The 144,179-nt window shown below is 45.6% G+C and overlaps 1 long non-coding RNA gene across 1 annotated transcript; it reads left to right on the top strand.

The window, feature by feature from the left end:
• Window positions 1–26,814: 26,814 nt before the first annotated feature.
• LOC143809405 (uncharacterized) lies at window positions 26,815–127,243 on the top strand. The gene is made up of 3 exons (XR_013222267.1): window positions 26,815–26,902; window positions 119,135–119,200; window positions 126,035–127,243. It is a non-coding gene; the product is annotated as an uncharacterized LOC143809405 (long non-coding RNA).
• The last annotated feature ends 16,936 nt before the right edge of the window (window positions 127,244–144,179 follow it).

The raw sequence follows: 144,179 nt of genomic DNA, 5'->3' as shown, positions 1-144,179 counted from the left end.
CCACAGCTTATGCAGCAGTAGTGCTGCACAAGTCAAAGGTTGCTCTTTTAATTTCGCTCCTTGCACACGCTGAATGAAACACGTATAACATTTAGCCCTTTAAACAGTCAAACTGTGTTGGAGGCGCGAGTTCCCTTTGTAATGAGACGCAGCACAGATGTCAAGAATCCCACCTTGGTGCTGGGTGCAGCCTCCTGAGCGTTGTTATTTGCTGTACAGGAGTCTGCGCTGTCGTGTTATCCCCTGGCCTAGCGCTGTTAGCGCTGCCCATGTTCTGGCATCATTTAATGTCGGCCGGTGCGGTTCGCGATGACCATGAATCCCAGCCCCGCAGTGTCTTAACATTGTTAAAACACTGCGGGGCTGGGATGCAGGGCCTGGCGCAGCACATATGTTCGCCTCTCACACTCGGGTCCTTACACCCGCTTCAGACTGTGCGGCGTCATCTGATCCCTTATCGCATGCCACGGCCATGAAGCCGCACAGTCCGCAGAAGGCGGAAGGAGATGAGGGACAGGCGAACTGATGCACTGATCATGCCCGTCAATCACACCCTCGCAGTCCCAATAAATAAGACACCGAGGGGCGTTGTGTGGGTCAGGGCGGCCGCAGAGGCGCAGGCAGCCAAACAATGATGCCAGAAGACGGGCAGCGCTACCAAGGGGGTTGCAGCGTGTCATTACAAAGGAAAGTCACACCACCGGGACGGTTAAATGGTCACACAGAGGACACATTTTAGACGTGTTTTCAGTTCCACATGTGCGAGGAGAATACGTTTATGAGCCACCTTGCACACATGCAGCATTACCGCTGTACAAGGTGGCCTTTAAAACGTACAAACGCCTGGGGGAGGGGGGACAGGTTCCCTTCAATTTCAGTTCTTGTGTCTGCGTGGCTTTTGCAGGACACGATGCCGGCTGCACAGCAGGGGAACAGCTGGCGGTGCTGAACCCCACTGACACATTGGCTGGTGTTTTTCTCTGTGCAGCTAGCAGTACCGGGCCCCAACTGGCGGTGTTGGAGCCCGGGGTCAGCAGGAGGAGGAGATGGAGCAGAGTGTAGGCCGAAGCCTGCACTGGCGGCAGCTTTTGGGTCTGTTGTGCCTGCGTGGCTTTTGCAGGACACGTTGCCGGCTGCACAGCAGGGGAACAGCTGGCGGTGCTGAACCCCACTGACACATTGGCTGGTGTTTTTCTCTGTGCAGCTAGCAGTACCGGGCCCCAACTGGCGGTGTTGGAGCCCAGGGCTCTGCAGGGGGAGCAGAGTGTAGGCCGAAGCCTAATTGAACCAATTTCAAAGGTAACCTTTAACCCCCCCTCAGGGGTTACAAAGTAGAAGAGCCACAGCTTATGCAGCAGTAGTGCTGCACAAGTCAAAGGTTGCTCTTTTAATTTCGCTCCTTGCACACGCTGAATGAAACACGTATAACATTTAGCCCTTTAAACAGTCAAACTGTGTTGGAGGCGCGAGTTCCCTTTGTAATGAGACGCAGCACAGATGTCAAGAATCCCACCTTGGTGCTGGGTGCAGCCTCCTGAGCGTTGTTATTTGCTGTACAGGAGTCTGCGCTGTCGTGTTATCCCCTGGCCTAGCGCTGTTAGCGCTGCCCATGTTCTGGCATCATTTAATGTCGGCCGGTGCGGTTCGCGATGACCATGAATCCCAGCCCCGCAGTGTCTTAACATTGTTAAAACACTGCGGGGCTGGGATGCAGGGCCTGGCGCAGCACATATGTTCGCCTCTCACACTCGGGTCCTTACACCCGCTTCAGACTGTGCGGCGTCATCTGATCCCTTATCGCATGCCACGGCCATGAAGCCGCACAGTCCGCAGAAGGCGGAAGGAGATGAGGGACAGGCGAACTGATGCACTGATCATGCCCGTCAATCACACCCTCGCAGTCCCAATAAATAAGACACCGAGGGGCGTTGTGTGGGTCAGGGCGGCCGCAGAGGCGCAGGCAGCCAAACAATGATGCCAGAAGACGGGCAGCACTACCAAGGGGGTTGCAGCGTGTCATTACAAAGGAAAGTCACACCACCGGGACGGTTAAATGGTCACACAGAGGACACATTTTAGACGTGTTTTCAGTTCCACATGTGCGAGGAGAATACGTTTATGAGCCACCTTGCACACATGCAGCATTACCGCTGTACAAGGTGGCCTTTAAAACGTACAAACGCCTGGGGGAGGGGGGACAGGTTCCCTTCAATTTCAGTTCTTGTGTCTGCGTGGCTTTTGCAGGACACGATGCCGGCTGCACAGCAGGGGAACAGCTGGCGGTGCTGAACCCCACTGACACATTGGCTGGTGTTTTTCTCTGTGCAGCTAGCAGTACCGGGCCCCAACTGGCGGTGTTGGAGCCCGGGGTCAGCAGGAGGAGGAGATGGAGCAGAGTGTAGGCCGAAGCCTGCACTGGCGGCAGCTTTTGGGTCTGTTGTGCCTGCGTGGCAGTTGCAGGACACGTTGCCGGCTGCACAGCAGGGGAACAGCTGGCGGTGCTGAACCCCACTGACACATTGGCTGGTGTTTTTCTCTGTGCAGCTAGCAGTACCGGGCCCCAACTGGCGGTGTTGGAGCCCAGGGCTCTGCAGGGGGAGCAGAGTGTAGGCCGAAGCCTAATTGAACCAATTTCAAAGGTAACCTTTAACCCCCCCTCAGGGGTTACAAAGTAGAAGAGCCACAGCTTATGCAGCAGTAGTGCTGCACAAGTCAAAGGTTGCTCTTTTAATTTCGCTCCTTGCACACGCTGAATGAAACACGTATAACATTTAGCCCTTTAAACAGTCAAACTGTGTTGGAGGCGCGAGTTCCCTTTGTAATGAGACGCAGCACAGATGTCAAGAATCCCACCTTGGTGCTGGGTGCAGCCTCCTGAGCGTTGTTATTTGCTGTACAGGAGTCTGCGCTGTCGTGTTATCCCCTGGCCTAGCGCTGTTAGCGCTGCCCATGTTCTGGCATCATTTAATGTCGGCCGGTGCGGTTCGCGATGACCATGAATCCCAGCCCCGCAGTGTCTTAACATTGTTAAAACACTGCGGGGCTGGGATGCAGGGCCTGGCGCAGCACATATGTTCGCCTCTCACACTCGGGTCCTTACACCCGCTTCAGACTGTGCGGCGTCATCTGATCCCTTATCGCATGCCACGGCCATGAAGCCGCACAGTCCGCAGAAGGCGGAAGGAGATGAGGGACAGGCGAACTGATGCACTGATCATGCCCGTCAATCACACCCTCGCAGTCCCAATAAATAAGACACCGAGGGGCGTTGTGTGGGTCAGGGCGGCCGCAGAGGCGCAGGCAGCCAAACAATGATGCCAGAAGACGGGCAGCGCTACCAAGGGGGTTGCAGCGTGTCATTACAAAGGAAAGTCACACCACCGGGACGGTTAAATGGTCACACAGAGGACACATTTTAGACGTGTTTTCAGTTCCACATGTGCGAGGAGAATACGTTTATGAGCCACCTTGCACACATGCAGCATTACCGCTGTACAAGGTGGCCTTTAAAACGTACAAACGCCTGGGGGAGGGGGGACAGGTTCCCTTCAATTTCAGTTCTTGTGTCTGCGTGGCTTTTGCAGGACACGATGCCGGCTGCACAGCAGGGGAACAGCTGGCGGTGCTGAACCCCACTGACACATTGGCTGGTGTTTTTCTCTGTGCAGCTAGCAGTACCGGGCCCCAACTGGCGGTGTTGGAGCCCGGGGTCAGCAGGAGGAGGAGATGGAGCAGAGTGTAGGCCGAAGCCTGCACTGGCGGCAGCTTTTGGGTCTGTTGTGCCTGCGTGGCAGTTGCAGGACACGTTGCCGGCTGCACAGCAGGGGAACAGCTGGCGGTGCTGAACCCCACTGACACATTGGCTGGTGTTTTTCTCTGTGCAGCTAGCAGTACCGGGCCCCAACTGGCGGTGTTGGAGCCCAGGGCTCTGCAGGGGGAGCAGAGTGTAGGCCGAAGCCTAATTGAACCAATTTCAAAGGTAACCTTTAACCCCCCCTCAGGGGTTACAAAGTAGAAGAGCCACAGCTTATGCAGCAGTAGTGCTGCACAAGTCAAAGGTTGCTCTTTTAATTTCGCTCCTTGCACACGCTGAATGAAACACGTATAACATTTAGCCCTTTAAACAGTCAAACTGTGTTGGAGGCGCGAGTTCCCTTTGTAATGAGACGCAGCACAGATGTCAAGAATCCCACCTTGGTGCTGGGTGCAGCCTCCTGAGCGTTGTTATTTGCTGTACAGGAGTCTGCGCTGTCGTGTTATCCCCTGGCCTAGCGCTGTTAGCGCTGCCCATGTTCTGGCATCATTTAATGTCGGCCGGTGCGGTTCGCGATGACCATGAATCCCAGCCCCGCAGTGTCTTAACATTGTTAAAACACTGCGGGGCTGGGATGCAGGGCCTGGCGCAGCACATATGTTCGCCTCTCACACTCGGGTCCTTACACCCGCTTCAGACTGTGCGGCGTCATCTGATCCCTTATCGCATGCCACGGCCATGAAGCCGCACAGTCCGCAGAAGGCGGAAGGAGATGAGGGACAGGCGAACTGATGCACTGATCATGCCCGTCAATCACACCCTCGCAGTCCCAATAAATAAGACACCGAGGGGCGTTGTGTGGGTCAGGGCGGCCGCAGAGGCGCAGGCAGCCAAACAATGATGCCAGAAGACGGGCAGCGCTACCAAGGGGGTTGCAGCGTGTCATTACAAAGGAAAGTCACACCACCGGGACGGTTAAATGGTCACACAGAGGACACATTTTAGACGTGTTTTCAGTTCCACATGTGCGAGGAGAATACGTTTATGAGCCACCTTGCACACATGCAGCATTACCGCTGTACAAGGTGGCCTTTAAAACGTACAAACGCCTGGGGGAGGGGGGACAGGTTCCCTTCAATTTCAGTTCTTGTGTCTGCGTGGCTTTTGCAGGACACGATGCCGGCTGCACAGCAGGGGAACAGCTGGCGGTGCTGAACCCCACTGACACATTGGCTGGTGTTTTTCTCTGTGCAGCTAGCAGTACCGGGCCCCAACTGGCGGTGTTGGAGCCCGGGGTCAGCAGGAGGAGGAGATGGAGCAGAGTGTAGGCCGAAGCCTGCACTGGCGGCAGCTTTTGGGTCTGTTGTGCCTGCGTGGCAGTTGCAGGACACGTTGCCGGCTGCACAGCAGGGGAACAGCTGGCGGTGCTGAACCCCACTGACACATTGGCTGGTGTTTTTCTCTGTGCAGCTAGCACATCTGGGCCCCAACTGGCGGTGTTAGAGCCCAGGGTCAGCAGGAGGAGCAGGGGGAGCGGAGTGTAGGCCGAAGCCTGCACTGGAGCAAGTTGAAAGGAAACCTTTAACCCCCCCCCCCCCCCAGGCGTTTGTAGCTGGAAGAGCCATCGTGTACACCACTAATGCTGGAAAAGGTAAACTTAGCCCTTTTAATTATGGTCCTTGCAGATGCTGAACCTAACACTTATGAAATGTGTCCCCTCACAGCGTTCAACCGTCCGGTAGGTGGAACTTTCCTTTGTCATGTGACGCAGCACAGCCGTCATTTTTACCCCCTTGGCGCCGTGCGCCGCCTCCTCAGCGTTGTTTGAATCTGTCCCGGAGCCTGCGCTGTTAGGTTACCCCTTGGCCATGCACACATTTTGCCCTGCCCGTCTTCTGACATCATTTGCTGTCAGGCTGGCTGCGCCTGTGTGGGTGCGCTGTCCGAGATTCAGCCTCGCGGTGTCGTCTAATGTAATCCCACCGCGGGCCTGGGATCCGTGGCCATGCGCAGTGCATATCCTCACCTCTCACTCCCCTCCCTACGGCTTCTTCAGACTGTGCGGTGTCACGGCCGTGGCATGCTATTAGGGATCAGCTGACACCGAACAGTCTTTAGAAGCCGTAGGGAGGGGAGTGAGAGGCGAGGATATGCACTGCGCATGGCCACGGATCCCAGGCCCGCGGTGGGATAACATTACACGACACTGCGAGGCTGAATCTCGGACAGCGCACCCACACAGGCGCAGCCAGCCTGACAGCAAATGATGTCAGAAGACGGGCAGCGCAAAATGTGTGCATGGCCAAGGGGTAACCTAACAGCGCAGGCTCCGGGACAGATTCAAACAACGCTGAGGAGGCGGCGCACGGCGCCAAGGGGGTAAAATTGACGGCTGTGCTGCGTCACATGACAAAGGAAAGTTCCACCTACCGGACGGTTGAACGCTGTGAGGGGACACATTTCATAAGTGTTAGGTTCAGCATCTGCAAGGAGCACCACGAAAAGAGGCACTTTTTCCCTTTGCATCATTACTGCTGCACAAGGTGGCTCCTTCAGTAACAAACACCTGGGGGGGGGGGGGACAGGTTCCCTTAAATTTAACTTGTTGTGCCTGCGTGGCGGTCGCAGTACACGTTGCCGTATACACAGCAGGGGAACAGCTGGCGGTGCTGAACCCCACTAACACATTGGCGAGGTGTTTGGCTCTGTGCGTACAGCACTTCTGGACGGCAACTGGCGGTGTTGGAGCCCAGGGACAGGTGGAGGAGGAGGAGGTTGGAGGAGGTAGGAGGGATTGCCACACACACAGCAGGGGAACAGCTGACGTTACTGAACCCCAATAACAGAGGAGCGACTGTTGACTGTGCGTACAGCACTTCTGGACGGCAACTGGCGGTGTTGGAGCCCAGGGACAGGTGGAGGAGGAGGAGGTTGGAGGAGGTAGGAGGGATTGCCACACACACAGCAGGGGAACAGCTGACGTTACTGAACCCCAATAACAGAGGAGGGACTGTTGACTGTGCGTACAGCACTTCTGGACGGCAACTGGCGGTGTTGGAGCCCAGGGACAGGTGGAGGAGGAGGAGGTTGGAGGAGGTAGGAGGGATTGCCACACACACAGCAGGGGAACAGCTGACGTTACTGAACCCCAATAACAGAGGAGCGACTGTTGACTGTGCGTACAGCACTTCTGGACGGCAACTGGCGGTGTTGGAGCCCAGGGACAGGTGGAGGAGGAGGAGGTTGGAGGAGGTAGGAGGGATTGCCACACACACAGCAGGGGAACAGCTGACGTTACTGAACCCCAATAACAGAGGAGGGACTGTTGACTGTGCGTACAGCACTTCTGGACGGCAACTGGCGGTGTTGGAGCCCAGGGACAGGTGGAGGAGGAGGAGGTTGGAGGAGGTAGGAGGGATTGCCACACACACTTGCCACACACACAGCAGGGGAACAGCTGACGTTACTGAACCCCAATAACAGAGGAGCGACTGTTGACTGTGCGTACAGCACTTCTGGACGGCAACTGGCGGTGTTGGAGCCCAGGGACAGGTGGAGGAGGAGGAGGTTGGAGGAGGTAGGAGGGATTGCCACACACACAGCAGGGGAACAGCTGACGTTACTGAACCCCAATAACAGAGGAGGGACTGTTGACTGTGCGTACAGCACTTCTGGACGGCAACTGGCGGTGTTGGAGCCCAGGGACAGGTGGAGGAGGAGGAGGTTGGAGGAGGTAGGAGGGATTGCCACACACACAGCAGGGGAACAGCTGACGTTACTGAACCCCAATAACAGAGGAGCGACTGTTGACTGTGCGTACAGCACTTCTGGACGGCAACTGGCGGTGTTGGAGCCCAGGGACAGGTGGAGGAGGAGGAGGTTGGAGGAGGTAGGAGGGATTGCCACACACACAGCAGGGGAACAGCTGACGTTACTGAACCCCAATAACAGAGGAGGGACTGTTGACTGTGCGTACAGCACTTCTGGACGGCAACTGGCGGTGTTGGAGCCCAGGGACAGGTGGAGGAGGAGGAGGTTGGAGGAGGTAGGAGGGATTGCCACACACACAGCAAGGGAACAGCTGACGTTACTGAACCCCAATAACAGAGGAGCGACTGTTGACTGTGCGTACAGCACTTCTGGACGGCAACTGGCGGTGTTGGAGCCCAGGGACAGGTGGAGGAGGAGGAGGTTGGAGGAGGTAGGAGGGATTGCCACACACACAGCAGGGGAACAGCTGACGTTACTGAACCCCAATAACAGAGGAGGGACTGTTGACTGTGCGTACAGCACTTCTGGACGGCAACTGGCGGTGTTGGAGCCCAGGGACAGGTGGAGGAGGAGGAGGTTGGAGGAGGTAGGAGGGATTGCCACACACACAGCAGGGGAACAGCTGACGTTACTGAACCCCAATAACAGAGGAGCGACTGTTGACTGTGCGTACAGCACTTCTGGACGGCAACTGGCGGTGTTGGAGCCCAGGGACAGGTGGAGGAGGAGGAGGTTGGAGGAGGTAGGAGGGATTGCCACACACACAGCAGGGGAACAGCTGACGTTACTGAACCCCAATAACAGAGGAGCGACTGTTGACTGTGCGTACAGCACTTCTGGACGGCAACTGGCGGTGTTGGAGCCCAGGGACAGGTGGAGGAGGAGGAGGTTGGAGGAGGTAGGAGGGATTGCCACACACACAGCAGGGGAACAGCTGACGTTACTGAACCCCAATAACAGAGGAGCGACTGTTGACTGTGCGTACAGCACTTCTGGACGGCAACTGGCGGTGTTGGAGCCCAGGGACAGGTGGAAAAGCAGAGGAACACAATGTAGGCCGAAGCCTGAGAAAGTCGAAAGGGAACCTTTAACCCCCCCCAAGGCGTTTGTAGCTGAAAGAGCCAGCTTGTGCAGCACAAAAGATGCAAAAGGAAAAGGTGGCTCTTTTCATCATGCTCCTTGCAAACACAGAACTAAACACTTATAAAATGTGTCCCCTGCAACCGTAAAACCGTCCTGGAGGTGGGACTTTCCTTCGTAATGTGACGCAGCACAGCCGTCATTCCTACCCCCCCGGCGCCGCGCACCGGCTCCTCAGCGTTGTTTGATTCCGTCCCGGAGCCTGCGCTGTTATGTTATCCCGTGGCCAGGCACACTTAGCGCTGCCCGTCTTCTGGCATCATTTGGTGTCAGGATGGCTGCGCCTGTGCGGCCGCGCTGGCCGAGAGCCCGCCTCGCAGTGTCTTCTGATTTAATCCCACTGGGGGCCTGGGATCCATGGACATGCGCAGTGCATATCCTCGCCTCTCACTCCCCTCCCTACGGCTTCTTAAGACTGTGCGGTGTCACGGCCGTGGCATGCTATTAGGGACCAGCTGACACCGAACAGTCTGAAGAAGCCATAGGGAGATGAGTGAGAGGTGGAGGTTCAGATATGCACTGCGCATGTCCATGGATCCCAGGCCCCCAGTGGGATTGAATCAGAAGACACTGCGAGGCGGGCTCTCTGCCAGCGCGGCCGCACAGGCGCAGCCATCCTGACACCAAATGATGCCAGAAGACGGGCAGCGCTAAGTGTGCCTGGCCACGGGATAACATAACAGCGCAGGCTCCGGGACGGAATCAAACAACGCTGAGGAGCCGGTGCGCGGCGCCGGGGGGGTAGGAATGACGGCTGTGCTGCGTCACATTACGAAGGAAAGTCCCACCTCCGGGACGGTGTTACGGTATCAGTGGACACATTTTATAAGTGTTAAGTTCTGCGTGTGCAAGGTGCTAAACAAAAATAGCTACCTTTTCCTTGTGCAGCATTACTGCTGCACAAGGTGGCTCTTTCAGTAACAAACGCCTTGGGGGGGGGGGACAGATTCCCTTACATTTCAGTTGTTGTGTCAGCGTGGCGGTCGCATGACACATTGCCGGCTACACAGCTGGGGATCAGCTGACGTTACTGAAACCCAATAACACTGGGTCGTATGTTTTGACTGTGCAGACGGCACTTCTGAGCCTCAACTGGCGGTGTTGGAGCCCAGGAATTTAAGTTCAGGTGGTAGAAAGATGAACACAACAGGAGACCTGGATAACGTATACAGTGACCTAATTATTTAATCAGGAGGAGGAGTGGCAAATTCCTGCGAGATCCAGGCCTTGTTTATTTTCAGGAAAGTAAGCCGGTCAACGTTATCGGAGGATAGTCGCATGCGACGGTCAGTTAGTACACCACCTGCAGCACTAAAGACACGTTCCGATAATACACTGGCCGCAGGGCAAGACAGCACCTCCAATGCATACTGGCTTAGCTCTGGCCATGTATCCAGCTTTGAGACCCAAAACTTGAAAGGGGAAGAGCCGTCTGGGAGTACAGCAAGAGGGCAAGACATGTAGTCTGTCACCATCTGACGGAACCGTTGCCTCCTGCTGACTGGAGCCGTCTGTGATGGTGTAGACTTTTGTGGGGGGCACAGAAAACTGTGCCACAGTTGGGCCATACTGGTCTTGCCTTGGGCAGAGGCACTGCTTCTGCTCCCTCTTTGTGCAGAGCCTCCACCACTGCCTGGACGCACTGAGCTGCTTTGGAATGCACTAGCAGAACTTCTCTCAGTTGGAATGGAGAAGATGATGGAATTGACCAGTGTGTCTTGGTACTCCCGCATTTTTCGCTCCCGGTTCAACGGTGTGATGAGGCTTTCTACGTTGTCCCGGTAGCGAGGATCGAGGAGGGTGAACACCCAATAATCAGACATGTTGAGAATGTGGGCGATGCGGCGGTCGTTTCTCAGGCACTGCAGCATGTAATCCACCATGTGCTGCAGACTGCCAACTGCCCAAGAAACGCTGTCCCCTGCTGGAGGCGTGATCTCTGCCTGCTCGTCATCACCCCACCCTCGCTGTACACACTGAGTACTGGACAATTCGGTAACTCCCTCCTCTGGACGGACGTCTTCCTCCTCCATTGACTCCTCCTCATCCTCCTCACAAACTGTCCCCTGCCTACGCGTTTGTGAGGAACCACGTGGCGCTGACTGTCCAGAAGATGATGGAAATGGTGAATCCTCATCCTCCACCTCTTCCACAACATCATCCCTTAGCGCTTGCAGTGATTTTTCAAGCAGGCAGATAAGGGGGACAGTCATGCTGACTAGTGCATCATCTGCACTCGCCATCCGCGTGGAATAATCAAAGGGACGCAAAACCTGGCAGACGTCATTCATAGTGGCCCACTCTGTGGTTGTGAAGTCTGTACGGCGCTGACTGCGACTTTTTTGCGCCTGAAGCAGCTGGTACTCCATTACAGCTTGCTGCTGCTCACACAACCGCTCCAACATATGTAACGTGGAATTCCACCTGGTAGGTAGGTCACATATGATGCGATGTTCCGGCAGGCGGTGTCGGCGCTGCAGAGCCGCAATGCGCGCTTTTGCCGTGCTGGAACGCCGCAAGTGAGCACACTCTAGGCGGACCTTGTGCAGCAGTGCATCAAGATCCGGATAGTCCCTCAAAAAGCTCTGCACGACCAAATTGAGCACATGTGCCAGACATGGGATGTGAGTGAGGTTGCCGAGGCCCAGAGCTGCCACCAGATTTCGGCCATTATCACACACTACCATGCCTGGCTGGAGATTCGCTGGCACAAACCACACATCGCTCTCCTGCTTGATGGCATTCCAGAGCTCCTGCGCTGTGTGGCTACGATTCCCCAAAAAAATTAATTTCAACACGGCCTGTTGACGTTTGGCCACGGCTGTGCTCATGTCGGTCGTAACAGGTACACGTTCATCACGGGTCCATGTGGAGGTGGACTGTGACGGCTCCTGCAGCGATGATTCTGAGGAACTGGTGTAAGAGGAGGAGTCAATGCGTACAGAATGGATTCCTGCAATCCTTGGAGTGGGCAGGACACGTCCTGCGCCACTCGCACGGTCTGTACCCGGCTCAACGACATTAACCCAATGGGCAGTGAGGGAAAGGTATCGCCCCTGTCCATGTTGACTGGTCCACGCATCGGTGGTGAGGTGGACCTTGCTACTGACGGCGTTCAGTAGCGCGTGTTTTATGTGTCCCTCCACATGCTTGTGCAGGGCAGGGACGGCTTGCCTGCTGAAGTAAAAGCGGCTGGGCACATTGTACTGTGGGACTGCCAATGACATCAAGTCACGGAAGCTGTCAGTCTCCACCAGCCTGAATGACAGCATTTCCAGTGACAGAAGTTTGGCAATGCCTGCAGTCAGAGCCTGTGCTCGTGGGTGGTTTGACGAGAAAGGCCGCCTTTTCTCCCATGCCTGTACTACCGATGGCTGTAGACTGGGCTGGGAGTGTGTGGATGACTGGGAAAGTGGTGCTGCGGGTGGAATTACAGCGGGTCTCTGGACAACAGGGCCAGAGGTTCTTCCACGGCGATCCTGGGAGGAAGCCGAACCAGCTGCGTGTGAGCTAGAGGAAGAGGCAACACGAGCTGAAGAGGTGGTAGCTGCCGCTGTTGGTTGGCCTACCTCTTCAGTGTGTTTTTCTAACTCCGCCGGGTGCCTGTTGCGCACATGTTTCCACATGTTGGAGGTATTGAGGTTGCTGACATTTCGACCTCTTTTGACTTTTTGATGACACACGTTGCATCTGACATAGCAAATGTCATCTGCAACTGTGTCAAAAAAGGACCAGGCACTGCAAGTCTTGGGAGCGCCCTTTTTGGCTTTTGGAAGAGACATGCTCCTAACGGGTGCCAAAGCGGAGGCTGCAGGATCCGCAGTCTTCCCCCTCCCTCTCCCTCTTTGGGCCGTACGGGGAATCTCTTCCTCAGAGCTGCTCCCACCACCTTCCTGTCCCTCACGCCAAGATGGGTCGAGGACCTCATCATCTACACTACCCTCTGCCCCCAACTGCTCCTCCTGGGTAGTCTCAGCAGCAGAGCACGCACCAGTAAGTGGCACCTGAGTGTCATCATCAGCTGATGCGGCCTGCGATGTGGTGACCGGAGCCACTGGCCCACCCGCCTCTTCAGAGGAAGACAGAAAAAGCTGTTGGGCATCACTGCACCCTGCCTCTTCTTCCATTTCTCCAATGCTGCTTGGCTGGCCCCCTGTTTCCAAGCCAAGAGATTCAGAGAACAGAAGTAGAGACGGCTCCTGTCCTGGGCTCTCTGTCTGCCTGGGCAATTTGGCAGGTGGTGAAGAGACAGATGGCTGCTCTCCAGTGCTCTGTGTCTGAGAGGATGTGGCACTAATGGAAGTTGATGCATTAGCTGCCATCCATCCGACAACAGCTTCAATTTGTTCTTGACGCAGCAGCGGTGTACGGCGCTCTGACACAAAGCTGCGCATGAACGACTGTTGCCTGGTGAAAGTGGGTGCTGATGAGTCACCGGTGCCCGCAGCAGGCACAGAATCCCCACGTCCCCTCCCTGCTCCGCGCCCACGCCCACGTGCCTTACTCACTGCCTTCTTCATCTTGGTTGACTGATAAAGATAAGCAGAAAAGTACTAACGGATTTGTGTGCTTATTCCTGAGCAACTCCTCCTAACAGGTATAAGAAACACTAATTTTCTAAAGTGTGGACTAGACTTTAATATGAGCTAATGTGGCCTACACAAATGTAAAGTGGTGTAACTGGTGTGTTTGGTGAACTTTATTATTTATTTCTTTTTTGGGGGCTGAACTGACAACAGATAGAGCTGCAGTCACACGGAGACCGTGCAGACAGACGTAAACGGCGCTGCAAGGCCCAAAAACCCTCCTCTACGTTATCCTATGTAGTGTTTTTCCACAAGTTAGCTGGAGACGGGTGGAAAGACACTAATAGGATTTTTTTAAATAAATTAGCAGCAACCTACACTACTTGAAAAAAAATTAAAATTGATTTGGCGGTATGACGCAGTGAACAACCCTGAGCTGGAGACAACCAGGCTATGGCTGCTCACAGACTACAGGGCGAGCTGCAATCACACGGAGACCGTGCAGACAGCCGTAAACGGCGCTGCAAGGCCCAAAAACCCTCCTCTACTTTATCCTATGTAGTGTTTTTCCACAAATTAGCTGGAGACGGGTGGAAAGACACTAATAGGATTTTTTAAAATAAATTAGCAGCAGACTACACTACTTGAAAAAAAATTAAAATTGATTTGGCGGTATGACGCAGTGAACAACCCTGAGCTGGAGACAACCAGGCTATGGCTGCTCACAGACTACAGGGCGAGCTGCAGTCACACGGAGACCGTGCAGACAGCCGTAAACGGCGCTGCAAGGCCCAAAAACCCTCCTCTACTTTATCCTATGTAGTGTTTTTCCACAAATTAGCTGGAGACGGGTGGAAAGACACTAATAGGATTTTTTTGAATAAATTAGCAGCAGACTACACTACTTGAAAAAAAAAAAAAGAACAGTATGAGGCAATGAACCACCCTCCCTGAACTGAATACAACCAGCTATGGATGGCCTATGTGGCTGCACTCAGACTAGAGAGTGGGCTGCACTCACACACACACACACACAGACCTTGCAGATCGCTGTGAAAACAGCGCTACAAGGCAAAAGCAAGGTGAATAGTAGGTGAACACAGCGGTTGCTAAATTAGCCTTTGGAAAGCACAAAGAAGCAAATCGCTATCTCTAAACTGTCCCTCAGTCAGCAAACAGCGTCCTGTCACTAACTGAATTCACAGCAGAGTGATCGCAAAATGGCGCCAGCGACTTTTAAACTGCAGCATGACATCATTTCAGCAGCCAATCACAGCCTTGCCAGTAGTTTCATGCCCTCCATGCTAAACAGGATGTGCCCACACTTGGAATCATTCTCATTGGCTGAATTTCTGCATTTTGAATCTTGGAACTTCCGATTCCGGTATCCGATACGCGGCAAGTATCGGAATCCCGGTATCGGAATTCCGATACCGCAAGTATCGGCCGATACCCGATACTTGCGGTATCGGAATGCTCAACACTAATCATCAGTATTTCTTCACATTTAACTAATTAAACACATATAACTTTCTCGTACAACATTATCATCACTTTTCTCTCATCAACATTATTGCTACTTGTCTTAAGCAATATTTCTATCGAAATGCGGCGAATGAACATCCCCTTTAAGAGAGGACCAAGTCTCTGTGAGGTAGCGTATTTTCTCAAGCTACCAGTCCATACTCAGCAAAGGTTCCAGTGCGGTATCTTCGCAAAGAGTCCTTCTTTAAGTAAAACCAGTAGGGAGCGCCTTTAATAAGGTGCAAACTATATACAGGAAAAAGTTTGTATAATGCACGGTCCATGATTACTGCAGTTTTTAAGACTTGTGCAAAAACTTTGGAAAGACAAACAAAACAAAACACTAGGGATCCCGGGTCAACAAAAGGATCCCTTTAAAAGTTTACCCTGGACGGGTTTAGCAGAACACAGGAAAACAGTAACTATTTACAGATTCATGGTATCGAGGTTTATTCTTCTAAGTCTGGGGGCGGTCTTTGTCCCCCAGCCAACGTGGCACCCGTACTGGTAGTTGGTCTCTCAGATGCCATCAGATCAGCCGGTGCCTGGATTTGAAGGCTACTCCTGCTTGCGAGTTCGGTAGCCGCTACAAGACGTACCGTGGTGATGGGAACGAGGTCCGGCAAATCGGGATCAGTCATGATCGGGACAACAGGGGGCGCTCTCTCAGGCTCACACCGTCGAACGTTCCGGGCACACCATCCTTGTGCACTCCGATGGCGGGTGTAAGTCACCTGATCCCCTCTTTGTAACGGGTCACCATTTCGACTGCAGCAGGGGGTCTTCACATTATAGCCAGTGACAAAGACATCAGTTGGTAGCCCCGGTTCCTGTATGGAGCCCCATCCCCTCTTCGGGTGGTAGGCCAGTACAGTTCCCCGCTTTACCACGTCTTTCCTGCCGGGAGCAGACTTCTTACGTTGCGTGTCAGGTGGTTCGGTCTCGTCCCGATCTTTCCAGTGTTGGATCAGACATTGCTTATACTGCTCCCAGGTAAGTACTGCAAGGGTGAGGCCATCCTCCCGGGTCCCATCCGGCCCTGTCCAGGGGGTGTCCCACCGAAGCATCACCCCGTCTAGGCCCACACCTATGGGTTCTCCCATCTTGGTTGGTAGCGGAGGCACTAGCTTCCCCATCGCGTTGGAGGTGAGGATAACCCGCTCCACCAAGAAGGAACGATCATTGCCGGGGTGGGGAGCGGTCACGGGAGTGGGATCGATCAGGGGAGCCGGATCGGTCGGGAGAGCAGAATCGGCCAGGGGAGTAGGGATGTCGTCCATACCTGCGCCTGATGTGATTCCACCGATGTCGCTCCGGTCCGTTGACAAGGACACTGGAATCGGCTGCAGCCCAGACCGCGGCTCCTCCGGAGTCATCTCTTGACGTAACTCCGCCCTCCATGATTCCGTGACTAGGATAGGCAGGCTCGGCTCCTCCACTGGTGTCTCCAAGGAGTCCAGGTCCCTCACCGGCGGTGGACGCGAGTCCTCTTCTGATGGGTGAGGACAAACCGGGATCACCTCGCCGTTGTTCGGGCACCTGCTGTTCATCGTCGCTGTCCGGAATTCGGCGGCAATGCATGCATCTGACTCTGCCATTTCTCCAAGGTCGAGCTCCTCCTTCACCTCGTTCCCGCCATCGCCAGTCAGGGGGCGGTTCTCTGCTTTGAGGCAGGTCATCGCTTTGCAACAAGAGGCGCAGGGGGCGATCACCGCTTCTGGCGCCACTTTGGTAGTCCCCTCCCATGGCACGCCCTCCTGCTTCTCTGGCGTAGCAATGGCGGCGGTTTTTGGCGGGAACTTTTGGCGGTAAATGGCGCAGCACAGTCTTTGCAATAAAGTACAGTCCAAGCACAACAAATCACAGTTCCAAGGCACACATGACCTGATTCTTCAGGCTTAAGTAGATCCTGTTCGTGACGCCAAGTTGGAGCGCCCCCACACCGCCGCAGGGCCGAGGGGTACCCGGAGCCGGGCCTCTGGGATCTCAGTTCTGGGGTTGTCACGGTGGCTAGACCCGGTCCGTGGCCCTGTCTGTCAGTGGGGGACGTCCGGTGCAATAAGTGGTGTTGTAACGGTGCAGTTGTGGGGTGCAGGTCGCGATAAATAATGAGGACACCAGGTTGCAGTCTCTTTACCTCTTTACTGAAGATCTCTGGGTCCTCAATCCAGAATATGGCTCACCAGGCTGCGCAAGTCCGGCCGGTCCAATGACACTTCCAGAGTTCTCTTCACAGGAGGAAATCTGTGCCTTCCCCCTAGCGCTATGTGTTGTAGTCCTTCCCTGCTGTGCTTACGGAAAGTACCCCACAACTGTTGTGTCTGTTTCTGATGTTCCCTCACAACTCGACTAGATGATGTTCTGCTAATCCTCCGTCCCTCCCTGAGGTTCGGGTAGGAACGGCACCCATTTGACGGGTAGGCCTGGAGTTCTTCCGGGACCCTAGAGACGCCCCTCTCCCACAATTGCCTCCCAAGACTTCATAGGTGATTTGAGTTAGACAGCCCACCTGAGACTGACTGTCCTGCCGCTGTTTGGAGTATTGCTTGAAGCTGAATGTTGTTCTACTCCCTCGGCGTTCCGGCCACCGGTATTGCGCCTCAGTAGGATGTTGCTTCGGTCTTACAGCACGACTGCTACTGGTATTTCTCCTTTGCGTGATCCCGTTTCTCACTCAGCACAATCTATCTCTCTTCTAATCCTTTCTTGGGCACCGCCGCTACCCGGAGCAGGCACGGTCCCGTTACGTTCGTTCTCGTTGCCAAGCCTCTGTCAGGGTCCCACCCCTGACAGAGACCCTACTGTATCTTCCCCTACAACACCCTCTGCCACAAGGTGTTGCCTGGTTCCAACCCAGTCAGCTTTCTCATCTAACTTCCTGCCTTACCCCCAGTTTACCCACTATGGTGGGGAGTGGCCTAATGAATAGCACCCTTAGCTCCCCCCGGAGGCCCGGCTGTGAAATGTATTGGTGTCTGTGATACCTGATCAGATGAACTCCTTCAGTGCCATCGGACGCACCATAGCTCCCCATAGTGGCGGAGCCACAGTACTGCAACGACCAGGACTCTGGGGCGCTGCAGATACATATTCTTTTTCTAGCCCTCAGCCCAATGAATGCTGATGTAGCCTTCAAGCTATTGACACCTGATGGACAAGCACTGGCTTAGAAATTACATAGGCCAACAACAAGTTCTCCAGTTACCGCATGTGGACCCACCATTGACACCCGAACCCATTGGCTCTTGATGGATTAACCCAGATGTAGTAATTACATAGACCAACAAGAGGTTTCTCAGTTACTGCATATGGACACAACATTGACACGTAAACCCTTTGAATCTCAATGAACAAGTTCAACACTAATAATTACATAGGTCAGCAACTGGTTCTCCAAGTACCGCAATTGCACCCAATATTGACATTTGAACACATTGACAAAATGGACAAGCTCATGCCTAGTTATTAGGTAGATCAAGAACAGGTTCCCTAGGTACCGCACATGGAACCACTACATTTAACTGTTTGGCACCACTCTATTTTATATGCTCCTCTCTATCCTCATATTATTATTATAAAGCCAAACTCCATCTACAGAACACAATACTTGCCTTCATCAGAATCAGGCTCTTCCTGGGCCTATGCAGACCTTCCAAAGTACCATGACAATATATGGCAGAACCACACCATATTGTAACCTGTGAGTTCAGGAATCTATGGCTTAAAGGTGCTCAGTCAGTGCAGTACTCACCATCCCAAAGTCCATCACAACACACATACATACAGTACATTTACAATTTATGTTGTATGCAGCTATAATGCTGTTGAGTGGCAGAGCTTTTACCCAATTTCACATGCCAGTGTCTATGAAACAACAGGTTTTTTTTTTAGAACTGATCCTTTTAACCTGTAGACCCCTGACTGTGTTTTGTCACTGTCTGAGCCAGACTGCACTCAGATATTTCTCATATAGAAAATATTTTGTCTCCAGCCTTTGTTGCGTTTGGCTTCTTTCCCCAATATCTTGTCTTCTCCTTTTTAGACCTTGGAAGGTGTCCAGTTCCTTGTCGGAAATTAGAGAATGGATTGTTCATCTAAACCTACTTGATGTGACCAGGGCACCAATTTTGGCTGATGTCCTGAACTACAGATGGCAGACAAAAGTAAGATTTATAGGTCGAACATCCTTAGTCACTTATCTTTAGTAGATTTATTTATTTTGTTTCCTTTGTATTCAAGTACCCACATACTGCTTTATCTTATAACTTCTTCATGGCACAGTGGCCAACATTGCCCCTAATCGAGATAGTTCCTAATCCAAATATACAAAATGCATGCATTTATGTCCATGATATATGTCAGATCAAAACTCTTATCAACTGGCACAGTAAAGTGACTACAAAGAGAATCTCTCACTCGGGATGACTTGTCACATGAACACATAACATGGACAATCTATGATTTTCAATTAGAATTGTGTAATGATCTGTTTCCCCAGTGGTGGCGCTGTAGGATAATTGAACACATGCTTTCAACACAGATGACAGTTGTGACATTTGATCACAGGACGGTCACAGCAAGAAATGTGAAAAGTTCATAGACAGGGACCCTTCCAAAGACATTAGATCAGCAACCACTAATAGATGTAACATTTTAAATATATAATTTATAAGGAGAGTAAATGGGGCAAAAGCAATGTTAAAAGTGGTGACATTTAATTTTTTTCCATTACAACCCCCCAAAACAAATATATGAAAGATATATATATATATATATATATATATATATATATATATATATATATATATATATATATATATATATATATATATATATACATATACATACACACACGGAGTCATACTCAAAAGTTTACATACCCTGGCAGAATTTTTGCTTTCTTGGCCTTTTTTCAGAGAATATGAATGATAACATCAAAACTTTTTCTCTACTCATGGTTAGTGGTTGGGTGAAGCCATTTATTGTCAAACTACTGTGTTTCTCTCTTTAAATCATAATGATAATCCAAAACATCCAAATGACCCTGATCAAAAGTTCACATACCCCATTTCTTAGTACCGTGTATTGCCCCCTCTAACATCAATGACAGCTTGAAGTCTTTTGGGGTAGTTGTGAATGAGGTTCTTTATTTTCTCAGATGGTGAAGCTGCCCACTCTTCTTGGCAAAAAGCCTCCAGTTCCTGTAAATTCCTGGGCTGTCTAGCAAGAACTGCGCGCTTGAAATCTCCCCAGACTGGCTCAATGACATTGAGGTCAGGAGACTGAGATGGCTACTCCAGAACCTTCACTTTGTTCTGCTGTAGCCAATGACAGGTCGACTTGGCCTTGTGTTTTGGATCATTGTCATGTTGGAACGTCCAATTACATCCCATGCGCTGCTTCCGGGCTGATGAGTGCAAATTTGCCTCCAGTATTTGCTGGTAACGTGCTTCATTCATCTTTCCTTCAACTTTGACCAAGTTTCCTGTGCCTTTGTAGCTCACACATCCTCAAAACAACAGCGATCCACCTCCATGCTTTAAGGTAGGAATTGTGTTTCTTTCATCATAGGCCTTGTTCACCTCTCTCCAAATGTATCGTTTATGGTTGTGGATAAAAAGTTCAATTTTGGTCTCATCACTCCAAATTACCTTGTTCCAGAAGTTTTGAAACTTGTTTCTGTGCTGTTTTGCATATTGTAGACCTGATACTTTGTGGCATTTGCACAGTAATGGCTTTCTTCTGGTGAGTCGACCATGCAGCCCATTTTTCTTCAAGTGCCTACTTATTGTGCATCTTGAAACAGCCACTCCGCTAGTTTTCAGATAGTCCTGTATTTCAGCTGATGTAATTTGTGGGTTTTTCTTTGCATCTCAAACAATTGTCCTGGCATTTGCGGATGAAATTTTTGTTGGTCTACCTGACAGTGGTTTTGTTTTTACAGAGCCCCTGATTTTCCATTTGTTAATCACAGTTTGAACGCTCCTGACTGGCATTATCAATTCCTTGGATATCTTTTTGTATCCCTTGCTTGTTTTATACAGTTCAACTACCTTTTCCCATAGATCCGTTGACAATTCTTTTGCTTTCCCCATGACTCACAATCCAGAAACGTAAGTGGCTGGATGAAAGATGCAAGAGTCTGTCTGGATCCCAGAAACTCACTCAGCTTTTATGCACACACACTGATTACAAACAAGCAGGTCACAGGTGAGGATGTTACCTTTAGTAGCCAGTCAAACCCATTTGTGTCAACTTCTGTGCATGTTATCAGGCCAAAATCAACAGGGTTTGTGAACTTTTGATCAGGGTCATTTGGAGGTTTTGGGTTGTCATTTTGATTTAAAAATAGAAAACACAGTAGTTTGACAATAAATGGCTTCACCCAACCACTAACCATGAGTGGAGACAACTTTTTGTTGTTATCATTCATATTCTGTGAAAAAGGCCAAGAAAGCAAAAAATTCTGCTGGGGTATGTAAACCTTTTGAGCACAACTGTCTATGTGTGTGCATTGAGACTTTACTGATGCAGTATAACTACCTTGTGTCTTGTTGCTTTCTATTGCTATGGTGCATAACCTGTAATATGAAGCTGTCTTCCACAACCTCACCATTACCAGAGTTTGGCTGTTTTAATCCTGCTACACAGCAGGTGTTCCTGTTCCAGTTAATGATTGTGTTTTAACCCTTTCACGACATGTGCCGTACATGTACTGCGCATGCCATGAATCCCCCTTTGATGTGGGCTCCGGCGCTGAGCCCACATCAAAGTCGCGACATGTCAGCTGTTTTGTACAGCTGACATGTGCGCGCAATAGCGGTGGGTGAAATCGCTATTCACCCGCCGCTATTAACCTGTTAAATGCCGCTGTCAAACGCAGACAGCGGCATTTAACTAAAGCTTCCGGCCGGGCAGCCGGAAATGACGTCATCGCCGACCCCTGTCACATGATCGGGGGTCGGCGATGTGTCAGGACAGTAACCATAGAGGTCCTTGAGACCTCTATGGTTACTGATGCCAGCCTGCTGTGAGCGCCCCCCTGTGGTCGGCGCTCACAGCACACCTGCATTTCAGCTACATAGCAGCGATCTGATGATCGCTGCTATGCAGCTGAGCCACTCAAGTTGTGCCAGCTTCTAGCCTCCCACGGAGGCTATTGAAGCATGGCACAGGTAAAAAAAAATGTTTTTAAAAATATGAAAAAAATGTAAAAAACATAAAAGTTTAAATCACCCCCCTTTCGCCACATCCTAAATAAAACAATAAAAAAAAAAAATCAAACCTACACGTATTTGGTATCGCCGCGTTCAGAATTGCCCAATCTATCAATAAAAAAAAGCATTAACCTGATCGCTAAACAGCGTAGCGAGAAAAAAATTCAAAGCGCCAGAATTAAGTTTTTTTGGTCGCCGCGACATTGCATTAAAATGCGATAACGGGCGATCAAAAAAACGTATCTGCACAAAAGTGATATTATTAAAAACGTCAGCTCGGCACGCAAAAAATAAGCCTTCACCCGACCCCAGATCACGAAAAATGGAGACGCTTCGGGTATCGGAAAATGGCACTTTTTTTTTTTCTTTTTTTTAAGCAAAGTTTTGAATTTGATTTCACCTAGACATATTAGGTGTCTATGAACTTGTAATGACCTAGAGAATCACAATGGCAGGTCAGTTTTAGCATTTAGTGAACCTAGCAAAAAAGCCAAACAAAAAACAAGTGTGGGATTGCACTGTTTTTGCAATTTCACTGCACTTGGAATTTTGTTCCCGTCTTCTTGTAAAAGACATGGTAAAACCAATGGTGTCATTCAAAGGTACAACTCGTCCCGCAAAAAATAAGCCCTCACATGGCCATATTGACGGAAAAATAAAAAAGTTATGGCTCTGGGAAGGAGGGGAGTGAAAAACGAAAACGCAAAAACGAAAAAGGGCCGCGACTTGAAGGGGTTAACCTACAATGTTGCACATATAAAATTATGATCATTATTACCTGATTGATATATATGGTTACTCATACACCTGAGTATAATACTAGAGATCCCTTTATTGTGTACAACTGTACCTAGAAGAATTTATGCTGTTTTAAAGGCAAAGGACGGTCACATCAAATAATGATTTGATTTACATTTCTCTATTGTTCATTCACTTTGCATCTTGTTAAAGCACCACTCAAGCGTTCTCTCTTTTTTCAGTGCTGGTGTGGTGTTTTAAACCTAAGGTCCCTGCCCCATCTCATATTCACCAGCAGTAGTCCCATCAGCTGACACCAGTGACCAGAGGTAAACTTTATATCTCGGATCTCAGCTGCAGGCTCATGTTGTCATTTGACAGCGTAGGAACAGTGGCTGTCTGACCGGCGGTGATTTACCGCCGATCAGAAGCTGTGTTTGCCGTGCTGTCATGCACATGTCAGCATGGCAAATACTGGATGTTCGGGTCCCCCATTCAAGTAAATGGGGTCTGGGTTTGGGTCCGAGTACTGTTCTGATACCCGAACAAGAACTTTTCGTAACTGGCTGAATCCACCAGACCCAAACATCCAGGTATCTGCCCATCTCTACTCTTGAGCTTTACTGGCATGGGGCACGAATCCTGCTCCCAACAAGCGCCGGCTGGAACTCGGAGTCCTTCCGTGTGGAATCCGAGCCTTGTCAGATGATGGCCAACACCTTGATGGTGTAGACCTTCCATTGAGGGCTGTTACGCTGGCCTCAGTGACATCTCTGGAGTGCGTCTGCTCCACTCTCTTCTCCGGTGCCAAATTTGCCTGCAGTGTGGCGTGTAGAGTTTTTATATCAAGTCCTTCCTGTGGGTGACCTGATCAGGTCCAGCACACAAAGTTGCTCCCCTGCAAATCTTCCAGCACAATTTGGTTCCGATAAAATTTCATCTAGCCAGCAGATGGCCATGTCTCTTCATTAATGGCACATCCTGCAAGGGCTCTTCAGGGATTTCACTGCTTCTTATTACACAATAGACAGTACATGATATTACTACAATATAAATTGTAAAAATACAAGAATTCAAAGACAACCAAAGAAAAAATAGCAGAGTCATTTACGCTCCTCCGACCAGATAGGACACTATATCAGCTTTAATGCATTCTTCTTTTAACCTAATCCATCCCGCATAGTTTATTAATTTGGCAAAATCTTTTCCTACAAGTAATTTGGAAAACAGACCATAGTCGAGCCAATCATGTTGATTTTGCATCGAAAATGTAAACGCCATTTATCTGTAGAAAAGGATCTTAACGTGTTATCATGAAGTGGTAAACACAAGCTGTAACTGATGGCGCTGATGATGACAGTGATTATGGCGCTTTGTGGCGCACTCAGTGCAATCATGAAATGGCAAGACTGTGTCTGAAATGCTGTGTAAATGACTTATAGGAGCTCGTTTCCCATTCTTTTTGCTTGTCTAGCAGCACGGTGTTACTTCACGACAAACACTCAATCTCTTTCTTGGCTTCAGGAAAGCAAACCCTAAATAAAAGCAGCTAGAGACAATTGCAGATATTAAATGTTAATGAAGCAAAGCTGCCACATATGGGGTGAATATACGCTCTGAAATGAGTAATGCCTAGTCTGCTACAAAATCTAATTTAGGTTTAGAGAGTACAAAAGAGAAGAAACACTTAATATGTATACCGTTACATACAACACATAGAAGCTGTCCAAGAACCTGACAAATATGGGCTCCAAATTCCCTCAACTGTCAACTCACATGCATTCTCCAGGCTCATCTGTTCACCAGAGTATGCACTTGGCATTATACACATATGGTGTCAAATTAAACATGGCACCGACATCTATGCATCCCGTTGCCAGATTTACTCATCCAACCCTGAGGCTCTCCGCAAGCCCATATGGCGGGTCTCAAACACCATCCATGCCGAAACTAGGAACTTGGCAGAAGTTGAGCTGAGAGTTGGGGATTGGAACATGCTCAATCACCTCTACTCAAAGCTCTGGGAACTTGGCACAATTACCACCAGATGTTCAACCAGCCTAAAATAACCCAAATGCCAAAAGAGATGTGGACGTCCAACCTCAAAAGGGTTAAAGTGACTGTGCTCTTTCTTTAATGTGCTTAAAACTAAATATCTGCCAAGAGATTAACCCTTTCTGGCAGTGTCACGGCACCTGGAATCACTGTGCTAATTACCAATGTGTGCACAGTAAATTACAGAAATGTCTCTGGTGGCAGAATAGGTCTCTAATTACCATTATTAGTAATAAGGGCAGATTTGTGAGAGGGATAGAAAAAAAACAAACATCCAGAGGATAAGTCCATGGAGATGAATCTTTTATAGTAATTAATGCACAATGAAATTATTGTTAACCTTTTGTGTGTTTTATTTTAGAGTTTTTAATGTATTCTGAATTCTAATTTACACACGTCTTCAAGTAAACTTAGGCTCCATGCACAACAGGGACATGCACAAATTCACGTGCTGTCAAACTGTGCCACCCTAGGCACAGGGTATAATATGGTCCTGTAGATTACCATGGGTGCCATGTTATGGCTTCATTAATATGGCTGTGTGCATGAACTCCTAATACATCTCACTTTCTGAATTGTTTCCCTTTAAAGGGAATCTGTCAGTAGTATCAACCCTCGTAAACTATCTATATGGGTATGTAGGCGATAGAAGATTGAATAAAATGATACCTTGAAGTTTGTCATCGAATGTTTTATCCCAGAGAAATCCATGTTTTCCTTAATATGTAAATGAGCTGTTAGGATCTATGGGTTGAACATAGATCTCCCCGAGAATCTGTTTCCAGAGCTTATTTTAAATAAATTAGGGACAGATTCTTGGGGAGATCTTTGTCCTGCCCATAGATCTTAACAGTTCATTTACACATTAAGGAAAATGTGGATTTCTCTTGGATAAAATATTGGATCACAGATATCAGGGTATCATTTTATTCAACTTTCTATGACCTACATGAACATATGGATGGCTTGGGAAAGTTGATCATATTGGCAGACTCCCTTTAATACATAGCATTCCCATTTTTGCTTCACACTAACAGTTGAGCAAAAAGATTAACACTGCCCTGGTCTGGCATCTTCTGGACCTGGACAGTCATCCATTCTGTGACCAATATACTCAGACTGGTATACTGGCTGCCTGTTACACTGGCTAAGTCCATCAACATGATTGTGTCGTAGTGCCTTGGAAGAGCGAAAGACTCCAGGGATACCAAGAACAGAAGTGAAAACTGGTAAAGCAGCCACTGAGGACCAGGCTGGATGCCAGACCAGGGCAATACAATTTTTTTTTGTTTGCTTATGGCATCCAGAGGTTTCAGACACAGTTAAAATTAGTGAGGTTCGGCACCAGGACTCCCTAACTCAATGCTTGGTTTAATGTGCTATTGGCGGTATGCAACTGCCTCCCATAATTATTGCAAGGAAGTGGCTCAAGTTGACATCTCTGCTACTCCAAGATCTTGGGGTGATCACAAGGTCAGTGTTGATCGTGTTAAAAAAGTCTAACATAGGGCTGATATGTCTACTGCTAGACATATTTGTCTCTGCTATATTAGTTTTGAAATCAGAGAGCGTTTACATCCAGGTAATGTGTCTAAAGGATAAGATTTCTAGACTTGTTAAGATAACAGTGAAATTAAAGTAGAGAGGATTGATGAAAGCTCATTGCATATTGATTCATATAGATTTTTTCATGTATGCACCTCACAGCACCTATCAATATTCCTGATACAAATTCCTGGTACCTTAAGAACATTATGAGTCTCTGGGGCTGTGTCATGCTTTTGTTAATTGAAGGGAGATGGCTGCTAAGTAGTTAATTGCTCGTTTCATTGATTTCCAAGGTCATTTACTAGAATCTCAGAAGGATTCTCTGAGAGAAGTGAGAGGGAACCAAAATGACTTATTTTGGAAGACAGTTTTGGGTGGTAGTAGATCAATTCTTTAAGGAAGCCTTCCTAATAATGTGAATCTCTCTGCGCCGTACAACTAAATATCTAAAGTATAGATGAACACTTTTAAGAGAAGGAACAGTATTTCTAATATTTTAATTTTTTGGATTAACTTTATCCTTTTATTTCAATCATTTTAAGATTGCCAAGGTTGGGAGAAGAAGATTTTGGTTTAGAGAAGCAGCAGAGGAGAAAGACTGGTCTGGGATGATGGCAAAGAGAAGAAAGGTATGTGGAAGCAGTTGTTTTTCAATGGAAGGGGTATTTGCCCTGGGTTCTTTGACTTGGGCACCAGTAATCCATCCAGACTTTGCTACTTTGATAAAAAGCCGTGTAACAATGCACTGTCAATGGCAGCTCTTAATAAGGCATCCATGGACAGGCTTTGTACAATTTACTCCATTTAGAAGGTCCATGGTGAACCCTTTAAGACCTTTTATAGGGATTTGGACTTATGCGTGGCCCCACTGGTTGAGTCCATGACCTGCTGGCCGGTGGAGCTGGCTATCAGAGGATAGTTAGAAAGAAAGATTAGCACCAGGAGGTAAAAGTCAAGAGCAAAAGAGAGAGTAGGGTTGTCAAAACGCATGCCGGGTTCAAGGACAGCAATATATAAGCCGAGTCAAAGATGGGAATCAGGAGTGAATCAAAGTAGACAAAATCACTATCTGGCAGCAACAAAATGAGTTCTTGGGGTTTAATCAGGGAGGAACCTCCACCTGTGGCTTCCAGCAGGAAGCTAATTTTACTAACAACTAGTCTTTTACTTAAAAACCAGATGATAAGGAGGAAGGGATAACAAGTCCCACCTATCCGAAAGTTAAACTGAAACACATTATTGTCAACCAATGGCATCTGTAGCATTAATCTGGCACCACCTAGTGACGAAGGCAGAGGTAGTAGTGTGTTCAGACATGGATTTTATACTAGGATAGAGAACTGAACATTTGCCCCTAGTGAAGAAAAGCCTACAACTCTATAGCGAGATTGTGAGGGATTCATACTCTTTGGAAACATTGCCTAGTGCGGACATGAGAACAAACTCACCAGACTCTCATTGTAAATGCATCAGGTTTAGACTCGGTTGAATCGACAGTTAAATGTTTACAACTTGCACATAATATCAAAGTCAAAGCCGAAAGGTAAAAGATCTTCACAAGGCAGTATAATTCCCCTAATCTGTAATTCATTGTCTAATACAAAGAGTCATTTCCATTTTCTAGCACCAAAGATATAAGAACAATAAATTGACTTTTAGAGTACAGCAATAATCACGCAATCAAGGGTTGTAAATTGTTTCAGCACCATGGACAGCGTCGTGGTCTGATTAATACAATCCTTACAGCTCAGTGTCCCCGATTTCCATGCTGTTGAGGTTATTTATGAGGGTGAATTTCATGGTTGCTGGTATATAGGTAAATTCATATTACCGAAGACCTATACAAGACAACATCGAATAAAGCAGCCTGCAGACATGAATCCTTTTTATTGTCCTTTATACATTAGCAAGTCATCAGGGAAAGAGCGATATAAAGGTGTGATTAACAATGGAAGACCTAAGCACATATAAAATAAAAGGAAACACTTAAAGAGCCTCTATTTCCATTAATTACACTACTTCTTCATCAGATTTCCTGGAAGATTCGTAGATTTTCTTCTTCCCCTTCACTCAGGAGCAAGCTGACACTTTATTATAATTGTCCCCAGCATGGCTCTTGCTGCAATGTATTAGCAGATCCATTTCTAGATAGCAACTGGACAGAATTGCTGGAAGTGCACACATCTCAGCCCTGGATTCTTTTTTTATTTATATTTTTTTTAATCTTTTGCAGTGACCTGACTTGCACCACTTATAATAGCAGAGATACGGATCTGCCACATTTTAAAAATGTAAAGAAAGGAACAAATGATTCAAAGTGCCAAATTCTACACAACTTGATATAATAAGAATTTATATGACTAAGGTCATCTCTTCATATTGGATAATGATTTAAATACTATGTTTATTCCATCATATTGTAAAAAACATGGTTGCTGTCTTTAAGAAACAGCGCCACACTCTTGTCTGGTGATGTTTGGTGTTGCACTTTAGTCCAATTAAATCAAGTAGAGGTAAGATGTAATAGCAGAGGTTTCCTATGCATAAGTGTAGTTTAGTTTCTAAAAGAAATTTACTATAGTTTTCTATGCAAATTGCCTCCAAAGAAGAGGACTTGAACTCTAGGGCCACGTATTGGACATAGCAATCAAACGTTAATATAGACCCTTTATCAACCCTTGCCATGTGGCTTAGGATAAAAGCCAAAGCAGAATCTCAATTATCTGAAATCTCTGAAAAAGCAATTTGCATATTTCATTTCCCAGATAAGCATTGCATGGCCTGTAAGTCTCCTTACACTGGCATGATAAAGTAATGTTTTGGCACTCAACTTGTGGTATAGATGAATTTTTATTAGCAGTCTCTGGTATAAACGTTTCGGTCAAACAGCTGACCTTCTTCAGTACACCAACTGCTCATGAGGTGTCTGAATAGATGAAGCACTGAGAATGTGCAGAAAATTTTTTATTGAATGGAAAGATAAAAAATTGATCCTAATTGGGTCCTATCTACTATATAATTGTCTAAGGGTCACTTCCGTCTTTCTGTCCCTCTGTCTTTCTGTCTGTCACGGATATTCATTGGTCGCGGCCTCTTTCTGTCATGGAAATCCAAGTCGCTGATTGGTCGTGGCAAAACAGCCACGACCAATCAGCGACGGGCACAGTCCAGCGGCAAAATGGACGCTCCTTCCTGTCAGGACTCTGAACATTTTTTATTACCTTTTGTGCATTACTGCCCTTTTCCAAGATGGCGTCTTTGGTCTCATGTGCACTGTGTCTTCCTGCTATAAAACTCCACCCCAGCCTTCAGTCTGTGCTAGAGTATTCTGCCTTGCATCCAGCTCCTGACCTCTGGCGAATCCCTGGCTATATACCTGCTCCTGTGAACCTGTGGGGTGATCCTGCTACTCTGCTCTGAGTTCCTGCTGCATACACCAGTTCCAGTAATTCTCCTTCATCTGCTGCTAGTGTTTACTTCCATCTGCATTTGCTGGACATGTAAGCTGTTGCTGCTCTGCAAGAACCTGAGACTATTACCCAGGCCTCCCTGGTTGAGCTAAGATATTATTTGAACTGCCTTATAAGCATATCTATCTGTGTTTTGGACTAAGCAAGGACTTATTCGTGTCAAGTATCCTCAATAATAATTGTGCTTCATAGACTTTCTGCGTGAATGCATTTTCCTCTGAAGTTTCCTATAGACTGCTAAGCTGCATTTAATATTTACACCAAGTGTTGTGGACTTGAGTTTCTCTCTGCACCTGTTTGAATCACCGTGTGATAATATAGACTTTACCACTTATAAAACTGTGTCCTGTAGTTATCTTGTTCCACGCAAAGAGTCTCCTGAGTTATCCCCTATAATTATTACACTTCCTCCCCGCAGTCAGTGCCTGCTCCATACTCCCCTCCAGTCAGCGCTCACACAGGGTTAATGGCAGCGGTAATGGACCGCGTTATGCCGTGGGTAACGCACTCCATTACCGCTGCTATTAACCCTGTGTGACCAACTTTTTACTATTGATGCTGCCTATGCAGCATCAATTGTAAAAAGATCTAATGTTAAAAATAATTTAAAAAAATAAAATATCGTTATATACTCACCGTCCGTCGGCCCCCTCGGATCCAGAACCGGCCTTTCCCGCTCCTCGCGACGCTCCGGTGACCGCTCCATGCATTGCGGTTTCGCGAGATGATGACGTAGCAGTCTCGCAAGACCGCTACGTCATCATCTCGCGTCGACCACAATGCACTCTTGGGACCGGAGAGCGCGAGGAGCGTCGGTAACCGCTTCGCCTGGATCCGGGGCCAACGGAAGGTGAGTATATAACTATTTTTTTTATTTTAATTCTTTTTTTTAACAGGGATATGATGCCCACATTGCTACATAATATGTGGGCTGTGCAATTTACTACATGGGCTGTGCAATATAATACATGGGCTGTGCAATATAATACGTGGGCTGTGCAATATACTACGTGGGCTGCTATATACTACATGGGCTGTGCAATATACTATGTGGGCTGTGCAATATACTACGTGGGCTGTGCAATATAATACGTGGGCTGTGCAATATACTACATGGGCTGCTATATACTACGTGGGCTGTGCAATGTACTACGTGAGCTGTGTTATGTACTACATGGGCTGTGCAATATACTGCATGGGCTGTGCTATATACTATGTGGGCTATGCAATATACTACGTGGGCTGTGCAATATACTATGTGGGCTGTGCAATATACTACGTGGGCTGTGTTATACACTACGACGTGGCCTGTGTTATACACTACGTGGCCTGTGTTATACACTACGTGGCCTGTGTTATACACTACGTGGGCTGTGTTATACACTACGTGGGCTGTGTTATATACTGCATGCGTGGGCTGTTATATACTACGTGAGCTGTGTTATATGCTACGTGGGCTGTTATAAACTATGTGGCTGTGTTATATGCTATGTGGGCTGTTATACACTCCGTGGGCTGTGCTATATACTATGTGGCTGTGCTATATACTCCGTGGGCTGTGTTATATACTCCGTGGGTTGTGCTATATACTCCGTGGGTTGTGCTATATACTCCGTGGGCTGTGCAATATACTACGTGGCTGTGCAATATACTACGTGGCTGTGCTATTTACTACGTGAGCTGTTATATACTACATGGCCGGTCGTGAACAATCAGCAACAGGCGCAGTCTGGCCGAGAATTGGCACGGGATTTGAACCAAGCTTCGCTAATTGGTCGCGGCCGGCCGAATCCTGTGTATTCAATGTATTATTCTAAAATCTTCATAAATAAACTACATACATATTCTAGAATACCCGATGTGTTAGAATTGGGCTACCATCTAGTAATAAATATGGATCAGAGGTGGCTCATAATGTGAGTCCAATCTTATTTTTGCTAATTTTTGGTCCTCAGAGGGGATCTGGTTCTGTTAGCAGAGATAGATGACTCTGTGTATCAGGCTGCCATAACTAGGACCAGTGGGATATAACCACCATCGGTGGTGGTGGTGGTAGGTGTCTCTCACCGTTCTAAACGCGGTGTCTGGTGTCCGGTATTATAGGACCTAATTAGGATCAATTTTGTATCCTTGCATTCATTATAAAATTCTCTGCACATTCTCAGTGCTTCATCTATTCAGACACCTCATGAGCAGTTGGTGTACTGAAGAAGGTCAGCTGTTTGACCGAAACGTTTATACCAGAGACTGCTAATAAAAATTCATCTATACCACAAGTTGAGTGCCAAAAAATTACTTTATCATTTATCTGGTGTGGGAACCTCTTTTTGAGCACCTTCACAGCTGTGCCACATTATACATACACATCCTTACACTGGCATATCAGGCACGTCACTCTACACAAGGAGAAACATTACCCCTTAGGCCGGGGTCACACTACCGTAGAATACGGATTTTATTCGCATGTTGAATACACCTGTGAAAAAATACAGTTATATGAGCTGTCCCATAGATTAACATTGGTCCGAGTGCTACGCAATGTTATCTCACATAGCACTTGTCCATATTCTATGGTAGTGTGACCCCGGCCCGGTAGTGTGAAAAATCAATTTCAGCCCTGAATCTAATGTGTAAACTTTTGCATATATGTGGGATATTCTGAACAGTATTACATTGTATAAAAATATAAAATAGGTTAGTGATTCACAATACTATAAAATGGGATCAATTTAGATTAGATTACATATAGATTTGCAATCACTGCTGGTAAATTATTCATTGTCATTACATTAGTCATTGTTGTTAGATCTCTTTCTTCATGTTACTGACGTTTTGTATCATCCTTGTCCATTAAGCAGCCCCTCAATTATCAATACTGTCATAGTGAAGCCGGTGGGATCTCCAGACTAGTTAAGTCCAATAGTCACAGAGAAAGAGGTACATTTTTTAGGTTTTCTAAATAGTAAAAAATATTAATGGGCAAAGAATCCAAATCCTCGGTGTCAAACAAACACATTCTGAAATGACAAAGCAACAAATATAGAACATAAGGTTTTCATAAACACATCGCAATTATCTGTGCCTATTGTAACAGTTGTTTAATTCTGCTTTCCCATGAGTGTTTTAACCGGGGCAATTTTTTAATAATCTGACCAGTGTCACTTTATGTCGTTATACTTTATGATAATGGTAAATTTTAAGTTGATATATTTTGCGTTTACTTATATTTATTATTTAATTGACAAAAATAAAAAAAACTACAATTGTCAAACTTTGAATAATTAACCCCATAATCCAGATAGTCATGCTATACAAAAACATTAATAAATGATATTTCCTTCATGTCTGCGTAACATCAGCACCATTTGTAAAATGTTGTTTTATTTTGTTCGCATTTTAGGAGGTTTAAACATGTAGCTGTCATTTTTCATTTGTTTCAAAGAAATTTATAAAACTTATTTTCATAGGGTTCTGTTCAGTTTTGAAGTGATTTTGGGGTTCCTATATATTAGAAAAAACCCAAAAGTGATACTATTTTAAAAAGGGTACCCCTCATCGTATTCAAAATTGCTTTCACATAGTTTATTAACCCTTCAGGTGCTTTTCAGGAATTAATGCAAGGTGGCATGATAGCAATGAAAAAGTTTATTTTTACCACCTAGATGTTGATAACTTCTGAACAGGCCGCTACAGCCGGCAGACTCTAAGGCCATTAATTGGCCGTTAACTGCCATGGCAAACATCAAGACCACACAATCATGATCTGAGGGTGCAAATAGGGTTAAAGAGGAAGCCCCCACACTCTGTTAACCATCTAGATGCTGTAGTCACTACTGACAGCAACATTTAAAGGGTTATATGGCCATTGTCTGTGCCAACGCTGATCATGGCTGATGCAGCAAGCTGACAGCTGCTGGATTGTCACCTGTGGGGGGATTCTAGTCTCCTATATCTCAGGTCAGTACAAAGACGTATTGATGGTCATAAGGGGACTCCTGTTGTATAACATTAGCAATTATCCCACAACAAATCATTTATGGAAAAAGTAACATAGAATTCGTCACCATCATAATTCAGATTAGATTTAATTTTTTATTGAGTATATCTAAATACAAAATTATGTGGGTAATTTTTTTCTTTTTTTTCATAATCTTTCAATACATTAAAGCAAACCCTAAACTGTTGTAGTTTTTAAATTGGCACCTAGAGAATATACAACATGCTGATACTTTCTGTTTCCCATAAGTCACTTTTTCAGCTTTGCTGTTCAGGCTGAGGCAGAGTCAATAGAGTCATTTCAGTATCATTAGAAGATAGGGGTATTTGTTGAACCATAATGCCGCTAACATACTGATCAGATTTGAACAAGGTTGATTAGTAATACTATACACAATTATTTATTTTACTCACTTATATAGCGCCATTAATTCCACCACATTTTACAGACATCATCACTGTCCCCATTGGGGCTCACAATCTACATTCCCTATCAGTTTGTCTTTGGAGTGTGGGAGGAAACCGGAGAACCCGGAGGAAACCCACGCAAACAAGGGGAGAACATAGAGACTCTTTGCAGACGTTGTCCTTGGGGAGATTTGAACCCAGAATTCCAGCGCTGCAAGGCTGCAGTGCTAACCACTGAGCCACCATGCTGCCCGTATTATAAGCCTCTGTATGCATATTTCCTACCCCCTCACCCCAATACTTCCCAGTCTCAATTACATCCTACATCTGTCACTGGAGATTAAGGAAATTATCACTCATTGTTGATTTAAAAATTCGGGTTAAGTATTAACACTTAAAAAAGAGAATCTGTGTGAATGAATTGACTAAGGCCCAGGGTCACATAAGCAAATGTTTCACTCTGCGAAAGAATCAGATTGATAATGCTAGTAACACTTAGCTCAAACTCTGATTAGAGTTTCATCTGAGTATCAGATTACTGTGATCCGATTCTCTCACAAGAGAGTGCGAAGAAGACGTAGAACTTAATTTCTCCATCTTCTCCATTGTCTGAGGCCGCTGATGTTGGACTGCACTTGGATGACATCCACCCAAAGACTTGAATGGGTGTGTGTGATGAGATTTCTGGAGCCACTCGCAGCATGCTATGATTTTGTCTTATGCCGAATCAGCATGAGAAAAAAAAGCAGATCTGCATTGCCCCATAGTATAACAATGGTCCGAGTGCTGTCCGATAAAACATCAGAGAGCACTCGTCCGATGTATATGCTCAGGTGAGTGAGTCCTTAGGTCAAGTGTTGGACGTTTTACTAATAAAACCTGTGGTATGGCTATAGAGGTCCCACCTGTTTTCTGGTAATCCAAAGTGCCAGAACTGAGAATTTGAGCTTTAACGTAACATGAAAATTAGCCTGAAAATGCAAAGGGGTCATGCAGATACCCTCCAAGTATATCATCGCAATGTCAAAGCACTTGTAGGCTAAATTTTATATTACTTTAACGGTTAATGACTCATTTTTATTTTTATGTCTAGGACCTATACAGCAGTAACACTAATTTTATTGGTAAAAACAGACCGAAAGGTATGTTATAAGTTTTCAGATTTCTTTTGTATGAAAGGTGTACTCTGGATCCTTTTGGTAGATTAAAGATAACAACACTTTAATTTTCCACTGTACATTAAAGTATTGTATAAGTACAGTAGCAGGCTTAAAATCAGCCTGGAAGTGCTGCCGGACTGTGGTAGTGCCCTGTGAGTCCATCGATACGCCCCCCAAAACACTTCTAGACTAATTGTACTTTTGTAACGCTACATAAACTGTAACGGTCTATGAAAAATTCAAGTGCTGCTATACTTTATCCACCAAATTAATCCACTCTGAGGCACATTTGCATTTGGTTTTCCTGCCTGGAAGGTAATAGAGGATCGGGATCATTGGTATTGTTGTTCTAAGTCAACAGGGTTGTCAACCTCAAACACAGAGAGGGCCAAAATTGAAAACTTGGACAAAGTCATGAACTAACCTGGATATTTATTATAAAAAACCCAAACAATTGAGGATGTTTTTGCTTATAAAATATAACAGTGAAGCATTTCATATGGAAATAAACTTAAAGGACGCAAATAGAAATCAAGAGGCCACATATCAGAAGTTCTAATTGCCCCCCTTCACCTCCCCCAAAAAAACCTTAATATACAGTGTGGTCTGAGAAGAGTATTTTTCACAATTTTGCAGCCCTTACAAAGTGATTTTCCACCTATTGAAGCCCCTAGTTTGACCTTTCATTGCACCCATAAAGTAAGATGCCAAAGAAGTACCCCACAAAACAGTATGATACCGCCAATGTGATCCACACATAGTCCTCCATAGAGTATAATGGGGTCCAAATAGTCCTCCATGCAGAATAATGTCCTCACATAGTCCTCCATACAGAATAATGGGCCCCACATAGTTCTCCATACAGAATAATGGGCCCCACATAGTCCTCCATACAGAATAATGTCTTCACATAGTCCTCCATACAGAATAATGAGCCCCACATAGTCCTCCATACAGAATAATGAGCCCCACATAGTCCTCCATGCAGAATAATGGGCCCCACAAAGTCCTCCATACAGAATAATGGGCCCCACATAGTCCTCCATACAGAATAATGTCCTCACATAGTCCTCCATACAGAATAATGTCCTCACATAGTCCTCCATACAGAATAATGGGCCCCACATAGTCCTCTGTTATGGACCTGGTGGTTAGGTGCACCTGGAATGACCTGATGGTTAAACTAGAAGACAGGACGAGCTCTGGGAAGTGGGAACTCTGCTGACCACAAATCCTAATCCTATAACACACACACTAGAAATAGCTGTGGAGCGTACCTAACTCTCCCTAGACGCCTCTTCACAGCCTAAGAGCTAACTACCCCTAAAGATAGGAAAATAAGCCTTACCTTGCCTCAGAGAAAATTCCCCAAAGGTAAAGGCAGCCCCCCACATATATTAACTGTGAGTTAAGAGGAAAGTCACAAACACAGGGATGAAACAGGTTTCAGCAAAGGAGGCCAGACTTACTAGATAGACTGATGGTAGGAAAGGGATCTATGCGGTCAGCACAAAAAACTACAAAAAGCCACGCAGAGTGTGCAAAAAGACCCCCGCACCGACTCACGGTGCTGAGGTGCCACTCTGCAACCCAGAGCTTCCAGCTAGCAAGGCAATATCATGTTAGCAAGCTGGACTAGAACTTAGCAAGTACTAAGAAATATATTCAGTACACAATGAACAACAAATGAACTAGCAGGGACTTAGCTTCTGCTGGAGTAGACAGGTCATCAGAAAGATCCGAGAGAGATCTGAACCAGTGCTAATACATTGGCAGCTGGCATGGATCTGAGTGGAGTTAAATAGAGAAGCCAACCCAGCCGCAAACGAGGGCAGCTGAGGAAGCAACTTCAGAACCAGCAGTTCCACTCACAGCCACCAGAGGGAGTCCATGGACAGAACTCGCCGAAGTATCATTCATGACCACAGGAGGGAGTTCAAGAACGGAATTCACAACAGTACCCCCCCCTTGAGGAGAGGTCACCGAACCCTCACCAGAGCCCCCAGGCCGATCAGGACAAGCCAAATGAAAGGCACGAACCAACTCGGCCGCATGGACATCGGAGGCAAAAACCCAGGAATTATCCTCCTGACCATAGCCCTTCCATTTGACCAGGTACTGAAGTGTTATGATCCTTAGTGGTTGAGGATCACAAATTACTCCAGCTAAGTAACAAACATAGGACAAGCTCTAGGGAGGTGGCAAACTGGACTGACCGCAAATCTGAACCTATCCAAACACACTAGAAGTAGCCGGTGAACGTGCCTAAAAATCCTAGACGTCTTGAGCCAGCCTGAGGAACTAACTACCCCTAGAGAGAAAGAAAGACCTCTCTTGCCTCCAGAGAAATAATCCCCAAAGATATAGAAGCCCCCAACAAATAATAACGGTGAGGTAAGAGGAAGGCACATATACAGGGGTGAAAGCAGATTCAGCAAATGAGGCCCACTAATACTAGATAGCAGAAAACAGAAAAGGGAATCTATGCGGTCAGTAAAAAACCCTTACAAAATATCCACTCTGAGATTTCAAGAACCCCCGCACCAACTAACGGTGTGGGGGGAGAAACTCAGTCCCCTAGAGCAACCAGCAAGCGAGGAAATCACATTTTAGCAAGCTGGACAAGAAACATGATGAATGCTGATAATCAAAAAATGAACAAACAAAAACTTAGCTTGTCTTGGAGAGACTGGGAGCAAGGTAGCAGCTGCCAAGGCAAACAGGATCATGGGGTGCATTAAAAGAGGTCTGGATACACATGATGAGAGCATTATACTGCCTCTGTACAAATCCCTAGTTAGACCGCACATGGAGTACTGTGTCCACTTTTGGGCACCGGTGCTCAGGAAGGATATAACGGAACTAGAGAGAGTACAAAGGAGGGCAACAAAGTTAATAAAGGGGATGGGAGAACTACAATACCCAGATAGATTAGCGAAATTAGGATTATTTAGTCTAGAAAAAAGACGACTGAGGGGCGATCTAATAACCATGTATAAGTATATAAGGGGACAATACAAATATCTCGCTGAGGATCTGTTTATACCAAGGAAGGTGACGGGCACAAGGGGGCATTCTTTGCGTCTGGAGGAGAGAAGGTTTTTCCACCAACATAGAAGAGGATTCTTTACTGTTAGGGCAGTGTTCTGAATTAGACTTTTTTGGCTCCCTCTTGTGGTCACTAGTGATATGACTCTGGGATTGTCTTTCCTCAGTTTGGCACCCACCTGGGTCGTTAGCAAAATTAAGCTAAGTCCTGCTTCCTTGTTTTTTGGTTATTTGCTTTGCTCTTATTTTTTGTCCAGCTTGTACTAAATGTGATTCCTGATTTTGCTGGAAGCTCTAGGGGGCTGGTGTTCTCCCCCCGGGCCGTTAGACGGTTCGGGGGTTCTTGAATATCCAGCGTGGAAATTTTGATAGGGTTTTTGCTGACCATATAAGTCATCTTACTATATTCTGCTATTAGTCAGTGGGCCTCTCTTTGCTAAATATCTAGTTCATTCTTACGTTTGTCTTTTCTCCTTACCTCACCGTTATTATTTGTTGGGGGCTTGTATCCAACTTTTGGGGTCTTTTCTCTGGAGGCAAGAAAGGTCTATCTTTTCCCTTATAGGGTTAGTTAGTTCTCCGGCTGGAGCGAGACGTCTAGAACCAACGTAGGCACGTTCCCCGGCTGCTGCTATTTGTGGTGCTAGGATTAGATATATGGTCAGCCCAGTTACCACTGCCCTATGAGCTGGTTTTTGTGTTTGCAGACTTGGTATGTACTTTTGAGACCCTCTGCCATTGGGGTCATAACAGTATGCCAGGCCAAGGTTGAATGTTTAATGCATTGCAGAAGTGGGATTACAAGAAAGGAAAGTCTGAGTTTTTTTTTTTTCTTTCCTCTCTTTTTTCCTCCCCTTTACCTCTGAGTGGCTTGTGCTTGCTGCAGACATGAATGTCCAGACTTTGATTACAAGTGTGGATCAGCTTGCTGCTCGTGTGCAGGGCATACAAGATTTTGTTACCAGTAGTCCACTGTCTGAACCTAAAATACCTATTCCTGAACTGTTCTCTGGAGACCGATTTAAGTTTAGGAATTTCAGGAATAATTGTAAATTGTTTCTATCTCTGAGACCCCGTTCATCTGGAGACTCAGCTCAGCAAGTGAAAATTGTTATCTCTTTCTTACGGGGCGACCCTCAGGATTGGGCCTTCTCGCTAGCGCCAGGAGATCCGGCATTGGCAAATATTGATGCGTTTTTTCTGGCGCTCGGATTGCTTTACGAGGAACCCAATCTTGAAATTCAGGCAGAAAAAGCCTTGCTGGCTATTTCTCAGGGTCAGGATGAAGCTGAAGTGTATTGCCAAAAATTTCGGAAATGGTCCGTGCTTACTCAGTGGAATGAGTGTGCTCTGGCCGCAAATTTCAGAAATGGCCTTTCTGAAGCCATTAAGAATGTGATGGTGGGTTTCTCCATTCCTACAGGTCTGAATAATTCCATGGCGCTGGCTATTCAAATTGACCGGCGTTTGCGGGAGCGCAAAGCCGCGAATCCTCTGGTGGTGTTGTCTGAACAAACACCTGATTTAATGCAATGTGGTAGAATTCAGACTAGAAATGAACGGAAAAATCATAGACGTCAGAATGGGTTGTGTTTTTACTGTGGTGATTCTACACATGTTATATCAGCATGCTCTAAACGCCTAACTAGGGTTGTTAGTCCTGTCGCCATTGGCAATTTGCAACCTAAATTTATTTTGTCTGTGACTTTAATTTGCTCATTGTCCTCCTACCCTGTTATGGCGTTTGTGGATTCAGGTGCTGCCCTGAGTCTTATGGATCTGTCGTTTGCCAAGCGCTGTGGTTTTGTTCTTGAGCCGTTGGTAAATCCTATCCCTCTTAGAGGTATTGATGCTACGCCATTGGCGGAAAATAAACCGCAGTTTTGGACACAGGTAACCATGTGCATGACTCCTGAACATCGGGAGGTGATTCGTTTTCTTGTTCTGCATAAAATGCATGATTTGGTCGTTTTGGGTCTGCCATGGTTACAGACCCATAATCCAGTCTTGGATTGGAAGGCAATGTCTGTGTCAAGTTGGGGCTGTCAGGGAATTCATGGTGATTCCCCGCCGGTGTCTATTGCTTCCTCTACTCCTTCGGAAGTTCCTGAGTATTTGTCTGATTACCAGGATGTATTCAGCGAGTCCAGGTCCAGTGCTCTTCCTCCTCATAGGGACTGTGACTGCGCTATAGATTTGATTCCAGGTAGTAAATTTCCTAAGGGAAGATTATTTAATCTGTCTGTACCTGAGCATACCGCAATGCGTTCGTATATCAAGGAATCTCTGGAGAAGGGGCATATCCGTCCATCCTCTTCCCCTCTTGGTGCGGGATTCTTTTTTGTGGCCAAGAAGGACGGATCTTTGAGACCTTGTATTGACTATCGGCTTCTGAATAAAATCACTGTTAAATTTCAGTATCCTTTGCCTCTGTTGTCGGACTTGTTTGCCCGGATTAAAGGTGCCAAGTGGTTCACCAAGATAGATCTTCGTGGTGCGTACAACCTTGTGCGCATTAAGCAAGGAGATGAATGGAAAACTGCATTTAATACGCCCGAAGGTCATTTTGAGTACTTGGTGATGCCTTTCGGGCTCTCTAATGCTCCTTCAGTGTTTCAGTCCTTTATGCATGATATTTTCCGGAAGTATCTGGATAAATTTATGATTGTTTATCTGGATGATATTGTGGTTTTTTCTGATGATTGGGACTCGCATGTAGAGCAGGTCAGGATGGTGTTTCAGGTTTTGCGTGAGAATGCTTTGTTTGTTAAGGGCTCAAAGTGTCTCTTTGGAGTACAGAAGGTTCCCTTTTTGGGTTTTATTTTTTCCCCTTCTGCGGTGGAGATGGACCCAGTCAAGGTCCGAGCTATTCATGATTGGACTCAACCCACATCAATTAAGAGTCTTCAGAAGTTCTTGGGTTTTGCTAACTTCTACCGTCGTTTTATCGCTGATTTTTCTAGCGTTGTTAAACCTTTGACGGATATGACCAAGAAAGGTTCTGATGTTGCTAACTGGGCTCCTGCAGCCGTGGAAGCCTTTCAAGAGTTGAAGTGCCGGTTTACTTCGGCGCCTGTTTTGTGCCAGCCTGATGTCTCACTTCCCTTTCAGGTTGAAGTGGATGCTTCTGAGATTGGGGCAGGGGCCGTTTTGTTGCAGAGAGGCCCTGGTTGCTCTGTAATGAGACCATGTGCTTTTTTCTCTAGGAAGTTTTCGCCTGCTGAGCGGAATTATGATGTTGGCAATCGGGAGTTGTTAGCCATGAAGTGGGCATTTGAGGAGTGGCGTCATTGGCTCGAGGGTGCTAAGCATCGTGTGGTGGTCTTGACTGATCACAAAAATCTGATGTATCTCGAGTCTGCTAAACGCCTGAATCCTAGACAGGCCCGCTGGTCATTGTTTTTCTCCCGTTTTGACTTTGTGGTCTCGTATTTACCAGGTTCAAAGAATGTGAAGGCTGATGCTCTTTCAAGGAGCTTTGTGCCTGACTCTCCTGGAGTCGCAGAACCAGTTGGTATTCTCAAAGAGGGAGTTATCCTGTCAGCCATTTCTCCGGATTTGCGACGTGTGTTGCAGAGATTTCAGGCTGGTAGACCTGAATCTTGTCCACCTGACAGACTGTTTGTTCCTGATAAGTGGACCAGCAGAGTCATTTCCGAGGTTCATTCCTCGGTGTTGGCAGGGCATCCGGGAATTTTTGGCACCAGAGATCTGGTGGCTAGGTCCTTTTGGTGGCCTTCCTTGTCACGGGATGTGCGGTCATTTGTGCAGTCCTGTGGGACTTGTGCTCGAGCTAAGCCTTGCTGTTCTCGTGCCAGCGGGTTGCTCTTGCCCTTGCCTGTCCCGAAGAGGCCTTGGACACACATTTCCATGGATTTCATTTCAGATCTTCCGGTGTCTCAGGGCATGTCTGTCATCTGGGTGGTATGTGATCGCTTTTCCAAGATGGTCCATTTGGTATCTTTGCCTAAGCTGCCTTCCTCTTCCGATCTGGTTCCTTTGTTCTTTCAGAATGTGGTTCGTTTACACGGCATTCCTGAGAATATTGTGTCTGACAGAGGATCCCAGTTTGTTTCCAGATTCTGGCGATCATTTTGTGCTAAGATGGGCATTGATTTGTCGTTTTCGTCTGCCTTTCATCCTCAGACTAATGGACAAACGGAGCGATCTAATCAGACTCTGGAGGCTTATTTGAGGTGTTTTGTTTCTGCAGATCAGGATGATTGGGTGACCTTCTTGCCGTTGGCTGAGTTTGCCCTTAATAATCGGGCTAGTTCCGCTACTTTGGTTTCGCCATTTTTCTGCAACTCTGGTTTCCATCCTCGTTTTTCCTCGGGACATGTGGAGCCTTCTGACTGTCCTGGGGTAGATTCCTTGGTGGATAGGTTGCAGCAGATTTGGAATCATGTGGTGGACAACTTAAAGTTGTCACAGGAGAAGGCTCAGCGTTTTGCCAACCGCCGCCGCGGTGTGGGTCCCCGACTTCGTGTTGGGGATTTGGTATGGCTGTCTTCTCGATTTGTTCCTATGAAGGTCTCCTCTCCTAAATGTAAGCCTCGCTTCATCGGTCCTTACAAGATATTGGAAATCCTTAATCCTGTGTCCTTTCGCTTGGATCTTCCGGTGTCGTTTGCCATTCACAACGTGTTCCATAGGTCTTTGTTGCGGCGGTACGTTGTACCTGTGGTTCCTTCTGTTGAGCCTCCTGCTCCGGTGTTGGTTGAGGGCGAGTTGGAGTACGTGGTGGAGAAGATCTTGGATTCTCGTCTCTCCAGGCGGAGGCTTCAGTATCTGGTCAAGTGGAAGGGCTATGGTCAGGAGGATAATTCCTGGGTGGTTGCCTCTGATGTGCATGCGGCCGATTTAGTTTGTGCCTTTCACGCTGCTCATCCTGATCACCCTGGTGGTCTTGGTGAGGGTTCGGTGACCCCTCCTTAAAGGGGGGGTACTGTTGTGAATTAGACTTTTTTGGCTCCCTCTTGTGGTCACTAGTGATATGACTCTGGGATTGTCTTTCCTCAGTTTGGCACCCACCTGGGTCGTTAGTCCAGGGGTGTTGCTATATAAACTTCCTGGTTTCTCAGTCCAGTGCCTGGCATCGTTGTAATCAGTTCCTTTCTGTTTGCTCCTGTCTGCTGGTCTTGGATCTTGCAAAATTAAGCTAAGTCCTGCTTCCTTGTTTTTTGGTTATTTGCTTTGCTCTTATTTTTTGTCCAGCTTGTACTAAATGTGATTCCTGATTTTGCCGGAAGCTCTAGGGGGCTGGTGTTCTCCCCCGGGCCGTTAGACGGTTCGGGGGTTCTTGAATATCCAGCGTGGAAATTTTGATAGGGTTTTTGCTGACCATATAAGTCATCTTACTATATTCTGCTATTAGTCAGTGGGCCTCTCTTTGCTAAATATCTAGTTCATTCTTACGTTTGTCTTTTCTCCTTACCTCACCGTTATTATTTGTTGGGGGCTTGTATCCAACTTTTGGGGTCTTTTCTCTGGAGGCAAGAAAGGTCTATCTTTTCCCTTATAGGGTTAGTTAGTTCTCCGGCTGGCGCGAGACGTCTAGAACCAACGTAGGCACGTTCCCCGGCTGCTGCTATTTGTGGTGCTAGGATTAGATATATGGTCAGCCCAGTTACCACTGCCCTATGAGCTGGTTTTTGTGTTTGCAGACTTGGTATGTACTTTTGAGACCCTCTGCCACTGGGGTCATAACAGGGCAGTGAGAATCTGGAATTGCTTGCCTGAGGAGGTGGTGATGGCGAACTCAGTCGAGGGGTTCAAGAGAGGCCTGGATGTCTTCCTGGAGCAGAACAATATTGTATCATACAATTATTAGGTTCTGTAGAAGGATGTAGATCTGGGGATTTATTATGATGGAATATAGGAATATAGGCTGAACTGGATGGACAAATGTCTTTTTTCGGCCTTACTAACTATGTTACTATGTTACTATGTAAGGTAGTCACAAGGAATCTGAAGAGGACTGAATACATTGATAGCAGGCAAGGAACTGAGTATCCAGGTGAGCTAAATAGGAAACCAACCAAGGATAACGAACCAGCTGATGCAGCCAACCTGCAGAAAGACAACACTACACAGTACCGCTTGTGACCACTAGAGGGAGCCCAAAAATAGAGTTCACAACAGTACCCCCCCCTTGAGGAGGGGTCACCGAACCCTCATCAAGACCCCCAGGGCGATCAGGATGAGCCGCGTGGAAGGCACGAACCAAATCGGCCGCATGAACATCAGAGGCGACAACCCAGGAATTATCCTCCTGACCATAGCCCTTCCACTTAACCAAATACTGAAGCCTCCGTCTAGAGATACGAGAATCCAAAATCTTCTCCACCACGTACTCCAATTCGCCCTTGACCAGCACCGGAGCAGGAGGCTCAACAGAAGGAACCACAGGTACCACATACCTCCGCAACAAAGACCTATGGAACACATTATGAATGGCAAACGATGCTGGGAGATCCAAACGAAAAGACACCGGGTTAAGGATTTCCAAGATCTTATAAGGACCAATGAAGCGAGGCTTGAATTTAGGAGAGGAGACCTTCATAGGAACATACCGAGAAGACAGCCACACCAAATCCCCAACACGAAGTCGGGGACCCACACCGCGGCGGCGGTTGGCAAAGCGCTGAGCCTTCTCCTGTGACAACCTCAAATTGTCCACCACATGGTTCCAAATCTGCTGCAACCTATCCGCCACAGAATCCACCCCAGGACAGTCAGAAGGCTCAACCTGACCCGAGGAAAAACGAGGATGGAAACCAGAATTGCAGAAAAAAGGCGAAACCAAAGTAGCAGAACTAGCCCGATTATTAAGGGCAAACTCGGCCAATGGCAAAAAAGTCACCCAATCATCCTGATCAGCAGAAACAAAACATCTCAAATAAGTTTCCAACTTCTGATTAGTTTGCTCGGTTTGGCCATTAGTCTGAGGATGGAAGGCCGACGAAAAAGACAAATCAATGCCCATCTTAGCACAAAAAGTCCGCCAAAACCTGGACACAAACTGGGATCCTCTATCATACACAATATTTTCAGGAATGCCGTGCAAGCGACCCACATTCTGAAAAAATAGAGGAACCAAATCGGAGGAGGAAGGCAACTTAGGCAATGGCACCAAATGGACCATCTTGGAAAAACGATCACACACCACCCAGATGACAGACATTTTCTGAGATACTGGAAGATCCGAAATAAAATCCATGGAAATGTGCGTCCAAGGCATTTTCGGGACAAGCAAAGGCAAAAGCAAACCGCTGGCACGAGAAGAGCAAGGCTTAGCCCGAGCACAAATCCCACAAGACTGCACAAAGGAACGCACATCCTGCGACAAGGAAGGCCACCAGAAGGACCTAGCCACCAAATCTCTGGTACCAAAAATCCCAGGATGACCCGCCAACACCGAAGAATGAACCTCGGAAATAACTCTGCTGGTCCATTTATCCGGGACAAACAGTCTCTCTGGTGGACAACGGTCAGGTCTATCCGCCTGAAATTTCTGCAGCACTCGTCGCAAATCTGGGGAAATGGCAGACAAAATCACTCCCTCTCTGAGAATACCAGCCGGCTCAGAAACTCCCGGAGAGTCAGGCACAAAACTCCTAGAAAGTGCATCAGCTTTCACGTTCTTTGAACCAGGCAGGTATGAGACCACGAAGTTGAAACGGGAGAAAAACAACGACCAACGAGCCTGTCTAGGATTCAGGCGCTTGGCAGATTCGAGGTAAATCAGATTTTTGTGATCAGTCAAGACCATCACACGATGTTTAGCTCCTTTGAGCCAATGTCGCCACTCCTCAAATGCCCACTTCATAGCCAACAACTCCCGATTACCAACATCATAATTCCGCTCAGCAGGCGAAAATTTTCTTGAAAAGAAAGCACATGGCTTCATCACAGAGCCATCAGAGCTTCTCTGCGACAAAACAGCCCCTGCTCCAATCTCAGAAGCATCAACCTCGACCTGGAAGGGGAGAGAGACATCTGGCTGACATAAGACTGGAGATGAAGAAAACCGGTGCTTCAGCTCCCGAAAGGCCTCCACGGCCGCAGGAGACCAATTAGTCACATCAGAACCCTTCTTGGTCAAATCCGTCAAAGGTTTAACCACGCTAGAAAAATTAGCGATGAAACGACGGTAAAAATTAGCAAAACCCAAGAACTTCTGAAGACTCTTAACAGACGTGGGCTGAGTCCAGTCATGAATAGCCTGGACCTTGACTGGGTCCATCTCCACAGTAGAAGGAGAAAAAATAAAACCCAAAAAGGAGACCTTCTGTACTCCGAAGAGGCATTTTGAGCCCTTCACAAATAAAGCATTAGCACGCAGGACCTGAAACACCATCCTGACCTGCTTCACATGGGACTCCCAATCATCAGAAAAGACCAAAATGTCATCCAGATAAACAATCATAAATTTATCCAGATATTCTCGGAAGATGTCATGCATGAAGGACTGAAACACAGAAGGAGCATTAGAGAGTCCAAAAGGCATCACCAAGTACTCAAAATGGCCTTCAGGCATATTAAATGCTGTTTTCCATTCATCTCCCTGCTTAATGCGCACAAGGTTATACGCACCACGGAGATCTATCTTGGTGAACCAACTGGCACCCTTAATCCGAGCAAACAAATCAGACAATAGTGGCAAAGGATACTGAAATTTGACTGTGATTTTATTCAGAAGACGATAATCTATACAAGGTCTCAAAGAACCGTCCTTCTTGGCCACAAAAAAGAGTCCTGCACCAAGAGGGGAAGAGGATGGGCGAATATGTCCCTTCTCCAAAGACTCCTTTATATAACTCCGCATCGCGGCATGCTCTGGTATAGACAAATTAAAAAGTCGTCCCTTAGGGAATTTACTACCAGGAATTAAATTTATAGCACAGTCACAATCCCTATGAGGGGGCAAGGCACTGGACCTGGGCTCATCAAATACATCCTGGTAGTCAGACAAAAACTCAGGGACCTCAGAAGGATTGGAAGAAGCAATAGACACCAATGGGGTATCGCCATGAACTCCCTGACAACCCCAACTTGACACAGACATAGCTTTCCAATCTAAAACTGGATTATGAGCCTGCAGCCATGGCAGACCCAAAACGACAACATCATGCAAATTATGCAGAACAAGAAAGCGAATCACCTCCTGATGTACGGGAGTCATGCACATGGTCATTTGCGTCCAATACTGAGGCTTATTCTCAGCCAATGGCGTAGCATCAATTCACCTCAGAGGAATAGGAAATTCCAAAGGCTCCCGGACAAAACCACAGCGCCTGGCAAACGACAAATCCATCAGATTCAGGGCAGCACCCGAATCCACAAAAGCCATAACCGAGTAGGACGACAAAGAACAAATCAAAGTAACAGACAAAATAAATTTAGGCTATATAGTACCAATGGTGACAGGTTTAGCGATTTTCTTTAAGTGTTTAGAGCATGCTGAGATAACATGAGTAGAATCACCACAGTAAAAGCACAACCCATTTTGACGTCTATGACTTTGTCGCTCAATTCTGGTCAGAGTTCGGTCACATTGCATAGACTCAGGTCTCTGTCCAGAAAATACCGCCAAAGGATGAGCAGATTTGCGCTCCCGCAAATGCCGATCAACCTGAATGGCTAAAGCCATAGAATCACTCAGACTTGTAGGGGTGGGAAACCCCACCATAACATTCTTAACAGCCTCAGAAAGACCTTCTCTGAAATTTGCAGCCAGGGCACACTCATTCCATTGAGTAAGCACCGACCATTTCCGAAATTTTTGACAATACACCTCTGCTTCATCCTGACCTTGAGAGATAGCCAGCAAAGCTTTTTCTGCCTGATTCTCAAGATTAGGCTCCTCATAAAGCAGTCCAAGAGCCAGAAAAAATGCATCTACATTAAGCAATGCAGGATCTCCTGGCGCCAGAGAGAAAGCCCAATCCTGAGGGTCGCCACGCAACAAGGAGATAACAATTTTAACTTGCTGAGCGGAATCACCAGAGGAACGAGGTCTCAGAGATAGAAATAACTTACAATTATTCGTAAAATTTAGAAACCTAGATCTATCTCCAGAAAACAACTCAGGAATGGGTATCTTTGGTTCTGACATAGGGCTATGAATAACAAAATCCTGAATACTTTGCACCCGTGCAGTAAGATGATCCACACTAGAAGTCAGAGTCTGAACATTCATGTCTGCAGCTGAGCTCAAAACCACCCAGAGTTCAAGGGGATGAAAGAAGCTACACCGACTGCAGCAAAGGAAAAGCTGGAGGAAAAAAAAAAAAATACTCAGGTCTTCTTTTTATCCCACTTCTGCGATGCATTAAACACTTTTTGGCCTGCTATACTGTTATGATCCTTAGTGGTTGAGGATCACAAATTACTCCAGCTAAGTAACAAACATAGGACAAGCTCTAGGGAGGTGGCAAACTGGACTGACCGCAAATCTGAACCTATCCAAACACACTAGAAGTAGCCGGTGAACGTGCCTAAAAATCCTAGACGTCTCGAGCCAGCCTGAGGAACTAACTACCCCTAGAGAGAAAGAAAGACCTCTCTTGCCTCCAGAGAAATAATCCCCAAAGATATAGAAGCCCCCAACAAATAATAACGGTGAGGTAAGAGGAAGGCACATACACAGGGGTGAAAGCAGATTCAGCAAATGAGGCCCACTAATACTAGATAGCAGAAAACAGAAAAGGGAATCTATGCAGTCAGTAAAAAACCCTTACAAAATATCCACTCTGAGATTTCAAGAACCCCCGCACCAACTTACGGTGTGGGGGGAGAAACTCAGTCCCCTAGAGCAACCAGCAAGCGAGGAAATCGCATTTTAGCAAGCTGGACAAGAAACATGATGAATGCTGATAATCAAAAAATGAACAAACAAAAACTTAGCTTGTCTTGGAGAGACTGGGAGCAAGGTAGTCACAAGGAATCTGAAGAGGACTGAATACATTGATAGCAGGCAAGGAACTGAGTATCCAGGTGAGCTAAATAGGAAACCAACCAAGGATAACGAACCAGCTGATGCAGCCAACCTGCAGAAAGACAACACTACACAGTACCGCTTGTGACCACTAGAGGGAGCCCAAAAATAGAGTTCACAACACTGAAGTTTCCGTCTCGAAATACGAGAATCCAAAATCTTATCCACCACATACTCCAACTCCCCCTCGACCAACACCGGAGCAGGAGGGTCAACGGAGGGAACCATAGGCGCCACATATCTCCGCAACAACGACCTATGGAACACATTATGGATGGCAAAAGAACCTGGAAGGGCCAAATGAAACGACACAGGATTGAGAATTTCAGAAATCTTATAAGGACCAATGAAACGAGGCTTAAACTTAGGAGAAGAAACCTTCATAGGGACATGATGAGACGACAACCAAACCAAATCCCCAACACGAAGTCGGGGACCAACACAGCGACAGCGGTTGGCGAAACGTTGAGCCTTCTCCTGGGACAATGTCAAATTGTCCACTACATGAGTCCAAATCTGCTGCAACCTGTCCACCACAGAATCCACACCAGGACAGTCCGAAGGCTCAACCTGCCCTGAAGAAAAACGAGGATGAAAACCAGAATTACAAAAAAAAGGCGAAACCAAGGTAGCCGAACTGGCCCGATTATTAAGGGCGAACTCAGCCAATGGCAAGAAGGTCACCCAATCATCCTGATCAGCAGAAACAAAGCATCTCAGATAGGTCTCCAAAGTCTGATTAGTTCGTTCGGTTTGGCCATTTGTCTGAGGATGGAAAGCCGAAGAGAAAGACAAATCAATGCCCATCTTAGCACAAAAGGACCGCCAAAACCTTGAAACAAACTGGGAACCTCTGTCCGACACGATGTTCTCCGGAATGCCATGCAAACGAACCACATGCTGGAAAAATAGTGGAACCAAATCAGAGGAGGAAGGTAATTTAGGCAAGGGTACCAAATGGACCATCTTAGAGAAGCGATCACAAACCACCCAGATGACCGACATCCTTTGAGAGACAGGGAGATCTGAAATAAAATCCATGGAAACATGCGTCCAAGGCCTTTTTGGGACTGGCAAGGGCAAAAGTAACCCACTGGCACGAGAACAGCAGGGCTTGGCCCGAGCACAAGTCCCACAAGACTGCACAAAAGAACGCACATCCCGTGACAAGGAAGGCCACCAAAAGGACCTAGCCACCAAATTTCTGGTACCAAAAATCCCAGGATGACCAGCCAACACCGAACAATGAACCTCAGAGACTCTACTAGTCCATCTATCAGGGACAAACAGTTTTTCTGCTGGACAACGGTCAGGTCTATCAGCCTGAAACTCCTGCAGCGCCCGCCGCAAATCAGGTGAGATGGCAGACAGAACTACCCCCTCTTGGAGAATACCAGCCAGCTCAGGAACTCCCGGGGGAAAAGAAGGACAAAACACACTGCAGAGAAAAAAAAAATGGTCTCAGAACTTCTCTTATCCCTCTATTGAGATGCATTAACACTTTGTCGGCCAGCTGTACTGTTATGGACCTGGTGGTTAGGTGCACCTGGAATGACCTGATGGTTAAACTAGAAGACAGGACGAGCTCTGGGAAGTGGGAACTCTGCTGACCGCAAATCCTAATCCTATAACACACACACTAGAAATAGCTGTGGAGCGTACCTAACTCTCCCTAGACGCCTCTTCACAGCCTAAGAGCTAACTACCCCTAAAGATAGGAAAATAAGCCTTACCTTGCCTCAGAGAAAATTCCCCAAAGGTAAAGGCAGCCCCCCACATATATTAACTGTGAGTTAAGAGGAAAGTCACAAACACAGGGATGAAACAGGTTTCAGCAAAGGAGGCCAGACTTACTAGATAGACTGATGGTAGGAAAGGGATCTATGCGGTCAGCACAAAAAACTACAAAAAGCCACGCAGAGTGTGCAAAAAGACCCCCGCACCGACTCACGGTGCGGAGGTGTGTCATGATTCCCCAATGGCATGGGAACATCAGAAACACAAAAATAACAGACTAGCTCTCGGGTGATGGAAACTCAAGCTGACCGTGACCTAAATCTACCACACAACTAACAGTAGCCAGGAAGCATTCCTACGGCTGCCTAGATGCCATGCGCCAGCCGGAGAACTAACTACGCCTGGAAGAGGAAGAAACAGACCTGGCTTACCTCTAGAGTAATTCCCCAAAGATGATAGTAGCCCCCACGTATATTAACGGTGAGTTCAGAGGAAAAGACATACACAGTATGAAGGTAGATTTAGCAAAGCGAGGTCCACTTACTAGATAGAGGAAGGATACAAAAGAGGACTTCACGGTCAGCTGAAAAACCCTTTCAAAAACCCATCCTGAAATTACTTTAAGACTCCTGTGTCAACTCATGACACAGGAGTGGCAATTTCAGTCCACAAGAGCTTCCAGTAACAGGAAATGACAAAACTGTAAACTGGACAAGAAAAACAAAACAATAAGGACAAGAGTCCACTTAGCAGATCAGCAGGCTAGTAGCAGGAACATGCAACTGAATGACTCAGGTTACAATGATGACCGGCAAGGAAGTGACTGGAGAGCAAGGCTAAATAGGGAACTCCCAAAACTGATGGAAGCAGGTGAGCTGAGGCAGAAAAGCACACACAAGTCTCCAGTACCACCAGCCACCACCAGAGGAGCCAAAAAGCGGATCACAACAGAGGTGCCACTCTGCAACCCAGAGCTTCCAGCTAGCAAGGCAATATCATGTTAGCAAGCTGGACTAGAACTTAGCAAGTACTAAGAAATATATTCAGTACACAATGAACAACAAATGAACTAGCAGGGACTTAGCTTCTGCTGGAGTAGACAGGTCATCAGAAAGATCCGAGAGAGATCTGAACCAGTGCTAATACATTGACAGCTGGCATGGAGTAACGATCTGAGTGGAGTTAAATAGAGAAGCCAACCCAGCCGCAAACGAGGGCAGCTGAGGAAGCAACTTCAGAACCAGCAGTTCCACTCACAGCCACCAGAGGGAGTCCATGGACAGAACTCGCCGAAGTATCATTCATGACCACAGGAGGGAGTTCAAGAACGGAATTCACAACAGTCCTCCATACAGAATAATGTCCCCCATATAGTCCTCCATACAGAATAATGTCCCCACATAGTCCTCTATACAAAATAATGGGTGCCACATAGTAGTCCTCCATACCGAATAATGAGCCCCACATAGCCACATAGTACTCCATACATAATAATGGGCCCTACATAGTCCTCCATATAGAATAATGGGTTCCACATAGTACTCTATATAGTATAATGGGCTGCACATAGTCCTCTATACAGAATAATGTCCTCACATATTCCTCCATACATAATAATGGGCCCCACATAGTCCTCCAAACAGAATGATGGACCCCACATAGTCCTCCATATAATTATCCCCATATGTCCAAATGTTAGACACTTCAATATTTATAACACAGCATGATCTTATACAGCACGTAGCTGTAAAATAATAGTAGATCCCAACCAAAAATAATATAAATACATAATATGCTATTGATAAATAAACATAAAAACATATCATATAAAAAGACAGGGCAAGGACCTCCAAAAAAAGGGAGGGGAAAAACACAGCATATATATATGCAAAATAGCTCAGTGGGGTATCAAAGTATACAACTTATGATAAATAAAATACAATATACAATAACCTGCAAAAAGAGCAAGAACCTACACAGGGATGTATAATTGGAAAAGTTCCAGAGTCATGGCACAGTCTGGTTAATGAATCATGTCAGGTTAGAGTGTAACACATGGCAATTATATACCGTATGTCCCCATATATCTTTATTGGATAGTGGGCACCACATAGTCCTCCATGCAGAATAATGGACCTCACATAGTCCTCCATATATTATAGTGGGTCCCTCATAGTCCTCCATGCAGAATAATGGCCACATATAATGATCCATACAGAATAATGGCCTCACATAGTACTCTATACAGTATAATCGATCCCACATAGTCCTCCATACAGTATTATGGTCCCCACATAGTGCACCATACAGAATAATGGCCCCACATATTCCTCCATACAGAATAATGACCCCACACAGTCCTCCATACAAAATAATGTGCCCTCATAGTCCTCCATACAGAATAATGAGCCCCACATTAAAAAATAATACTCACCTCTCTTTGTTCCCCCGATACTCTGGTCTCAGCAATGAGCGCTCCGAAGCTCTTCAATGTTCGGTACAGCGGGTGTGAAAAAGTGATGCCATCACTTTTGCTGCACTGAGGCGTTAGACGTAGAGGGAGAATGACGTGGGAGAAAGCGGTCGGCTCTTCCATCATTGCTTTCAACTGTATTGGCATCCAGGAAAAATTCATGCATGCAAGAAAAAAATAACCCCAAAAGTGGACAACCCCTCTAAGGTCCCTTCAATCCCAGAATGGCCAGTAGGGTGCTATATACTCTACGTTTTTGCAATGGGGTCTAATCTTTAAGTATGCCTTTGCCTATAGGAACTGGTTGCTTAGATGCTGTATCCATGACCTCGCAAAAGGGTAATAATTTTAGCAATACCACGTTAGACGAATCTTTAGGTTTTTCAGCCTCTCTTATTTTTACCATCATACAAAACCACACAAAGCTCACGCTGACCTGGAACGAGCTCATGTCAGAATCCCCACAGATTATAACAGGAGAAAAACCCTGAGATTAAATACTTATTTGCTTTAACTACAAAGTGTGACATTACGTGACCTCTCGCTACTAATTCACATTCTATGGTTTCTTCATAAGAAGAAAAAGAAATAGAGAAAGGGAGAACCCATGTGGCTTGACATTATCTCCATCCATGAAATCCATTCCTTGGTGGCCTGTGGCCATAAGCTTTCAATGCGTAAGTACAGAGAAGGGGTGAAGTAAATAAAAAAAATAATAATAATTGTCCCTGTTGACATTTAATCTCTCAGAATGATTTGCTTTGTGTGTTGAAATTCAGGAAATATTCTATGGAAAGCCTCGGTATAAAGTAACTGCAAAAACAGAGTCTGATTTATTTAACTGCTACCCAAGAAGAATATTGAGCGTAGACTTGGCCCAGACTCATATTTCAATGCTTATAATAAAGGCTTATAATTAAGAAATATTCTGCTATCCATGTAAACTTTATTATGCACATTTATCATATGAAATTCCCCTATGCAATAGGATGCAATTACTAAATATTTCCTAAAACAATGTGCCTGACATTTCCATATTCCCGGTGGATATGAAAGCAGCGGAAAATGTTTGAATGGATCTGATCTGTACAGCGATTTCTGTCTGAATGTTCTTTTCTTATTCTGTCAGGGTTGCATGAGATGTAGAAAGCATTGTAAGTATCTCAGATGGCCCACCAGCCTTCTCAGTTGATCATTGCAGGGCCTAGAACTGATCCGGAAGCATCCTTAAAGATAGATAGATAGATAGATAGATAGATAGATAGATAGATAGATAGATAGATATAGATAGATCCGAATAGAGTTAATGCACACAGTAATATCACAGCATAGGAATAATTCACACAGTAATGTGGCAGCATAAAGGATATTGCACACAGTAATGTCACAGTATAATTAAATGCACACAGTAAAGTCATAGCAAAGAGATAATGGACACAGTGATGTCACAGTATAGAGATAATGGACACAGTGATGTCACAGTATAGAGATAATGGATACAGTGAGGTCACAATGAAGATATGATACACAGGACAATAACACAGCATAGAGATAAGGCACACAGTGATGTCACAAAATAGTGATACTATTTGCAATAGTGTCACAGCATAGGGTTAATCCGCACAGTGATGTCAGAGCAAAAAAATAATGCACACTAATGCCACACTGTACAGAAAATGCACACAGTAAAGTCACAGTATAGAGAGAATGCACGCAGTGATGTCACAGTATAGAGAGAATGCATGCAGTGATGTCACAGTATAGAGAGAATGCACACAGTGATGTCATAGCATGGAGAGAATGCACACAGATTTCACAGTATAGAGAGTATGCACACAGTGATGTCACAGTGTAGAGCTAATGCACACTGATGTCACAGTATAGAAAGAATGTATGCAGTGATGTCACAGTATAGAAAGAATGTATGCAGTGATGTCCCAGTATAGAGAGAATGCACACAGAGATGTCACAGTATAGAGATACTGCACACAGTGTCACAGTATAAAGAGAATGCATACAGAGATGTCACAGTATAGAGATAATGCACACAGTGATGTCACAGTATAGAGAGAATGCATGCAGTGATGTCACAGTATAGAGATAATGCACACAGTGATGTCACAGTATAGAGAGAATGCACACAGTGATGTCACAGTATAGAGATACTGCACACAGTGATGTCACAGTATAAAGAGAATGCACGCAGTGATGACACAGTATAGAAAGAATGCACGCAGTGATGTCACAGTATAGGGAGAATGCACTCAGTGATGTCATAGCATGGAGCGAATGCACACAGATTTCACAGTATAGAGAGTATGCACACAGTGATGTCACAGTGTAGAGCTAATGCACACTGATGTCACAGTATAGAAAGAATGTATGCAGTGATGTCCCAGTATAGAGAGAATGCACACAGTGATGTCACAGTATAGAGATAATGCACACAGAGATGTCACAGCATAGAGATACTGCACACAGTGATGTCACAGTATAAAGAGAATGCACACAGAGATGTCACAGTATAGAGATAATGCACACAGTGATGTCACAGTATAGAGATAATGCACACAGTGATGTCACAGTATAGAGATACTGCACACAGTGATGTCACAGTATAAAGAGAATGCACACAGAGATGTCACAGTATAGAGATAATGCACACAGTGATGTCACAGTATAGAGAGAATGCATACAGTGATGTCACAGTATAGAGAGAATGCACGCAGTGATGTCACCGTATAGAGAGAATGCACGCAGTGATGTCACTGTATAGAGAGAATGCACGTAGTGATGTCACCGTATAGAGAGAATGCACGCAGTGATGTCACCGTATAGAGAGAATGCACGCAGTGATGTCACTGTATAGAGAGAATGCACGTAGTGATGTCACCGTATAGAGAGAATGCACGCAGTGATGTCACAGTATAGAGAGAATGCACACAGTGATGTCACAGCATAGAGATAATGCATGCAGTGATGTCCCAGTATAGAGAGAATGCACACAGTGATGTCACAGTATAGAGAGAATGCAAGCAGTGATGTCACCGTATAGAGATAATACATGTAGTGATGTCACAGCACAGAGATAATGCACGTAGTGATGTCACATTATAGAGAGAATGCACACAGTGTTGCCGCAGTATAGAGATAATGCACACATTTATGTCACCGTATAGAGAGAATTCACATAGTGGATGGATCATCCAATGTTATGCAGATTTGGCCTTTTCTGGCCATCCTTGGCTACTATGATGATGTAATCACAGACAAAGTGCCAGACGGTGGGCAGGAAGCCCAATATTCCTCCGCTCCTGCCAGTGTTTGTTTAGTCATCGAAATAAATCAAGGCGTACTGGGTCATGATTCTTCTTCTACCCAGAAATTACAAAATAATCAGCCTGAGAATACTTTGTGATCAGTTTATATTCAAGGTACCGCCTAAGAGCAGGTGCAGATGATAATTTTCTCTCCATCCGAAAAAAAAAATCGGTCCAACCACGGTTAATCAGACTCTGATCAGAGTTTGATCAGAGTGGAATCCGATTTTTTCAGAGGTGGAGAGAAGAAAAAAAAAGTCTCTCCACTTTCTCCATTATGTCAGTCCGTGAAAATCGGACCGCACTAGGATGTCATCCAAGCATGGTCCGACTTTTTTCTTGGACCCACTTGAATGTACATAAAAACGAGATCTCCTGTAACTTGCTCGGCTGCTACCCTGGTAGTTACAAAGGTGAAAAACTAAAAACAAAGATCAGATGACTGGCTGCAAACAATCTAATTTAAACGGCAAGTTATCTACATTTGTGAGGGGTGGGCTCACTCAGCTGCTTCCAAAGGTAGACACAGGAATGCTTCTTGTGGTAAATCACCTGCTGGTTTATTATGGAACAGCACAAACCATAACAGGGTTCAGAAAGTAAACATGGCCTTTTTGGCATAACAGCAAAACAAAAAGATAATGTATAGCAAAGTCCATATGTCTGAGGGATTTGCTCTCTCAGACCACCATGTGTCTTCAGGTCCACCTGGAGCCACGTCTGGAGTCTTTCCTCTCCAAACCACAACACAGAGAAAAAAAAACCCAGTGGCTGCACATCTAGCATCCCAGCCACACCCTTGAGGTGGAGATATGGTGAGTAGGTGTCCCTCCCATCTCTTATCTACTCACCTACAAACCCATCCCATAACATGGCTAATTAACTCTTTCAGCACATACCATGCTGGAGAGAGACTTATGGGTTTCTAGATTACGGAACAAAGCAATCTTCGAGACACGTATATCCCCTCATATACCATGCCAGTGACCCTGTCATATATATATATATATAAACACCTTTAGATTTCTGCAAGAGTGGTAATTGCCAGTATCTGGATAAAAGTCCACATTTCGAGATATGATGTGGAAAACAAACCTCTGAATCACTCATCCTTGTCTACATTTCAGCAGGTTCCAGAAGCTTCTCAAATCTGGCAGAAAACAGTCAAAAAATGCAGGAAACAGAGACAGTTGTGTGCCAGGCCGAAATGTTGAACAAGCTCCTCTCTCTTTACACAAGTCTCCAGCACACTCCTTCTTGACATTCAGGACTCGTGTTCCTCAGATTTATCTCATTTATTCCCTTTCTGCTGCTTTTCTTCTCGCCAATTTGCTTGCTGCTCACACAAGTAGAAAGAATTGTGCATTTAACGTGTGCTGGTGCAGCGAGCCGGCGGCAGATCAGCGGCTGATTGACAGCTGGCAGTATTAATACACTCCGAGAGAGAGTCTATGAGAGAACAGGGGGTTAACACCAACACATAGACCTGTGTAGGCACATATATATATATATATTTATATACACAATGTGCAGATGTAGCAGAATTGAACTTCTCATGTTTAACATGTTTTGTTTTGAGAATAATAAGAATAAGACCTCACACATAAAATAGCTGATCTAAGTCCAAGAGGCATAGGATCAGCATGCTGCACTTCACATGTCAAATTAAAGACGTTGCTCAGGACCATTTTTTTTTATTATAGGCCTAAAAACTAACAGGCAGATAGTTTCTATCTGTTCTACCCGACCCGGCTCAGGAGGCTCTCCTATAAGCTATGTGCTCAAGGAATTTTTGGAGGTTTATTTATCAAGGAGTTAAAACTGAGCAGAAACTCTTCAAATCCTTCTCAAAATATTACAACTCCTTAAAGTTTTGAGTTTTCACTCAGTGGCTGTGTTCACACAGATTCTTTTTGTAGTATCATTGGAGTAGAGCCTACATGTTTTTTGAGGAATTTTGAGATTTGAAGGAGGATTTGGAGAGTTTCTGCTCAGTTTCTACTCCAAAAACTCTGTTAGCACATGACTAGTTTCTGCTCAAAAGAAATCAATAAAAGGACTGTGTGTGCACATAGCGAAAGACTGTAGGAATAGAAAGTAAATCTCCTGACACACCAAAAGATTTCCTAAACCTCCTAGCTTTTCCAGAGGATTTCTCACGTATGATTCCAGGATGCTCTACAATGGGAAAAAAACCCTGATGTATAATTACATATTCAGGGACAAGAAAAGGGCAAAGCGGATGTGTAGAAATCGCAGGAACGTGAGATGTCGTCAAGGACAGGAGGCAGATCAAGAGTTAACAGGTTTACACATACAGTATACTCCTTGCAGGGAGTGTAAGGACTCGGGAGGTGTGTAAGGGAGAAGGGCAGAACTGGGAGCTAGGAAGGGACAGGGCAGGATGAACGGTAGTTCAATAGGGAGAAACAAAGGCAAATAAACTTATCAGTCTGTAGTCTTCTTGATTGCAGCGTCTCGGTTCTCCAATGGTGGCACCGACAACAGCGGCACGTAAAGTCCCAGAGGTGTCTGCAGAAGACGGGGTTCCAATCCACGAAGCAGGTAACGGGTCTTTGAAGGATGCAGAGTGCTCCTGCACTCATGAACGCCAAACGCTGTGCTCAGTCCAGTACAAAGTACTGCCAGAACGAAGCCTCACTCTGCGGTGTACACAGATACCTGGCTAAGGGGCTCTGGCCTAGTCTCCTGCTTCTTGGTGCCCTGCGCGCACGTTACAGTCACTGGTCTCAGCTCAGAGTCACCTCCTGGCATGGAGGCTAGCAGGAAACTGGCAGCCTGTCGTCCTCTTACAGCAGCCCAGTACGCAGGGGATCTGTCAAGTCAGCCTGCGCTCAAGGGGTGCTCTGCAGTCACCACTAGTACTGCACCCGCCTGTTCACTTAGCTTTCCTACCTCGGCTCTGGCTCTTTTCCCATGTGCAGCACTTTTTAACCTGACTCGCCTACCGCAGTCACATGCAAGGGTCTGTCCTTCTCTGAAAATCTTCCCCCCTGCAACACTGGTGACAGTCCGGAACCAGCGTGAGAAAGGTATACCCAATTTTGTTCTTCCTCTTACATTCCCCCTCTCTTTTAGCTCGCCATTCCACGGGCAAGAGTTTTCTTAGTTTACTCTGACACTCTTCCAGTCCTTGAACTATTTGCTGCCAAATGAACTGATCCTGATTATTTTGGTTAGGGGGTACGCCTGCTGTAGATTGTTCGGAGCGCCGTAGGATAGAAGGAGCAGTAGATTCTATAGGAGCCACTGAATCAGGTTGTCCTCTGGGACTGGAAGACACATTTTCCCCGACTGAACTGTCGGCATCGGATTCTTCCTCTTCATATTCAGCAAGGACTGGCGGAACTACATTTGGAGCATCCAGTGTCTCCTGTTCTTGGTCGGGATCTCTTGATAAGCAGAGTCGTAACATGTTTCGATGGACTATGCGAGTGGGGGCACTTTCCACTCCCTCAGGCTGAACCTCATAGACGGGTCCCTTAGCGTCGATTCTATGCTTCACCCGATATGGGTGTTTTTCCCACTGGGACTCCAGCTTATCTCGAGGGCTCTCTCTCATACCATGACACGGTCTCCCGCCTGGAGAGCTGTCCCATGCAGAGGAGCGGTCCTGGGATGTTCCAGCTCTTGAAACTTGGTCCGTACCAGATGATACAAAGTCTGCAACCGATGTTGATGTTCTCAAATCCAAGTGGACACCCCCATCCGTGGGTAGTCTTCCTCAGGCTCTAGCTCAAGTTCAGTAATTTCTTTCCCTCGACGACCAAACAGGAGATTATACAGCATGTAACTGGTGGTGCTGTGTTTTCGATTGTTATACACCCATACCAACTCTGCCACATACTCAGGCCATTGGGCCTTTCTATCCTCTTTCATGGGCCTCAACATCTGTATTAGAGTATGGTTAAACCATTCGCATTTCCCGGGGGTGATAGGGCATCATCCGAGACTTCCTGATCTGGTACAACCGATGTAACTCTTCCATCACACTTCCAAGAAAACAGGCCCTTGATCCGAGTGTATGCGCTTTGGACACCCGTACACCTGGATGAAGTTCTTACAGGTGGTGTATGCCGTGGATTTGGCAGTCTGATCTCGTGTCGGAGTCACAACTGCAAACTTCGTGAAGTGATCCATTATCACCAAGCAATGGTCATATCCCTGATGCGCTGGGCCAACAGTCACATAATCTATCATTAGCAACTCTAGAGGAGCAGAGGTCACTATTGTCTGTGTGGAGGCCCTTTGTTCAGGTGGCTTGGCCAACTCGCAGCTCCAACATAACTGACAGATTTCCTCCACTTCAGTTTTTAATTGAGGATGATAAATTAGTTGCAGCCACTGGAAGGTCTTTTCCGGCCCGAAGTGAGCTCCTCTTTCATGTGCCTCTGTAGCCACCTGAGGCAGCAATGTTTCAGGGACCACCATTTGCCAGGTGATGCCCAGCCCCCGTGGCAGTAGAACTTTCCGGTACAGAACTCCATCACGCAGCTGTAGTTTCTCCCACTGCCGTAGCATCCACAGAGCAATAAGGGGCAGAGCATCTCTTTCTTGCTGATTGGGCAGTTGTTTGGATGACACCCACTGCCTCAATTGCACCAATTCTTCGTCCTCCTGTTGTATCAGGACCCACTTATCACGGGATTGTCCCAGCTGACATGAAAGAGTTGCCGTCTGTACTTGCTCCAGCGTGGCTGCCAGAGTCCCTGAATCTAGGAACCTCTTCAGCCTGATTTTATAATGAAACTTTCCAGACCAGCCAACGGATTTTTATCCGTGCGCACGTGAACTTCAGAACCGGACAGATATTCAGCAAACTTCTCCATCATGGCCCACACCAACGCCAACAACTCCAGCTTGAAAAAACTGTAGTTATCTGGGTTCTTCTCAGAGTCATGAAGAGATTGACTTGCATAAGTGATTACTCCTCTCCTTTCTGAATCTGGAACAGCACTGCTCTGAGTTCATGCAAACTTCCATCCATATGTAGAATGAACGGCTGCATAAAGTTGGCATAGGCCAGCACTGGTGCCTCTGACATGGCCAATTTCAGGGCTTGAAACGCTTCCTCTTGTCGCTCGCCCCATTTTACAGTTCTGTTTCTAGCACTAGATGGTACCACCTTCAACAGCTCCAGCAGCGGGTTCACAATGTGGATAAAGTTCTTTACGAAATGTCTGAAATAGCCTGTGAGTCCCAGGAAAGCCTGCACATCTTTCACGGTTTTTGGGGTAGGCCAATCTTGTACCACAGCAATCTTTTTTCGAGATGGTCTCACTCCTTCTGCAGATACATCATGTCCCAGATACTCAATTTGAGTGTGAAACAGATGACACTTCTGAGGATTCACTTTTAGACCATGCTGTTGTAGTCGACTCAACACCTGTTCCAGTCTCCGGAGATGTTCTTCAAATAATGGAGCAAAGACAATCATGTCATCCAGATAGATCAGAGTGGCCTCGAAGTTTAAATCCCCCAAACACCTCTCCATGAGTTGCTGAAACGTACCTGGGGCATTGGCCAGGCCGAATGGCATCAGATCAAACTCGAATAATCCCATGGGGAGTATGATGGCTGTTTTGGCTTGGTCTTGCTTGGACATCGGCACTTGCCAGTAGCCACTGGCGAGGTCCAAGGTAGAAAAGTATTTTGCATTTTCCAGGGCTGACAGGGACGCCTCAATCTTCGCCAGCGAATAAGAATCCTGTACGGCACAGGCATTCCGTCCTTCTTCAACACCAGCATGGCACACCAGCCCATTGTCTCTTACTCTCTCAAATTACCCCCTACTGTAGCATTTGGGTCAGCATGCCTTTCACCTCCTGGTACATTTGGGGAGGAATTTGACGGTAACGCGCCCTTATGGGCACAACATTTCCAGTTGGAATCTCATGTGTGATTGCCATCGTGCAGCCAAAGTCATCCTCGTGTCTCGCAAACACATCCTGGTATTTTCCCAACAGCGCCTCCACCTGCTGTACCTGTTGTGGTGTGAGTTCAGTAAGCTCAGCTCTCATCTGCTCCAGGATACGGCGTCTTTCCTTCAAATGTCAAGGGTCAGGTGATAAAGCAGAGTCCACGGTCACTATCCAAGGATCCCCTTGTTCGACAGTCAGCTGTACAGCTTGAGATGATATCAGCTCTTCTGGCGTACCCTAGATGTGAGCCACTTCACTTCTGGGAGGTAGTATGACATCATTTTCTCCCAAATTCACACAGCGTACATGAACTGCTCTGTCTCGCACTGTAGCTATTGTCCGCGCCACAAGAATTCCCAGCGGTAACTGGTCAACATTACTCGGCTCGATCTGAACCTCGACGCCTTCCAGGTGGGTATATGCTTGGATGGGCAGAGTAAGCCCTATTTGACCTGGCGGTAGGACCCTATTGATTGAGGTTGGGGCAAGTACTTTTCCCAATGTCTTTCGACTGCTGGAGGTCTCTTGGGCTTGGGCCACCCTAATCAGCTGTTGGACGACTCTCCTCTGTGGTGTATGGGTGCTCCATTGTTTAAGGAACCTGTCTGGGGACTCAATAATAAGTAGACTTTCGAACTCGCTCAACACATTCATGCCTAGCGTGACAGTATGTTCATTACTCGCCTCTCCAGCTGTTAGCACCACTCCTTTTCATCCTTAAGGAACCTTCACACTAAACGATATCGCTAGCGATCCGTGACGTTGCAGCGTCCTGGCTAGCGATATCGTTGTGTTTGACAGGCAGCAGCGATCAGGATCCTGCTGTGACATCGTTGGTCGGAGAAGAAAGGCCAGAACTTTATTTCGTCGCTGGATCTCCCGTAGACATCGCTGGATCGGTGTGTGTGACACCGATCCAGCGATGTCTTCACTGGTAATCAGGGTAAACATTGGGTTACTAAGCGCAGGGCCGCACTTAGTAACCCGATGTTTACCCTGGTTACCAGCGTAAACGTAAAAAAAAAAAAACACATACCCACATTCCGGTGCCCGGCGTCCGCTTCCCTGCACTCCTCCTGCATCCTGTGTAAGTGCCAGCCATAAAGCAGAGCGGTGACGTCACCGCTCTGCTCTGTGGGAGATGCCGGAGATGTTCGGCGCTGACACAGGATGCAGGAGGAGTGCAGGGAAGCGGACGCCGGGCACCGGAATGTGAGTATGTGGGGTTTTTTTTACGTTTACGCTGGTAACCAGGGTAAACATCGGGTTACTAAGCGCGGCCCTGCGCTTAGTAACCCGATGTTTACCCTGGTTACCAGGGGACTTCGGCATCGTTGGTCGCTGGAGAGCCGTCTGTGTGACAGCTCTCCAGCGACCACACAACGACTAAACAGCGACGCTGCAGCGATCGGCATCGTTGTCTGTATCGCTGCAGCGTCGCTTAGTGTGAAGGTACCTTAAGTCTTTCCCACAGACCACTATATTCATCCAGACCACCCCTGCAACCGGGATGGGCAATTGATTGGCGGCCGTGAGCTTGATCACTGGTCCCCATTCAGGCCGCATTGCCTCAGTAAAGTGCCGATGGAAGTATACTTCGGGCATTGTGGTCACCTGTGAGCCTGTATCGACCAGACAACGTACAGCTCGACCATTCATCTCTGCCCAAATCAGGGGGCAATTGGAAGCAAGATTTGTGGGACATCTAGTATTCTTTCTTAACGGTACAGGCTCCGGGCGGCATCCCCCAGGCTCGAAGCCCCCTAGTTTAACAGACGGCGCTGGAGAGGCCTACCCCGTCGGGAGCACCACCGGGCTACGTGTCCTACTTCTCCACAGTTATAACACATGGGGGGGCCTTTCTCTGCGGGACATTCTCATCTCAAGGCGGGGGTCAGGCTCACAACAATTTTCAGGAGGGCTTGCAGCTACTACGGGTACTTTCTTTGAATCAGCCAACTCTTCATGTATCTGCTGTATCTCCTTCCGCAATTCTTCTACCCATTGGGGTGCAGTAACCATAGTTGTGGTCACCCCCCCATTCCGGACCTTCCCCACCCGAACTGTCACCCCGTGCTCTTGCTCGCGCATGCGCGCTTCACTCCCTATTTCAGAGAAAGTCATGCTGGGTTTTACTCTCAAGTGTTCCCGCAGAGCCTGCTTCAGCAGCATGTCTCGTAGGCCCATCACTAATTGGTCTCGCAGCACTACGTCAGTAGACCCTATGCCTACGTCGTCTTTGTGAGCAAAGGCAGTATGAAGTTCCTGCAGTGCATTCATAAACTGGGTGACCGTCTCCCTCTCTCTTTGAACCCGGCCGAACAGGCACATATGTAACTCCTCTATGTCCGTGAGGTTTGCATGCGTCTCTTCAAGTATGAGTAAAACTTTATCCAGAATATCTCTGGCCTGTGGGGGCCAAAACATGACAGAGTCCCTGGCCTCCCCATCTAGTGCCATCATAGCCACCTCTGCTTCTAGATGGTAGGATGCATCCTCATCATCCCCCTTATATGTTCAGTCGAACTCCAAAACATTGCGTTATTCCCAGTGAACTTTGGAAGGTTATTTAACAGCGCCCCCAGGGAGATACTGGATCTAGGGCCCCCTCCAACTGCTTTATCTGCCGCCTCCGCGCCATTGAACAACCTCCTGTCGACTACGCCAAATGTAGGAATCGCAGGAATGTGAGATGTCGTCATGGACAGGAGGCAGATCAAGACTTAACATGTTTATTAACAATATGCATACTCCTTGCAGGGAGTGTAGGGACTTGGGAGGTGTGTAAGGGAGTAGGGCAGAACTTGGAGCTAGGAAGGGACAGGACTAGGATGAACGTTAGTTCAATAGGAAGAAACAAAGGTAAATAAACTTATCAATCTTTAGTCTTCTTGATTGCAGCGTCTCGATTCTCCAATGGTGGCACCGACAACAGCGGCTTGTAAAGTCCCAGAGGTGTCTGTAGAAGACAGGGTTCCAATCCACAGAGCGGGTAACGGGTCTTTGAAGGATGCAGAGTGCTCATGCACTCATGAATGCCAAACGCTGTGCTCAGTCCAGAATGAAGTACCGCCGGAACGAAGCCTCGCTCCACGGTGTACACAAGTACCTGGCTAAAGGGGCTCTGGCCTGGTCACGTGCTTCTCAGTGCGCTGCGCACACGTTACACTCAATGGTCTCAACTCAGAGTCACCTCCTGGTGTGGAGGTCAGCAGGAAACTGGCAGCCTGTCGTCTACTTACAGCAGCCCGGTACAAAGGGGATCTGTCAAGTCGGCCTGCACTCAAGGGGTGCTCTGCAGTCACCACTAGTACTGCACCCGACTGTCCACTTAGCTTTCCTGCCTCGGCTCTGGCTCTTTTTCCGAGCGTAGCGCTTTTTAACCTGACCCCACCTACCGCAGTCACAGGCAAGGGTCCGTCCTTGTCTGAAAATTTTCCCCCCTGCAACACTGTTGACCATCCCAGTAGTTCCAGAACTGGCGTGAGAACGGTATACCCGATCTTGTTCTTCCTCTTAGAGATGTGTAATGGTATTGTGTTGCATCCAACCAAGGACAACATCTGCAAGGAATTTATGTTCTCCCAGATATTGTAGGTTTCTTACAGGTTCTCCGATTTCCTCCATTACTCCACAGCCCCAATGGACACAGCAATAATGATGTGTGTAAAGAGCAAGTAAATCAGGAGTGGGGAATCTTTTTCTGGCAAGGGGTATTTGAATATTTATACCATCGTTTGGGGGCCGTACAAATTGTGCACTAACTCTGCCCACAAAGTACGTCCTTACGCTGGCACTGATGTCAGGACATAATCTTTCATTGCATTTGCCTCAACGTGCAGTAGTGAACACTGTGTGCACATGCTCACAGATCAAGAAGAAATTAATGAGCCGGCAGCTGTCAAAATACCACTGCTGGCCGAGCACTGTGGTCTTCGGGAATCATCCCAAGAGTCGGCTAAAAGGTCATTGAGGGCCATAAACAGCCCATGGGCCGGAGGTTCCCCATGTAAATGAAAGGAGGCAAGGCTATAAAGAAAATTTCAGCTGCACGATTATGCCTGTGTGTGAATGTTGTCTACCTAGAAATTCACATATAATGAGCTTGGTGGTGTAGTAGAGCTACAATCATCACATCCATAGACTAAAACAATACAACCATAAAAATATAAATTGTTTTCAAATGTGAATTTGCAAATGTATTTCATTACAAAGCCTGTTATAAAATCGATGCAGTCTCTGCTCACATGTTCACATTTTAGATGATCTGTTGTAAGACCCTTAGCTGCCAATCCATTTTTCACGCTGACACAGACAGGCACAATGGCCGGGCACAATAGAAGGTTCACTGCTTATAGCTCATAAATAAAATGCAGGTTCTTCTTTTCATTAACTTTATAACTGAGAAATTACAGTTCACTCCTACACATTTTTATAATTTTCATCACAACACATTGAACTTTCATTCCATTACTAACAGGAGTCAAGAGAAGGTAAAAGAACTGATAATTTCACATTATCATAGCGTAAGATGCCCAAGCAAAGTAGTTGTGGGCGAGCTCTGGTCCGCACTCACTCTGGCATCCTACAAACAAGGGGTGTCTCAGTCCTGGTGTGCTGCTGTGCATGTGGTGTTTCCCATTCACTTCTGGCCTGCAGGCCTCCTCTGACTCCAGGAGAACGTCTTCTGGAACCAGGGCAGCAAACAATCCAGGAGACACGTGGTTAATAAAAAACAAACTTTTACTTAGAGAATGGCAGTCTGTACAGTATTTACAAGCAGGTTTAAAGGATAAAGCCTAACAGGTTGTCATCTTTCCCACAGGTACCGGATACAACTTTAGCCCTGGTTCTCAGGACAGATAGCATATCCCCCTCTCTGACTTTCATAGGCCTTGGGGATCTTCCTCACCTTTAGCAGCATATCTGGATTGCAATACCTTGTGTCCCATGTGGTCTGAGTCCATCTTTTCATGCAGCTTCGCAAGCTGTGTGTGCCCCTGGCCCCCGACGTCCATCTCGAGGTTGCCTTTAGCCATTAGACAGAATCACACAGAAGGGTATTTGTGGCAATCTATTGCCCCAAATATTAATCTAACGGTGTCCTGCCCTCGCATTAACTGACTTGTCACTTCCTGGACTTGCCACCAACACTGAGTCCGCCCTCCCAAATTGGGCTGGATGTTAACTCTCAACTAACTCTATGCCTGTTGTTAAATATAAGTGGAGGTGGGCACCATCAGAAATATATATGTAGGGATCTACCCAATTCATACAAAGCATGTAGTAGCAGAAAAAAAAAGGGTGCATACCCTTTTTTCTTTGGTTTTGCTACTCTATGCCTGTTGTGTTACTAAGAAAACTTCACCTGCATTCTAGACAATGACATCTTGTGACCGTTAGATATTACTGCAGCCCAAGGGGCAATTACAATTGTTATGACAGGGAATCATATCAGGAACTAAACATTATTGACATCTTACACCACAGTAGCACTGATGTCTTCAGGTTAAATATGGAAGCTAGTCCATGTCCTTTCATTTCCCTCTTCTTTAATGGTGGTGATCCTCGAACATCCGGTAAATCTGCAAGACACCAATGCATAAAACCAAGCAAATACACACATTAATTTTTTTCTTCTCTGGAGTCAGTATGTCTTTGTTTCTTTGGGTCAGCATGACCCCAGTCCCACTAGGTTGGGACCCCGGGACCAAGTGTCCATGTCCATATTTGTCAGGCCCACAGGTTAACACAGCAGAAGCCCTTCCTGTCCAAGGGCAGTCTTCAAGGTTCCTGACCTGGCTGGAACATCAGGTTGTCCGTTTCCTCTCCTTCCCCCAAAGGTTGGTTCTTACGACCAGGAGACAGTCCATGGGCGTTACAGTCCATTGTTCCCCACCAGTCCATATAGAACATAGTCCACAGGGGCATTAGGAGAAAGCTTCCAACTGGTAGGTCAAGGTACCCAGCAAAAGGTGTAGAACCCTCTCACAGTGCAAGGTTCCTCAACCAACAGGGGGAAAATAAGCAAGGGGCAAACCAAAGCTTCGACTGTCTGTGGCCAACAACAAGAGTCCAGGACAGATGGGTCCTAGACTCGCCGAAACATTCGTCCTCCTGACGTTCCAAGCTGCTCCAGACAAATGTGCAATGAGCACCATTGTACTTCCACATCAGACTCCGTTTTCTTCACGGGTACTCTTACTCTTCTCTTGGGGACCCGATGACCTTCACCGCCAGATTACATGGCTGCACTTTAACATCAGGCCGCAGGTCTGTATCTCTCCTTACCTCAGCCGGGCTTGTGTCTTGAACTGGTACCTCTCAGGATGACACCTCCTCACTCAGCATTAGTGTCCCGCTGGACAGGAAAGTGATCACTTCTTCCATAAAGTCATCATTTAGCCCTTGTCTCACGAGGGCCATAAACTTCCACTGCCGACTATGGCTACTACAGGCCTGTCTGGCCTCGAGGGTATCTTGAACAGTCCCTCCGATTCCTTTTAGGAAAAACACACAGGATTTCTGGCCATGAAGGTACCAACAGTCCTTCCAAAAATAACAAAGGTGAGGAGCCTTAAACTTTGTTTCCTGAGACTCAATTGGTCTTCAGTAGTGATAAGCGAATATACTCGTTACTCGAGATTTCTCGAGCATGCTTGGGTGTCCTCCGAGTATTTTTTAGTGCTCGGAGATTTAGTTTTCTTCGCCGCAGCTGGATGATTTACAGCCTGCTTGATTACATGTGGGGATTCTCTAGCAACCAGGCAACCCCCACATGTACTTAGCCTGGCTAATAGCTGTAAATCATTCAGCTGAGGCGATGAAAACTAAATCTCCGAGCACTAAAAAATACTCGGAGGATACCCGAGCGTGCTCAGGAAATCTCGACTAACGAGTATATTCGCTCATCACTAGTCTTCAGCCTTTAAATAGGGGTACCTCGGAAATCGACCCCTCAAAATAGCTTGCTGAACCAACCGAGTAACTGCAACTGCCCAGCAGGCACCATGGTCACTGCTCAGATGCCTCCTGGAAATTCTCCATCTTCTTCCAGACTCTTCTCGGTTAGAACCAAGCCACTTCCAGATGAAGTCATCACTGGAACTACCTGCACATCTGCATCAGGCTCTCAGAGCAAAGAACAGGCCCAAAGTCCTTCCTGGGGCTCCTCTACCATCTTCCTCCTCTTGGCATACCAATGCTCAACTCTTCTGAGGAATTGACCGCAGATTCCTTGGGTTTACAACTGAGCACAATGCAATAGTTGCTGGCCTGCATACAGCCTAACTGAACGGGATGAAGCTGAGGCTTGCATACCTTCTGCAGGGGGCTCTGTCTCTTCATGGTACTCTGGAGTGGTCATGAAGTCTCCTGTTCCCCGAGCGGTGTACACTGCATGTTTCCCTTCAGGCTGAACCACAATAAATGTGGATGTAGTATCTCTCTAACTACTTAATTGCGGTAATCAGGTCCCCACGACCGAGAAAAGACTCCAAATCCCCGCCAGTACTTGTCGATTGCATACGAGTCCCCATTTTGGCTCTCACTGCTCATGTCCGTCATCTCCTCCTCATCATTACCAATGCTCATTTACCTGCAGGCTGTGCCATTTCCACAGGGAGCCTCTTACTATGTGTTTCACCCCTTGCTCGTCGCAGGGAAAGGAGCGCCGAATGCCTTCTGCTGGCACACTTCCTGCATATGTCAGCCAAATTTGGTATTCAATATAGCATTCATAAAGCATAGACACACAAATAAGGAAAAAAGTTTTCCCATATAGCTCTACTTAGATGCCCATATAGCTTATGGCTCTATGTAAAAACCTTTGTGGCTCTTCACAGCAAAATTGTCTACATATATAGTTATTATTATAAGATTGCTTGCTATCTCTATGTCCAAAGACAATAAATAACATTAAAGTGCATAGTGCTAAATAATGTTCCATATTAGTGCAAAACATGCTTTAGAATACTTGCAGAGACAAAACCATATTGTAAGGTGCAAAAACAAGCTACTTCTCTCATCAAAGTTTTTATCCTCTTAATATATTGCAGTCATATTATATAGCACTGTGTACTTACAATTGCTCATTTTGCTTTTCCACCCAGATAATTCTTCTCTTTTTCATTAGGTCTACGATATCACATGATTACAAACTGACTAGCTGAATCCTTCTAAGCTCTATGTAGAAACAGGAGGTACATTTTCCCTGCATGAGTCATGAGTCACTGCAAAAGTCCCTGGCAGCAAGAGGAGGGAGCAGCTGGGTCAGGAGTGGAAGATGGAAATGATAAATGCAGGGAAAAGAGACTTCCTATTTCTTTATAGAAAAGAGAAGAATTTACTGGGTAGAAAGGCAAATGTCATGGTTTGGACAGGGTTAATGCCCTGCCCTCTCAGGGTTAATTGTTGTGGCCTTCTTTTGGATCTGGGAGGGATATTTATACCCACACTGGACTAGGATTCTCTGTCAGCTATACTTTCGTTTTGTCTGTGTATCTGACTCCTTGGTGTGTGTGTGCATACTGCGTTGTTTGTTTGCTCTCCGTGCTTTATCTGGTCTGTTTGATCCTCTCGGCTTCCCTGCTTTGTGTTTCTATCCATTTGCTTTCTGACCTCCAGCTTCCACCTGACTATCCTTCTGTCTCACCCTCCGGGACCTCGCTAATCCCCTGGTTATTGACCTCGGCACGTTTGACTACTCTCCAGTGCCATTCACCTCCTTGCACCCCAGCACCTGGCTCCGCCCCAAGCAATTCCCCCTCAGTCACATGGTTCAGGTCCTGCTTCCTACCAGGTGAGTTCTCCGCTTTTCTGCTCTGGGCTCCCTTACTGCAGCGAGTAGCCTCCCAGCAGTAGTTACACACGGGAGCCGTGACAGCAAAATGAGCAATTGTAAGAACACAGTGCTAACTAATATGAGGACTGCAATATATTAAGAGGATAAAAAGTTTGATCGAAGGATTCTTTAATGAGCCTTCCCATATAACCAAGGATTTAAGGCCAAACCAGAGCTCCGTATGTGGCACTAAAGACCCTGCTCTCTTCCTCTGTGATGAAACTATTTGCATACTTCATTCCCCATGGAGTATTTCTTGAATTAGAGCCTCCAAATGCCAACTTGGGGCACTACACAAGGAGAACATTTCCCCTTTAGATACCAGTGAGTAAAGCAGACAATACTGGGCCCAACTATCTTGTAATCATTATGCTGCATAATCGAGAAGAACATAAAGTGCACTTAACCCCTTCTGATGGAGAAAATTGAATATCCTTATTAAGAAACGTCACAGCTGAAAAAGTATTTTTTTTAATTTTTATAAACTTTAGTAAATTAGGAAGCATCATATACTGTAGGGGAAAAGTCTCTCAAAATCCTATAATTTGTCTTCCTAGTTGAATTATTTCCCAAATCTTCTATGGTTGAGATCACAGCCCAACTTTCCAAAAATGTTCAAAAAGTCCACTGAAAGTCAAGTCCCATAGTTAATTATTCATGAAGAGACCTGGTTCAATTTCATATGAGAAATTCATTCCTGTCTCCAGGTATCTGAGGCATGAGAAGACTTTAATCACATCTATGTCTCAGACAATGGCTATAGAATAGGGTGATAAAATTACCCACTGACTCGCTCTGTTATTCCCTACAATAGGCTTGAGTATATTTATTGAAAAATCATGTCTTACAAAGCATTACTTGTGGTAGACAGGATTCATGCTGCCATTTTAACTCTCTCCCCAAGGATATTTCTCATGGTGAAGGTTATTGGGTGATTACAGAGTATAATCTAATGCTGACAGCAGCACAAATAGCGACCACTTCTATTCCATGAGATGGAATATTAATGTAATAGTGCAGTGTGGGAATAATAGGGAAAGTGTTGGAGGTGACACGGTTAATATTACGGTAATTTGCCTATATGATGAATCCAACCTGATGAGTATGATTCCTGAGTTTCGACTGGAGCACCTGTACTCCCTACATGACTCTGCCAATAACATTGTTACTTATGCTGTAATACAAGGATGCAGATCATGGGTTCACTTTTTTCCCATCATTAGAAAACTGACATAGGTGAATAGCAGACATGAGCTAATCTTTTAACCCCTTAACCACCAAGCGTGGTTTGCACGTTAATGACCAGGCCAATTTTTACAATTCTGACCACTGTCCCTTTATGAGGTTATAACTCTGGAATGCTTCAACGGATCCTGATGATTCTGACAATGTTTCCTAGTGACATATTGTAGTTCATAATAGTGGTAAAATTTCTTTGATATTACCTGCGTTTATATGTGCAAAAAGTGGAAATTTAGCGAAAATTTTGAAAATTTCGCAATTTTCCAAATTTGAATTTTTCTGCCCTTAAATCACAGAGATATGTCACACAAAATACTTAATAAGTAACATTTCCCACATGTCTAGTTTGCATCAGCACAATTTTGAAACCAACTTTTTTTTGTTAGGGAGTTATAAGGGTTAAAAGTTGACCAGCAATTTCTCATTTTTACAACACCATTTTTTTTTAGGGACCACATCTCATTTGATGTCACTTTGAGGGGTCTATATGATAGAAAATACCCAAGTGTGACACCATTCTAAAAACTGCACCCCTCAAGGTGCTCAAAACCACATTCAAGAAGTTTATTAACCCTTCAGGTGTTTCACATGAATTTTTGGAATGTTTAAAAAAAAATGAACATTTAACTTTTTTCATAAAAAATTTACTTCAGCTCCAATTTGTTTTATTTTACCAAGGGTAACAGGAGAAATTGGACCCCAAAAGCTGTCCTGAGTACGTTGTTACCTCATTTGTGGGGGTAAACCACTGTTTGGGGGCATGGCAGAGCTCGGAAGGGAAAGAGCGCCGTTTGACTTTTCAATGCAAAGTTGACTGGAATTGAGATAGGACGCCATGTCGCGTTTGGAGAGCCCCTGATGTGCCTAAACATTGAAACCCCCCACAGGTTACACCATTTTGGAAAGTAGACCTCCCAAGGAACTTATCTAGATGTGTGATGAGCACTTTGACCCACCAAGTGCTTCACAGAAGTTTATAATGTAGAGCCATAAAAATAAAAAAACATATTTTTTCACAAAAATGATTTTTTGCCCCAATTTTTAATTTTCCCAAGGGTAACAGAACATATTGGACCCCAAAAGTTGTTGTGCAATTTGTCCTGAGTATGCTGATACCCCATATGTGGGGGTAAACCACTATTTGGGCGCATGGCAGAGCTCGGGAGCAAAAACTTTTCAGTGCAAAACTGACTGGAATTGAGATAGGACGCCATGTTGTGTATGGAGAGCCCATAAACAGTGGAAACCCCCCACAAGTGACACCATTTTGAAAAGTAGACCCCCTAAGGAACTTATCTAGATGTGTTGTGAGAACTTTGAATCCCCAAGTGTTTCACTACAGTTTATAATGCAGAGCCGTGAAAATAAAAATAAAAAATGTCCAAAATTATTTTTTAGCCCCCAGTTTTGTATTTTCCCAAGGGTAACAGGAGAAATAGGACCCCAAAAGTTGTTGACCAATTTGTCCTGAGCATGCTGATACCCCATATGTGCTGGGGAATCACCGTTTGGGAGCATGGCAGAGCTCGGAAGAGAAGTAGCGCCGCTTAGAATGCAGACTTAGATGGAATGGTCTGCAGGCGTCACATTGTGTTTGCAGAGCCCCTGATGTACCTAAACAGTAGAAACTCCCCACAAGTGACCCCATATTGGAAACTAGACCACCCCAAGGAACTTATCTAGATGTGTTGTGAGAACATTGAACCCCCAAGTGTTTCACTACATCTTATAACGCAGAGCCGTGAAAATAAAATATCATTTTTTTCCCTCAAAAATGATTTTTAGCCCCCAAATTTTTATGTTCCCAAGAGTAACAAGACAAAATGGACCCAAAAGGTTGTTGTCCAATTTGTCCTGAGTACACTGATACCCCATATGTTGGGGTAAACCCCTGCTTGGGCGCACGGGAGAGCTCGGAAGGGATGGAGCACTGTTTTACTTTTTCAATGCAGAATTGGCTGAAATTGAGAACGGACGCCATGTCGCGTTTGTAAAGCCCCTGATGTGCCTAAACAGTGGAAACTCCCCAATTCTAACTGAAACCCTAACCCAAGTACACCCCAACCCTAATCCCAACCCTAAACATAACCCTAACCACACCCCTAACCTGAACACGCCCATAACCCTAATCCCAACCACACCCCTAACCCCAACACACCCCTAACCCTAACCCTAACCACACCCCTAACTCCAAAACACCTCTAACCCTAATCCCAACCATAACCCTAACCACACCCCTAACCCTGACACACCCCTAACCCTATTCCCAACCCTAATTCCAACTGTAAATGTAATCCAAACCCTAACCCTAACTTTAGCCCCAACCCTAACCCTAACTTTTTCCCCAACCTAACCCTAACGTTAGCTCCAACCCTAACTGCAGCCCTAACCCTAACTTTAGCCCCAACCCTAACCCTAATGGAAATAAATACATTTTTTTTATTTTATTATTTTTTCCTAACTAAGGGAGTGATGAAGGGAGGTTTGGTTTACTATTTATAGCGGGGTTTTTTAGCGTATTTTTATGATTGGCAGCTGTCACACACTAAAAGACGCTTTTTATTGCAAAAAGTAGTTTTTGGGTCTCCACATTTTGAGAGTTATAATTTTTCCATATTTTGATCCACAGAGTCATGTGAGGTCTTGGCTTTTGCGGGACGAGTTGAGGTTCTTATTGGTACCATTTTCGGGCACGTGACATTTTTTGATCGCTTTTTATTCCGATTTTTATGAGGCAGAATGACCAAAAACCAGCTATTCATGAATTTCTTTTGGGGGGCGTTTATACCGTTCCACGTTTGGTAAAATTGATAAAGTAGTTTTATTCTTCGGGTCAGTACGATTACAGCGATACCTCATTTATATTTTTTTATGTTTTGGCGCTTTTATACGATAAAAACTATTTTATATAAAAAATAATTATTTTTGCATTGCTTTGTTCTGAGGACTATAACTTTTTTATTTTTTTGCTGATGATGCTGTATGGTGGCTCGTTTTTTGCGGGATAAGATGATGTTTTTAGCGGTACCATGTTTATTTATATCCATCTTTTTGATCGCGTGTTATTCCACTTTTTGTTCAGCGGTATGATAATAAAGCGAACAACATGATCACATCTTGCTGTTCCGAGGGTCTCAAGGAAGCACGCAGGGAGCCCCGTCCCTGCACGATGCTTCCCTATGCCGCCGGAATGCTGCGATCATAACCTTCAATTGTCTTTTCAAAAATTGTGGAAAACGATGCAACAATATTGTGGCCGGAACAAGTAGATGCAGTTTTACAGTTTATTCAGTGCTTTATGGCTTTATCTCTCAATCTCTATGGCTAAGCTGTGAGCAGTGACATCCCTTCACTATCCAGATTCATCATAAAATAGCTGCTGCATTCCCTGCCTCTGCTTTTATACAGGATGTGATAGTCCCTCCTGAATGGTTGTGATATATCATGTGATATATCTGCAAAGACATTACAGGGAAGTCTGCCCAGGTGAGCCTGAAGCCATATGTGTTATGAACGTAACACACACTCACGGTTAATAGAACCTACTACAGGGAGATGCCGCACCCACATCCAACTGGTCTCTGTATAGACCAGAAAGACGCTAGTCACACAACTCAAAAATACCACCTCAGACATGGCTTCATAAAAGGTCATCAAGGGGTTTTTCGTATGTCCAGAGGAACAAAAGGGGAGGGGGTAACACACTGCCAACAAGAGGGGAGGAAAGTGTGCAGTAAGATACAAAACCCAGGGTGAGATAATTAAAACATATAGGGAAGAGAGGAAAAGTTAAGGAGATTCACAAGTAAATGGTTCAAGTATAAACTCCCAGAAACCTAAAGAGGTGAAAAGAAGAGGAATTTGGAAGAAAAAACATGCAATGTAAAAACCTTTTCCTGAAGTGCTGGAACTGCTAAACCCAAGTCCACCTAGAGGTATAGCCAGCAAAGAAATGCAGTAAAGGGTGAACTCACAATGTGATTGGGCAGACCAAAATGGGAACATCTGGAGAGGAAAAAAACAAGAAGGGGAACAAAGACAATGGAACCATCAGCATCTGGATAGGGGAGAAAAATCAATAGCTCAGCAGACAGGGGACCCGACCACACATCAACAGGTTAGCAGATCAAATCCCCAAACCGAGCCATAATAATGTGAGCCTTTACTGGTTGATGCTCTCTTCTGTAATGTATAAAATGAAGGTGGATTTTTTTGCCATTTGTGTGAAGCGAATTACAAATTGTTTGAATTCGCTGGTTCCAACAAATTTCGTCATGAATTATATTGGCATCAAATCTATCCGTTCCTCTCTAGTGAATGGAGAAAAAAATGGGTATTTTACTAGATTTTTTTTTCAGCAGAGAAATCAAAGAAGCTCTGTGGGAGTTTACTTGTAAAGTAGGTAAAATGGTTATCAATGAAGCGTGTGCGGCATCAAACACAAGACTGAATTCAAATATTAGACATAATACCTGTCTGTGTGTACCGGCAGCCTTACAAGGCTCTAATACATCAGTTCACGCACCGTGTGCCTGTTTCACTATCTTCTGAAGTGAAGCTAAATAAAGAAGAAAACCTAAGGACAAAGGAAATGCTGCAAAAATACGATCAGAAATAATCATATAAAATACACATCCAAATTGAGCACCTATATAGCAAAAGTGAAATTCATGTATTCATTAAATGCAGTGTATGTAGATATTAAAAATACACATCTACTTTTGGAGCATGGGAAAACATAATTTAATAGCATACAGATTTGTCCAACCTGAAATTTTCATTACTTGCTTTAAATTGTACAATCTGTCATGATGAAAATTCATTATAATTTTTGAGGAATGGTTATTATTTGATGATGAAAATTATTTCATGATCCTCTAAGTCATCTAATAATTTGCATAAACTAACTATCGTGACACTGTTGCAGAATTTCCCGGGGTAAGGGGCTCCTTCCCTTTCCCTAAAGCTGGGGGCACCCTAGCTATCCCTACTCCCCGGTTACTTCTGATGGTGAAGATGCCGGGGCCATGTTCCCTGCTGTACTCCTAAATCAGCCCTTATCTGTCCTCTCCCCGACCCAGGTAAGTGGACCATTGTAATGTATAAGAGTACACAAACCAGATTAACATGGGGAAATGTACAGGGATAAATGAAAATACTACTCATACTAATACAAACAACAGAGTGGAACACCAGGAAGTAAAGGAAGGAAAAAAACAAATAGGAGAGGTTGCGGGCATGCACACAGACAAATCACCAAGCAGCAGTCTTCAGAACAACTCTTCAAATACCTCCTCAAACACCTCCAACTCCAGAACCAGGCAGTATGAAACTAACACCGGCAATCCCAAATTGCCAAAGGTGAGTATATATAGTGGCCAATACTGGGGAGTGGCCAATACTGAACAGCTGAGACCATCAAAGCAGGAAAGCTCTCAAATGGACAGATTAACCCCTGCACTACTAACAAAAACCTGCAATGTTTAATATGATGGTGAAGTGCTGATAATTAGTGCAGGAGTACGTGAAATCAGACAGCACGGTCTTCTGGCCCCTCTCTGTCATGGTAAACCTGTGACACCTACCTTGCCTAACAGCTAGATTAGTCCATAAATTATTTCAGCCAGTGGCAATGAGAATGTGCAAAGAGGTGTCTTTTCAGTAGCCAACACTTAGCAGAGCTCAGTGCATTGGAAGTTTTGGTGGATTTAGTGAAAAGGTCAGTGACAGCACCTGCCATCAAACGTCTGTATTTACAAAAGACTTGCCCACTTTTCAGGGGTCGGAATGCTTGTATCCATTTTAAGGAGTCTTACATAAATTTCAGGTGGGTTGACAAGTATGTTTCGAATATGACAGCATGCAGGTATAGCTTTGTCCTGTATGTCACCTGCAGCTCTTCCGCACCTTCTGAGAGGAGTTTCAGTGCTGTAACCCCCTTCAATAGCACTATAGCAATGGCGAGCCAGATTCACTATGAAACAGAATAGAACTGTATTGCCACATTTCTCTATTATGATAGTACTTCCTGTAATATTTTATCCTAATAATTATTTTTTTTGTGCTAATTGAGACACAAAAAAAGCTTCTACCAGATGGCTAGATTAAGATGCAACTGCTGTGATACTATGAAGAAGAGGCACCCAGGGCCGTATTTACAGATGGTACTGTCTCGGGCATTGTGTGTGGATACATAATGAATTAGCACCTGGGATTAAAAGATCCATTATTCAGCATCTCATTCTCCAATACTTGTGGGTGGTGATCTGGGAGGTGAACATGCGCTAGTACTACTCTTCCAGGTAAAGAGACTTTGGTATTTTCTTTGTTTGAATAGCTTCACTTAAAGAGAACCCATCAACAGGTTTTTGCTGCTCCATCTGAGAGCAACATGATATAGAGGTAGAGACCCTGATTCCAGTGATGTGTCACTTACTTTACTGGTTGATGTAGTTTCGATTAGAAACTGCTTTATCTGCTGCAGACATAGCAGTTTTGTGAATTCTGAGTTCTGTATAACCCCGCCCACAGGACTGATTGATTGCTACCTGTGTACACTGTGCATAGGCAAAAAGCTGCCAATCAGTGGAGGGGGTGTGGCAGCAGGCCAAGTAGTCCTCTAATGATAATTTAATAATGATTTTATAAAAATGACACTAAGCAGCCCAGCAAGTGACACATCACTGGAATCAAGGTCACTGCTCCTACATTATGCTGCTCTTAGATTAGGTAGCAACAGCCTGGTGACAGATTCTGTTTAAAGAGACTGTTAGTTTGCCAGAGAGACTGTCTGATAGGTCTTGGGATGCAGTATATTGATTTATTGGTTATTTTTTCTCTATATCATCTAAATGTCACTGGAAAAGCATCGCATTAATCAGCATGATCAATACTGTTGTGGGAGCCAGGACAGGTGAAGTGGTGCTAGACTAAATCTTGAGGGCTACAACTGAAGTCAAAATAGGGCTTTGTGGAAGTGGTGACCAAGATGGAGCTGGGGGCAGTGTGTAATGGAATTTTGGCCTCCTTGAAGATTCATGTGTGGCCTCGTAGATTTCCCCTAGAGGTACAGAGGCCTGAACCAGAATTTGACAGGGTCAGGTGAGTGAGGATACCTAACAGTATGGCTAGAGTAGAAAGCACCTTTAACCCCTTACTGACATATGACCTACTGGTACGTCATATGCCGGCTCCCTGACTTTGATGTGGGCTTGCATGCCAAGCCACCATCTTTCCCCGCACATGATGGGTGGAGTGGAGCACCACGGCTGTTAACCCATTAAATCCTGCTGTCAATCTCATTCCATGCTCCCATCGGCGCGCCCTAACAGCCGAGGGTCTGCTGAAGATCACCGCGCCTGTCATTACGATAGTCCTGTGAAGGCCAGTGCTGGAATTGTGCTATACATAGCAGTACTTGCACTTCTCTGTAAAGCACAAGCGACCATCTGATGATCACAGTTTCAAGTCCCCTAAGGGGACTATTGAATACAGTGAAAAGTAAGAACATTTTTTTTTCAAAATATGAAAAAAAATAAAAAAAAAACACAAAAGATCAAATCACACCCCTTATAACCTATTAAAATAAAACAATAAAAAATACACATATTTGGTATTATTGTGTTCGTAAAAGTCTGATTTATCAAAATATAAAGTAGATTGATATGATCAGTAGATTAGTAAACGGTGATGAGAACAAAAAATTGAGGTGGCAGAATTAGTTTTTTTAGCTGCTGCAACATTTAAAAAAAATGCAATAAGAGGCGATCAAAACATCGTATCTACCCCAGAATGGTATCAGTAAAAATGACTGATGTGGGTGTAAAAAATAAGCCCTCACCCAGCCCCAGGTCACGAAAAGTGAAAACATTACAGCTCTCGGAAAATGTCGTGAAAAGAAAGGTGGTTTTTTTTAAGAAATTTCCAAATTTAGTACCAGAATCAATACTCATAACAGGTTCATCCCAAAAGAGTCTCTGAGGCATGCTAATGTATGATGCACTTAGGTGAGGAATTTGCCACTATATTATTGCATTGGGAACCTTCTGGAAAAATCTGCAAAAAAAAACGCACCAAAAACGCGGTAAAACGCGGTAAAAACGCGCAAAACGCATGCGGATTTCTGCAGAAAATGTTCTGTTTTGCTCAGGAAATTTCTGCAAGAAATCCTGAACATGTGCACATAGCCTTAATGCCCGAGATGGTGCTGCAATGGCTGGTATATGGGGAGTTAAACTGCTGCGGAGCGTTCCCCTCACCTGACGAGCTCCGTTTCGCTGTGTAGCTTCTTGTGGGGGCATTCTGAGCCACGTCAGACAACCTAAAAAACTGGACGTGGAGTGCAGCAGAAGGCAGTGGACCGAGGTGAAGGAAGCCAAGCCAGGATACCCAGGATAGGTATGTGACAGGTTCCATAGATCCACCAGAGGGTCTGAGGGACTACCCCAAACCTGCACAAAACTACAAGACCATTCTTTATTGGATAATGAACAGGGCATTTTTAAAATTGACACACAGCACATAATATCATCAATAATATCCAATAGTTTATTTGGGAATCACTCGATAAGAAATACATCCTAGTGGCAACGTGATTGGCATTGAATGTGTTTGCCTTCTGCTGCATTTTTTTGGTCTATTAAACTCAGCTCACAATTTGCATTGGAATGGAAACGGTCATAAATACATGTGAATTCTCACATTCCTAGTAAAAATAATGGGATTCATTGCATGATGACGGTCTGGTCTTCATTGTGTGACAGACATGCATTGTGCGTCAATTATAAATGTGAACAAAGGCCTTATTTTTGTCAGTGTCTGGACTCAATGGAAGATCTTCTGGTACTCTTGTGGGTACAAGTCCAATCCCCAATCCTAACAGCAGTACAGAACCTGTGCATGTGAACCTGGCCTATTATAAAGTCTTCGTTAGGTCTCATTCACACGTCCACGTTTAAACATGTTTGTGAAAAAATAGAAGCGGTGTGATCAATGTAAGGGGTGTCCATTTTTACCATCAGTGTGTCAAACATGTGTCCGTTTTTACCATCAGTGTGTCATTAGTGTTTTTCATAGATGGATTAATAAAAAAAATTACATACCTTCTTCTATCCTTGCAATGTTAAACACGTACAACACACGGATGACACGCGTGTGGTCATAGACTTGTTTTTGCTCTAATCATCGATGCTGCCAGAGAAAAATTGACATGTCTCCTTGTGTTTAGACACATGAATAGTACCATAGACTGTAATGGTACGTGTAAAAACGGATACAACACAGATGTTTTGAATAAGGCCATAGAAAGACATAATAATAATAATAATAATAATAATAATAATAATAATAATAATACAAATTAATATAGTAATATTAATGATAAAAATTAAAATAGTAATAATAATAACAATAATAAATAGTAATAGTAATAATAATAATAGTAATAATAATGATACTAATAGTAATAATAATAATAATAATAATACATAATAAATAGTAATAATAATAATAGTAATAATAATGGTGGTAATAATAATAATAATAATAATAATAATAATAATAATAAATAGTAATAATAATAATAATAATAATAATAATAATAATAATAGTAATAATAATGGTGGTGGTAATAATAATAATAATAATAATAATAATAATAATAATAAATAGTAATAATAATAATAATAATAAATAGTAATAATAATAATAATAATAATAATACCACTTAATGGTAATACCTGTCCATGGCGCATTTGGCAGGTTCCTAGTTTGCCTATGCATACATCAATGCTCCCTCCTGATACTACCGCAGATCACTTCCCCACTTTTTTTATGGAACCAACACAACCTTATAGCATTTCAATAGTGCTATAGAAATCACTGAAACCCTCTATTCGGTATGAGTGACTCTAATGAAATAACATCCTATCCTTTATAAACTAAATTATAGCTATTATTTCACAAAATTGGAATTTTCTGAAATGGATCATTTTCTTCCCCGCTTCTACTTGGTTTATCTCAGTCTACGTTATACAACTGAACTATTCCAATTCGCCATCAGGACATGCATTAATTGCATATTGCTTCAAAAATGCATTTAGTGCCAAGGAACGAGGTAATTGATACAGCGGCGCGGCACGTACCGGAGCGGAAAAGCGAGTAAGCGACATAAAAGAGAAAGCAATAGATAGACGGATACAGAGGGAGAATTCTGAGAGCAGAGACACTGACAGTAAAACGCGGTCCCTCGTGTGCGCCCCTCGCCATTCTACAGCAGACACCAGTTAAGTGACAGTAAATGAGAGGGAAGACATTAATAGGCAATTTTCAGCGTACAAACGTTTTCTCTGGAACTGTAAAGCAGAAATCACAGGGGTGCGATGGTGTCATTTGTACAAATGGGATGAAATCAGGCTGACTAAAGCAGAGCTGTCAGCCCCGCTATGTATATACACAAAGACCACTGCATCAACAAGCGTCTACATCATTAGAGGGCACGTCTCCAAGTACAAATGTGGAGGTAGATATTTTGCATGTAGGAGAAGCAATTTTATCAGACCCCCATTCCGGTCAAAACACAGGGTCCTTGGAGATAGCGGCTTTCCTGCTAAATCACCCACCGGGGCAATATTTTATTACTATTACTTTTATGAAACGCATAATACAAAGTTCATTCCACAAAACTGATGTTGTGCCAAGGTCATAATCTAAAAACTGAAAAGGGTCTTATCGATTTTGTTTTCGAGGTTCCAGTTTTCTATGGAGAAGACCCTAAGTAGAATCTACCACTGCAGTACTCGTGTTTGTGGATCAAGCCTTGCTGAACACAGCGTGTAAACAGAATTGCAAAAGATCTGTCTACACAGGTCCATCACGTTCAGCCCTTTCTGATAAATCATACACTTCATACTATATTTTTGCAATTTGTACACTGGCCACTAAACCTAATACTAGACTCATACTTCCTGTTTTCTACAGGAAGTTGTTACATGGACATGGCCTACAATAGGATAACCCTGACTGATTCATATCTACAGGAGGCCTTCTAGATATGCTCTGATCTGGGTAAAGGTGATTGTGAAGAGAGAAGGTGAGCTGTAATAGCACCTATTAAGAAAGGTAGATCCTGAGTTATCTACTGTATATAGAGGTGTTATCAGTCATTGTACAGGAGGAGGAGGTGAGCTGTGATATCACCTATTGTGAATGGTGGATCCTGTGTTATCTACTGTATATAGAGGTGTTATCAGTCATTGTACAGGAGGAGGAGGTGAGCTGTGACATCACCTATTGTGAATGGTGGATCCTGTGTTATCTACTGTATATAGAGGTGTTATCAGGCATTGTACAGGAGGAGGAGATGAGCTGTGATATCACCTATTGTGAATGGTGGATCCTGTGTTATCTACTGTATATAGAGGTGTTATCAGGCATTGTACAGGAGGAGGAGGTGAGCTGTAACATCACCTATTGTGAATGGTGGATCCTGTGTTATCAACTGTATATAGAAGTGTTATCAGTCATTATACAGGAGGAGGAGGTGAGCTGTGACATCACCTATTGTGAATGGTGGATCCTGTGTTATCTACTGTATATAGAGGTGTTATCAGTCATTGTACAGGAGGAGGAGGTGAGCTGTGATATCACCTATTGTGAATGGTGGATCCTGTGTTATCTACTGTATATAGAAGTGTTATCAGTCATTATACAGGAGGAGGAGGTGAGCTGTGACATCACCTATTGTGAGTGGTGGATCCTGTGTTATCTACTGTATATAGAGGTGTTATCAGTCACTGTAGAGGAGGAGGAGGTGAGCTGTGACATCACCTATTGTGTATGGTGGATCCTGTGTTATCTACTGTATATAGAGGTGTAATCAGTCATTGTACAGGGGGAGGAGGTGAGCTGTGACATCACCTATTGTGAATGGTGGATCCTGTGTTTCTACTGTATATAGAGGTGTTATCAGGCATTGTACAGGAGGAGGAGGTGAGCTGTGATATCACCTATTGTGAATGGTGGATGTGTTATCTACTGTATATAGAGGTGTTATCAGGCATTGTACAGGAGGAGGAGGTGAGCTGTAACATCACCTATTGTGAATGGTGGATCCTGTGTTATCTACTGTATATAGAAGTGTTATCAGTCATTATACAGGAGGAGGAGGTGAGCTGTGACATTACCTATTGTGAATGGTGGATCCTGTGTTATCTACTGTATATAGAGGTGTTATCAGTCATTGTACAGGAGGAGGAGGTGAGCTGTGATATCACCTATTGTGAATGGTGGATCCTGTGTTATCTACTGTATATAGAAGTGTTATCAGTCATTATACAGGAGGAGGAGGTGAGCTGTGACATCACCTATTGTGAATGGTGGATCCTGTGTTATCTACTGTATATAGAGGTGTTATCAGTCACTGTAGAGGAGGAGGAGGTGAGCTGTGACATCACCTATTGTGTATGGTGGATCCTGTGTTATCTACTGTATATAGAGGTGTACTCAGTCATTGTACAGGGGGAGGAGGTGAGCTGTGACATCACCTATTGTGAATGGTGGATCCTGTGTTATCTACTGTATATAGAGGTGTTATCAGGCATTGTACAGGAGGAGGAGGTGAGCTGTGATATCACCTATTGTGAATGGTGGATCCTGTGTTATCTACTGTATATAGAGGTGTTATCAGGCATTGTACAGGAGGAGGAGGTGAGCTGTAACATCACCTATTGTGAATGGTGGATCCTGTGTTATCTACTGTATATAGAAGTGTTATCAGTCATTATACAGGAGGAGGAGGTGAGCTGTGACATCACCTATTGTGAATGGTGGATCCTGTGTTATCTACTGTATATAGAGGTGTTATCAGTCATTGTACAGGAGGAGGAGGTGAGGTGTGATATCACCTATTGTGAATGGTGGATCCTGTGTTTTCTACTGTATATAGAGGTGTTATCAGTTATTGTACAGGAGGAGGAGGAGAGCTGTGACATCACCTGTTATGAAAAGTAGATACTGAGTTGTCTGCTGTATATAGAGGTATTGTCAGTCATTGTACAGGAGGCGGAGGAGGTGAGCTGTGACATCACGTGTTATGAAAAGTAGATACTGAGTTATCTGCTGTATATAGAGGTATTATCAGTCATTGTACAGGAGGAGGTGAGCTGTGACATCACCTATTATGAAAGGTAGATTCTGAGTCATCTTTTAAGTTGTTCTGCGTCTCACAAATGTTCTTCTGTGTGATCCAAACACCTCAAACTTGTATTCGTCTGTCCATAACACTTTTTTCCAATCTTCCTCTGTCCAATGTCTGTGTTCTTTTGCCCATATTAATCTTTTCCTTTTATTAGCCAGTCTCAGATATGGCTTTTTCTTTCCCACTCTGCCCTGAAGGCCAGCATCTCGGAGACGCCTCTTCACTGTAGAAGTTGACACTGGCGTTTTGAGTGTACTATTTAATGAAGCTGCCAGTTGAAGACCTGTGAGGCGTCGGTTTCTCAAACTACAGACTCTAATGTACTTGTCTTGTTGCTCAGTTGTGCAGCGGGGTCTCCCACTTCTCTTTCTAATTTGCTTAGAGCCTGTTTGTGCTCTCCTCTGAAGGGAGTAGTACACACTGTTGTAGGAATTTTTGCATGAAATAGCCTTCATTTCTAAGAACAAGAACAGACTGTCGAGTTTCACATGAAAGTTATTTTTTTTCTGGCCATTTTGAGAGTTTAATGGAACCAACAAATGTAATGCTCCAGATTCTCAAATAGCACAAAGGAAGGTCAGGTTTATAGGTTCTATAATCAGCCAAACTGTTTTCAGCTGTGCTAACATACTTGCACAATGGTTTTCAAGGGTATTCTAACCATCCATTAGCCTTCTTACATAGTTAGCAAGTTAGCAAACACAAAGTACCATAAGAACACTGGAGTGATGGTTGTTGGAAGGGCCTCTATACACCTGTGAAGATACTGCATTACAAACCAGACATTTGCAGCTAGAATAGTCATTTACCACATTAACAATGTATAGAGTGTATTTCTGAATCATTGATTGTTAGCTTCATTGGAAAAAAACTGCTTTTCTTTCAAAAATAAGGAAATTTCTAAGTGACCCTAAATTTTTGAACGGTAGTGTAGATACTGAGTTATCTACTGTATATAGAGGTATTATCAGTCATGGTACAGGAGGAGGAAGATGTGAGCTGTGACATCACCTATTATGAAAGGTAGATCCTGAGTTATCTGCTGTACAGATAGGTCTATATATATTTGGACAGAGACAACATTTCTCTAATTTTGGTTATAGACTTTACCACAACATATTTTAAACAAAACAATTCAGATGCAGTTGAAGTTCAGACTTTCAGCTTTCATTTGAGGGTATCCACATTAAAATTGGATGAAGGGTTGAGGAGTTTCAGCTCCTTAACATGTGCCAACATGTGGAATTGAAGAGCAAAATCAGCACAACTGCAGCAAGCTGTAAGCTGCAATGTAAAAACTCAATCAACCAACCTAAAAGAAAAATACGCTACTTACAACAAAATCCACTTCTTCATCATTAAGTCTCATAATCCACTTTATATATTTTGGAATGAATGAATAATGTAGAGTTTGTATCTTTGTGGAAGAGAACATCAAAACACAAATAACCTGAAATTTTAATGCAATGAGAAAGAGCGTACCTGAAAATATCCACCAGAGATAAGTAAATTGGATAAAATAAAATGCGCGTCACTTACTTCAGCATGAAAATACATATATGCAAAGAATTCACTCCCCAGAATAATTACAGGTATATCAAAAGTAAGCAAGTGATATTTACTGTACTGTCTAACCCTTAAGCAACAACTATTTGAGGAACTCTTGATGTAAAAAGGGAGGCTATGTTTGGGGCTCATGCTGTATATAGGAGTCTATGTGGGGGCTCATGCTGTATATAGAGGAGGCTATGTGGGAGCTCATGCTGTATTAGAGAAGGCTATGTGGGAGCTCATACTGTATATAGGAGACTATGTGGGGGCTCATGCTGTAAATAGAGGAGGCTATGTGGGAGCTCATGCTGTATATAGAGGAGGCTATGTGGGAGCTCATGCTGTATATAGAGAAGGCTATGTGGGAGCTCATACTGTATATAGGAGACTATGTGGGGGCTCATGCTGTAAATAGAGGAGGCTATGTGGGAGCTCATGCTGTATATAGAGGAGGCTATGTGGGAGCTCATGCTGTACATAGTAGGCTATGTTTGAGCTCATACTGTATATAGGAGACTATGTGGGGGCTCATGCTGTATATAGAAGAGGCTATGTGGGAGCTCATGCTGTATATAGTAGGCTATATTGGGGATCATACTGTATATAGGAGACTATGTGGGGGCTCATGCTGTATATAGAGGAGGCTATGTGGGAGCTCATGCTGTATATAGTAGGCTATGTTGGGGATCATACTGTATATAGGAGTCTATGTGGGGGCTCATGCTGTATATAGAGGAGGCTATGTGGGAGCTCATGCTGTATTAGAGAAGGCTATGTGGGAGCTCATACTGTATATAGGAGACTATGTGGGGGCTCATGCTGTAAATAGAGGAGGCTATGTGGGAGCTCATGCTGTATATAGAGGAGGCTATGTGGGAGCTCATGCTGTATATAGAGAAGGCTATGTGGGAGCTCATACTGTATATAGGAGACTATGTGGGGGCTCATGCTGTAAATAGAGGAGGCTATGTGGGAGCTCATGCTGTATATAGAGGAGGCTATGTGGGAGCTCATGCTGTACATAGTAGGCTATGTTTGAGCTCATACTGTATATAGGAGACTATGTGGGGGCTCATGCTGTATATAGAAGAGGCTATGTGGGAGCTCATGCTGTATATAGTAGGCTATATTGGGGATCATACTGTATATAGGAGACTATGTGGGGGCTCATGCTGTATATAGAGGAGGCTATGTGGGAGCTCATGCTGTATATAGAGGAGGCTATGTGGGAGCTCATGCTGTATATAGAGAAGGCTATGTGGGAGCTCATACTGTATATAGGAGACTATGTGGGGGCTCATGATGTATATAGAGGAGGCTATGTGGGAGCTCATGCTGTATATAGGAGACTATGTGGGGGCTCATGATGTATATAGAGGAGGCTATGTGGGAGCTCATGCTGTACATAGTAGGCTATGTTGGAGCTCATACTGTATATAGGAGACTATGTGGGGGCTCATGCTGTATATAGGGGAGGCTATGTGGGAGCTCATGCTGTATATAGTAGGCTATGTTGGGGATCATACTGTATATAGGAGACTATGTGGGAGCTCATGCTGTATATAGAAGAGGCTATGTGGGAGCTCATGCTGTATATAGAGAAGGCTATGTGGGAGCTCATACTGTATATAGGAGACTATGTGGGGGCTCATGATGTATATAGAGGAGGCTATGTGGGAGCTCATGCTGTATATAGTAGGCTATGTTGGGGCTCATACTGTATATAGGAGACTATGTGGGGGCTCGTGCTGTATATAGAGGAGGCTATGTGGGAGCTCATGCTGTATATAGAGGAGGCTATGTGGGAGCTCATGCAGTATATAGTAGGCTGTTGGGGCTCATACTGTATATAGGAGACTATGTGGGGGCCCATGCTGTATATAGAGGAGGCTATGTGGGAGCTCATGCAGTATATATTAGGCTATGTTGGGGATCATACTGTATATAAGAGGCTATGTGGGAGCTCATGCTGTATATAGGAGGCTATGTGGGAGCTCATGCTGTATATAGGAGGCTATGTGGAGGCTCATTTTGTATATAGACTATGCGGCTGCTCATTCTGTATATAGGAGGCTATATGGGGCTCATGCTGTATATAAGAGGCTATGTGGGGGCTCATGCTGTATATAGGAGGCTATGTGGGGGCTCATTCTGTATATAGGAGACTATGCGGCTGCTCATTCTGTATATAGGAGGCTATATGGGCCTCATGCTGTATATAAGAGGCTATGTGGGGGATCATACTGTATATAGGAGGCTATATGAGGGCTTATGCTATATATAGGAGCCTATGTAGGGGATCATACTGTATATAGGAGCCTATGTGGGGGGCTCATGCTGTATATAGGAGGCTATGTGGCTGCTCATACTGTATATAGGATGCTATATGGGGGCTCATACTGTATATAGGAGGCTATATGGAGGCTCATGCTGTATATGGGATGCTATGTGGGGGCTCATGCTGTATATAGGAGTCTATGTGGGGGCTCATACTGTATATTGGAGGCTATGTGGGGACTCATACTGTATATAGGAGGCTATATGGTGCTCATGCTGTATATGGCAGGTTATATGGGGGCTCATACTGTATATAGGAGGCTTTGTGGGGGCACATACTGTATATAGGAGGCTATATGGGGCTCATGCTGTATATAGTAGGCTATGTTGGGGCTCATACTGTATATAGGAGGCTATGTGGGGGCTCACGTTGTATATAGGAGGCTATGTGGGGCTCATTCTGTGTATAGGAGACGGTGCGGCTGCTCATTCTGTATATAGGAGGCTATATGGGGGATCATACTGTATATAGGAGGCTATATGAGGGCTTATGCTGTATATAGGAGCCTATGTAGTGGCTCATACTGTATATAGGAACCTATGTAGGGGCTCATACTGTATATAGGAGCCTATGTAGGGGCTCATACTGTATATATGAACCTATGTATTATCTACTTGTGCTGTGACTTCGTTTCTCACTCTCCACAATAGACTTCGCTTTGTGTCCTTTCTTAGGATGCTGCCGCAATGATGTGCAGGCGCAGCTCCGTAACGTTCCATCTCGTGCTTGGTCTCTGTCAGGATCCCACCCATGACAGGGACCCTCTGTCTGCAGCTCAGATGTTCCTCCTTCTCCCCCTGTCTGCCTGACAGGTCCTCTCTGGGTCTAACCCAGGCAGCTTCTGTCTAACTTCCTATCCAACCCACCAGTTTTACCCGTGTGTGAGGAGTGGACCTAGTAAATAGAACCTTTGCTCCCCCTGGTGGCCGGAGTGTGAAGTGTAGTGTGTGACTGTGATACCTGGTCAGGTGAACTCCTTTAGTACCATCAGACGTAACATCACTCCCCCTGGTGGAAGAGCGACATTACTGCAATCACCAGGACTCTGGGGCGCTGCATATATAGGAGGCTATATGGGGGCTCATGCTGTATAGAGGAGTCTATGTGGGGACTCATACTGTATACAGGGGGCTATATGGGGCTCATGCTGTATACAGCAGGGTTATATGGGGGCTTATACTGTATATAGGAGGCTTTGTAGGGGCACACACTACATATAGGAGCCTATATGGGGCTCATGCTGTATATAGCATGGCATGTGGGGGCTTATGCTGTATATAGGAGGCTATGTGGTAGCTCATACTGTATATATGAAGCTGCACGGCTGCTCATATTGTATATAGGAGCCTACTTGAGGCTCATGCTGTATATAGGAGGCTATATGGGGCTCATGCTGTATATAGCAGGCTATGTAGGGGCTCATACTGTATATAGGAGGCTATATAGGGCCTCATACTGTTTATAGTAGGCTATGTAGGGGCTCTATGTATAGGGGCTGACTGTGGGCTCATAAGTTATATAAGAGGGCTGTGTGTGCTCATACGATATATAGGAGGATTTCAGCATACTTATGTTTGCTCAATATTAAGTGATACGATTAATTTGAATATAAATAGTTATAATTAATATACATAATTAATATGAATTAATTTCAACCTATTGATTCGGCCCTCCACAACAGTAACGGTCTCTTATGTGGTCCATTGGGAAAATTAATTGGCAACCCCTGTCATATACAGCTCAGATTATGCCACCATACAGTGACCAAATAATATGCATTACAAAAATATTATTCCCTCAATATCCCACATATGCCTCTTGCTTCTATATGACTCCCAAGTATTACCATTCAATTCCCAAACAATACCAGAATATGGCGCTAAATAGGGAAAAATGAACGTATTGAAATTCACCATCACCAGATTTCCTGAGTATTCCCAGGAGAATTGATTCACAGTGAATATAATCCCAAAAGTAATCCCAAGTCTGCAATTGCCATGAAATAATTTGTATGGCACTATTGTCTTTTCCTCACACACTAATCTTCTTCAATGCTGTGCTGTCACACACTATCTGTAAAATTTAGTCAGTGTTTTATGGCTTTCTCTACCTCTATAATCTGTGAGCTATGTTGTCCTTTCATTATCAAGGTTCACCACAAAATGGCTGCCGCATTCCCTGCTTTTGCTTTTATACAGTCCCTCCAGATTAGTTGTGCTTACCATGTAATGGGAGCTGCAAGGCATTATTGGGAAACTTGCCCAAGGTGATGTGACGCTGCTTTGGTTGATGTAATCTTCTTCAATATGTAAATAAGCTGTGTCTATTTTATGATTATAGGCTAAGGCTGCACTGCAATTTTGGCAGGGACTCAGGTCACAAGGCCAAAGTTCACTAACGGTCAATGTGTCACTACTACATTGCAGTGCAATACAAGTGAATGGTGTTGCATTTTGACTCTGAGGTTACTGTGGATGTGACGAGCATCGTCATCTCTATATTTTTGACCAATGTAATTATTAAAGCTATAAATTACAATTTTGGAGTCAGAATTTCTAAATTCAAAGTTTTCGATTTGAAAAGGTTTTTTTTAAGACTCCTCCAAATAATAAAGCATGAAAAAAACAAAATCAGACTATCACAAACCTCTAATTTCATTTTTATTATTATTCTCTATCTCCTGCAAAAATACAGCGATAAAAGTAACTAAGAAAATATTCCTATTCCGATATATTATAAATCACATACTGTAGATGAGAAGTTCTCATGGATAATGTGACATTGCTTTGTTATAGTGCATGAAGATAGCCCATCAAGATTTGCTCTGGAAACATTGCAACATTATTGTGGTAGTTTCCAAATTTTGTTTTTTGATGCCAGAAACCAGGCATATCATTATGGGACCACCACCAAAGGATGATGCTGAGGGTCCGGAGAAAAATTTTAAAGGTCAATGTATTGTAAGGGGGTGCACCGTGGAGGATGAGGTTCCTCGGCATTGTGCAGCATTTGTGACCGGAGCTTGCCATCTACTGTCAAAGCTGAAAACAGCGGAACCAAAGGATGGGAGAAGTATTTCAGGAAGGACGGGTCTAAAGAGACCTCCAGGTTAGGTGACACCTGTTGCACAGTTACCCGATATAAAAAGCCGGAGAGACAATTCAGTAAGCTAAGTGAAGCCAGTGGGAAGTTGTGCAGAGCGACGTCGTGTCCAAGTCACTGGGACACGCTTAGAGAAGAAGACAGGCGGGACATAGTGAGCCAGTGAGTGAGATCCAGACTACGCCAGTCAAGGCCTGGGATCCAAACTACGCCAGTCAAGGCCTGGGATCCAGACTACGCCAGTCAAGGCCTGGGATCCAGACTACGCCAGTCAAGGCCTGGGATCCAGACTACGCCAGTCAAAGCCTGGGAGCCAGACTACGCAAGTCAAGACCTGGGATCCAGACTACGCCAGTCATGGTCTGGGATCCAGACTACGCCAGTCAAGGCCTGGGATCCAGACTACGCTGGTCAAGACTGGAAGCCTATCCATTATCCATCATGACCTGATAGTCGACCGAGTAAAGAGTTCAAGCTGCCATTTAGAACTGGACATCCACTGTGGTGATCCGGAGATGTGAATGTACCTGGTCTTTACTCCCAGTGCTAACGTACAGTATAGAGTTTTTCCAGGGCTGTGCAGCAGATGGTATGGGGACCGGCGACTGTGAGGAGGGCCCATAGAGCATTACTTGACTTTGTTAGGAGGACTTGTGGCTTATCAGGAAAAATCAGTGACTCCTGTTAGCACCTATAACCTAAGTGGAAAAGTGCTGATGAAACATACTCATGTGGCCTTGTAGTTGTGAGGGCCATCCTACTAGAAAATAGATAGGATAGAGAATCCATTCTGCAACTGTTAAAATATGTGTATTGTCATTTTTGATAATATTATACTGCTTGAAGGGGATGTCCACTGATATTGAAGCGATAGGCCGGGGGACCACCACTGTGAAGGAAGACTACTGTACACAAGATCAAGTGCAAAAAACAAAGGGTAGATTTATTGGGAGGCAAGGAATGAAAGGAACAAGGAAGATGCAAACAGGGGTTTACAATAGCAAAAGAAAATGTACATGAGTTATCTTGTCCGTAAAATAGCACGGTGCTCCAACAACTACAGACTCAGAATTTGTCTCACAAGCAACTTTAAACAATGAACAAATAACGATGCTACTCTATGTATAACCTCCCTGGCCTTTACTAAGCAGGCCACACGGCTCCCGTGTACTGACTACTGAAGCCTGCACTAGGCCCTAACTGGTGCACCATACTGGAACAGACTCACGGTGATGTTGGGGACTCAGGTCCAGTCCCAGGGGGCCCCCAGAAGTCCAACACGGTGGTGCGCACGGATTCCTGTCAGCTCTGCGAAGTGTGGTCTTCTCCTTGCTTCTGGATACTAGGGATGCTCCTGGAAACTGTAAGTCCCCTTCTCAGTATCTTCGTGGCTTCACAAACTAGCACAGAACAGCCACCTTTGCTGTAACCGGAAAGGTCTATTTCACAAACGCAGTCCGTCTCAAGCTGTGTAACCTTTCTTGCAGCAAACAGCACAAAGTTCTCTCCAGCAGCTGCAGCTCACACACGCTGCTACAGCTCCACACCTGCACACTGCACCGACCAGTTCATAACAATGATTAGAGCAGGGGAGAAGCAGAACATTCCATTCCACAGGCAAGGGGGTGCAGCCTCTTAAAGTGACAGCGTGTTCCTTACTGTCCATAACAGCATCACTCTCTTACATGCCTCCCTTCTTAATGATGGTCGTCCTCGGCCATCACAGCATCAGGGTCAAAGTGTAATGGAGGAACGTGCAATGCGGAAACAGCACCTATAGAGGAGGCAACAAAGGTGTAACAACAGACAGAGCACACTGTTCTACATATCGGACTGGTGGAACCCCTGCATTAGACCTCTGGGATCTCTGAAGCTCTTGGCTGTCAGGCAAGGCTTGACTATCTTCCAGAGGAACACTTGTTGCAGGAGACATCATGAGCTCTTGTCTGGTCTCGTCCTCGCATGGCGGTACTGGTACATCCATGGGTTTACCGTCTCTGTGCGGCTGAGGACCCCCTACTGTGTCAGGGACGGTCCACCACTCATCATCGATTTGGCCATCAGGCATGACAGATTCAGGAAGTGGAGTGGCGCCTTCAGGCAACAATGGCGTAGAACAGACCTCAGACCGGCAAGGCCGCAGCATATATCTGTGAAGTGCTCTAGGGGCGGATGCCCCATTCTCAATCTGTACCTTGTAGACAGTGCCGTTAGCATACACTCGCTCGATAACCTTGTATGGCTGTACTTCCCATCTCTCACTTAGTTTTCCCTTAGGGCGTTTCTCTCTGACTAATACTCGGTCTCCAGGTTGGAGCGGTAACTCTTGAGTCGGTTTGCGGCCCGTATGTTCTTTTTCTTGCAGTTGTTGACCCGCCAACCGCCGTATCGTTTGCAATCGTTGCCGATGCTCTTTCACCCATGAGGTGACAGTTCGCTCCATCAGCTCCTCTGGCTGTTCCAAATTCAGCTCAATGATCTCTCGTCCAGCTCTTCCAAACAACAGTAGATAGGGGGTATAACCCGTGGTGGAGTGGACCCGATTGTTGTTGGTCCAGACCAATTCTGGCAGATAGTCTGGCCAACACGCCTTTTTATCCTCCTCCAACGTTCTCAGCATTTGAAGTAAGGTTCTGTTGAAGCGTTCACAAGCTCCGTTGCCTTGAGGGTGGTAAGGGGTGGTCCGGGACCGCTCGATGCCATACGTGCTATACAATTCTTCCATCACCTTGCCTTGGAAACATGCGCCTTGGTCGGAGTGGATGCGCTTTGGGCACCCGTACACCCGGATGAAGTCTTGACAGATGGCTTGCTGTTATGGTTTCCAATGGCAAGGAAACATCAGAAGCATAGAATAAACGGACAAGCTCTCGGGTGATGGAAACTAGAGCTGACCGCGATGCTAAACCTACACACCACACTAGAAGTAGCCAGGGGGCATTCCTGCGTTGTCTCTAGATGCCGCGCGCCAGCCGGAGAACTAACTACCCCTGGTAGAAGAAAACACAGTCCTGGCTTGCCTCCAGAGAATGTCCCCACAGGAGATAGCAGCCCCCCACATATAATAACGGTGAGAGCAGATGAAAAGACACACGTAGTATGAAAGCAGATTTAGCACAGAGAGGCCCGCTAACTAAATAGCAGAAAGATACAACAGAGGACTTCGCGGTCAGCTGCAAAACCCTTCAAAACACCATCCTGAAATTACCTTAACTCATGTGACAACTCATGCCACTGGAGTGGTAATTTCAGCCCAACAAGAGCTTCCAGCTGCAGAGATTCACATAAGTGCAAACTGGACAAAACATACAAAAATAGACTTAAGGACTAAAGTGTCCAACTTAGCTGAGCAGAAAACTGGGAGCAGGAACATGCAACAGAATCACTCTGGATACATTGATGGCCAGCATTAGAATGACTGAGGAGCAAGGTTAAATAGGATACTCCCACATCCTGATAGGAACAGGTGAACTGAGAAGGCAAAGCTTGCAGGACACCAGTACCACAAGAGACCACCGGGGGAGCCCACGAACCGAATCACAACAGCTTGCGCCGCCGATTCCGCAGTCTGGTCTCTAGTCAGAGTGACTACTGCAAACTTAGAGAAATGATCGGTCATCACCAAACAGTATTGCAGCCCCCGGGCCGAGTGCCCCACGAGGAGGTAGTCGATCATCAAGACTTCTAGCGGTTCCTTAGTTTGTATGGTCTGGATGGGTGCCCTCTGTTCAGTACTCTTAATGAGGTCACATACTCGACATTGCCGGCAAACCTCTTCCACCACAAGCTCCAACCGGGGGTAATACACATACCGCTGTAACCATTGGTAGGTCTTTGTGGGGCCGAAGTGCGCTCCGAATTCGTGGGCTTCTTTAGCTACTTCTTGAGCCATTCTTCCTGGGATGACCACTTGCCACCTTACTTCCATATCTTTTGGTTGTCGCCTCTTACGATATAGTACCGACTCTCGCACTTCCAGTCTATCCCACTGGTGCAGCACACTCCTCATTTCAGAGTCCAGATCATCTCTCTCTTGTTTGCCAGGCTTCCGCTTTTGCATTACCCACCATTTCATCTGTCTCAGCCCTTCGTCTTCTTCCTGAACGTGTCCCCATTCCTCATTGGTTCTCCCCAGGGACCGGGGTAATGCGCAGGCCTCCCTTCTTGACAGGGCCACAACCATTGGGGGCTTAAACTTATTAAAGTCTGGGGTTTCCTCCTCTTCGAGTTGCTCATCAAGATCCCCCACTGGAGTCTCCACAGGCACTCTTGACAGCCCATCAGCATTTGCGTTTTCTGTATCAGAGCGATAACGGATGGTAAAGTCGAACTTGGCTAGGCGAGCCATCCACCGTTGTTCTAAGGCCCCCAATTTAGCATTCTCAAGGTGGGCCAGGGGATTATTGTCTGTCCGAACTTGAATCTTGGTACCTGTCAGGAAGTCTGAAAACTTTTCTGTCATGGCCCACACCAGGGCCAGGAGCTCTAACCGGAAGGAGCTGTAATTGTGAGGGTTTCTTTCGCTGTCTCGCAGGGACCTGCTGGCATACCCGATGACTCTCTCATGTCCATCCTGTATCTGAGAAAGTACTGCACCGAATCCATGAAGGCTACCATCTGTGTACAACAGAAACGGTTGATCGAAGTCTGCGTAGGCCAAAATCGGGGCCGAAGAAAGGGCATTCTTTATAGCCTGGAAGGCCTCGTTTTGTCCCTGTGCCCAGGGGATACGCTGGGTCTTTGGCACTCCAGCGGTCCCCCTCAGCAACTCATTGAGAGGACCTGCCACCTTCGCGAAGTCTTTAACAAACTGGCGGTAGTACCCAGCGAGTCCCAGGAAGGCCTGGAGTTCTCTCACTGTTCGAGGGACTGGCCACTTCTGGATAGGAGCCACTTTTTCTGGCGAGGGTAGAACTCCATCTTGTGACACTATGTGGCCTAGGTACTCGATCTCTCTCTTGAAGAGGTGGCACTTTTTTGGCTTTACCTTCAGGTTATGGGCCCACAGTCTTCCGAGTACCTGTCCAAGCCGGGCAAGGTGTTCTTCGAATGAGGCTGAAAACACAATGATGTCATTCAGATAGATCAGGGTAGCCTCAAAATTTAAATCTCCCAAACACTTTTCCATCAGCCGTTGAAAGGTACCTCTAACATTGGAGAGCCCGAAGGGCATCCTGTTAAACTCGAACAGCCCCATAGGGAGGATGAAGGCGGTTTTCTCTCTGTCTTTCTCTGCCACGGCCACTTGCCAGTATCCGCTTGCTAGGTCCAGGGTGGAGAAGTACTTGGCTTTCCCCAACGCTGTCAAGGATTCCTCGATGCGGGGCAACGGATACGAGTCTCGAACAGTGCAGGCATTGAGTTTCCTGTAATCTACACAGAACCGGATGGTCCCATCCTTTTTCTTGACGAGCACCACCGGGGTGGCCCAAGGGCTCTGACTACTCTGCACCACTCCTGAATCCAGCATCTGCCTCAGTAATGTTTTCACCTCTTGATACATCTTGGGCGGGATCTGCCGGTATCGTTCTCGAATTGGACGCGCTTCCCCAGTCGGTATCTCATGCGTGATGGCTTCAGTACAGCCGAAATCCTGATGGGGACATGTCCTCACTGGACCACAGCTATCGTACGAGCTATCATGACTTCTTGGTCCACTCCTCTGCCTACCACAGGCTGAACAACCACTTCCAACCCATCAAGGTTGCGGTGAGTCCCCACTGGAAGGTATACTATAGTTTCTCGCTCAGGGGGTAGGATTACAGGTTCTTTACCAGGAGCCAAGATGACCCCTACCGTCTGATACGATGGCACACTCTTCTGTGTCCCACAGACGCGGATCAGTCGTTGAAGTGCTTCTTGAGTAGGCTTATGTGTAGTAGCCTTCTTCCAATATCCAGGTCCCCGTTTGGTAAACATAATCTGATTGAGTTCACGTAGGATATTCATTCCAAGTACTACAGGCACATCTTCCTTGATAGGCTCAGGGACTAGCAGGATCCCTTTTCTCCCAACTTCTTGCCCACAGATTCGAATATTCATCCACACGACCCCTGTGACCGGGATCGGTTGTTGGTTGGCAGCAAACAACCGGATCAATGTCTCTTTTTCTGGCTTGGCCAGGTCCTGGAAATGCTGCTTAAAGTACGCTTCTGGCATCGTTGTCACTTGTGACCCGGTATCTATCAGACAATCCACTTGAACGCCTTCAAATTCAGCACGTAGGATGGGGCTCCCAGCAATCAAGTGTTCGTTATGATATGGAGCGGCCTCTCTTCTCGCCTCCCCCGCAGAGTGCCGCACTACTGCGGGGGTTGGTAGTTTAACGGCGGCTTCCACTGGCCTTGAGTATAGTTCCGACAGTCTCTGGCAAGGTGCCCCCGTCCTCCACATTCCCAGTATTGGATGCCTCCACCTCGCCGGGGGTACTTCTAGCCTGTCCTCGTGCCTCCGATGCCTGACGGGAGGGAGGGGGCTTGCTCCCACTGATCCCTTATCGGTCGGGCTGAAAAATGGTTGCATGAGTACGGTGGGTTAGACTGTTGTAGTTCCCCCACTCTTCACTCCACCTGGGTCAGTTTCTCTTGCACATTGACAAGGGACTGCTGCAAGTCTTGCACCACTTGGACCAGCACCTCCTGATGGTTTAGGTCTCCTCTGGCATTGGCGCCCTGGACACGCATCACCCCAGACGCATAGCTCTCTTCTTTACTTCGGGCCACTGTTTCTGCCAGGATTTGATGAAACGTAAGAGCCGGATCTGCCCGGACCCGTTCTGACAGTGCTCGCCTCAAGGATGTGCTGTGTAGTCCCAGAATGAATTGCTCCCGGAGTATCCGGTCTTTAGAGCCCATGCCGCCAAGTCCATCCGCCTCCTTTCTCTGCACCTCTGCTAACACTTCTTGCAGTGCTGTTGCATACTGAGGAATTCCTTCTTCTTCCCGCTGCAGCCTAGAGAAAAATTTGGCGCGAAGGTGTCCGGCGCTAGCAGTTTCGCCGTAGATCTCTTCCAGGAACTTCACTAGTTCCTTCAGGGTACTGCGGGTGAGTTCGGGTTGTAGGCAGATGTTTCTACGGGCTTCCCCCTCTAGGGCAGTTAACGCAATGTCCACTTCAAGGTCTGGGCTGATGTTATAAATCCTCAGGGTGCTTTGCAGCCGGGACACCCAGTCGGACAGTGGCATATTCTTGCCGTCAAACTTTGGTAGCACACTAAATATGGTGCCCATAGGGAGTGTCCTTGCAGGGGTTCCACCAATGCCCACAGCATCTCCATTAACATTAGCATTCCCGCCATTACTGTCTGCTGCCTCCATCTTGGTGACAGTACCCTGCTCGCAACGCCACTTGAAGCGATAGGCCGAGGGACCACCACTGTGCAGGAAGACTACTGTACACAAGATGAAGTGCAAACAACAAAGGGTAGATTTATTGGGAGGCAAGGAATGAAAGGAACAAGGAAGATGCGAACAGGGGTTTACAATAGCAAAAGACAATGTACATGAGTTATCTTGTCCGTAAAATAGCACGGTGCTCCAACAATTACAGACTCAGAATTTGTCTCACAAGCAACTTTAAACAATGAACAAAAAACGATGCTACTCTATGTATAACCTCCCTGGCCTTTACTAAGCAGGCCACATGGCTCCCGTGTACTGACTACTGAAGCCTGCACTAGGCCCTAACTGGTGCACCATACAGGAACAGACTTACGGTGATGTTGGGGACTCAGGTCCAGTCCCAGGGGGCCCCCAGAAGTCCAAAACGGTGGTGCGCACGGATTCCTGTCAGCTCTGCGAAGCGTGGTCTTCTCCTTGCTTCTGGATACTAGGGATGCTCCTGGAAACTGTAAGTCCCCTTCTCAGTATCTTCGTGGCTTCACAAACTAGCACAGAACAGCCACCTTTGCTGTAACCGGAAAAGTCTATTTCACAAACGCAGTCCATCTCAAGCTGTGTAACCTTTCTTGCAGCAAACAGCACAAAGTTCTCTCCAGCAGCTGCAGCTCACACACGCTGCTACAGCTCCACACCTGCACACTGCACCGACCAGTTCATAACAACGATTAGAGCAGGGGAGAAGTAGAACATTCTGCAGCGCCCCAGAGTCCTGGTCATTGCAGTACTGTTGCTCTGCCACTAAGGGGAGTGATGGTATGTCTGATTGCACTAAAGGAGTTCACCTGACCAGGTAACACGCACCCACAATACACTTCACACTCCGGCCACCAGGGGGGTGGTTCTATCTATTAGACCACTCCTCACACTTGGGTAAAACTGGGGGTTGGACAGGAAGTTAGGGAGAAGGAGCTGGGAAGAGCTCGAGAGAGGACCTGTCAGAGGTGGGATCCTGGCAGAGCCCTAGTGAACAAGAAAGAACGTTACGGAGCCGTGCCTGTGCTTACAGTGGCAGTCTCCTAGGAAAGGACAAGAAGCGAGGGGTATTGTGAAGGAGTGAGAAACGGGAATACAGCGCAGAGGTGATAGGACCAGAAGGAGTCGTGCTGTAAGATCGAGGCAACATCCTTTTGAAGCGCAAAGTCACGGTGGCCAGAACGCCGAGAAAGTAAGAGACTTTAAGCATTACTTCAAACCACGGCAGGACAGTCAGTTATAGGCAGGCTGTCTCACTTAAAACACCTAAGCAGACATAGGGGGCAACAGTTGGAGAGGGGCGACTCTAGGGTCCCGGAAGACCTCCAGGCCTACCCGTCATACGGGTGCGTCCTAGCCATATCATCTGGGGGACGAAGAAGAACATCAGAATCAGTTGTGAGGACTATCTCGGGGTGCTCAGCAGGGAAGGACTACAACACACAGGCGCTAGAAGGTAGACACTGATTCCCACCTGTTAAGGGAACTCCGGATGTGCTTTTGGACCGGCCGGTCTCAGACAGCCCTGTTAACAGTGCTCTGGATTGAGTACCTCGAGACCTTCAGTAAAGAGGTAAAGAGACTGCTACCTGGTGTCTTCGTTATTCATCGCGACCTGCACCACACCACAACATCATCACTCTCCACTTTCACTGGACGCCCCTCAGCAGGGTCACGCACTGGGTCTAGCCACCGTGACAACCCCAGAACCGAGACAGAGAGGCCCGGTACCGGGTACCCCTCGGCCCTGCGGCAGTGGGGGCGCTCCAATTCCATTCCCCAGGCAAGGGGGTGCAGCCTCTTAAAGTAACAGCGTGTTCCTTACTGTCCATAACAGCACCACTCTCTTACAATTTAACAACCCCTTCTTGTACTAAATGTTTGGTGCCGGGCACTACTTGTCACAACATTGCAGGAGATCTCCTAGACCGCGAGTGCTGACACCGCTGGAATGGAGCCAGCACAGGAGGTGAGTATAGGATTTTTTATTTTATTGGGGCCAAACATTTAGTTCAAGAAGGAGTTATCCTAGTAGTAAACAATCCCTTTAATATTCTGTATTTGAATAATTAACTCCTTGCAAAATTAACCCCTTCGTTTCTGTGTTAAGAGAATAAATAGTTTAGTTGGTTACTTCCACCTAGTCCTTGTCTGCATGTTGCATCCTAGTAATCTGCATAGAGTATTACGAAATACGACATGAGAATTTGTAAAAGGAAGACCCATATCTACGAAGTTGATATACCCAAATAGGTCATTTTTTAGTGTTGTCTTGGTAAGGATACAATAAGCACAATTAATGTAACATCGGGAAATGTTGACTTGGAACAAAAGCAAATATAAAGTAAAATTTAAAAAAATATTAAAGTGTAGAATACAAGACTAACAACTACCATAGGTTTAGTGCCTCCTTGTTTCTCGAGGACAGGAAGACGGAAAGGTAATATAATGGAATTGTAATGGAAAGTTCTAACTCTTCCTAAATGTTTTGAAACAGAGAATATAACATTAAACTATGACTATGCATCAACATGTGTTGCTACATTGCAATATCACATCTAATGACAGTCAAAAGGTTCGCCATGCAACCCAAGACATACAAGGACCTCGATGTGAACATTGGGTAAAATCGAATCCCTTTTCTTGTCTTTATTATTATTATAATTTGCTTATATAGCGCCATCATATTCTGCAGCGCTTCACAGGAACTATAATCACTGTCCCCATTGGGGCTCACAATCTAGATTCCGTATCAGTATATCTTTGGAGTTGGAATCTCAGCTGTAAAATAATAGCACATAAGCCACACAATCAATCAATCTATCTATCTCTTATCTATCTATCTATCTATCTATCTATCTATCTATCTATCTATCTATCTATCATCTATCTATCTATCTTTTTGTCCATCCATACTTTTATCCGTCTGTCTGCCCATCCTTCTCTCTTTAAAGGGCCACTGTCACGCCCTCCAGCCATTATCAACTAAAAGAGCCACTTTGTGCAGCAGTAATGCTGCATTCTGACAAGGTGGCTCTTTTAGTTTGTGGTGCAGTTATAGCCAAAATAAAGCGTTTTATAATTTCGCCAAAATACCTCTCTTTAGCCCTGGAGGCAGATCTTAACCCCTCTGCTGAAACCGCCACACTTCAGTCACTCAAATCTTCTTCGGCGCCGGGCGCCACCCCCTCCGCGCTGTTTTCCACTCAAATTCGGCGCCTGCGCTGTTTAGTACTGGCTGGGGCAGGCGCAGTGAGCTCTGGCCGTCTGACCTCACATGCAGTCTTGCAGACTGCGCCTGTGCGGCCAGTGCGGCCACCCAGCTTGTGAATCCCAGCCCCGCACTGTGCATAATGCATAACACACTGCGGGGCTGGGATTCACAAGCTGGGTGGCCGCACTGGCCGCACAGGCGCAGTCTGCAAGACTGCATGTGAGGTCAGACGGCCAGCGCTCACTGCGCCTGCCCCAGCCAGTACTAAACAGTGCACGCGCCGGATTTGAGTGGAAAACAGCGCGGCAGAGGGGTTAAGACCTGCCTCCAGGGCTAAAGAGAGGTATTTTGGCAAAATTATAAAACGCTTTATTTTGGCTATAACTGCACCACAAACTAAAAGAGCCACCTTGTTAGAATGCAGCATTACTGCTGCACAAGGTGGCTCTTTTAGTTTATAACGGCTGGATGGGGTGACAGAGTCCCTTTAAGTCTATCTAACCTTTTTTTTTTCATTACACGTTCACCGATTGTGGAATATTCAGACTTTTCACAACAATGCAAATTGTGAATGTAATGGGTTCTTTGTACAGAACAGTTTCCCGCTCTTTTATAATGTCTTCTATGATCAGGATAGACTGTCTTTTTCTGTTTTTACTGTATGGTAATTCTTTTTTTGATCTGTATTTATTTTAATCATTTTTTGTCACTTTTCTGATAAAACCTAAACCGTAATCAATTGTGTGGCAGTTCCCCCCAGCCTTTCTTTTATTATACTTGTCACTTATGCTACAATTACAGTATTCCTCTGTCCCCACATACTGTGGTCTCACCTGCGCTACCCCTACTTCCTTCCCAACACGATTTTGGAGAATTTTTTTAGCACAGCCTATGGTTTGTACTGTTTAATCCCTTTGTTAGACCACCTCATACTCCTTTGATTCTGGGGGATCGTTGTCTCATATGTCATTCCTTTTGTCAGGTCGATTGCCCCAGTTAATGTTCCACTAGTTTGAGATTGTGCTTATGGATTACACTAGATGGTGGCCCGATTCTAACACATTGGGTATTCTAGAATATCTATGTAGTTTATTTATGAAGATTTCAGAATAATACAATGAATACACAGGATTCGGCCGGCCGGGCGTAACCAATTAGCGAAGCGTGGTTCAAATCCCTCACCAATTCATGGCCAGACTGCATCTGTCGCTGATTGTTCGTGGCTGGCCGGGAGCGACCAATCAGTGAAGCCAGGGTGAGCTCCAGGTTTTTGAGGGCCCCGGGCAAAAGAGTCTCACAGCCCACGTAGCATATAACACAGCCCACGTAGTTTAGAGCACAGCTACGTAGTATATAGCACAGCCACATAGTATATAGCACAGCTACATAGCATATAACAGCCACGTAGTATATTGCACAGCCACGTAGTATATAGCACAGCCACGTAGTATATTGCACAGCCACGTAGTATATTGCACAGCCACGTAGTATATAGCACAGCCACGTAGTATATAGCACAGCTACGTAGCATACAATTTCCACGTAGTATATAGCACAGCCACATAGTATATAGCACAGCCCACGCAGTATATAACACAGCCACATTGTGTATAACACAGCCACGTAGCATATAACACAGCCCACGCAGTATATAACACAGCCCACGTAGTATATAGCACAGCCACTTAGTATATTGCACAGCCACATAGTATATTGCACAGCCACATAGTATATAGCACAGCCCATGCAGTATATAACACAGCCACATAGTATATAACACAGCTACATAGTATATAGCACAGCCACGTAGTATATAGCACAGCTACATAGTATATAACACAGCCACGTAGTATATAGCACAGCCACGTAGTATATTGCACAGCCACGTAGAATATAACACAGCCCACATAGCATATTGCACAGCCATGTAGTATATTGAACAAAAAAGAAGAGAATGTCCAGCTTCACCGAATCCGTAAGAAAGAGTTTTCTTTATTCACAAACTTTAAACATGGAGGATACAGACTTCAGCACAAACCATATGGGTAAGAATCTCAATGCGTTTCTGGAGACTAAGCTCCCTTGGTCATGATTAAGGGAGCTTAGTCTCCAGAAACGCGTTGAGATTTTTACCCATATGGTTCGTGCTGAAGTCTGTATCCTCCAAGTTTAAAGTTTGTGAATAAAGAAAACTCTTTTTGGACATTCTCTTCTTTTTTGGACTTTATACACCTGGACACAGCGGGTCCGTGCTCCTGAGGTTTGATTTATGCATCACGGGTGAGCTGGTTTATATTCCTTCTTTCCAAGTATATTAAACAGCCACGTAGTATATAGCACAGCCACGTAGTATATTGCACAGCCACGTAGTATAGTAGTATATAGCACAGCCCACGCAGTATATAACACAGCCCATGTAGTAAATAGCACATCCCACGTAGTATATAGCACAGCCCACGCAGTATATAACACAGCCCACATAGTATATAACACAGCCGCGTAGTATATAGCACAGCCACATAATATATAGCACAGCCCACGTAGTATATAGCACAGTGACATAGTATATAACACAGCCCATGCAGTATATAACACAGCCCACGCAGTATATAACACAGCCCACGTAGTATATAACAGCCCACGTAGTATATAGCAATGTGGGCACCATATCCCTGTTAAAAAATGAATTCAAATAAAAATAGTTATATACTCACCTTCTGGCGACCCCTGAATCCAGCCCAGGCCTTTAGCGATGCTCCTCACATCGCTCCGTTCCCAGTAATGTCTTGCAGCAATAACCCGTGATGATGTAGCGGTCTCGCGAGACTGCTATGTCATCTGGGGTCATTGCCGTAATGCATTCTTGGGACCGGAGCGTCGTGAGGAGTGGGAAAGGCTGCCGTGGATGCCAGAAGGTGATAATATAATGATTTTTTTAATTATTATTTTTAACATTAAGTTGGTCACACTTACAGGGTTAAGGGCAGTGTTAACGGACTGCGTTACACCGCGTTATGCCATGGTGTAACGCAGTCCGTTTAACGGACTGCTAAAACGCTATGTGGGTGCTGACTGGAAGGGAGTATGGATGGGCCACTGACTGGGGGGGAGTAGGGAGGGGGGCAATTCGCGGCCAGACTGCCTGTCGCTGATTGGTTGCACTCAGCCGACCACGACCAATTAGCGATGCGGGATTTCCGTGACAGACAAATACACAAACAGACAAACAGACGGAAGTGGACCTTAGACAATTACACTGTGTGCAGAATTATTAGGCAAGTTGTATTTTGATCACATGATACTTTTTATACATGTTGTCCTTCTCCAAGCTGTTCAGGCTTGAGAACCAACTACCAATTAATTCAATCAGGTGATGTGCATCTCTGTAATGAGGAGTGGTGTTGTCTAATGACATCAAAACCCTATATAAGGTGTGCAGGTGTGCTTAATTATTAGGCAAATTCCTTTCCTTTGGCAAAATGGGTCAGAAGAGAGATATGACGGGCTCTGAAAAGTCCAAAATTGTGAGATATCTTGCAGAGGGATGCAGCAGTCTTGAAATTGCCAAACTTTTGAAGCGTGATCACTGAACAATCAAGCGTTTCATGGCAAATAGCCAACAGGGTCGTAAGAAGCGTGCTGGGCAAAAAAGGCGCAAAATAACTGCCAATGAATTGAGGAAAATCAAGCGTGAAGCTGCCAAGATGCCATTTGCCACCAGTTTTGCCATATTTCAGAGCTGCAACATTACTGTAGTAACAAAAAGCACAAGGTGTGCGATACTCAGGGACATGGCCAAGGTAAGGAAGGCTGAAAAATGACCACCTTTGAACAAGAAACATAAGATAAAACGTCAAGACTGGGCCAAGAAATATCTTAAGACTGACTTTTCAAAGGTTTTATGGACTGATGAAATGAGAGTGACTCTTGATGGACCAGATGGATGGGCCAGAGGCTAGATCAGTAAAGGGCAGAGAGCTCCACTCCGACTCAGACGCCAGCAAGGTGGAGGTGGGTTACTGGTATGGGCTGGTATCATCAAAGATGAACTTTTGGGACCTTTTTGGATTGAGGATGGAGTGAAGCTCAACTCCCAGATCTACTGCCAGTTTCTGGAAGACAACTTTTTCAAACAGTAGTACAGGAAGAAGTCGGTATCATTCAAGACAAACATGATTTTCATGCAGGACAATGCTCCATCACATACCTCCAACTACTCCACAGCGTGGCTGGCCAGTAAAGGTCTCAAAGAAGAAAAAATAATGACATGACCCCCTTGTTCACCTTATCTGAACCCCATAGAGAACCTGTGGTCCCTCATAAAATGTGAGATCTACAGGGAGGGAAAACAGTACACCTCTCGGAACAGTGTCTGGGAGGCTGTGGTGGCTGCTGCACGCAATGGTGATCATAAACAGATCAAGCAACTGACAGAATCTATGGATGGAGGCTGCTGAGTGTCATCATAAAGAAAGGGGGCTATATTGGTCACTAATTTTTTAGGTTTTGTTTTTGCATGTCAGAAATGTTTATTTCTAAATTTTGTGCAGGAATATTGGTTTACCTAGTGAAAATAAAAAAGTGAGATGGGAATATATTTGGTTTTTATTAAGTTGCCTAATAATTCTGCGCAGTAATAGTTACCTGCACAAACAGATATCCTCCTAAGATAGCCAAATCTAGAAAAAAAAACACTCCAACTTCCAAAAATATTAAGCTTTGATATTTCTGAGTCTTTTGGGTTGATCGAGAACATAGTTGTTGATCAATAATAAAAATAATCCTCTAAAATACAACTTGCCTAATAATTCTGCACACAGTGTATATACACTCACCGGCCACTTTATTAGGTACACCATGCTAGTAACGGGTTGGACCCCCTTTTGCCTTCAGAACTGCCTCAATTCTTCGTGGCATAGATTCAACAAGGTGCTGGAAGCATTCCTCAGAGATTTTGGTCCATATTGACATGATGGCATCACACAGTTGCCGCAGATTTGTCGGCTGCACATCCCAAAGATGCTCCATACAAGGCAGGATGGATCCATGCTTTCATGTTGTTTACGCCAAATTCTGACCCTACCATCTGAATGTCGCAGCAGAAATCGAGACTCATCAGACCAAGCAACGTTTTTCCAATCTTCTACTGTCCAATTTCGATGAGCTTGTACAAATTGTAGCCTCAGTTTCCTGTTCTTAGCTGAAAGGAGTGGTACCCGGTGTGGTCTTCTGCTGCTGTAGCCCATCTGCCTCAAAGTTCGACGCACTGTGCGTTCAGAGATGCTCTTAGGCCTACCTTGGTTGTAACGGGTGGCGATTTGAGTCACTGTTGCCTTTCTATCAGCTCAAACCAGTCTGCCCATTCTCCTCTGACCTCTGGCATCAACAAGGCATTTCCGCCCACAGAACTGCCGCTCACTGGATTTTTTTTCTTTTTCGGACCATTCTCTGTAAACCCTAGAGATGGTTGTGCGTGAAAATCCCAGTAGATCAGCAGTTTCTGAAATACTCAGACCAGCCCTTCTGGCACCAACAACCATGCCACGTTCAAAGGCACCCAAATCACCTTTCTTCCCCATACTGATGCTCGGTTTGAACTGCAGGAGATTGTCTTGACCATGTCTACATGCCTAAATGCACTGAGTTGCCGCCATGTGATTGGCTGATTAGAAATTAAGTGTTAACAAGAAGTTGGACAGGTGTACCTAATAAAGTGGCCGGTGAGTGTATATAGATTTTTGTGCAATATTTGGGTTGTTAAATGGGTTTTTAGTTATAATTTTTTGTCCTCTATTGATCTGTGCTGGGTTTAATAATGAGAATTAGCTGTCACTCATCCTCTATGGCTCCAACGCTTCCTCTCTGCATTTGCTCCAGTTTTTGCTTACTGGGTGTAGTGGTAACATATTAAGAAAAATAAAACGAATACACATTCAGTATCTCACATTTGAAAATGTGAGATCTATCAATATATAAAGTCATTTAACCTGTACATTAAATGCCAAAAAGTAAAAAAAAAGAAAAAAAACAGAAAGCAAGCTGTTTTTTGGTTGCTGACTGTACCTCAGCAAAAAATGCAATAAAAAATTATCAAAACATCATACGTACCCATCAATAAAAGCATCAGCTCACCACGGAAAGAAAAACAAGCCCTTACACAGCTCCATGGATGGAACAATAAAAAAGTTATGGGTCTCAGAAAATGGCAACACAAACTAATATTTTTTTTTATTTTACAAATTTCAGCTACTAAAAAAAAATAAAGCTATACAAATTTGGTATAGATGTAGTCATACTGACCTGAAAAATCCTGTCGTTGGGTCATTTTTATGACATAGAAACACGTATTAAAAACAAAACCCAAAAGACAATGGCGTAAATGCCGTTTTTTTTGGGGGATTTCACTGCATTTGAAATTTTTTTAGCCATTTTTCTTTTTCTACAATCCATGGTATGATGAATGGTGCTATTAGGAACTACAACTCGTACTGCAAAAAAATGGCCACGTTGACAAACAAATAAAAAAGTTGTGGTTCTTAGAAAAAGTGGAGGAAAAAAAGAATAAAGCACAAGAACAAAAATTGGCTGCGCTGTGAATGCCTTTTTCTAGTGTTAAAATTGATGCAGTGAATGACCACCATCCAGCAAAGAAGGAACATCGCGTGTAATTTTTGGGTGTCAGGTGGGTTGTCACATTAAACAGTAATCTTTTACCTGATAGTAGTCTTAAGAAATTATCAAACAAATCTCAGTCTTAAATCACTGTCACTAATAATTGTTCGAATGTTAGGCCTCATTTACCAAAACTATGTAATAGCAAAATGTGTTGCTAATAGCAACCAATCACACCGCAGCTTTCATTTCTTAAACTGCTCTGGAAAAATGAAAGGTGAGCTTTGATTGGTTGCTATGGATAGTTTCATTGTTTGCAGTTGCTAAATGAGGCTTATCTTTAGGGCTCATACTCAGCTGCGAGAAACTCGGATGAGTCTCGCACGTTAATACCCGGCACTGCACCCGGCACTCAGATCGGAGCGTGCGGCCGCATAGGAACACATGCAGCCGCACGCTCCGCTCCTGAGTGCCGGCAGCTGCACCGGGTATTGACGTGCGAGACTCATCCGAGTTTCTCGCAGGTGAGTATGAGCCCTTAAAAGGATTTTCCATCACACCATAAAACACACATCGGAGGGGAATTTATCAAGAATGGTGTGTCATATGTGTCACGGGGTTACCGCGACAGTGTGGAGCCAGAAGACCGCAGCATCTGCTTGCTCCTACTCTGGCATCGAGAAGAAGCACTTCTTCTTTTTAATGGTGTTTATTCCCTCTGGCCGAACAGGGGTTAATTGGCCATGTTGGAAATCTCTATGCTCGCAGCTGACCGCAGGTAGCAACTCCTTTCCCCTAGAAACAATTTGCATATTTCCCAGAGGAGCATTGCGGCTTTAAGTCTCCTCACCTCGACATGCTTATCATGTCACTCTCCGCAAGGAGAAACAATACTTCTTGGATCCTGTATAGTACAATACAATTTATGATGAAATTTGCCATTTTTGATACCAGAAACAAGGCGTATCATTATGGAACCACAAAAGACGAATGCTGGGGGACAGGAGAAGAATTTTTGAAGGTCGAATGCCTTACAAAATGAGGGTTTCAATGTTGTTAGAAACCCCCTTTAAAAGGGGCTTTGGAGGTTTAAAACTAGGATGACAGACATCTAGACTAGTAGTGGTTGCCCACCTTCATGGCCACTTTTTTTTTTTACTTAAGTTCACATAGTTGGGGTGAAAAAAATGCTTTTGAAATTGAGATTCATTTCCAATTTTGCACTGTTTAACTTTTACAAGTTCGTTGTTTCCTGCCACATTCACATTTTATGTAGTTTGCAATCATAAATCAGCAATAGGAGCATAGAAAAAGACAGATAAAAGAGTAGTTGGGAGAGTTGCTTACTCTCTCAATGAGTCATCAGAATGAATTCACTGACAGATTCTCAGATAACTCATTCTGCAGCCACTAATACTGCAGAACAGAGGCTATAGAGGCCAGCAAAAATTGTTTTAAGCCTAAATTACATGCTTTTAAGTAAAACTGTACAATTCATACCTATAGACAAAAGTTTTAGCTTACATGAGGTCAAACAGGGTACAAGGCTTGTATATTCTAGTAAGTGTCAGTGCGTCACGCATCGCCATGCTGCATCTTTGTAATGTATAGTACCATTGCTAGTGCCGCCGAGTCTATGGACAGTCACATCTCATAGGTAAAGCAATTTCATGGCCGCTCTGGACAAGCACATTCTACCATCGTTGTGGATTATTTACGGCTGCTGAAATACACACGGATTGCCGAGTGAAAACGTAATTTGAAAGCACAACCTCTTATCACATCTGGACCTCCTTGGCATTAATCTACACTTTTCCCTTTCCCTCTAAATGTGTCGTTTGCTCGTTCACGGTACGACTATATCTCACAGACATGAAAGAATATCAGAGCTGCCATTAGCTTTTACTGCAGATTCCTATTGCATTTTTTCCTATTCTATAGCTACAAAATGTCTGTGTTCAGTGTAAATGCCACATTTATAATCCAAATGCGCATTTCTCCCAGAGAAAAAAATATATAACTAAGAAATATTAGAAATATAAGCCCCTATTTCATCTTCCTGCATGAAGTCTCTTAAAGGAAAACTTTTCAAATAGCTTTTGAAAAATTTACATAAAATGATGAGTTACCGCTTCAACTAATACTTTGCTTGACTTCTTTTTTACTGCTCAACATTATATATTTTTTTCATCTATGTCTTAGTCAAAAAGAGAACTATAATACCGATGGTCCATCCTCAGGAAAGACCATTAACATCAAATTGGTGGAGGTCTGACTCCGCACACCCCCGCTTATCAACGGTATGAAAGACCATAGTGCTAAGACAAGCGCCACATGTCTTTTTTTTTTCTAATCACAGCTACTTTCCTTTAGCTGTTGCCGTGCCTGTTCTTAAATTGAGTGAATTACAACAATGTGCCTAAATACCAAATGTGGGGCCCTGTATCTGTTAAAGGGGATTCCGTTGTCCACTAGAGCACTGCCCCTCTCGGCTGGCGTGCCAGGAGTTGGTCCTTCAAAGATCTACAGCAGATGTCCTATTAATGATCATCGATGCCACCCATCCAACTCATCCCTGTTACTATAAAGTACTATCCAGTATCAGATTAGGGTTCTTTGGGCCTACCAAAAGAGGAACGATCCTAAAGAAAATGTGTATGTCCACTTTTAATTGTATTGCGAACTGCAAAGTATGTCCCACGAGGAACGATGAAAGGATCTGGGAATGTTTAGCTTGCAAAGATGAAGCCTAAGAACAGATTTAATAGCTGTCTGCAAATATCTGAAGGGATGTCACAGTGTAGAAGGATCATCATTATTCTCATTTGCACATGGAAAAACGAGAAGCAATGGAATGAAACTGAAAAGTAGAAGATACAGATTAGATATTATAAAAAAAATTTTGACAGTTAGGGTGATCAATGAGTGGAACAGGCTGCCACGAGAGGTGGTGAGTTCTCCTTCAATGGAAGTCTTCAAACAGAGGCTGGACAGACATCTGTCTGAGATGGTTTAGTGAATCCTGCATTGAGGAGGGGGTTGGACACGATGACCCTGGAGGTCCCTTCCAACTCTAACATTATATGGTTCTATTATTCTATTGTTACTTGTCACCAATGTGTAATGGGTTATTTTTTAGTCAAGTGGTAAGATTCTGTTCAAATATTAGTTTTAGATGTGAAAAAAAAACAGCACAAATGTAAAAAAAGAAAAACAGAACAAATATTGATGCAAACGGATAACAGATACAAACCAATCCATTTGTTTTTAAATGGATCAATTTGACAGATCTATTTTAAAGCAAAAACCCTGCTTCCCATTTGGTATCCGTTCGCATCGTTAATTGTTCCGTTTGGAAGAGATTTATTTGTATGAAACAATAGTTGTCCAGACTACATTTTTGTGTGTGGCCAAAAATTATATCCAGTAGCAGGTCAAACAGATGACATTTTAGGAATAGGCTGTATACAAATATTGGTATTTACTTACAATTGTTATGTTATGTATGGGTAGCATAAATTTACAGTATGTTTCCTAAAAAGGCATCCACTTGCATCTGTTCCACCTTCTATCTAGATTTTGGACAAGTCAAAAAACATAGGGGCCAATTCATCAAAACTTTTATGCAACAAAACTAGTGTAAAATGCCTTGCATAATTGCAAACTGAACAGCGCAGTGCTGCGTAATTTTTTTTTTTTAACTTTTGGCATTTGAAGAAGCTCTGCTAAAATGGGCATTGCTGAAGGGGAGCCGAGGCGGGACAGTTGCCCATCAAAGTAATTAAAAAAGCATTAAAAAGCCAGGCACAAAATAAATGCAAACAAAATGGGTGCGAACAGACACAAAACAGAAACCATAGGTTCCGTTGTTAAGTTGGATCTGTTTCAATTCGGCATGCTTTTCTTGATTATTTTTATTTTCTGCTGGATCCGGTCCTGAAGGATGCAAAAATGACAAGTTAACTTAATGTTTTATTTCCGTTTTTAGACAATGGCTCTCAAGTCCGGAAATGAAAGAGTATAAAGGAACAGATGAATGACCTCGGGGAGACCAAAACATCCAACACTGCGGAGACACCATCACGTGTTTCTCAACGCAGTGATCCAGAACACTGCCCCCATCCCTTATGGGAAATATGCAAATGCATGTAAAGTAAGCTGCGGAGACACCATCACGTGTTTCTCAACGCAAGCAATGAATAGCCAGGCCTTTCTCCGGGAAGGAACAACCACGGGAAGGGCAGCATCCAATAAAGGAGAATATCCAATAAAGGAAGACCACCTATGCCAAGCATGGTATCCATCCACAAACAGCTGTTTCGGGGTTTTTGCCCCTCATCAGTGTGGAGTAGGAAACTGGCTATTAGGAGCAGTGCCTGGTGAAAGGCTATAAAGGAACAGATGAATGACCTCGGGGAGACCAAAACATCCCGAAACAGCTGTTTGTGGATGGATACCATGCTTGGCATAGGTGGTCTTCCTTTATTGGATATTCTCCTTTATTGGATGCTGCCCTTCCCGTGGTTGTTCCTTCCCGGAGAAAGGCCTGGCTATTCATTGCTTGCGTTGAGAAACACGTGATGGTGTCTCCGCAGCTTACTTTACATGCATTTGCATATTTCCCATAAGGGATGGGGGCAGTGTTCTGGATCACTGCGTTGAGAAACACGTGATGGTGTCTCCGCAGTGTTGGATGTTTTGGTCTCCCCGAGGTCATTCATCTGTTCCTTTATAGCCTTTCACCAGGCACTGCTCCTAATAGCCAGTTTCCTACTCCACACTGATGAGGGGCAAAAACCCCGAAACAGCTGTTTGTGGATGGATACCATGCTTGGCATAGGTGGTCTTCCTTTATTGGATATTCTCCTTTATTGGATGCTGCCCTTCCCGTGGTTGTTCCTTCCCGGAGAAAGGCCTGGCTATTCATTGCTTGCGTTGAGAAACACGTGATGGTGTCTCCGCAGCTTACTTTACATGCATTTGCATATTTCCCATAAGGGATGGGGGCAGTGTTCTGGATCACTGCGTTGAGAAACACGTGATGGTGTCTCCGCAGTGTTGGATGTTTTGGTCTCCCCGAGGTCATTCATCTGTTCCTTTATAGCCTTTCACCAGGCACTGCTCCTAATAGCCAGTTTCCTACTCCACACTGATGAGGGGCAAAAACCCCGAAACAGCTGTTTGTGGATGGATACCATGCTTGGCATAGGTGGTCTTCCTTTATTGGATATTCTCCTTTATTGGATGCTGCCCTTCCCGTGGTTGTTCCTTCCCGGAGAAAGGCCTGGCTATTCATTGCTTGCGTTGAGAAACACGTGATGGTGTCTCCGCAGCTTACTTTACATGCATTTGCATATTTCCCATAAGGGATGGGGGCAGTGTTCTGGATCACTGCGTTGAGAAACACGTGATGGTGTCTCCGCAGTGTTGGATGTTTTGGTCTCCCCGAGGTCATTCATCTGTTCCTTTATAGCCTTTCACCAGGCACTGCTCCTAATAGCCAGTTTCCTACTCCACACTGATGAGGGGCAAAAACCCCGAAACAGCTGTTTGTGGATGGATACCATGCTTGGCATAGGTGGTCTTCCTTTATTGGATATTCTCCTTTATTGGATGCTGCCCTTCCCGTGGTTGTTCCTTCCCGGAGAAAGGCCTGGCTATTCATTGCTTGCGTTGAGAAACACGTGATGGTGTCTCCGCAGCTTACTTTACATGCATTTGCATATTTCCCATAAGGGATGGGGGCAGTGTTCTGGATCACTGCGTTGAGAAACACGTGATGGTGTCTCCGCAGTGTTGGATGTTTTGGTCTCCCCGAGGTCATTCATCTGTTCCTTTATAGCCTTTCACCAGGCACTGCTCCTAATAGCCAGTTTCCTACTCCACACTGATGAGGGGCAAAAACCCCGAAACAGCTGTTTGTGGATGGATACCATGCTTGGCATAGGTGGTCTTCCTTTATTGGATATTCTCCTTTATTGGATGCTGCCCTTCCCGTGGTTGTTCCTTCCCGGAGAAAGGCCTGGCTATTCATTGCTTGCGTTGAGAAACACGTGATGGTGTCTCCGTAGCTTACTTTACACGGAAATGAAAGAGGACATTTGAACATCGCCTGAAAAAAAGTTTTCCTAATAGTAAGATATTGTTTCCAGAATTACCTTAAAATCAGTTCTCTTCCACTGGACTTTTGGGGCCCATTATGGTGTCAGATTTTGTGTGCAACCCTACTATTATTTCAATTGACTTTAAAAAAGCAAATGAAAGAAAATTGGGAAATACAGGAATAAAGTGTATTGCTAAACCTTCCTAACAATCTTATATAATTCCACAAAAATATACTTAATGCATTTTGGTACAAGAGATAGTTGGTGCCATTCCTAACTATAGTCATTGTCAGCAATATTCTGCTCCACCGACTTCTCAATGACCCGGGATGTATCTAGCAATGTTCCGTAAGAGTTGTGACCTGAGTTACAAATAAGAAATCAGCTGTATTTTTTCAGCCACTTTATGTTCTCGCTGCCTGATTGCCTCCTTCACGATAAATAAACTTGTTCCCCTTTCTTACGAATGTCGTCTTAGGACATGGACTGATTAGACCTCACTTACTCCTGAGTCCTGACAGCTGTGATGTCTGCTAGAAGCAAATTCGGCACGCTTTTCATTTCTGTCTAAAGGATCAAATATTTTTTTTTTACATTTCATATGTACAAGGTGTCCATTGGTAGATTATAGCAGAGATGTTTTGTAGTGATGACACAGAGGTAAATTAAAGCTCGTTGAGACCAAGGCAAAATCTGTAAATGGACACAGAAATGTCACTTATTATTTCTACCAGTGGATTCACCTATGGGATAGAGTGACAGACACGAGTTACAGGCCCTCAGATCTGCCATGTGTATCATAGTGAAGCAATCAATGAACCTCATATGAAAATCCAAAACATTAACTAATAGCAAAAGTTAAGCAAAAAGTATTAGAATCATATTTTTCCCCTTATGGAGTATTTTTTATCATAGGAGATTAAAATCAAACAATACATAATTGTTCACATACACTCACCGGCCACTTTATTAGGTACACCATGCTAGTAACGGGTTGGACCCCCTTTTGCCTTCAGAACTGCCTCAATTCTTCGTGGCATAGATTCAACAAGGTGCTGGAAGCATTCCTCAGAGATTTTGGTCCATATTGACATGATGGCATCACACAGTTGCCGCAGATTTGTCGGCTGCACATCCCAAAGATGCTCCATACAAGGCAGGATGGATCCATGCTTTCATGTTGTTTACGCCAAATTCTGACCCTACCATCCGAATGTCGCAGCAGAAATCGAGACTCATCAGACCAAGCAACGTTTTTCCAATCTTCTACTGTCCAATTTCGATGAGCTTGTACAAATTGTAGCCTCAGTTTCCTGTTCTTAGCTGAAAGGAGTGGTACCCGGTGTGGTCTTCTGCTGCTGTAGCCCATCTGCCTCAAAGTTCGACGCACTGTGCGTTCAGAGATGCTCTTAGGCCTACCTTGGTTGTAACGGGTGGCGATTTGAGTCACTGTTGCCTTTCTATCAGCTCGAACCAGTCTGCCCATTCTCCTCTGACCTCTGGCATCAACAAGGCATTTCCGCCCACAGAACTGCCGCTCACTGGATTTTTTTTCTTTTTCGGACCATTCTCTGTAAACCCTAGAGATGGTTGTGCGTGAAAATCCCAGTAGATCAGCAGTTTCTGAAATACTCAGACCAGCCCTTCTGGCACCAACAACCATGCCACGTTCAAAGGCACTCAAATCACCTTTCTTCCCCATACTGATGCTCGGTTTGAACTGCAGGAGATTGTCTTGACCATGTCTACATGCCTAAATGCACTGAGTTGCCGCCATGTGATTGGCTGATTAGAAATTAAGTGTTAACAAGAAGTTGGACAGGTGTACCTAATAAAGTGGCCGGTGAGTGTAAGTGGACAGTGACAGTGCGCTCTCTCGCCAACGCTGATCAGAAGTGTCGAGCCAGCAACAGAGCGCACTGACATTGCAAGAAGAGAAATGGTGAGCAGAGACCACCCCCACAAGTGACATCACTGGTCTCTACTCGCTCATTCTTTATTTACAATGTGTAATGACAATGGAAACTTTTGCCAGCTTGTCACTTCTGATCAGAAGCAGCAAGAGAGCATCAAAGTAAGTGAGTCGCCCACCAGGGCAGGGTACTCGGTACCGGGTCCGGCCGGCTATTAAAGTGGATGTCACAGTGGCTGCGACCTGGTCCGTAGCCCTGGGACTCACTGTAAAAGGGAACGGTCTTTAAAAGGGGAATTGTGAATAAGTCTGTTGTGACGCCACCTGTGGTATTTGGTCAATAGGGGGGACTGACACTGCTTTAAAAGGGTCCTCTGGGGGATGTTGTTGCAGCAATGATGGTAACACTTCCAACAGGTGAAGTGGGGTACCCAGGGGTCCTAGAGTGTATGGTGATGATGGTGTTTGCCGGTCAATGAGTAAAGGACACAAGTTGTAAAGTCTTTACCTGGTTTACTGAAGATGTAAAAGGCCTCAGTCCAGGGTACCAGCAACAGGTACATTAGGAGTCCAGGCAGCCCACAAACAAGTGGAATCCCCTTGGCAAGTCAGGTTGGGAGCCTTCCACTGTGCGCTTGCTATAGTCCTTTGCTGTTTGTAATGTCCTAACAAGGTCCTGGTTCCTACCCCTATCCTGGGAAAGGTACCTGTATAGTAGGAAGCATCAGCCGTTCCTTCTGGAGTCTCCATCTTTTTGCCCGGTCGCTATTATTTAAAAGATATTTCTTTGATGACAATTTGCATGTTCTTTTTCCCACAGAAGAAGAACAAGCAGCCCTGAGGGCTTTAGAGGAGTTATCGGACGAACACAAGTCTACTGAGGGAGGTAGGATACCCCCTTCTATTAGACCACGCTCCAGGAAGTTTCCCCCTCTTTCCAATTGTGGCGCAATTGATCTATTTGTGCAGGTGGTTACCAATGTTTTTTGAAGATTCCGCAGCACATTCGGGGGGACAATCTAACTGGGGAGGAACGGCAGCGTCTCCACCATCTGCAGCAGCTTCCTGACGTGATGCTTAAGCCGGCGTACAAGGGGGGCAACGTTGTTATTTGGCCTATAACTATGTACGAACATGAGGCATTTCACCAGTTGAAAAACCCGGTGTGTTATAGGGAGCTCACATTCAACCCCTTGTCCGCCTATAATACGCACCTGTCCATGATTATATCTGCTGCTGTGGATGGTGGAGTTATTACGAAGGACCTGGCCACCGCTTTGGTGGTCAAGGAACCTACTATTCCACCGTTTTCCCCAAAATACATAAGAACATTAATGTCCCCCCAGGACGCCCAATTGTCTCAGGTCGGGGAAACTTCCTGGAGAACATCAATAAATGGATTGATTCCATTTTACAACCGTTGGTGATGGGTCTGCCATCCTTTTTAAAGGATACGACTCAGCTGCTCCGGATGGTTGATGGGATTTCACTCGACCGCGATACCCTCCTGGTAACGGCTGATGTCGAATCTTTGTATACTAGTATTCATCATAGTGACGGATTACGGGCTCTTAAGTTTTTCTTGGATTCGTCTGACTACTCCTCTGATTTCAGGGCCTTGGTACTTGAGATGTTGGAATTTACTCTAACGCAAAAAATTTTCACCTTTAAGGGGTCCCTCTACCTGCAGCTCCAGGGCACTGCTATGGGGGCGGCTTTTGCCCCCTCGTATGCAAATTTGTTCCTGGGGCTGTGGGAGAGGGACCTCTTCCTGTCAGATGAGCGGCCGTCGTCGGTTTACTGCGTCCTCACCTGGATGCGGTACATCGACGACGTCTTCCTCATCTGGCAGGGTACCTCTTCGGCTCTTGATCAGTTCTTCGGGTTAGTTAACAACAATAATTTGAATATACGGCTTACTACCAAACATCACCCGGATGAAATCGAATTTCTGGATGTTGTTCTTCGGAGGGATGTGGGTGGTGGCATTTGTACTAATATCTACCATAAACCAACGTCCACCAACATGCTACTATATGTGTCATGATCTCTGCAGGCAGAGATCATAGCAAGCCTATAGAAGGACAAGCTCTCGGAAGATGGAACTATACTGACCATGAACTAAGCCTGCCGCGCAACTAGAAATAGCCAGGTAGCATTTCCTATTAATCGCTAGATGCCCAGCTCTGGCCTAAGACCTAAATAGCTAGCAGAGGGAAATATAAGACCTGGCTCACCTCTAGAGAAATATTCCAAAGAAGACAGTAGCCCCCCACATATAATGACGGTGAGTTCAGATGAAACAACAAACGCAGCAGGAAAATAGTCTTAGCAAATTTGAGGTCCGCTTACTAGATAGCAGAAGACAGATAGTATACTTTCATGGCCAGCAGAAAAATACTAACAAAACACCATCCAGAGATTACCTTAAACTCTGGCATTAACTCATAACGCCAGAGTAGCAATCCCTGATCGACGAGAGCTTTCCAGACACAGTAACAAAACTTCAGCTGCGAACTGGAACAAATAGGCAAAACAAAACATGGACAAAAGTCCAACTTATCAGTAGTTGTCTAGAAGCAGGAACAAGCACTGAGAGGCATCAGATAACATTGTTGACCGGCAAGAAACCACCAGAGAAATGAGCTTAAATAGCGACACCCACTACTGATGGAATCAGGTGAAACAGGAAAGAGGATGACAAGTCCAATTCCACAAGCGGCCACCGGGGGAGCCCAGAATCCAAATTCACAACAGTACCCCCCCCTCAAGGAGGGGGCACCGAACCCTCACCAGATCCACCAGGGCGACCAGGATGAGCCCTATGGAAGGCACGAACAAGATCAGAAGCATGAACATCAGATGCATTGACCCAAGAATTATCCTCCTGGCCGTAACCCTTCCAGTTGACCAGATACTGGAGTTTCCGTCTGGAAACACGAGAGTCCAAAATTTTCTCCACAACGTACTCCAACTCACCCTCAACCAACACCGGAGCAGGAGGCTCAACAGAAGGTACAACAGGTACCTCATACCTGCGCAATAACGACCGATGAAAAACGTTATGAATGGAAAAGGACGCAGGGAGGTCCAAACGGAAAGAAACAGGATTAAGAATCTCCAATATTCTATAAGGGCCGATGAACCGAGGTTTAAACTTAGGAGAAGAGACCCTCATAGGGACAAAACGAGAAGACAGCCACACTAAATCTCCAACACAAAGCCGAGAACCAACACGACGATGACGGTTGGCAAAACGCTGAGTCTTCTCCTGTGACAACTTCAAATTGTCCATAACCTGCCCCCAGATGTGATGCAATCTCTCCACCACCGCATCCACTCCAGGACAATCCGAGGATTCCACCTGACCGGAGGAAAATCGAGGGTGAAACCCACTTCATGGCCAAAAGCTCCCGATTCCCAACATCATAATTCCGCTCTGCGGGCGAAAATTTGCGAGAAAAGAAGGCACAAGGCCTAATGACGGAGCAGTCGGAACCTTTCTGCGACAACACTGCCCCAGCACCGATCTCCGAAGCGTCAACCTCAACCTGAAAAGGCAGATTCACATCAGGCTGACGCAACACAGGGGCAGAGGCAAAACGGCGCTTAAGCTCCTGAAAGGCCTCTACAGCATGAGGGGACCAATTAGCAACATCAGCGCCTTGTCTGGTCAAATCAGTCAGTGGTTTAACGACATCCGAAAAACCAACAATAAATCGGCGGTAAAAGTTGGCAAAGCCCAAAAATCTCTGAAGACCCTTAAGAGAGGAGGGCTGAGTCCAGTCACAAATAGCTTGCACCTTGACGGGATCCATCTCAATGGAAGAGGGAGAAAAAATATACCCCAAAAAGGAAATTTTCTGGACCCCAAAAACGCACTTAGACCCCTTCACACATAAAGAATTAGACCGCAGAACCTGAAAAACTCTCCTGACCTGCTGGACATGAGAGTCCCAGTCATCAGAAAAAATCAGAATATCATCCAGATATATTATCATAAATTTATCCAGAAAATCGCGGAAAATATCATGCATAAAAGACTGGAAAACTGAAGGGGCATTAGAAAGACCAAAAGGCATGACCAAATACTCAAAGTGGCCCTCGGGCGTATTAAATGCGGTCTTCCACTCATCCCCCTGCCTGATCCGCACCAAATTATACGCCCCACGAAGATCAATTTTAGAGAACCACTTAGCACCCTCTATACGAGCAAACAAATCAGTAAGCAATGGCAATGGGTATTGATACTTAACAGTGATCTTATTCAGAAGCCGATAATCAATACATGGTCTCAAAGAGCCGTCTTTTTTTGAGACAAAGAAAAACCCAGCTCCCAAGGGAGAAGAAGATGGACGAATATGTCCCTTTTCCAAAGACTCCTTTATATATTCCCGCATAGCAGCATGTTCCGGCACAGACAAATTAAACAAACGACCCTTTGGATATTTACAACCCGGTATCAAATCTATGGCACAATCGCACTCACGGTGCGGAGGTAACGACCCAAGCTTGGGTTCGTCAAAGACGTCTTGATAATCAGAGAGGAACTCAGGGACTTCAGAGGGAATGGACGACGAAATAGAAACCAAAGGTACGTCCCCATGAATACCCTTACATCCCCAGCTCAACACAGAAATAGCTCTCCAGTCCAAGACTGGGTTGTGAGACTGCAACCATGGCAATCCCAGTACCAAATCGTCATGTAAATTATACAGCACCAGGAAACGAATAATCTCCTGGTGATCCGGATTGATACGCATGGTTACTTGTGTCCAGTATTGTGGTTTATTATTAGCCAATGGGGTGGAGTCAATCCCCTTCAGAGGAATAAGAGTCTCCAAAGGCTCTAAATCAAAACCACAACGATTGGCAAAGGACCAATCCATAAGACTCAGAGCGGCGCCAGAGTCAACATAGGCGTCCGTGGCAATGGATGACAAAGAGCAAATCAGGGTTACAGACAAAATAAACTTAGACTGAATGGTGCCAATGGAAACAGACTTATCAAGCTTCTTTGTACGCCTAGAGCATGCCGATATAACATGAGTAGAATCCCCACAATAGAAACACAATCCATTCTTCCGTCTAAAATTCTGTCGCTCGCTCCTGGACAGAATTCTATCACACTGCATACTTTCTGGCGTCTTTTCCATAGACACCGCCAGATGGTGCATCGGTTTGCGCTCCCGCAGACGCCTATCAATCTGAATAGCCATTGTCATGGACTCATTCAGACCTGCAGGCAAAGGGAACCCCACCATAACATCCTTAACGGCATCAGAGAGACCTTCTCTGAAAGTTGCCGCCAAGGCGCACTCATTCCACTGAGTAAGCACAGACCATTTACGGAATTTTTGGCAGAAAACTTCAGCTTCGTCTTGCCCCTGAGATAGTGCCATCAAAGTTTTTTCTGCCTGAAGTTCCAAATGAGGTTCCTCATAAAGCAAGCCCAAGGCCAGAAAAAACGCATCCACATCGCGTAACGCAGGATCCCCTGCTGGCAATGAGAAGGCCCAATCTTGAGGGTCACCCCTGAGCAAGGAAATCACAATCCTAACCTGCTGAGCAGGGTCTCCAGCTGAACGAGACTTCAGGGACAAATAAAGCTTACAATTATTTCGGAAATTCTGGAAGCTAGCTCTATTCCCTGTGAAGAACTCCGGCAAAGGAATTCTCGGCTCAGATACCGGAGCATGTACTACAAAATCTTGTAAATTTTGTACTTTCGTGATGAGATTATTCAAACCCGCAGTTACACTCTGGAGATCCATTATTGTCAGGTGCACACAGAGCATACAGAGATTAGGAGGAGAGAGAGAAAAAAGACTGCAGCAAGGCAGACTGGAGGAAAAAAAAAAAAAAAAAAAAAAAAAATTCCAGCAGACTTCTTATAACTCTCCTTTCTCAACCTGGGTCTTTAACACTTTATTGGCCGGTCAAACTGTCATGATCTCTGCAGGCAGAGATCATAGCAAGCCTATAGAAGGACAAGCTCTCGGAAGATGGAACTATACTGACCATGAACTAAGCCTGCCGCGCAACTAGAAATAGCCAGGTAGCATTTCCTATTAATCGCTAGATGCCCAGCTCTGGCCTAAGACCTAAATAGCTAGCAGAGGGAAATATAAGACCTGGCTCACCTCTAGAGAAATATTCCAAAGAAGACAGTAGCCCCCCACATATAATGACGGTGAGTTCAGATGAAACAACAAACGCAGCAGGAAAATAGTCTTAGCAAATTTGAGGTCCGCTTACTAGATAGCAGAAGACAGATAGTATACTTTCATGGCCAGCAGAAAAATACTAACAAAACACCATCCAGAGATTACCTTAAACTCTGGCATTAACTCATAACGCCAGAGTAGCAATCCCTGATCGACGAGAGCTTTCCAGACACAGTAACAAAACTTCAGCTGCGAACTGGAACAAATAGGCAAAACAAAACATGGACAAAAGTCCAACTTATCAGTAGTTGTCTAGAAGCAGGAACAAGCACTGAGAGGCATCAGATAACATTGTTGACCGGCAAGAAACCACCAGAGAAATGAGCTTAAATAGCGACACCCACTACTGATGGAATCAGGTGAAACAGGAAAGAGGATGACAAGTCCAATTCCACAAGCGGCCACCGGGGGAGCCCAGAATCCAAATTCACAACATATATGCCTCCTCCTCACACCCGGCCCATATGATTCGCTCTGTGCCCGTGGGGCAATTTTTGCGGCTTCGGCGCATTTGTTCCACACAAACTCTTTTTGAGGTGGAAGCTGATAAGCCCAAGCAGCGTTTTATTGAGAGGGGCTATAGTCGCCGAGCCATAAAAAGGGCTTATCACAGAGCGAAATGGTCCAATAGGAACACATTATTATATCGGAATAGGACTGGTACCAAGGAGTCCGGAGTGGTGAGATTTGTCACCAACTTTAACACCTGCTCTGAGTCAATACGAACTGCACTCGTGAAAGCATGGCCAATCCTTATGACTGATTCAACCATCGCTAAAATCTTACCTTCTAGTCCGGCTATTACGTTTAGGCGTTCCAAGAATTTACGTGACTGCTTGGTACGCAGTCACTATAATGGAGGTCCCAATAGGACATTCTTTGGTGGTATACCTGTTAGAGGTGGTTGTAGGCCCTGCGGTCGCTGTGTCGCCTGTGTCAATATTGATCATACCGATTCATTCTCAGATTCTTCTGGTCGTAAGAATTTTAAGATTGAGAAATCAATAATGTGTACGACTATGAATGTGATTTACTATGCCACTTGTCCGTGCTCCCTGATCTATGTTGGCTTGACCACACGCCAACTTAAGATCAGGGTCAGGGAGCACGTATGGGGCATTCAGGCGGCCAGTGGCGATGTAGATGTAGACCTTCTAAAAACGATACCCAGACATTTTAGGCTCCATCATAAGTGTAACAGTAAAGAATTGCGGGTTAGAGGTATTGATGCCATTGATCTGGGTATTCGTGGAGGAAATATCTCCCAACGATTGGCGCAGTTAGAATCTCGCTGGATCTGGACCTTGGATACGGTTCATCCACGTGGATTGAACGAGAATTTAAGCTTCTCACCCTTCCTATGATCACCACCCGTTTCATAATTGGCATTTCGTATTCCAATGCCGCACCGGGCATTTTGTTTTTAACCTTTTTATTTCTTCTTATTATTATTATTATTTTTTTTTATTAAATAATATTTTTTTATGTTTTAGGTGTTGTTACTGATGTCTGTATTATATGTAGTTCCATTCTGTCTTAATGGATATATGGAAGAAGCTGCTTTTTGAAACATGTATGAACAATCAAGCTGGCTGGCGGATGAAACGGCGGATTTACACTTGATAGCCATTGCCATTGAACTCTTTTTTCCACCCTGGAGGATATACCATCTAAATATATTTCAGAATACAATACAACGTAGTGACAACTCTTTATGTATTTATAAAATGTCTTTATGTTTTTATAAAAAATGTTATATATTGGGTAAATTAGCATATTTGACTGAGCTAGCATAGCGAGTTGTGTCATCCACATGTTATTTCTATCTCCAATTCTCCATATGAGTTCGCAGTACCATTGTTTATATAACCATACATCTTTGTTTATTTATTATTGAGTTCTAGTAATATGCAGTATTTATATGTCTATCTACAGTGTTTCTTCTTTGGTTACCGTATTTGTTTTTTCTTACTTACCACTACTTTCTCTGGCTGCTTGCTCTTATTTCCCTGCTCCAATATGGCGGTTTTGTCTTCTTGATTTATGCTAGCGCATGCGCACTTCTTTCCTGCCCTGTTGGGCGCCTGGTCTGGCTGTGCGTCCGATGCTCGACTTCACAGGGCCCTGTGATTGTCGTGTGGCTGGCGTGTACAGCACAGGTGCTCACGGACATTATTATGCAATTGTTTATGTATACATCTTTTTATTGGTACCACCGCTATGCTGGAATGGGGATTGTGTATGTGTTTCTATGGTGACGGCAGTTCATTTCCGGGTTGCCAGGTATCATTTCCGGGATGGAATGATATAAAACTATACCTTCGGCATCTTTTCACTAAGCCCCTGAGGAAGGTGTGCGACCGAAACGCGCGTCGGGTTGGACGCACGGACACGGGGGAAGGTAAACACATTGCTCTCCATTTGGAGGTAACGTATATTCCATACTTTATTTCTACACTGGTCATCTAGTATGGTCGTTATGTGGCATATAGGGCCATGGGTCATTTTGAGCACTGTGCATTTATATATCTTCTGGAGATCGCGTTTCTATCTGTATGGAATTTTTACCATTTAGATTTTTGGTCCTTGTAAGCTTAGTCTTTTTTTGTAAAGCTGCTCATAAGCATATGTTTTCTTTCCTCGGCTCCGTGCGCCTTTGGTATTTTATGTATTGGTGCGGTGTTGGTGTACACCGTGTGGTATCCTACCTCACCTGTTTTCTATTGTCTTGAATACTGTTTTAATAGTTAATAAAACATTTTTTTGATATATTACTTTATATGGACTCCGTGGTCGTTTTCTTTGGGTCCTTGTGACCCGTATCTTGCTTCTGGAGTCTCTGCACAGTGACTCCAGGCTCCAGGGTGCTGCTGTACCACAGGCTTAATTTGGGCAGTATACATGTAGTTCTGTGCCCTCCGGTTCTGCTAGGTGTCCTACAGTTCCACTCTAGCCTCAGGCTCCCGGTACCCGGTCTCTGCGCTTTGGCTCCTCGGAAGTCCACTTGCAGCCTCCTTGAGCCCTGAAGTCTCTCCTCTGCTCCTTTCCTGTCTGCTCTCCAGACTTAACGGCACTCACTGGTCTCTCAGAACTAACTGTCTCTGTCCACTGTCTCTCTCAGACTGGCTCACTCCTCCTCCAAACCAGGATGTTTATTCAGGGAAGCTGCCTTAAAACAGGGTTTTGAGCTCCCCCTCCTGGCCTGGATTAAGTAGGTGTTGTGTGTGTGATTTACCTGCCAAAGAGATCCCTCTTGTTTCCTGGCATAGTACTACCCTCCCCGAGAGGAAGGCAGCAGTACTGTGGTACCCGAACTCCTGGGGTGCCACATGAGCATCCACTGGAATTGACAATAGATGCATGCTCATTGGAGCAGGGACTAGCTCAGCCCATGATGATGCTTCATTTCAGGGTGGGGGCAGAAAAAAAATTAAGTGGTTAGACTGAATAGCGAGGGAAGGATAGGGAATTTTCAATGAAGAGTATTAGAAAAAAATAAGATTATGACATATAATAATATTCTTTATATAGCGCTAACATATTACAAAGCACTTTACAGTTTTTGCTCACATAATCATCGCTGTCCCAGATGTGGCTTACAATCTAAATTCCCTATAAGAATTTCTTCAGAATGTGGGAGGAAACCCACGCAAACACATGGAGAACATACAAACTCCTTACAGATTTTGTCCTTGGTGGGATTTTAACCCAGGACTCCAGCGCTGCAAGGTTGCAGTGCTATCCACTGAGCCACCGTGCTGCCCTAAATATGAGCTAGCCCTGCTACTTCACAGAGTAGCCGAAACTCAAAGCACTGCGCCCTGTTTGACTTCACAGTGGCACAGGCTAACTACTCAACTGAGAGCAGTCAGTGGTCATGCATGCACACAAACTTCTCGCCGGAGGTGCCAGCATTCTAGGGGCTTATTTCAGCCAGGTCCCTGAATACATTCACACAAAATCTCCTCGCCAGAGGTGCCATCATTCTAGGGGCTTATTTCAGCAGGGTCCCTGAACACAAACTCACATGACCACACTGGCGCAAAGCACATAACATAGAACAATACTAGCGCATGGCCGTGCGGCCATGCGAGCGTTAAATAGTTGCAGCACATACAGGAACTTCCTAGAAGGACCAATGAGAGGCTGCCACAGAGCGTGAGCACCTACAGGACCTTCCTGAAGGACCAATGGCCTTAGTTGCAGTATCTGATCATGTGACCCTCGATCTCCACTGAGAGATCTTACTCTGGGCATGCTCAGAACGAGAAAAGCAGGACTTAGTCCCAGAAGCGTCTGCTCGCCGCTGCCCAGCAATGACTTCCATGGCAGAAGCAAGAAAAGCATCAGTAACTCTTTGTTCAGAGTCAGACTGAGCGAGACGCTGGGACCGATGTCTCCGCTGAGCAGGCTCCACTGCAGCAGAAGAAGAATGGGAGACCGCAGCGGAGGTGGCCCGAGATTCCCCCTGTGCAGAGGCAGGAACTCGACCCCTAACATCACCCCCCTCCTTGGGCCTCGCTACGTTCGAAGGCAGCAATGAGCTGTGGAGCCCGAATATGCTCAGCAGGCTCTCAGGACCGTAACCCTTCCAGTCCACCAAATAAATTTTTTTGCCACGAACCACCTTGCACCCCAAAATAGCATTCAAATAATTGTCCGTAGAGGAACCCGATGTCCTGGCAGACGACTCAGAAAACCGGGACATGTATACGGGCTTAAGGAGGGACACATGAAAGGTGTCGGTGATACCTAGGCATGGAGGAAGGGCTAGACGGTAGACCACAGGTTTAACCTGTTCGAGGACCTTGAAGGGATCCAAGTAGCGAGGTGCAAACTTAGTGGACTCAACACGCAGCCTGATGTTAAGAGCGGAGAGCCACACTAAGTCGCCAGGAGCAAAGGTCGGGGCAGGGCACCGATGTGCATCGGTGGAGGACCTCATTCTCTCCTTGGAGGCCCGGATGGCATCCTGAGTGCGGTCCCAAATGTCTCGTGCCTCCACTGCCCAGTCTGCCACCCTGGAGTCAGCAGAGGACATGGGCATAGGCACAGGAACCCGCGGATGTTGGCCGTAATTAAGGAGGAAAGGAGTCTGACCGGTGGAGTCGGCTACAGCGTTGTTAAGGGCAAACTCAGCCCACGGTAACAAGGATGCCCAGTCATCCTGCCTGGCAGAAACAAAATGTCGTAAATAAGTGACCAGAGTCTGATTGGCCCTCTCAACCAACCCATTCGTCTCGGGATGATAAGCTGAGGAGAGATTTAACTCAATACTGAGTAGACGACAAAGCTCCCTCCAGAATCAACACAAACACAAACTGGGGACCCCGGTCACTGACAATCTTGTCCGGCATACCGTGTAAGTGAAAGATATGCTTGATGAACAAGGCTGCCAGAGCCCGTGCAGAAGGTAACCGTGGAAGAGGCACCAAGTGAACCATTTTGGAAAAATGGTCGGTGATCACCCAGATAATGGTGCAGTTACGAGACTTGGGTAAGCCCACCACAAAGTCCATCCCGACCATCTCCCAGGGCCTGTCCGCCACCGGCAGAGGGTAAAGCAACCCAGCTGGCCGTTGCCGAGGGGACTTGTTCTTGGCGCAAGAGACACACGCCCGAACATAGTCTGCGACATCATGAGCCATATGCGGCCACCAGTATGTCCTCGCCAGTAACTCTGATGTCCTTTTGGAACCAAAATGTCCACCCACCCTGGATTAGTGTGCCCAAGAGAGAACCTCTGGTCGCAAACTGGATGGTACAAAAGTCTTGCCCGGAGGTACAGACTCTAGCAAAACCGGGGACAATAAGCCAAGGCTCCTCTTCCTCCTCCACAGATGACACAACAGAGCGAGAGAGAGCGTCGGCACGAATGTTCTTCTCCTCAGAAAGAAAATGAAGCGTGAAATGAAACCGGGAGAAGAACAAGGACCATCTGGCCTGGCGAGAATTTAACCGCTGGGCTGTCTGCAGGTACACCAAATTTTTATGATCTGTGAAGACTTGGAAGGGAAAACGAGCTCCCTCCAAGAGATGTCTCCACTCCGAGAAAGCCAACTTCATGGCTAGCAACTCCCTGTCCCCGATGGAATAATTCCTCTCTGCTGGTGAGAAGGTCTTAGAAAAGAAGAAGCAAGGATGCTTCCGACCTTGAGCATCCTTTTGGAAGAGGACTGCTCCAGCACCAACAGATGAGGCATCCACCTCCATGATAAAAGGCTTATCTACATCGGGGCGATGTAGGATGGGAGCGCTAGCGAAGTGTGACTTTATGGAGTTAAAGGCCTTGGAGACCTCAGTCCTCAGACCACAATTTGGGATTTGCTCCCTTCTTGGTGAGGGCAACCAAAGGAGCTACCAAAGTTGAGAAGTGCGGAATGAACTGGTGATAATAATTAATAAACCCCATAAAGCGTTGCACCGCTTTAAGAGAATGGGGTTCCTGCCAGTCCTTCACAGCCTGTAGTTTGGCAGGATCCATAGCCAATCCCTGGGCGGAGATGATATAGCCCAGGAAAGGTAAGGACTCCTGCTCGAACATACACTTCTCCAACTTGGCATAGAGGGAGTTTGCCCATAGGAGGTCGAAGACTTTGCAAACAACTTTCCGGTGGGAGTCAATATCTGGAGAGTAGATGAGAATATCATCCAGATAGACTACGACCGAGGTGGAGAGCATATCCCGGAAGATGTCATTCAGAAAGTCTTGGAAAATGGCTGGGGCATTACAGAGCCCGAAGGGCATCACCAGATATTCATAGTGCCCATCCGTGGTGTTAAAAGCCGTCTTCCATTCGTCCCCCTCACGGATGCGAATCAGGTTGTAAGCACCCCGCAGATCTAATTTAGTAAATACCCTTGCTCCCGAAGCCTATCTAAGAGCTCAGATAGCAAGGGCAAAGGATACTTATTCTTAACGGTGATGGCGTTAAGTCCCCTGTAATCTATGCATGGACGCAGTTCCCCATTCTTCTTCTGCACGAAGAAGAACCCAGCCCCAGCAGGTGACACTGACTTCCTGATGAACCCTCTTGCCAGATTCTCTTGAATGTACTGAGACATTGCCTCCATCTCCTGGAGAGATAATGGATAGACTCCACCCCTGGGAGGCTCAGCACCAGGCAAGAGGTCAATAGGACAGTCATAGGGGCGATAGGGCGGAAGGGTCTCCGCCGCCTTTTTGGAGAACACGTCCGCATAATACCAATATTGCTTGGGGAGAGAGGATAGATCTGCGGGTACCTCTGTAGTAGCAACCTGAACGCACTCCCTCTAACACCTACCCCCACAAGATTCAGCCCATCCCAAAATTCAGCCAGAGGACCACTCGATATGAGGAGAATGGTACCGTAGCCAAGGTATCCCCAACAGGACCTCATCAATTCCCTCAGGAATGACGAGCAGAGATATAATCTCCTGATGGGATGGCGACATGGACAGAGTAAAAGGGATGGTCTGGTGTGTTATCTGTGAGGGCAGTGTCGACCCATTCACCACTCGTACCATTACTGGCTGAGCTAGCATAACCAGGGGTATTGCGTGACGTTGGGTGAAGGCTGAAGACATAAAATTGCCCTCCGCCCCTGAATCCACGCAGAGCTCTACCGAGTGGGAGGATGAGCCTATAATAATTGTCCCCTTAAAGGACAATTTAGAGGCAAACGTCGCCGTGTCTAGTGTACCTCCACCTACTACCACTAGACGCTGACATTTCCTCGACCGCTGGGGACACCTGGTGGCAAGATGTCCTGACTGCTGGCAAACATGACAGACCTTGAGTGCACAAGCGGTCCGGGACTTAGATCCCGCTCGTGCCACTTCCATGGCCTCATATGACTCAGGACTGGAGATTCCGGAGGTTTGGCGAAGGTGGGAGCCAGCCGAAACCTCTGCCTACACTGGGCTCGCTCTAACCTCAGCTCGTTAAAACGGAGGTCAATACGAGTAGAGACAGTTATTAACTCCTCCAGTGTAGCAGGAATCTCCTAGTGGCCAGAGCGTCCTTCACGTGATCAGCCAGCCCCCTCCAAAATATGGGGATAAGGGCTTTATCCGACCACTCCAGCTCAGAAGCTAAAGTACGGAAGCGGACGGCAAAATGGCTGACCAAGGACACACCCTGAGTTAATGCCAGCAGTTGGAGCGCCGTGTCATGGGTGACTCGAGGCCCTAAAAAGACCTGTTTCAGAGTGCTCAGGAACAGCGGAGCACTCTGCACCACATGATCGCCACGCTCCCACAGCGGCGTAGCCCATTCCAACGCCCTGTCCGACAAGAGAGACACAATAAATCCCACCTTAGCCCGTTCTGTGGGAAAACGTGCAGCCAGGAGCTCGAGGTAAATATAGCACTGACTCACGAATCCCCTACAAGATTTGCTATCTCCAGAAAAATTTTCTGGCAGCGGGAGGTGAGGTAATTTTGGAACAGGGGTGGCAGTGGACAAGGTTGCTGCAGCCACGCTAGCAGCCTGTACAGCTACTGTGGTAATATCCACAGCTGAGGTTGAGAGCCGCCAACCTACCCTCCAGCTGCTGGATATACCGCAAGGATTGCTGAATGTCCGCCACTTACTAGCCAGACCCTGGCGCTAGTATTATGTTAGGGCTAGTGGAATGCACCGAGTAAATATAGAGGATTTATTATAATAGATGCGTTCGCAGCCCGGGGTCCACCGTGCAGGAGAACCTGCTGCTAGCAAACGGCGGAACTATATGGCGGTATGAGCTAACCCTGTTACTTCACAGAGTAGCCGAAACTCAAAGCACTGCACCCTGTTTGACTTCACAGTGGCACAGGCTAACTACTCAACTGAGAGCAGTCAGTGGTCATGCATGCACACAAAACTCCTCGCCGGAGGTGCCAGCATTCTAGGGGCTTATTTCAGCCAGGTCACTGAATACATTCACACAAAATCTCCTCGCCGGAGGTGCCAGCATTCTAGGGGCTTATTTCAGCCGGGTCCTGAACACAAACTCACATGACCACACTGGCGCAAAGCACATGTAGCGCCCCCACTGCCGCAGGGCCGAGGTGTACCCGGTACCGGGCCTCTGAGTCTCTGCTCTGGGGTTGTCACGGTGGCTAGACCCGGTCCGTGACCCTGCTGAGGGGCGTACAGTAATAGATGTGGATGGTGGTGGTGGTGCGGTGCAGTAAATAACGAGGACACCAGGTTGCAGTCTCTTTACCTCTTTACTGAAGGCTTCTGGGTCCTCAGTCCGGAATACGGTTAGCCGGGCTGCGCAAGTCCGGCCGGTCCGATGGCACCTCCAGAGTTCCCTTCGCAGGTGGAAATCTGTGCCTTCCTTCTAGCGCTTATGTGTTGTGGTCCTCCCCTGCTGTGCTTACGGGATAGTCCCCACAACTGTTGTGTCTGTTTCTCGTGTTCCCTCACAACTCGATTCTGATGTTCTTCTTCTTCTTCTCGTCCCCCAGATCTTATGGTAGGACGCACCCGTATGACGGGAAGGCTCGGAGCTCTTCCGGGACCCTAGAGTCGCCCCTCTCCACAAGTTGCCCCCTATGTCTGCGTAGGTGATGTAGGTGAGACAGCCAGCCTATAGCTCTCTGTCCTGCCGTTGGTTTGAAGTAATGCTTAGAGCTCTGTACTTCCTCGGCGTTCCGGCCACCGGTTAGTTACGCCTCAGTAGGATGTTGCCTCGGTCTAACAGCACGACTCCTACTGGTATTTCTCCCTGTTGCGTTGATCTCGTTTCTCACTCAGCACAATAAATCTTGCTTCTTGTCCTTTCTTAGGGCACCGCCGCTATCAAGTGCAGGCGCGGTCCCGTAGCTTTCTCTCTGTTTGCCAGGCCTCTGTCAGGATCCCACCCCTGACAGGGACCCTACCGAATCTTCCCCTACAACACCCTCTGCCACAAGGTGTTGCCTGGTTCCAACCCAGTCAGCGTTCTCTCTAACTTCCTGCCTAACCCCCAGTTTTACCAGACTGTGAGGAGTGGCCTAATGAATAGTACCCTTAGCTCCCCCTGGAGGCCAGACTGTGAAATGTATTGGTGTATGTGATACCTGGTCAGATGAACTCCTTCAGTGCCATCAGACGTACCATAGCCCCCCTTAGCGGCGGAGCCACAGTACTGCAACGACCAGGACTCTGGGGCGCTGCATACATAACATAAAACAATACTAGCACATGGCCGTGCGGCCATGCGAGCCTTAAATAGTTGCAGCACATACAGGAACTTCCTAGAAGGACCAATGAGAGGCTGCCACAGAGCGTGAGCACCTACAGGACCTTCCTGAAGGACCAATGGCCTTAGCTGCAGTATCTGATCATGTGACCCTTGATCTCCACTGAGAGATCTTACTCTGGGCATGCTCAGAACGAGAAAAGCAGGACTTAGTCCCAGAAGCGTCTGCTCGCCACTGCCCAGCACTGGCTTCCATGGCAGAAGCAGGAAAAACAGCAGTAACTCTTTGTACAGAGTCAGACTGAGCGAGATGCTGGGACCGACGTCTCCGCTGAGCAGGCTCCACTGCGGCAGAAGAAGAATGGGAGACCGCAGCGGAGATGGCCCGAGATTCCACCTGTGCAGAGGCGGGAACTCAACCCCTAACATATAATACATGATTTTGAAGCACTTAATATAATTTAAGTCTTTTGGGAAGATGGCTGCCCAATGGTTATTCTAGTCCTATACAGGTAATCAACACGTCTCTCGGAATGAACTTCAACTTCACATGACAGAAACCTTTCAGCTACTCTGTCTGTTCTGCAAGAATTTGTGCATTGATTTTTGATTGGAGCAGGCAGATAGACAAGTCTGGTCACATGCTCCTCCATCAGCAGCCATTTGGAACAGTAGCTCTGAGCAATCTGCAAAGGAAAAAGGAAGAAAACATGTAATACTTTTATATTAGTAAGTGTCCCAAACACGTGTTAAAATAAGATAATGTGGACAGTCCCTTAACAACTAAAGTCAATTCCAAAAGGGTTAAACAGTATGAAGTGTGCTCTTAAGCTTCTGTTGAATGGCTTCGCAAATTAGAGGAACTGATCCATCCCAGAAGACCCGCTGAGTTTCGGACTGATAGTCTAAAGGTTTAGCAACACTCTCTGTTATTAAGACATTTGGTAAACGGCCTAATTGAAAGATTTTTTCTGGATACAGATCATCTTTCAAGTGGAAAATGTCTCCTCAAGACCCTAATTATTTCTTTATTATGTGTTCAATTGTAATGGCAGTGATGTGATTTGTGAACAAGAGATATTTTATTACATTGCAGTACAGCAGGGCACATTGAGATCCGGACCATCGGCATGGATGCTTAATGAAATAATGAAAAAGCAAATATGTTACTGATGCAGAACACTCACTGATTAGACATTTAACTGACCACTGATCCATGAGACATCTGACTCACCACTGACCAATGAGACATCTGACTGTCCGATGACAGATAAAGCACCTAACTTATTGCTGACTGATGACGCACCTGACAGACACACTGACCGATGAGACACATGATTGACTGCAGTCTAATGAGACACCTGACTGACCATTGTCCGATGAGACACCTGATTGACCATTGACCAATGAGACCCCTGACTGACCATTGACCGATGAGACACCTGATTGACCATTGACCAATGAGACCCCTGACTGACCATTGACCGATGAGACCCCTGACTGACCACTGACCGATGAGACCCCCTGACCATTTACCGATGAGACACCTGACTGACCATTGACCGATGAGACACCTGACTGACCACTGACCAATGAGACACCTGACTGACCACTGACCGATGAGACTTATGACTCACCACTGGCGGGTAACACACCTGACTGACTGCAAAGACACCTGACTGACCAGACACCTGACTGTCTGATAACAGAGGACTTCAACTCTAGTGTCACCTACTGAGAGCAGCAATACTAAATGTCAATGTCAACCCTTTAACGAGTCTTGCGACATGACTTACGATAAAAGCCAAACCAGAATCCCAATTTGCAAACACGTGTTCATGAGTGTTGCCCCTCCTCATAGTAAAGCATGAGATCTAATTTGGCTATATGAGAGGCATCTAACTGGGGTCTAAGGGGAATAAAAATTTGGAACAAATTGGGTTTGCTGTGAATTGATTGGTTCATCTCTAAAAGAAACCTATAGGTGTTGAACGAATGGCCAAAAATGCTTTCTCCAGTGCACTTTAGATTAAGCCTATATATACTGTATAAAACTTCAGTTTTACTAAATTGTTTTCATGATTGTGCTATAGGGTAATGCACTCACACAATAGTGTCATGCAAGTATACAGTAATGAAGGCGTCTTGTCCCGTGCGGGGCTGACCCTTTGGACCTACCCGAGCAAATTACGGAAAAAAGACCCAGAACATCATATGTGTTTAGCACAAAAGGACCCTGAGCTCAATGAACCATTGCTGCCCCCACGTAATAGGTATGAATGGCAATAAATATTTTATTTCGGCAATGGCTAGATGATATGTGTGGTTTGTTGGAGTCGGCCTGTGTTAATGTTTGCCCTTGTAATGATGATATTATCTCCCGTCTGGAGCCCATAGACTCGAACGCACACAGTTTATTAAAACAAGACTTTGCGCTTCTTGAAAAATCTTCTTTCTCTATTTTTTTATTTTTTTTTTTATCATTATGTGCAAATACACAGAGGATCCTAATTAAATTGACACAGAGCCATTGTGTGTCTTTTTACAAAACACAAGTTGCATTCTGGGAAATGCAGAACAAGAGGTGGCTGCACGTTGTGTGCTATAATAATGCTACGTACATGTCTGGGCTGCAAATAACCCATTTTTCTTTACACCATAAGATTAATGCTGAATTATAGAATACAGATGGGTAGAGGCACATGAATGGGAAATCACAATACCAAGGCCTTGATTCAGTGCCACCGGTATTTATCATGTCATATTGTGAGAGAACCAACCCTTTACTTGCCAAATGATGAAGGCGAATATCAGCCAATGTTAAAACAGACCATTCATATTCATCATACTCTGTAATTTTGGCAGGGTTGTCAGATGCATTTTTATATAAGCATAAAGGAAGGTATGTTTATTTAAAGGGATCATCTAGGACTGTTTTATTTTTTCACTATAGGCTTAAAAACTAACAGGCAGGTAGTTATTATCTACCTGCCTGCTTTACCCAGTGCCAACACAGAGGAGTAACCAACAATTTCTTCTGGGCTCCTCTGTCGATGGGGCGTGATTGCACGTGTCATACTGATTAACAGCCAGCTTCCCGCAGTTAGGCAGTGGGGAGCCGGCTGTCAATCAGCTTGACATCAGCAGTCACATTCCGTTAACAGAGGATAGAAGAAGAAAAACCACTGCTCTGGTGACGTGATGTCAGTGGAAGCTGTTGAATCACCGGCGGGAGCGGTCTGTAGCTCTTAGGCCCATAGTAAAAAAAAAAAATTTATTCCTGGATAGCCCCTATAAATAATGTTTATTCTTTACGGGAGATGCTGGGAGTGTTGGTACACCACTGGCAACTTTATGGTGGGAACACGTTTTTTTCTCAACCCGTCTTGGGCCTTAAGTTAAGGATAGGCCTAAACTATGCCTTACAGGGGCAGTGCATGTAGACGAGATTGCTATGGGATTTATCCATCAACTTTTCATTTTCTAACTCTATCCAGACAAAACCAATTTTAGTTTTTGCCTTTCGTTTTTCCTTCCCCTTCTTCCAAGAACTACAACTTTTTTCCTGTCGACATAGCTGTATGAGGACCAGTTTTCCCCAGACTGTTGGTGTTAGCGTGCCTGCAGACATGCGCATGAAAAACCGGTTTGAATTTCATCAATAAAAATTTAAGACTTTTTTTTCTAATTTTCATCCAATTTTCATCCATGTGTCCAATTTTTTACGTCCTTGTGACATTTTGTAATCTCCATGTGCGATTAATTTTCCTACAACTACATTAATACATACAAGCGAATATGGAAGTCGAAGGCATGACCATCCGGTAATTAAAATTGTAATATTAATTAGGACATATCAATAATGAACAAATCCATACAAGACAAGTTAAAAAACCGACGCGTTTCCAGCAACAGAATGCTCAATAGTCGTAGTAGTAGATAGAAATCTATCCATAAGAATCGGATGCCACTCTGATGTGGGATCTGATTTTTTTTCTTGCAGCCATAGACTTCAATGCGTAAGTCTCATCTGAGACTCGGATGGAAGTGGTACATGCTTCGATTTTCTTTTCACGGACACTCTGACCGAGAATAAAATCATTCATCTGAACAGCACTATTGAATAACATGGGTCACTGTGCTATCTGATTAAATCGGATGGCACACGTCTGATATGTACCCTCAAAATAGTGTCAGAGAAGAAGTCAAACTATTATACCCGCTAGTGCATGCCAAGCAAAAGAAATCAGGAAAGAGTCTGCAGTGTGTTAGCTGGCCTGATTGAGAACCCATAAAGGTAACAATATTTCTACTAAGATAAAGCAACTGAAGGGCCCAAGCGTGAGAGGAGCCCTAGCGAGAGAACGTGGATCCTACTAATCCAGAAAGAGTGTGTAAAGGACACCGCACTGCCCTTGATTACCGAGTCAGTGCGCGTGTCCTGAGTTGAGTGAAAGGTGCCCAGAGAGTCCAGAGAAACGGGATGGCCATGGTGGAGAAGCGTGCTTCAGATAAGAGGACCTGAAGCACCTGACCGCAAAGGGAGTGTCTGGGGTGGATACAAGCTCCAGACTCCGGAGACCGGAGCTCGGGCTAGAGAAGCTCAGTGGGAGACCAGACAGGTGTGGGTAAACCAAGAGATGACACAGTACTGACGGAAACAGACAGAGACGTGGTCAATAACAATCCAGGGTCAGAAACCCGGAGATAGCAGCGTGGTATCAGCTGGGAAACACAAAGCAGAAGGTCAGGGACAAGCAGAGGTGAAAACTGAGAGGCTAAGCAAGTACAGAATCAGGTAGCAAACTCAGAAACAGGAACAGACCGGGTCATACACAGGCAATCACACAGGCAGACAGTATCCATAGATACATGGGGATCAGGAACTCCCCAGGTCAAAAGTATCACTGACAATGGACAGAGCCCAAAAGAGGCTATATAAAGCCCTCCCACCGCCAGAGAGAGGCCAACAGCATTAACCCCTGAAGCACTAGACAAGAACTTCCATACAGACCATGACAGTGTGCTATTGTCCGATGAACTGAACTCTGTCTCCCAGGCATCATAACAGGGTTTGTTTAGTGTCTCTTATCTTGTAGACAAATAGGTTGGTATAGGAGATTAGAGTTCTTCACTCAAAACAGTAGTTTTTTTTTTTTTTTAATAAAATCTGTATATTTATGCATTTTTAACACTAAAGCACGGAAAACATAGGTTGTAAAGGTCAATATAAAGTCAGCACATATTCTGTATAGATCTACTATACACTTTACAGCCACCTGGCAATAAGTGTTGAATTTCCCTACAGTATTCCTACAGAAAATATGAAGTATTACGCAGTGCCAGCCAATACAGGTTTTCAAGACCATACAAACCCCTGGGAATAAGGACAGCAGAGCAACAATACTTAAAGAGTACCTAATACTGGTCTCTGGCTGCTCATTTTCTGTATAAAATCAGTGGATGTCCCAGAATATTTATTTTTCTAAAAAATATGCTGAGACACGACACTAGTGGCAGCATAAATTATCAGATTTTGAGTTTGCAGGATGTCGGCATCAGAGCCGGTGTTAGGGGCAGGCAAACCAGGCAATTGCCTAGGGCCTACACTCCCTCAGGGGCCTCCAGCCAGTGGCATGCTGCTATGGGATCCGTGAGTCAGAGGGGGTTCATGCCAGTGCTGGCTTTGCCCTTCCCCGCATTCAACTGTATCAGCATCATAGATACAGTTGAAATCAATGATGGATGAGAGTGATGCTCCTTCTCCCATTATTCCTGCTCTGCTTCTGATAAAGTGTAACTGATTACTTCATCGTGCGCCATGCAGTGAGTAGCAGTGAAACTGGTGAGGAGATGCACTGTAGAGACTGGAGCAGCGGGGGAATGGGGAGAGGTGAATATGAATTTATTATTTTTAAATCAGTGAGTACTTGGTGGCTATAATACTGGAGAAATGGGGAGAGTGAATTATACTCTATGGGGCTGCATTATACACTATGGGTCCTGCATTATACTCTTTAGGGGCTGCATTATACTCTATGGGTCCTATATTATACTATATGGGTCCTACATTATACTCTATGGGGGCTGCATTATACTCTATGGGGGCTGCATTATACTCTATTGAGCTGCCTTAAACTCTATTGCAGCTGCATTATACTCTATGGGGCTGCATTATATTCTATGGGGGGCTACATTGTACTCCATGGTGGCAGCATTATACTCTATGGGGGCTGCACTATACTCTATGGGGGGGCTGCATTAAAGGAAAGGTGCCGCAATTTTGTTTTCGTATTAAAAATGATTGTTTATATAAACAATTATCTTTAATACAAAATTATTTTTTTTAACCTTAATATCTTTTTTATTATTAATAATTTTTGCAGCCACTGGGCGCCGCCATTTTGCTTTGCAGGAGTGTAAGAGTCCCAGCACGACATTTACACTCTGCATTTACGGCAGCCCTGTGCATAGGACTCAGCAGTCGGGAGCCGACCGCGTTATCTCCTGCTCTGATCTGGCCATGCCCCCTGGGCTGTCTCCACATCACAGCAGAGGCAGGAGGTCGGCGCCATGTTTCTTCAGCCCACAGTGTGTGAGCTCCACTGTGACTGAGAGCTGTGCTGTTGGAGGGGCAGCTCCAGCTGCCTCTCCTTTCACACTGTCAGCAGTCGGCCGGCCGTTCCCTGTCCTCTGTTGCCTGGTGCCCTGGCTCAATCTCTAGAATCGCTAGAGAGGGTGAAGTGCTGGGGTCTGATGTCCTCTATCAGGAGCTGCAGAGAGGTAACAGGGGGGGGAGGGGGAGAATCTCTGTGCTGCTCCGACCCGACCCTGCCTCTCACTGCAGCCACTGATCAAGGACATCAGACCGTGTATCTATCACTACACTGTGCTGAGCCATGTATCTAATCCTCTCCTGTATGATACTGTCTGCTGTGCCCTGTACCTAATCCTCTCCTGTGTGATACTATGCTGAGCCGTGTATCTAATCCTATACTGTGTGATACTGTCTGCTGAGCCATGCATCTAATCCTATACTGTGATACTATGCTGAGCCATGTATCTAATCCTATACTGTGTGATACTGTCTGCTGAGCCATGCATCTAGTTTTATACTGTGATACTATGCTGAGCCATGCATCTAATTCTATCCTGTGTGATACTGACTGCTGAGCCGTGTATCTAATCCTCTCCTGTGTGATACTATGCTGAGCCGTGTATCTAATCCTATACTGTGTGATACTGTCTGCTGAGCCATGCATCTAATCCTATACTGTGATACTATGCTGAGCCATGCATCTAATCCTATACTGTGTGATACTGACTGCTGAGCCGTGTATCTAATCCTATCCTGTGTGATACTGACTGCTGAGCCGTGTATCTAATCCTCTCCTGTGTGATACTGTGCTGAGCCGTGTATCTAATCCTATACTGTGTGATAGTGTCTGCTGAGCCATGCATCTAATCCTATACTGTGATACTATGCTGAGCCATGTATCTAATCCTATACTGTGTGATACTGTCTGCTGAGCCATGCATCTAATTTTATACTGTGATACTATGCTGAGCCATGCATCTAATTCTATCCTGTGTGATACTGACTGCTGAGCCGTGTATCTAATCCTCTCCTGTGTGATACTATGCTGAGCCGTGTATCTAATCCTATACTGTGTGATACTGTCTGCTGAGCCATGCATCTAATCCTATACTGTGATACTATGCTGAGCCATGCATCTAATTCTATCCTGTGTGATACTGACTGCTGAGCCGTGTATCTAATCCTCTCCTGTGTGATACTGACTGCTGAGCCGTGTATCTAATCCTCTCCTGTGTGATACTGTCTTCTGAGCTGTGTATCTAATCTTATCCTGTGTGATACTGACTACTGAGCCGTGTATCTAATCCTCTCCTGTGATACTGACTGCTGAGCCGTGTATCTAATCCTCTCCTGTGTGATACTGACTGCTGAGCCGTGTATCTAATCCTCTCCTGTGTGATACTGACTGCTGAGCCGTGTATCTAATCCTCTCCTGTGTGATACTGACTGCTGAGCCGTGTATCTAATCCTCTCCTGTGTGATACTGACTGCTGAGCCGTGTATCTAATCCTCTCCTGTGTGATACTGACTGCTGAGCCGTGTATCTAATCCTCTCCTGTGTGATACTGACTGCTGAGCCGTGTATCTAATCCTCTCCTGTGTGATACTGACTGCTGAGCCGTGTATCTAATCCTATCCTGTGTGATACTGTCTGGTGAACCGTGTATCTAATCCTCTCAGGCACTCCTCTCCCCCCTGCATATCTTTCCCCATTACACACACAACTCAATGCATGCGATAACAGGAGCTGCAGGGGTCATGCTGTATTATGGCATTATGTGAGATCTATATGACGGTATTATGTGATCTGTATGGTGGTGATTATGCTTGATCAGTATTGTGAGAATTATACGGTGGTATTGTGTGTGATCTATATGGTGGTATTATGTGAGAACACTGGCAGTATTATGTGTGATCTATATGGCGGTATGTGAGAACACTGGCGGTATTATGTGTGATCTATATGGTGGTATGTGAGAACACTGGCGGTATTATGTGTGATCTATATGGTGGTATTATGTGAGAACACTGGCAGTATTATGTGTGATCTATATGGCGGTATGTGAGAACACTGGCGGTATTATGTGTGATCTATATGGTGGTATTATGTGAGAACACTGGCAGTATTATGTGTGATCTATATGGCGGTATGTGAGAACACTGGCGGTATTATGTGTGATCTATATGGTGGTATTATGTGAGAACACTGGCAGTATTATGTGTGATCTATATGGTGGTATGTGAGAACTGTATGATGGTATTGTGTGTGATCCATATGGCTGTATTATGTGTGCTCTATATGGTGGTATGTGAGAACTGTATGACAGTATTGTGTGTGATCTATTTGATGGTATTGTGTGTGATCTATATGGCGGTATTATGTGTGAGCTATATGGCAGTATTATGTGAGAACACTATGGCAGTATTATCTTCAGAAAGCGGACCCATTCTATGGTGGTTCTGGCTGAGCACCTGCTCGCGGGTCTGGGGTAATAGAGGGGGCAGCATGACCTCCAGTTAGGTGCAGTCAGGGCTGGTCAGGCTGCTGAAGAGAGGGGTCTCATTTTTATTGTTACTAGTGTTGAGCGATACCGTCCGATACTTGAAAGTATCGGTATCGGAAAGTATCGGCCGATACCGGCAAAATATCGGATCCAATCCGATACCGATACCCGATACCAATACAAGTCAATGGGACTCAAGTATCGGACGGTATTCCTGATGGTTCCCAGGGTCTGAAGGAGAGGAAACTCTCCTTCAGGCCCTGGGAACCATATAAATGTGTAAAAGAAAGAATTAAAATAAAAAATATCGCTATACTCACCTGTCCGACGCAGCCGGGACTTCAGCGAGGGAACCGGCAGCGTTGTTTGTTTAAAATTC

This window comes from Ranitomeya variabilis, chromosome 2 (genome assembly GCF_051348905.1).
Source record: "Ranitomeya variabilis isolate aRanVar5 chromosome 2, aRanVar5.hap1, whole genome shotgun sequence".
NCBI classification, from domain to species: domain Eukaryota; kingdom Metazoa; phylum Chordata; class Amphibia; order Anura; family Dendrobatidae; genus Ranitomeya; species Ranitomeya variabilis.
The sequence above is the reverse complement of the archived record's forward strand: the minus strand, read 5'-3'. Positions and strand labels throughout refer to the sequence as shown.